The sequence below is a fragment of the Halichoerus grypus genome, chromosome 11 (assembly GCF_964656455.1).
Source record: "Halichoerus grypus chromosome 11, mHalGry1.hap1.1, whole genome shotgun sequence".
NCBI classification, from domain to species: Eukaryota; Metazoa; Chordata; class Mammalia; order Carnivora; family Phocidae; genus Halichoerus; species Halichoerus grypus.
Window position 1 is genome coordinate 12,368,211 of NC_135722.1, and position 138,904 is coordinate 12,507,114.

The 138,904-nt window shown below is 48.1% G+C and overlaps 9 protein-coding genes across 17 annotated transcripts in view; 4 read left to right on the forward strand and 5 right to left on the reverse strand.

Annotated features, from left to right (window-relative positions):
* Positions 1-6,147: 6,147 nt before the first annotated feature.
* BTBD18 (BTB domain containing 18) lies at positions 6,148-12,944 on the forward strand. Its single transcript, XM_036076535.2, has 2 exons — positions 6,148-6,312; positions 10,885-12,944. The coding sequence occupies exons 1-2, from the start codon at positions 6,189-6,191 to the stop codon at positions 12,942-12,944; spliced, it is 2,184 nt and encodes a 727-aa protein (XP_035932428.1). The 5' UTR covers positions 6,148-6,188.
* Positions 12,945-13,690: 746 nt separating this feature from the next.
* SELENOH (selenoprotein H) lies at positions 13,691-15,428 on the reverse strand. The gene is made up of 4 exons (XM_036076547.2): positions 15,148-15,428; positions 14,916-15,061; positions 14,668-14,798; positions 13,691-13,885 (listed from the first exon to the last, which is right to left on the reverse strand). Exons 1-3 carry the CDS (start codon positions 15,267-15,269, stop codon positions 14,698-14,700), a joined length of 369 nt encoding a protein of 122 aa, XP_035932440.1. The 5' UTR covers positions 15,270-15,428; the 3' UTR covers positions 13,691-13,885; positions 14,668-14,697.
* Positions 15,429-15,868: 440 nt separating this feature from the next.
* On the reverse strand, positions 15,869-24,866 carry TMX2 (thioredoxin related transmembrane protein 2). 3 transcript variants are annotated; one of them, XM_036076543.2, is made up of 8 exons: positions 24,587-24,860; positions 18,783-18,843; positions 18,425-18,538; positions 18,083-18,159; positions 17,739-17,845; positions 17,485-17,550; positions 17,263-17,392; positions 15,869-16,732 (listed from the first exon to the last, which is right to left on the reverse strand). In XM_036076543.2, the coding sequence occupies exons 1-8, from the start codon at positions 24,773-24,775 to the stop codon at positions 16,586-16,588; spliced, it is 891 nt and encodes a 296-aa protein (XP_035932436.1). In that variant the 5' UTR covers positions 24,776-24,860; the 3' UTR covers positions 15,869-16,585. The 3 variants fall into 3 exon arrangements, with proteins under 3 accessions (XP_035932436.1, XP_035932437.1, XP_035932438.1); XM_036076544.2 differs by lacking the exon at positions 24,587-24,860 and having other exon boundaries at positions 18,425-18,613; XM_036076545.2 differs by lacking the exon at positions 15,869-16,732 and having other exon boundaries at positions 17,267-17,392; positions 17,496-17,550; positions 24,587-24,866.
* Positions 24,867-25,158: 292 nt separating this feature from the next.
* Positions 25,159-32,660, forward strand: MED19 (mediator complex subunit 19). The gene is made up of 5 exons (XM_036076546.2): positions 25,159-25,429; positions 30,005-30,261; positions 30,428-30,524; positions 30,844-30,938; positions 31,143-32,660. The coding sequence occupies exons 1-5, from the start codon at positions 25,162-25,164 to the stop codon at positions 31,209-31,211; spliced, it is 786 nt and encodes a 261-aa protein (XP_035932439.2). The 5' UTR covers positions 25,159-25,161; the 3' UTR covers positions 31,212-32,660.
* Positions 32,661-32,805: 145 nt separating this feature from the next.
* On the reverse strand, positions 32,806-58,540 carry ZDHHC5 (zDHHC palmitoyltransferase 5). Of its 3 annotated transcripts, none has more exons than XM_036076537.2 (12): positions 58,272-58,540; positions 53,760-54,955; positions 44,618-44,739; positions 40,654-40,811; positions 38,917-39,089; positions 38,668-38,770; positions 37,698-37,789; positions 37,132-37,264; positions 36,428-36,551; positions 35,887-35,999; positions 34,566-35,434; positions 32,806-34,153 (listed from the first exon to the last, which is right to left on the reverse strand). In XM_036076537.2, the coding sequence occupies exons 2-12, from the start codon at positions 53,861-53,863 to the stop codon at positions 33,988-33,990; spliced, it is 2,157 nt and encodes a 718-aa protein (XP_035932430.1). In that variant the 5' UTR covers positions 53,864-54,955; positions 58,272-58,540; the 3' UTR covers positions 32,806-33,987. The 3 variants fall into 3 exon arrangements, with proteins under 3 accessions (XP_035932430.1, XP_035932431.1, XP_077914112.1); XM_036076538.2 differs by having other exon boundaries at positions 44,618-44,704; positions 58,272-58,539; XM_078057986.1 differs by lacking the exons at positions 53,760-54,955; positions 58,272-58,540 and adding an exon at positions 44,827-45,347.
* Positions 58,541-62,629: 4,089 nt separating this feature from the next.
* On the reverse strand, positions 62,630-65,631 carry CLP1 (cleavage factor polyribonucleotide kinase subunit 1). 2 transcript variants are annotated; one of them, XM_036076540.2, is made up of 3 exons: positions 65,525-65,631; positions 64,144-64,771; positions 62,630-63,746 (listed from the first exon to the last, which is right to left on the reverse strand). In XM_036076540.2, exons 2-3 carry the CDS (start codon positions 64,747-64,749, stop codon positions 63,075-63,077), a joined length of 1,278 nt encoding a protein of 425 aa, XP_035932433.2. In that variant the 5' UTR covers positions 64,750-64,771; positions 65,525-65,631; the 3' UTR covers positions 62,630-63,074. The 2 variants fall into 2 exon arrangements, with proteins under 2 accessions (XP_035932433.2, XP_035932435.1); XM_036076542.2 differs by lacking the exon at positions 65,525-65,631 and adding an exon at positions 65,319-65,518.
* A 4,273-nt stretch (positions 65,632-69,904) lies between these two features.
* Positions 69,905-75,376, forward strand: YPEL4 (yippee like 4). Its single transcript, XM_036076548.2, has 5 exons — positions 69,905-70,155; positions 72,544-72,868; positions 73,033-73,076; positions 73,436-73,544; positions 73,780-75,376. Exons 2-5 carry the CDS (start codon positions 72,728-72,730, stop codon positions 73,867-73,869), a joined length of 384 nt encoding a protein of 127 aa, XP_035932441.1. The 5' UTR covers positions 69,905-70,155; positions 72,544-72,727; the 3' UTR covers positions 73,870-75,376.
* A 27,013-nt stretch (positions 75,377-102,389) lies between these two features.
* Positions 102,390-115,628, reverse strand: SERPING1 (serpin family G member 1). Of its 2 annotated transcripts, XM_036076555.2 has the most exons (8): positions 115,520-115,628; positions 114,895-114,972; positions 112,921-113,344; positions 111,254-111,388; positions 108,992-109,195; positions 108,659-108,798; positions 103,943-104,162; positions 102,390-102,897 (listed from the first exon to the last, which is right to left on the reverse strand). In XM_036076555.2, exons 2-8 carry the CDS (start codon positions 114,946-114,948, stop codon positions 102,644-102,646), a joined length of 1,431 nt encoding a protein of 476 aa, XP_035932448.1. In that variant the 5' UTR covers positions 114,949-114,972; positions 115,520-115,628; the 3' UTR covers positions 102,390-102,643. The 2 variants fall into 2 exon arrangements, with proteins under 2 accessions (XP_035932448.1, XP_077914114.1); XM_078057988.1 differs by lacking the exon at positions 115,520-115,628 and having other exon boundaries at positions 114,895-115,043.
* A 16,614-nt stretch (positions 115,629-132,242) lies between these two features.
* The window catches only part of UBE2L6 (ubiquitin conjugating enzyme E2 L6), a 12,602-nt gene continuing 5,940 nt past the window's right edge, over positions 132,243-138,904 (forward strand). Inside the window, exons 1-2 of one of the 3 annotated variants that reach the window (XM_036076556.2) lie at positions 132,243-132,367; positions 136,643-136,738. In XM_036076556.2, coding sequence (XP_035932449.2) covers positions 132,272-132,367; positions 136,643-136,738 — 192 coding nt within the window. In that variant the 5' untranslated portion in view covers positions 132,243-132,271. Of the gene's footprint in view, positions 132,368-132,765; positions 132,886-136,642; positions 136,739-138,904 lie in introns of those variants that run through there. The other 2 variants (XM_036076557.2, XM_036076558.2) reach the window with 2 other exon arrangements.

Below are 138,904 nucleotides of genomic sequence, written 5' to 3' on the forward strand. Positions count from 1 at the left end.
ACACCATGGAGATAGTACTACCCCCATTTCACAAATGAGGAAATCAAGGTTCAACAAGGTGAGGAAACTTGCCTGAGATCATCTGGCTACGAAGTGAACCCCTCATCCATCTGACTCCAAAGCCTGTGTTCTTTCCATCACTTTACACTGTGGTCAGGGTAAAGGCCAAGTTCCTCGTCTGCTTTCAAGTGTATTCATTCAATACACTAAAGTCACATTTATTAACCATAATCTGACCTTTCCTTATCTATCTAAACTGGAATTCCACTTCTCCTCAGTATGTGCCCTTCTAATTAAGCTGATCCAGTCATTATCCACCCCCTCATATTCTGTCTACAGTCTCACAGACCCTTATATTTGATCTCAAGTGGCCAAGAAAAGGACTTCTCTCAAACAGGCATCCCAGCACTTGTTTGGTGGGCTTTAAACAAACCAGACTGGGAAATGAATACATTTAACAGAGAAATGAACAACCTTTAACTCTCATTATCTAGGAATCTTCTACTATCTTATCACATCTTTCTTTTTAAGATTTTATTTATTTGAGAGAGAGAGAGAGAGAGAGCGCACATGCATGCACATGCATGTGTGGGGTAAGGAGCAGAGGGAGAGAGGGTAAATCAGACTCCCTGCTGGGCAGGGAGCCCGACTCGGGCTCAATCCCAGGACCCTGAGATCATGACCCGAGCTGAAGGCAGACACTTTACCGACTGAGCCACCCAGGCATCCCTCTTATCACATCTTCTACCTCTACTTAACATCTAGTATTCCTGATCCTCCATAGCAAGTTCAAAAGCCAAAGATGATTGCCAAAGGAAAACAACCAGCACAAGAAATGTTTTTTGGGGGGGAAGAAACATTTGTTGATTCATTGATTCCTAGATCAGAGCCATATTCTAGAATATTCTATGATCTTCTAGAGACAGATTGATCTTGTTTCCTTCACATCACCACTAAAAACTTGCAAGTATTTTGCCTTCCTTTTGTGTTTGCTTTCCCGTCTCCCTCACCAGAAGATAAGCTATATGAAGACATGAATGGTGTCTTTCTAGTTCATGGTGTATCCCCAGAGCTCAGCCTAATGTCTCACATTTAGCAACAGATGGATGAGTAAATGAAGTCTCTTGGCTTACCAGTTATGTAATCCCGAGTAAGTCATTTTATATTAATGAATTTGTAGATAACATTTGAAATAAAGTTATATACAAATCAAGAAAGATAACTCAGGGGGCGCCTGGCTGGCTCAGTTGGTAATGCATGTGACTCTTAATCTCGGGGTTGTGAGTTCAAGCCCCACACTGGGTGTAGAGCCTATTTAAACTTGGTGGTGGAAAACTTGTTAAATCTATCTGAAACAGCTGTCTTCAAATAAAGCATCACAAGGATTAATACTCAGTGGGAAAAACTGTTTTTTACACCTGAGTGGACTCAGGTGACCCAAAGTAAAAAGACGAGTTTTGAAAAGATCTGCCTGCTTATGTGACAAATGAAGTAAAGAGGGGCAAGGGTGAAAGCAAGGAAATTAGTTTGAAGGTCAAGCTGCAGTAATACGGAGTTGACCACAATGGTAGCAGTAAAAATGGAGAGAAGTCAATGGGTTGAGGATATGTTTAGAGATACGTGGTTGTTTTTTATTTCGGGGTTTTTTTTTCTTTGTTATCTTTCTTTCATTTTGCTTTGTTTTTAACACATGGAATATTACATTCAGTGTTCGGTTTTACAACTCTCAAAGTGTAATCTACCCCCCCACAGCCATCACCACTTAACACACAAAGAAAAACAAGATTCCATAAAATGGTAAAAGATTAGGGAAGAGCTGGGAAATAATTTTGTATTCAAAATAGAAATATTAAAAATAAATAAAATAATTTTTTTAATATTAAAATTATTATGTAGGGCTGAGTGCTGTGCTATCTCTACTTCTAAAATAGCTAACACCATAAATGCCAAGGAGAAGAAACGAAAAAAAAAACCCAACTCCAAAAAGCACTGGCTATCCATACAAAGGAAGACAAAATATTTTCACTCATTTCTACCCTCTGGTGGCTACACATTACCATCGAATGTTTGTCACTTTTAAAGCCCTGGGTAGGATGGCCGTTTATCATTCCTTTTAGAAACTCCACCATTACAAGATTTATCTAAATGGTGTTGGATTAAAAAAAAAGAAAAAAAGAAAGAAACCAAGATGTGAGTCCTATTTCCTGAAAATTAATCTAATCATAGTAACAGTGAATTCATGAGGGGATATAGTATTTCTATTTTTCTTACAAGTCCACAGAATCACTTCTACTGGTATTTCACCTGCCCACTCGAGTCTTGATTCCACAGTAAGGTGCCATAAACAAACACTGTTCTGTCTTGTCTTTTTTTTTCTTTCTTTCTTACTTGCTTGTGTGTGTCCTCTTTCTGCTAAGTTTTATGTCCCTTCGCGAGTTGCTTCCTCTTCAAAACATAACTGCAGCCGAAAATGTGTTCTGTTCCTTGATCTTTTTTCCAACTTGAGAGCAGGCCCCAACCTAGGAAAATATTACCTGACTTGGAAATGCACCCCACCCCCCTATATTTCACTCAACCTTCCCAAATCCTTTAAAAATATTTAATTGTAGTATAATTGACATACTCCTCAAATCCTTTTTGGAAAGGTGTTAGATATCAACAAAGACGTATTTGAGCGCAAAGTACTACTCACCTCTCGACACTCTCGTCTGTTCCTTTGCAGGTTCCCCTTCTCTCAGGCATCTTCGAGTTCGGCCTCCAGCTGGCCTCAGGGGAAGTTGCTCCATTTTAATTCACCACACTCCGTCACCAATGGCTTCGGATTCAGCCATCTTCATCTAGAGCTGGACGTCACGGGGCATCTGACCGAAACCAGGCCCCAGATCCACATACACACACACACACACACACACACACACACACGCGCGTAAGAACCGCTGCCATCTTCGTCTAGAGCTGGATGTCGCGGGGGCATCTGACCGAAACCACGCCCCAGATCCTAACACACACACACACACACACACACGCACACACGTAAGAACCGCTGCCATCTTCGTCTAGAGCTGGATGTCGCGGGGGCATCTGACCGAAACCAGGCCCCAGATCCTCACACACACACACACACACACACACGTAAGAACCGCGGCCATCTTCGTCTAGAGCTGGACGTCGCGGGGCATCTGACCGAAACCACGCCCCAGGTCCACACACACACACACACACACACACACGTAAGAACCGCGGCCATCTTCGTCTAGAGCTGGACGTCGCGGGGCATCTGACCGAAACCACGCCCCAGGTCCACACACACACACACACACACACGCGCGCGCGCGCGTAAGAACCGCTGCCATCTTCGTCTAGAGCTGGACGTCGCGGGGCATCTGACCGAAACCAGGCCCCAGATCCTCACACACACACACACACACACACACACACACACACACACACACGAACCGCTGCCATCTTCGTCTAGAGTTGGACGTCACGGTGGCATCTGACCGAAACCACGCCCCAGATCCTCACACACACACACACACACACACACACACACACACACACACACACACGTAAGAACCGCGGCCATCTTCGTCTAGAGCTGGACGTCGCGGGGGCATCTGACAGAAACCAGGCCCCTGATCCTCACACACACACACACACACACACACACACGCACACACACGAACCGCGGCCATCTTTGTCTAGAGCTGGACGTCGCGGGGCATCTGACCGAAACCAGGCCCCTGATCCTCACACACACACGCGCGCGCGCGCGTAAGAACCGCTGTCCATATTTATAACGTGGGTTGGCATTCTCTCTAAACGTTTAATCGTGAAATCATTTAACTTTTTTATATCACCCCTGAAAACAGCTGTTTCCAGTCAGGTGCGCTAAATAAATCACCTCTGGAAGGACACCGGAGGCCACTCCACGCGGGAAGTTCTGCAACCCCCTTGGTCGCACCAGTTCTCCGAGATTTAGGGTGGAGTGGAATCTGTGAAAAGCCTGAATTCAGACACTAGCCTAAAGACCTCGTTCCCAAACATCCCTGGACTAAGGATCTATCGAGAGTAGACAGACCTGGTCAAGGTGCGAGGAGAGCCATCCACGGGCTTTTTCCTCCGGGAAGCCTGGGGCGCTCTCACAGGGCCAGGGCCATTTATCAACAGCCTCTTCAACGGGAAGACACAGGTGTCCTGCAACCGCCTTGGAGCCTGCCCTACTGGGGTATCCTGACTCTCTTGTCACTGTGATTTCATCCAGTGCTGAGGAAAAAGACGGCCTCCATCAGGCTCCCTCCTGAGCAGGCTCTCCTGCCTACCTCTCGCAGCCCGACCATCTTGGCTTAGCCCTCAAGTCCCTCGAGACTTAGCCTCCCGCCCAAAGTGCTCCTGTCCCTGTGATTGGCCGTCCGAGGAGCCTTCGGCCAATGGGGATGACGTATTCAGGCAGACGTCAGGACGAGGGCTGGGGGAGGAGGAAGGACGTCGGGCCCCGCGACGCGCCGTGCGCGAGGACGGTGGCGCGAGGTGGGTGGCGTGAGCCGCGTGGCCTCAGGCGCTCGCTGTCACCACCTCCCGATGCAGGAGCGTGGCGGGGCCCGCGGAGGTAAGAGGGCAACGGGGTGGCTGCAAAGCCCGTGCGGCCGGGCGCGGTGCTGACGGTGAGCCCTGAATTCGGGCCTCCGGGAACCCCACGCTCCATTCCCAGAAACCTTCGCGCCGAGAGGTTTCTCTTCAAAGGAGTTGGGCCGGGGCGCCCAGAGCGTGCGGGACGCCCAGCATTGCAGGGCCTTCCCTGACGCCCGGCTTTCTCCGCCAACCCCGATTCCTCGGTTCTGGACGGGGAGAGGAACCCTCAGGCCATTGGCCCACCTGAGCTGCTTTGCTAAACCTTCCCGCACGAGGCTGGACTTTGGGAGGAAGCAGGGCAGGCTGGACAGAGGACCCAAGCACAAAGAGGTCGGCAAGTGCAACTCCGACTGCAGAGCTATTCCAGGTTGGATCTGGGGGCAAGGCCGGGTGCTGGTGGGTTGGGAAGCTTCCCTAGAGCCTCTGTTTGGGACCTTGCAAGAGCAGCCATCCTCCGCCCCCATCTCTCTGGCTGAGAGTGGAATTGAGCCTACCCCTTCTTAGTTAACCTTTCCACTTTATTCTTTCCTGATAGTTTGACGGGAACTGTTCAGATCCTCAGTGCCGCCTGACAGAAAACTGCATGCCAGGAAAGGAACACCAGCTGTGCAGTGAGTGTGGGGGTTTCAGTGCAAAAAGCTGGAAATGGAGTAAGCCTGAATTCAGAATATCCAGCTTGTATCGGGAAGGGTAGAATGCTTAATTATCCCTGCTCCGTTGTTAGCCAGGCGATTAACCAGACTGACAAACCTAAAGGCCGGATTCTTTGCCAATTTCCAGGCCGCATTAGGCTCGCTTTGGTCAAGAACATCTGAAGCAAGAGTGGCAGCGTCCTTATTTCTGTGAGAGATTTTCCCACCGAGTCCAGCACCTGCTTTTCTTTACTGTGCACCCTCTGCTGGTTAGTGTGATAGAGTGAGCTCAGAGAAAAGGTGTGTACAACTTCCTAGAGAATTTTCCATTCAGTGTTGTTTCTTTGAAAGTGTTAAATTGAGGATTATACCTATGGAACTCAGAAGTGTGTTGCTCAGGAAGAATATGAGTTGTCAGCACTGTAGGCACTGAGTCTGGCAATGTGAATGAAGAAGGTTTGAGGATAACAACAATAGCTACCATTTTAAAGTGATAGTTATGTGTCAGGCACTCACAGTGCTAAGCAATTTTACCTGCATTGACTCATTTAATCTTTAAAACAGCCCTACCAGGTAAGTACTGTTATCATTACCATTTCATGGATGAGAAAAGTGAGACTCAGAAAAGTTAGGTCATTTGCCTGAGATTATACAGCTAAGCTAATAAATAATAGAACTGAGATTCAAATCTACACTTGCTTCTAAGCTCCCACATGTAACCACTGTGATATTTCTTGAGAGACTCTTGGCACAATTTCTAGACTTATGATAACTCAGCTCGTGGCTATTATCTCCCACTTTCAAGATTTTCCTACCATTTCAAAGACAAAAAACAAATTAGGTACAGCCATTCTTCTGAAATATACTTTCTCATCCACAGGAATCTGATCTGTGAAAACCTAGGAGGTTTGTTAAGAGACCAACATGTGCTCTCCCGCCAGTTCCAAAATCCTATACAGGAATCCCCGGTTTCTCCGGTTAGCTTTTCTGCAGCTTCATCACCAGCAACAGACTGGTGTGTTCTGTGATGTCCTTCTGCAGGCAGAAGGTAAGACACTAGTGCGGACTCAATTGAAAAGTCACTATAGGGGCGCCTGGGTGGCTCAGTCGTTAAGCGTCTGCCTTCGGCTCAGGTCGTGATCCCAGAACCCTGGGATCGAGCCCCACATTGGGCTCCCTGCTCCGCGGGGAAGCCTGCTTCTCCCTCTCCTACTCCCCCTGCTTGTGTTCCCTCTCTTGCTATGTCTCTCTCTGTCAAATAAATAAATAAAATTAAAAAAAAAAAAAAAAAAAGAAAAGTCACTGTAGAATACTCACTGTAGAATAAGATAAAATGAGTTCAGGGCTGGGGAGTAGAGCACAAAACCAAGAAAATGTATTATTGCCCTTGAGCACTATAAGTTATTTGGTAAAGAGCTGTTTGTTTCTAGGACAGTTACTGTTTCCAAGAGTGAAAATGAGACTGTGCTCTTTTTCTCTTAAAAAATGTAAGTGGGGGGCCACCTGGGTGGCTCAGTCATTAAGCTTCTGCCTTCAGCTCAGGTCATGATCTCAGGGTCCTAGGATCGAGCCTCACATCTGGCTCCCTGCTCCACAGGCAGCCTGCTTCTCCCTCACCCACTCCCCCTGCTTGTGTTCCCTCTCTTGCTGTGTCTCTGTCAAATAAATAAATAAAATCTTTAAAAAAAAATGTAAGTAGGGGGGTGCCTGGGTGGCTCAGTTGGCTAGGCATCTGCCTTCGGCTCAGGTCATGATCTCAGAGTCCTGAGTCTGGCTCCCTCCTCAGTGGGGAGTCTCTCCCTTTCCCTCTGCCCCTCCCCCTGCTCCTACTCTCAAATAAATAAATTTTTTTTTTATTTAAGATTTTATCTATTTATTTGACAGAGAGATAGCAAAAGCAGGAACACAAACAGGGGGGAGTGGGAGAAGGAGAAGCAGGCTTCCTGCTGAGCAGGGAGCCCGATGCAGGGATTGATCCCAGGACCTTGGGATCATGACCTGAGTTGAAGGCAGACGCTTAACGACTGAGCCACCCAGGCGCCCCTCAAATAAATAAAATCTTTAAAAAAAAAAAAATGAAAGTAGGGGCACCTTGGTAGTTCATACGTTAAGCATCTGCCTTTGGCTCAGGTCATGATCTCCGGGTCCTGGGAAGGATCCCTGTGTCTGGCTCCCTGCTCAGTGGGGAGTCTGTTTCTCACTCCACCCCCCCCACCCCCCCACCCCCGCTGGTTGGTTCTTTCTCTCAAGTGAATAAATAAAATCTTTTTAAAAAATGAAAGTAATGTAAAGTTTAGTAAGCATAGAAATTCTGTAAAAGGTGGATAATAATAATGTAATGAGATGATTGTGAAGATGGAGATAACATACACACGGCACTTAGAACAACACTTTTAATATACTAAGCACAATATAAGTGTTAGACAATACCATTACATATTTTCCCATTTTCTTACCAAGCTTCTGATTAATTTTTCTCATCTTCAAATTGATGGTTTTTGTTGTTTGTTGTTAGACCTAAAAATATATATAGTTTATTTCCACCCCTTTTCTTTACACTTGAAATGTTCAGTCGGTATGAAGTAGAGCCTGGTATCATGTATTTCTCTTGGTTTTTTTAAGTAGGCTCCATGCCCAGCGTGGAGCCCAGTGAACGACTTGAACTCATGACCCTGAGATCAAGACCTGAGCTGAGATCAAGAGTCGAACCCCTAACCACCTGAGTCTGGTATTCTAAAAAAAGCCCAAAACTAGGAGTCAAAGTCTTAGCTTTGTTACTTAGAAGTTGAGTGACAAATGGGCAAGTCCCACTTCATCTCTCTGGAGCTCAGTTTCTTCATTTATAAAAAAGGATTATGACAACCATCATCGTGTAGCACTCTATACTTTGAAGAGTACATACAGTATCATCTAGTGACTCATTTGATTCTTACAACAGCCTTGTGAGGTAATGTTATATGATTCCAGTTCTATAGATGAGTTAATTGAGGCTTTGGGAGTTAAGTGACTTGCCTGTTGGTGCTCTTAGTAAGTAGAGTTGGGATTCATTCCTTAATTCAAAATAAAAAAACAATCAATTGCCTGTTGTTTGTTAGAACAGTGTACTAGCATGGGCATACAGTATATATGAAGATAAAATCCCTCCTTGTACAGAAATCATGAAAAGGGGAGAGAAACCCTGAGATAACCAGTGGATCCAAGTAACTGTGCAATATAACAACATTGGAGTAAGTAAAGGCTGATACAGGAGCACAAGAGAGGGGCACCTTCCCAGACGTGAGGAGGTTGGGGGACAGGGGTTAGGGTGATTTTCTTGGAGAAAATAACCTCTTAGTGGAGATCTGGAGGACAAACAGGAGTAGGAGGAAGTGGGAAAAGATTTTCCCAGGCAGAGAGAACAGCATGTACAGAGATTTAGATATGGCCAAGGATTTGTGAGTGGTTCACTATGGCTAGAGGGCAGACTCCAAGAAGTGTATTGATGAGAGATACGGCTAGAGAAATTAGCGGCAATGTGTAAGTTCTGAAGTGTTATGCAAAGGAAGTAGGTCTTATCCTCAGAACATTGGGAAATGTATTTTTTTTAAAGATTTATTTATTTATTTTAGAGAGTGTGCATGCAAGCAGGGAGGGGCTGAGGGAGAGGGAGAGAGAGAATCTCAAGCAGACTCCCTGCTGAGTGTGGAGCCTGATGCAGGGCTCAATCCCATTACCCTGAGATCATGACCCAAAATGAAACCAAGAGTCAGACACTCAACTGACTGAGCCACCCAGGCACCCTGGGAAACGTATTTAAAGGTATTAAGAAGAAGGTCATGATCAGATGTCTACTTGGGCTGCATGAGAAGAATTATTGGATTGTTGTTGAGTCCAGATAGGAGGCCATTTTGGAATCCAGAGAGGGAATGGTGGCCTAAAACTAAGGCATTGAGAATAGAGAAAAATGTGTGCTTTATAAACAAAAAGCATTTACAAAACTTGGGGCAGTTAAGGGCATAGGCTCTGTAACCAAACTCCCTGGGTTCACATCTCCTCCGTGTGACTTGCTAACTGTGTAATTGTGATGGGTATGTTACTTAGATATGCCACGGTTTACTCATCCGTAATAACAGCTACTTCACAGAATTGCAGTGAAGAGTAAATGAATGAATACTGGTAAAACCTTTACTTAGTACATTACATGGCATGCACTAAGGACTCGAGAAATAGTTTGTTGTTGTTTTTTTTAAAGATTAATGTTTGAGGGCGCCTGGGTGGCTCAGTCGTTAAGCGTCTGCCTTCGGCTCAGGTCATGATCCCAGGGTCCTGGGATCGAGCCCCACATCGGGCTCCCTGCTCAGTGGGAAGCCTGCTTCTCCCTCTCCCACTCCCCCTGCTTGTGTTCCTGCTCTCGCTGTCTCTCTGTCAAATAAATAAATAAAATCTTTAAAAAAAAAAAAAATTAATGTTTGAGGGGCGCCTGGCTGGCTCATTCAGTGGAGCTTGTGACTAATGATCTCAGGGTTTTGAGTTCGATCCCTATGTTGGGTGTAGAGATTACTTTAAAGTAAGAATCTTTAAAAATAAATAAAAATTAATGTTTGATTAGACACAGTGGGTAAAGGAGAACGATCAAAGATGACTTGTAGTTTCCAGGCTTGGGCAGCTGGATAAAGTGGATACTTATTTTGAAGTAAGAAATGGGAGGTTTGGGGTTAGGGAATGGAGTTCACTTTCTAGAAAGGTTGATGCAGGCCATGGCATGTTTAGTGTCTCAGGAAAAAGGTATCTGGGCAGAAGCAGGACCTGGGAGTCAGCAGCAAGCCTTTGGAAATTGCAGCCAGATGGAGATTGCCAAGGAAGTGCTCATAAAGAAGGTGGCTGAGGACAGACGACTGCCTGGTAGGCAGTGCCTAAGAGGGTCAGGAGAGAATTGAACCCTGATTGTCTATATCCAAAGCTCACATTCTATTACAAACAGCTTCTATAAAATTTTTGAACTCTCATGTGAGTCTAAAAAAAACTTGATCCCCTCCTTTGTGTCAAGCAGTGGGTTTACCTCAGAGAGCAAGACAGATACAGTCTCTGTCCTCACAAAGCTTCACTTCAGTGAAGGAGGTGACACTTACAATATGGATAGCTAAGTGCTCTGATAGCTAGAGTACCTCTCTGTGCCCAGGAGCACCTAACCTAGACTTGAGGTGGGATGGGGATAAGCTTTCTGAGAGAAGTAACGTCCAAACTAGATTTTCAGGGTTTGTTTTTAAGATTTTATTTATTTATTTGAGAGAGAGAAAGAGCAGGAGCGGGGGGGGGGGGGGGGGCAAACAGAGAGGGAGCAGACTCCCCTCTGAGTAGGGAACCTGACGCGTTTCTTGATCCCAGAACTCTGAGATCATGACCTGAGCCGGAGGCAGACAGTCAACCAACTGAGCCATCCAGGGCCCCTAAACTGGATTTTGAAGGATAAAATGGAGTTAGCTGGGTAATGACAGAAGGTTCCAGGCAGACAGGACCAAATTTCTATTTGAACTCCCATGGAGGAAAACTGAGAGAAAGGGCAGCACATTTGGGTAGTAAAGACTGCTTAGCCCATGAACATGCCAGTTTGCACGAGGTAACAAAGCGGATTTCCTTCCAGGTGAGGCAGTCCCAGCTCATTGCTGCATCCTGTCAGCCTGCAGCCCCTTCTTCACAGAGCGCCTGGAGCGGGAGAGGCCAGCTCAGGGTCGGAAGGTGGTGCTGGAGTTGGGGGGCTTAAAGATCAGGACACTCAGGAAGCTGGTGGACTTCCTGTATACCTCAGAGATGGAAGTATCTCGAGAAGAAGCCCAGGATGTGCTTTCTGCTGCCCGTCAGCTCCGTGTATCTGAGCTAGAATCCCTTCAGCTAGAGGGTGGGAAGTTGGTGAAGGCCCCCCAGGGCCGAAGACTGAACCGGGAGTGCTTACAGCCTCCAAGTGCAGCACCAATCTCTGCCAGGGTGGTGGCATCCAGCCGCCGCCCTCGGACTCCACTGCCTGCAACCCAGACTCCTTGTCCTCTTGGGCCAGTGAGATTGAAGCCCTCAGGGAAGGAGGAGGGGCCCCTGGAGAAAAGCAACCGACAGAATGAAGAGAATTTGTCTGGCAATCTGCTCAAGAAGAAGGCCAGAGCTTGCCCAACTCCACAAGAAAAAAGCTCTTCACCATCAAGCCACAGTCAGGGACCAAGAGAGAATAAGAGTGACCCTGCCCTTGCTCCTACAGCACTTTCCCCACCCAGTATGTATCCCTCTGTGGATGAGCGGCTATTGCCCAGAAAGATCAGACTGAGTCGCTCAAAGCCGTCTCCTGATATCTGTACATCCAAGCCTTCCAGCATGGTAAGCAGACCTAGCTCAGTACCCACAGCCCCTGGCCGGCGCCTTTGGCGGCAGAAGAGTATAAATAAAGTACCAGAGGACAAGGAGAAACCAGGGGGAGCTAGTCCTCTACAGAGCATCCCAAGCCCATCTGGCCTTGGAAAGACAGGTGGGAGCAAGAAGCGGAGCCCTGAGGTCAGGGCACCAAACTCCGACTCTGCAGAAGAGGGGCAGGTTGGAAGAGTGAAACTTCGGAAGATTGTCAATGGGACATGCTGGGAGGTGGTACAAGAGCCTCCCCTCAAAAACTCTCAAGATAGCCCTCAGATCCCAGAACCTCAATACTCAGAAGAGCCTGTGAGTACTCAGCCATCCTCACTTAACCAGCAGGACCAGTCATGTGCTCGGGTAGACTTGTGTCAGGACTCCCCAGTGTGCTCTCGGCTCCAAGACATGCTGCTCTCTGCTGGCCACTCCCCAGACCACCCAGGGGTGAAGTCCGAGTTCGGGTCCAGTCCAGAACTGGTAGGGAAGGAGCCCGGGTTGGATACTGACTGCAGAGAGCCCTACGCATTTGACACAGACCTGCTGGGGCCGCCCTGCGAAGCCGAGGAGTACCGCATCACAAGTGCCGCCGCCACCAGTGAGCTGGAGGAGATCCTGGACTTCATGCTGTGTGGCTCAGACATTGAGCCCCCCATAGGGTCTCTGGAAAGTCCTGGAGCCGAGGGCTGCAGGACCCCTAGCTATCACCTGACAGAAACAGGAAAGAACTGGATGGAAGGGGAGGAATGGTGTTTGCCGGACATGGAACTCTGGCCCAGGGAGCTCACGGGACTGGAAAAGGAACCTGTTGGTGAGAACAATGAGCCAGTTGAGCCCTTTAACCCCCTTGTTATGTCCTCTGAGAACAAAGAGCCAATTGAGTCCCTTAGCCCCCTTGTCATACTCTCTGAGGTGAGTGAAGGGGAGGTACTTTCAGTAGGAGGCTCTTGGACTCCAGATCTAGAAATTACCAGTTCCCAACCACTGGATGGTCAGAGAGATAAGCTTCATATTGACTCTCTTGACCTTCCCCAAAGGTCCTATGAAGACCTCTCACCTCCCTGTTCAAACTGGATGGATACTAGGCCAGAAGTGTCCCTAAGTATGGATGAGGTATTGTATCCTGCTCCAGAGGCAGGCAAGGAGGTACCTGGCAACTCTGAGTTGTTGGACCCACTTCCTGCCAGCTCCGAAGAGGAAGAGATTGATGTGGTGGACTGGACATCAGAGGGGAGGCTGGTGCCCACTGGTATTCCCTCTGTGTGGCCCGACCCTTCCTCAGAGTCAGATACAGAGGTGGACATACTCACGTAGAACAGGAAGTGCAGGTTAGGGGCAGTGGGAGGGTGGGAAATGTTGGCTAGCAAAAGGTTTATTGGCAGAGGCTAGCACGTGCCCTGTCCTCTTAGCACAAGAGGCAGGTGTACTCCTAGTTCTCTTTAGGTCCCTTCCTCTCCTCCCCAGGCTTTGGGAGCCAGGCAAAAGCAGTACCGTGGGTACGAAATTATGAACTTGAACCATCTTATTTCTTTGTAGTCTATTTTCCAGTTAGTGATAAACAAGTGAAACTACAAACTGTGTGGTCCCCAACTCTACTGGGTCATAAGTAACAACCAACACCAGGTCTCCTAAGTTATGAGGCATTTAGTCACTGCTAATTCAGTAATAAATGAGAAAGAATACCTTCTGTGAAACAGAAAATGTTCCAGAAGGTGTGAAACAGTGCTGGGGTGGAACAAGTGGGTATGAGTAACAGGACATTTTCCCAAACCTAATGTATGTGGCTTATTCAATCCAGTATGGGAGGTCTAGCCAAACCTCTGCAGAGGCCAAAAAGACATAACTTCCATCATCACTTCCAAGAAGTGAGTTGAAAAAGATAGATGCTTTTTTAAAAATAATTTACTTTTTTTCCCCCCACAGTTTTTGCAAGTATTTCACATGATCTACCAGAGAACCTAGGAGCTCCAGGTTAATTTGTGACCTCAGAATATGAAAAATACAAGGGGAGCCAATCCCACAAAAGGCTGGTTTTGTCCATTTCTTACCATAAGATTAAGTTTTACTTTATTATTCAAATACTTTATTTCAACTTTTATTAAACCAAATCCAAGAACTTTTCAATGCCTTACTAGAGGGTTGCCTCACAACTGAACCATCCTTTCTGGAGGGGAAGAAACCATGGCTTCAGGTACATGACTGAAGTTTTGGCCATGTTCCATCATAAATGCTCCAACACCACCAGGGACAGGAGGCTGTAAACATGACAGGCGAAAAAAAAGGTTAGAGCAGGGGTCCAGGCAATCCTAAAGCCTGAGGAAGCTGTGCCCCCCACCCTAGAACCCACAAACCCAGGGGGAGTTCAAGGATTGCATCCTCCCCCACATTTTACTCAGCATATCAAGTGCCTGACAACAATGTCCAAGTACTAGGGATAAAGACCAGTCAAATTCTTGGGGCCACGAGTGACACTACTGTAGTTTTCACATGGGATTAACAGAAAACATACTAGGAACAAAAAACACAAAAAGGTAGGGTAGGGGTAAGCACACCTGAGATTACACAAAAATTGTGCCAGTAATGGGGGGGGAAATAACATAAAAACAAGTGTCAACGACCTTAACTCACAAAAGAGGAAACCGGTGGGGTTTCCACCACCAACTTTAGGAAACAAATGCCATCAGGTGTGCAAAATAAATTTCTAACAAATACAAAAACGGTCCGTACCCACCCCCCACCCCCACCCCCCGCCAGGGCAATAACCGCCATCTTCAAAGGGCACAACTTGCATTTCTATAAAGAGCCATTCACATTACCATCAGCAGCCTACAACTTAGCTCAGACAGTGAAACATGCAGTTAGCAAAGGGCACACTAAGAGGAAACAATTTTACTGCCGATTTCTATTTTTCCTACCAGCAGAAAGGGGAAATCCTGAGCAAGAAAAGAGTTACAAGTTGTAGATCATGTGTGAAATGAGAGGACTGTGAGGGCTGCTTCGCAAATACCCCAAATCCACCCCTACCCCCCCTTCATACCTCAGCGCGAGGACTTCTGCCCAACACACCCTACGAAAGGTGCTTCTTCAGCTCCTTCACCACCTCTTGAGGCTCAGGGAACTTGAGTTTGCGTGGGGGCCCCTTCTTAATCCCAGTCCAGAGCTCCACACCTGGAAAAAGACCGAGGAAGCGAAGTCACTTTGGAATGCACCAGCATGTCCCCCAAATGCCGAGGTGCCCGCGGGCTGAGCCCAGCGCCTCCCGCCTGCTCCCGGGCCGCCACTCACTGCTGCCGTCTGGGCGCAGCAGCGTCACCTCGAAGCTGCCCCTCCGGGCCTTGGCAGGATTCACCTCCACCGGAAGCTCCGGGGTCTCCAGGCGCAGCGCCTGGCTCAGGGCCGCGGCGTTGCGCCCGTAGACGCGTCAGCTCGTGCTAGAGAGAGATGGGGAAGGTCAGAGGCTGGGGCCTTGGCCTGCGACGCCCTGACCCGCCTCCCCGGGTTTCTCCAGACCCCTCACCAATGCTCGATCACGATGGTCGCGGCCTCCACTGCCTTCCGGCCGCCCGCCGGCTTCTCCTGTTTCGCCGCCGCCGCGACCACCGCCACCTCGGCCTTCCGCTTTCTGCCCCGAGAAGCCATGGGCCTGGAGCCTGGCAGGGAGCCGAGCCGAGCCGGGCGCGAATAGGGGCCCGACCAACCCCGCTCCGACCTCCAAACCACAGGCCAGGAAAGCCGCCGCCGGGACAAAGCGTCTCCCTAGCTGCGCAAAGCGTTGCCGAGAGCACACGTGGTCTGGAGGCGGGCTCCCTGGGCACAACCATTCTGCCCGCGGCGGGGGGGAGCTACAGGGCGCCCCAGACCGAACCACCCGCGCTTGCGGAGGGGCGCGGACTAGGCAGCTCCGAAACAATCCTGGCTTCACACAGGCGTTTCTGTAAGCCTCCGTCGGGCTAAATAGCGTGGACCACAACACACAGACCCCACCCCCGCCGACACACCTGCTCCCTGGAAACCGCGGGCCAATTCCAAAGCAAACCCACAACCTAACTCGGCGAGGTCAGTACTCCGGGATTACTATAACTAGCATTCCCTGACTTTCCCTGATCCTGGGGACCAATGCCGGGCAGTTGGAGAAACTCATCAGGATGGCCTTTGAAGTTGAGGAGGAGATATGCACTTCCTCTGCAATGGCCAGGCTTTTCTAATGGGCGAGGAACACACAGAGGCGCAAACAAAAGGAAATCCCAGTTTCTTTATTATGGAAAACCATCAACTGCGTGTTGGGAGTAGGCAGGAGAGTAAGTGAAACCCCATTCCTGCCCCAGGGCTTTCTCCGGGAGGCCCCACCACACAAAGGAATGTCTCAAACCTATTCCCCTTCCTCCCAAACTCCAAAAAATAGGGGGATTATTCAATATTATCTTCAATCAGTACACTCAGTGGTTAAAGGTGTCTCCTTGGGACCAGTGGCAAAATTAGCCTTATACTTTTTAAAGAAGGCCACAGGCCAAGCCAGAAGTGCCTAAATAAGCAAGGGTCCTTGAGGGAAAAATCCTAGCACAGACTCCATACACAGGCATCTTCTGTTAGGTTGAATATAATCTAAGCAGACTGTGTAGGTCCACTAAGAGGAGGGATGAAAACACAGCATGGTGGAGACAGGTGAGTGGTGGACAGTAACTGATAACTGACCCAAGCTTGGAGGGAAAGCATTTCCTCATCCATGGTGGATTTCTCCCTTCTTCCAGTGAAAGTTGGCCACAGCAGTGGTGGCCGTCCTGGAGGATGCCTGTCAATTCCCTGGAAGCCTCTTGAAAATCAGAAGCAGCCCCCTGCCCCACTCAGGGGTAGCCAAAGGAGAAAACATAAATTAAAGGCCCAGGCCTCACGCGAGGCTTGTGGTTACAGGAGGGGCAGCGCCTCAAAGGTGAGGAAGTACTGACAAGGCAGGGATTCTATTTGTCCTTCTTGCTTTCCCCATCTGGCACTTCTGTGGGGGTTGAGGCCGCGGGCTGCTCCTCAGGGGTATTATCTCCAGCCTTTGATAGCTTCTTGGCCCGTTGATATAGTTCATTCAAATTGAATTCTCGGATCACATTCTCCTGCACAAAAGAGGTACATACGCACATCAGGGTTCTGGTTGGAGAGTCCTTACTGGGAAGTAAGAAGTATTTAGACACAGTCTAGGAAAGAAGGAAGGAAAGGACAGAAATCTACTCTAACCTAACTCTCCTTTTTTGGGTACCTGGAAGTGTCAACCCTGCACAGTGAAGTACCCACTGTGCCAAGAATCACAGCTACATTATTTAATGTCCTCTACAAACCAACCCTGCGATCCGAGTGTCACTCTCTTCACTTTACTGCTAAGGAACCTCAGGCCTACAGACTATACTGACAAGGCCTTTGAGACTGAATCTTAATTAGTAACTGTTCCCCTGTACGAGGCAGTTCTGGCACACGGTAGAAGCACAACAAATTTGCTAAGTGATTCGTGAATGAATCTGGTAACTAGTCCACACTCTCAAAACTAGTGGGCCAAGTGGCAGAGCCAGGAATCAAACCCAGGCTGGGTTCCAAAGCCCATTACTGTTCTACACCCTTCTCCAAACCACTCGCTCACTCTTTCAGATACCTCAGAGAAGGTCCAAGAGACAGCTCGTCCTTTCTTGTCAATCTGTGGCCGCCGCATGACCTCCTTGCCACCTTGGAATAGGATCAGGGTAGGGAGCTGCTTGGTGAGGGGCGACGTGCTCACTTTGTACCTACAGGACCCAGAAAGTACTCTATAAATGCATCTGTCTACATCACTCCAAGTGATTTACTGCTCAGACCCTCTGTCCAGGCCCTTACATACCGTGTACTAACATCAGTGTAGCGTCCAACATCCACCTTCCCAAAATTTAGCCCTGTACAGTTGTACCTAAGAAAAATATATTATTTAACATAATGAAAGAAGAAAATGGGTCAAGGGAAGTGGAAATACAGATATTTGCGGAGGGTGGGGGGAGAAACGCCTTTGGTTACAATGTGCAGAAATCAAAGCCAAAAACACTGAGAGGGAAAGTACAGCACCTCTGCTCCCATCATCCCTCCCTATACAGTACTCACTTGAGGGAGAGGTCAGCATAGATAGGAGCAAACGACTGGCAGTCATTAGACCAATTGGCAAAGAACTCCACAATCCAAGTGACCCTCTTGTCCCGCTCTAGCTCTTCCTGCCACACACAGGGAAGAAACAGTGAGTTGGATCACACAGGCTCCCAGAAAGGTTCAGACTTGAGCATCTAATTCCTCACCCTGGCTTTCCCTCCCCCGTCTCCCTAGCTCCAGTAAGGATCCACAGTGCTCTTGACTTCCATGCTGAAGCAGTTACTCCTCCTAGTGAGTAAAAAGCACAACTACAAAATCACCCACAACGGACCCAAGAAACAGGAGAGAGGAAGAGAACTCACATCAATGGTTTTATCATTGAAGTACTTGATGTACTCAGGGCCCATATACAGGGGAGGTTTGCACGTCATCAGGAACACTAAACACGGAAAAAAGAGGTCAGAGGAAACATATAAGGCCTGCAGCAGGGGATTGACTTTCAAACTGAGTCAAAGATTTTAGGCACCAAAGAATACACTTTGTGGACATATGCAGACCACTGACATATTCTCTTCTTCTTAAAGTTTCTGTAGATTCGTATCACCTGAGCCACATACATAATTAATGAAGTACAAGATATGGAAGAAGGGTATGGAGAGACTTGTCTAGGGTTGGAATTTGGTTCCCACAACCAGTCTCCTTACCTATGCAGAGTGTGATGTAAAGCAGGCCCATGCGAATATCCAGACGGAAGAAAAGAATTGCATTGGCCACTTTACTAAACATGAAGATGTTGCCTATATGTTGCTCCACAGTGACTGAAACACAAAGATGTCACAGGTCAGGCTGGGCGGCATACTCCTATATCCTGTTTTGTCACTCTTCCTGTGGTACTTTGAAATGGGAGAGGGGGAAGAGGATAAAAGTCCAAGATCAAATTCAGCCCTGGCATGGAATAAGGGACTCATTCACCAAATAATGCCCCTCTCATAACAAGAATGAAAGCAGCTCTGGAGGGCATGTGGCCTAAGCTCAAGAAACTGAGGAGCAGGCTAAACTTACTGGATCTGCGGTTCTTCATCATCACAATGGCACTGAGGAACATCAGGATCTCCACTTCTCTCTGGAACAGAATCAAAGTGACAGGAATGCCATAAACACCGATGCTTCGGGTGGGTGAGGGAGCCCAATATGGAATAAAAACCAACAGAGATCCAAATTGGGAATGGTACCAGTAAAGAAATAACTGGAGTTGGCGAAGATGTGGTGGGAAAAACACCAGTCAGGTTCTAGCCTGCTACAAACCGGCTGGTGCCCTTTGGCAGATCACTTCACCTCTGAGCTTTGCTTTCCTCAGTGGAACAGTATCTGTCTCAAAATGTTACTGTGAGGACTAAATGAGATAATGGGTATGAAAGAACTGCATAAAGCCTAGTACCATATAATACTGTAAGACAATATTACCAACTCAAAATAAAACAAAATAAATAAAAGTTTTCCAGGGAAACTTCTTCTGTAATATTCCATTAATACAATATCTGGCTATTCCATTTTTTGGGCTTTGTTTACATTAAATAATTCCTCGCCATCCAATATTCATAGTGATAATCCATGGACTTTTAATAGGATTTGAGAGCTGAAGGGGGCCTCTCAGAGCTTTAGAAGGCCGTTTTCAGTACCTTGGGCTTCCAGTTCTTTCTCACTTTCTAGGCTCTAAGGTCTGTGAGACAAACAATAATCATGAAAAAGAAACAAACAAGGTAATTTCAAAGAGTAAAGACTGTAATGCATAACAAGGACCCTGTGAAAGAAAGCATGGTAAGGGGGGGGCAACTAGAGTCTAGATGGTCTGAGGCCTTCCAGACCTTTTTGTTTACAATATAGGAACCCAAATCACTATTTCACACAGAACCAATCAACTACAATTTACAACTAGAAGTCAGGGACCTTAGGTCCTGGGTTTTTAGCATCAGTCTCCAACAAAAAGTAACCGACTGGCTTTAGCAATAGACACGTAAAGTGGGGGTTAGGGAACATGACAGACCTTACTAAATATACCTGAGCAGAAAGCAGCACATTTTCACAAATGAAATTGGGTTACAATTGGCATTTAACAAACGTGGAAAGATGAACTTAAAAGGAAAAAAAAAAAAAAAAAAGGACCTGTGGTCAAGCAGGAGACCAAATGTAGGAATGAAAGGAAGAGCGTCTAAAGACAGTGGGTCAATGGCAGAGACTGGCTACGTATGCTCCAAACCCAGTTTCTGTTTCCTCCTGCACGTACTGCAGCTGGACTCTCAGTCTACTTGCATCCAAGTAGCACTGTGTGACTAGCATTCCTGCGTGGGATGTGAGTGGAAGCGATGTGCCACGTCTGTGCGGGGCAGGAAGCAAGCGCGTGTCCTCATGTTCCAGCTTCCTGTGCTCATCTGCTGGCTGGCTGATGACCCTAATGCCATAGGGGGAGGCAGAATGAGCCTGGGTTCCAGACAAACGGCATGAAGCAGAGCCCCTTTGGTTGTTCTGTTTGTTCCTTGTTTTTAAACTGTTGATTATGGAAAATTTCAAACATACATAAAAATAGGATACTAAAAGGTAGCAGAATGTGCCCCTCAAAATATGCTACTTTGGATTATTCTGCATTATAATTTTGAGCCTAAAAGCAATTAAGAAGTAGATACAAGAAAAGTTCCTTGCTCTCCCTCTATTTGTCTAAAAGCAAGACATACTTCATTTTTAGATTTTATTTATTTATTAGAGAGAGAGAGAGCATGCGCACAAGTGTGGGGAGGGGCAGATGGGGAGGGAGGGGAAGAGAATCTCAAGCAGACTGTGCACTGGGCTCGGAGCCCCACACCCGGCTCGATCTCACAACCCTGAGATCACAACCTGAGCCAAAACCAAGAGTCACAAGATTAACTCACTGAGCTACCCAGTTGCCCCAAAGCAGGACATAAATTTTTGAAAGTATTCCTCCAACCCTCTCTACCAGGACAAAAGTTAATCAAGGGAGACGATTTTAGACCCTATCAGCCTGGAAACAGCACCAGAGGAAACTAACAAAACAAATGAGAGCCTTTAGCTACCATTAGTTTACCTTCCCACAGTTTGCTGTCCTTGGAAGCCTTTGTTCAGTCATTTCTCCAAAAATGTATTGCTTTTTGTTGAGGATGTGATATAAGCCAGAGTTCTAATCCACCTCTGAGTTAATTCATTTTCCCTGGATATCTCCCATATATACATGAGGTATACATGTTAATAAACTTGTTTATCTTTTGTTTTTAATCTTTTATTACAGAGGTCTCAGCCAAGACCTCAGAAAGGTAGAGGAAAGAGGGCGCCTGGGTGGCTCAGTTGTTAAGTGTCTGCCTTCGGCTCAGGTCATGATCCCAGAGTCCTGGGATCGAGCCCCGCATCGGGCTCCCTGCTCTGCAGGAAGCCTGCTTCTCCCTCTCCCACATCTCCTGCTTGTGTTCCTTCTCTCACTGTGTCTCTCTCTGTCAAATAAATAAATAAAATCTTTAAAAAAAAATTAAAAAAAAAAGGTAGAGGAAAAATTAATTTTCCTCCCCTACAATACTTTAATCCCTACTACTCAGATTTAACAGTAACATTTTGCCAAAACAGTTCCATTTCATCTATGCTACCTACTTTTTTTGGAAAAATTTAAAGCAAATTCTAACTATATCATTTCACCTGCAAATACTTCAGTGTGTATCTCTTACAGATAAGGACTTTCTTTTTAAGGGGGGGAGGGGCAGAGGGAGAAGGAGAGAGAGAATCTTTTTTTTTTTTTTTTAAAGATTTTATTTATTTATTTGAGAGAGAGAGAATGAGAGAGAGCACATGAGAGGGGGGAGGGTCAGAGGGAGAAGCAGACTCCCTGCCAAGCAGGGAGCCCGATGCGGGACTCGATCCAGGGAGTCCAGGATCATGACCTGAGCCGAAGGTAGTCGCTAAACCAACTGAGCCACCCAGGCGCCCCAGGAGAGAGAGAATCTTAAGCAAGCTCCATACCCAGGCTGACCCGAGCAAAATCAAGAGTTGGATGCTTAACCAACTAAGCCACCCAGGCACCCCAAGGACTTTTTTTTTAAAGAAGCACCCCCTTTTTAAAGTTTATTTATTTGTTTTAGTAATCTCTACTTCCAATGAGGGGCTCAAACAACCCCAAGATAAAGAACTACATGCTCTTCCAACTGAGCCAGCCAGGCACCCTGGGACCTTTTTTTTTTTTTTAAACAAACCAAAATAGCATTATCACACTTAACACAATTAATAATTCCTTACTGTCATTTAATATTTGGTCCTTCTTCAAATGATCCCAATAATTTCAACTTGTCTTTGTGCAGTTGTTTGTTCAAATCAGGAACAAGCAAGCCAGATCCACACAATGCATTTGGCTTATGCGTTTCTTTGGGTTTTCTTTTATCTCTAAAGAATATCTATTCTTCCTTTTTACCCCAGGCTACTCATCTTTTAAAGACATTGAGTCATCTGTACTCTCAACTTTCCCACTTTCTGGATTTGGCTGCTTGCGAACTTATGGTATGATGATTTTCTATCTCCCATATTTCTTGTAAAGTGGCAATGAAATCTAGAGGCTTGAATACAATGAAATCCAAATCTTTTGCCAGAAATACATCATAGGTGGTGCTAGAGACTCCCTATTGCATCCCTTCAGAGGATACATCAACCTTTCATCTGATGGATTTAGCATCCACAGATGATCATTGCCTAGGTTTATTATTTCATTAGGGGTTGATAAATGCTTTTGTTGTTTGGTTGGTTGGATTTTTCGTTTTTTTGTTTTGTTTTTTTAGTAAGCTCTATGCCCAACGTGGGGCTTGAACACATGACCCTGAGATCAAGGGTTGTATGCTCCACTGACTGAGCTAGCCAGGTACCTCTCTTAAATGATTTTTAAATTTTATCAATCCTTGGGACGCCTGGGTGGTTCAGTCAGTTAAGTGTCTGCCTTTGGCTCAGGTCATGATCCCAGGGTCCTGGGATCGAGCCCCACATCGCTTCTCCCTCTGCCTGCTGCTCCCCCTGCTTGTGCTCTCTGTCTCTGACAAATAAATAAAATCTTTAAAAATAAGTAAATAAATAAACTTGTGTCACATCCCTGAAAATTTGAGGCTTGTTATTTTATTTTTATTTATTTACCTGTTGTTGCTAACATTATTTACCTTAATATCCTAACTTTCCAGTCACCAAGGTAAATCAGTAAAACATGGATTTTCCAGGAAAACAAACACTGGTTACGAACTCTATGTAATTAATTTTAAAAAATTCCATCAGAGAAATAGTAAAATACAAAAAATTCCAGTATTTTGCATATTATTAAATGAGAGTATTCAGAGAAATTAGTTATATAAAACGTCCCTATACTTATTAAAATCTTTACTACTACCCACTTACATCTTTGAGTCCCATTTTGGTTAAATCAGTATGGAATCCAGTAGTCCTCCCTTATCTGTGGTTTTAGTTACCTTCAGTCAACCACAGTCTGGACACAGATCCTCCTCCTCCTGACTTATCAACAGAAGGTCAACAGTAGCCTAATGCTATGTTACAATGCCTATGTCATTCACCTCACTTCATGTCACCTCACTTTATCATCTGATATCATCATCATCAGAAGGATGAGTACAGTACGATAGGATATTTTAAGGGAGGGAGACAAAGAGATCACATTGACATAATTTTCATTACATTACTTTGTTATAATCGTTCTATTTTATTATTAGTTATTGTTGTTAATCTCTTACTGTACCTAAATTGCAAATTAATTTATCACAGGTATGTATGTATAGGACAAAATATCATATATATAAGGTTTGGTACTATCCAGGGTTTCAGGCAACCACAGGGGGTCTTGCAATGAATATCCACCGCCCCCCCCCAGCTGCCCCAGATAAGGGGGGACCACTATAAAAATAGGATCATCTGAAGTAGCATGGGTACACTACACTTGAGCTTATCAGTAATACTGTCTGGGAAAGGACACAGGAAGTATGAAAGCGTTAGCAAGGGATGGAGAATAAAAATAAGGGAGTGGGTTCTGGTAAAGGTCAAGACTCACTTTGGGGGCTGGGAAAAAAGACAAAACCTCAGGCTGACCCTCCTCCCTCAGAACACTGCTGCCGCTGTACAGCTGAGAGCACCGAGCTTCAACTCACTTTTCTCCGCTCTCACTCAAGTACAGCAAGACTCTCGAGAGAGATTTCTTTACAGTTTTTTTTTTTACAATTTCTTTTCAACGGGTCTAACACTTGTGTTCATTTTTGCATCCTCAGGATGCGGCAGAGTGCCTAGCAGATAGTGCATGCCCTGGAAATGTTAACTGAATTAAGAGACGGCTGATGGAGTGTGCAGGTACTATGGCCAAAAGAGTGGTTTCAGGTCGCATTCACTCACTAGTTGACTCACTAGTGACTAGTTTGGCAACTCGCCTAACCACGCCGAGATCAATTTCTCCATGAATAAAACGGGAGTACTACTACCCTCCTTGTTTACCTCACTGGCTCCTCAAGAGGCTTTATATAATGGGTAGCCTTGTAAAATACTGAACATGTGTAGAGTTTGGGCACAACTGCTGACCGGCATGAATGGTGAGATGGAAAGAACCCTGGACTCAAGGATCCGAAGAGCCAGGCTGCTAAGCAAGTTCACCGGCTGTTTTCCCATCTTAATTAAGCATGAAGAGGTTTAGGCTCGATGATGGTCCAGGCCCTACATTCTAACAGTCTGTAAGTCCGCTACAGGCTCGGAACCTCAGGTATCCTCAAAAAGGGGAACCTCGGGGCTCCCGCATGCAACCTTGGGGAGCAGGGACAGTGAAGGTCGCGGGGTCCGCTCACCCAGTCAAAGTCACACGGGTTGCCGTCTTCGCGTTGCGTGGGGAGACTGTTGCAGAGAGGGGGTAGCTTCCTCACGAGTAGGAATGCAACAGACAGCAGGGCTGACAAAAGATAGTAAGGTCGGGCCAGCCATCGTGAAAGCCGTGGCACCGAATACACCAGAGCAATTAAAGGTGCCAGGACCGCCATCTTTCCGGCCTTTGCGGCGCCCGCCCAGCTTCGGCGTCTGTAGGTCTGGTCCCGCCTCTCCCACCATTGAGACTTCCTTTGGGTCTAGTCTCGGATGCACCGCCTCTGCGCCCGGAAGTATATCTCTGATTGGACGCTGCGGCAGGTAGAGGGGATTTGACACTTTATTGGTCGATCTAGCTGTCGCTTTCTCTAGTTAAGTCATTTTATTGGATATGCAACCGTGGCGATGGGAGACTACAGAAAAGAATTTAATAAGTTTAGATAGCACTTCCTGAACGTTCTCCTAAAGCGACGGAAGTAGTTACCCGAAAAAGGTAGGCGGGGCACCCAATGATAAGCGGCTCCTAGAGGAAGAGGGCGGGACATCGTGAAGGGATTGTCCAATGAAAACGACCGACGCCAGACACCGGGACCGCGCCGGGGCGGAGAAGACGATGGAGAATTTCTCGGCACTGTTCGGAGCTCAGGCTGACCCACCACCACCCCCAACCGCACTCGGCTTCGGACCAGGAAAGCCTCCACCTCCGCCTCCTCCTCCTCCGGGCGGGGGCCCCGGCACGGCCCCGCCGCCCACTGCGGCCACGGCCCCTCCCGGCGCCGACAAGTCGGCGGCTGGTTGTGGTCCCTTCTATCTTATGCGGGAACTTCCAGGTGAGTACTAGGCCTGGCCGAAGGTAGCCAATCAGATCATAGCGAGGAGGTGATGGGCGTGGCTCTCAGCCCGCCGGGGTAGGTGTGAGGTAGCCTAGGCAACGCGTGTCGGGACCTTGGAGCTCAAAGTCGGAAGGGGTCTGAGGATTCACGACCAAAGGGATGACATGAACTTTTGGCCTGGATTGGGAAGGGGGAAAGAATGCATTTCCGTGACCATGTTTCACACCATATTTGGCTCTGTCCCTGATACTGGTTTATGGTTCCCTAGAAATTATCCAGAGCTTGAGTTTGGAACTCGAGAGGCCTGATTTAACATCCCTGCAGACCTAAGGTTTTCCAAATCTGTCACAAACATGCTGTTGGTTAGAGGCATGTTGCCCTCCTTCTAAGGGCCTCTGCGTGTCTTCAACAGTCGGAAGGAGGGATTAGAATCGAACCAAAAATTTGTTTTGTTGAGCACCTACTATGTACCAAGCACTGTTCTAAATGCTTAAGATACAGCTGTGAGTAGGACTGACAAGATCTTTGCCTGGTTTGGAGATTACATTTCAGGAGAGGCGGCACAGAGTAGTACACGAGATAACATCAGATAGCGGTTAGTGCTACAAGGAGAAAATGTGATAAAGAATTGAGGCAGAACTGCTTTAGCTAGAGTGATCAAAGAAGCCATCTCTGAGTAGATAATATTTGAGCGTAAATGTAAAGAGCCAGTCATGTGTGAATGGGAGAGATAAGATGCAAGAAATGAGGTCAGAAGCCGTGGTGTGAGGGAAAAGCTTGGAATATCTGAGGGTCAGAAGACCAGTTGGACTCCAGTGACGTTTCAAGGGAAAGAGTGATAGGAGATGAAGGGGGGAGGAGTAGGTAGAGGCCTTTGTAAAGTATTTAGATTTTAAGTTCAGGGGGAACCATTTTATTTATTTGTTTTTAGTAATCTCTGTACCGAAAGTGAGGCTCAAACGCACCACCCGAGATCAAGAGTCGCATTCTCTACTGACTGAGCCAGCCAGGCACCCCTCAGGGGGAGCCGTTTTAACACGGGAAAGTGACATGATCTGATTTACTTATTTTTAATTATCCAAACAGCTACATTAAGAATGGAAAGTGAGGAAATCAGTCAGAAGTTACTGCTTAGTGGTCCAGGAAAGAGATGGTGGTTTAGACTAGGCAGTAGCAGTGGAGGAGAGAAGTGAACTGATGCAGGATAAACGTTAGGGATAGAGCTCATGGGAACGAAGGATTGAATCTAGAAGTAGAGAGGAACTGAAAATACTTGTAAATTCTTGGATTGAATAGCTGGGTGGATGGTAGTGCTGAGACCAAGAAGGAACAAGTTTGAGGAGGTGGAAGTCAAGAGTCATTTTGGACATGTTAATTCTCCAGATGGCCTTTCAGTTCCTCCCAAGTGCTACTGCTACATCAGGAATTGAGGGAGATGATAATGCATATTGGTACAGTGCTTTGAAGTTCACAGTGCAGTTATATATGTAATAGAATTTGGTACTGAGAATAGCCCCTTGAGGTAGGCCTGTTATAGTTGAATAAAACTGAAGCATAGAAAGGTTGACTTTCCTTTGGTCAGTTAGTGGTTGATGTCTCCCAGCAGTTTCTCCAACCTTACCTATTCTGATTGTGCCTATTTTTATCAAGCAGTTGACAGATACTGAGTATCTGTTTTGGGCAAATGCTGGTTTATGTAGGAAGGGCAGCATGTGGTGAGAAGGGGAGAGAATATGTCTAGTCCTTGCTTTTTTTTTTTTTTTTTAAGATTTTATTTGTTTATTTGACAGAGATACAGCGAGAGAGGGAACAGAAGCAGGGGGAGTGGGAGGGAGAAGCAGAAGCAGGCTTCCCGCGGAGCAGGGAGCCCGATGCGGGGCTCAACCCCAGGACCCTGGGATCATGACCTGAGCCGAAGGCAGACTCTTAACAACTGAGCCATCCAGGTGCCCCTAGTCCTTGCTTTTAAGGAGTTTATTTTACTTAGGGATATAAAGTATGTGGTTTAAGGATAGTGACTGTATTTCTTGTAAAGGCTAATCTCATTACTTCGTGGTCATGCCTCATATACAGCTATTAAGAACTACATGATGGGGGCCCCTGGCTGGCTCAGTAGGTAGAGCATGCGACTCTTGATCTTGGGGTTGTGAGTTCCAGCCCTGCATTGGGGATAGATGTTTACTCTTAAAAAAAAAACAACAAAAAACTACATGCTGGTTTTCAAAATGTGTTCCTTGTTATCCAAAATGACAGAAAGGGGGCACCTGGGTGGCTCAGTCATTAAGCGTCTGCCTTCAGCTCAGGTCATGATCCCAGGGTCCTGGGATCGAGCCCCGCATCGGGCTCCCTGCTCGGCGGGAAGCCTGCTTCTCTCTCTCCCACTTACCCTGCTTGTGTTCTCTCTCTGGCTGTCTCTCTCTGTCAAATAAATAAATAAAATATTTAAAAAAAACAAAAAACAAAATGACAGAGTTGTCACTTGAGTCAGACATTGAAAATTTCATATTGGTGAAGAAAATTTGGAAGAATTATCTTATAATTACATCAGTTTTCCTAAAACAAACTTCCTAAAAGGAAATGAGATGAGAAGTGTGTTTCTTTTTTTTCTATTTTTTTTTTTTTTTAAAGATTTTATTTATTTATTTGAGAGAGAGAGAAAGCATGAGAGGGGAGAGGGTCAGAGGGAGAAGCAGACTCCCTGCCAAGCAGGGAGCCCAATGCGGGACTCGATCCCGGGACTCCAGGATCACGACCCAAGCCGAAGGCAGTTGCTTAACCACTGAGCCACCCAGGCGCCCGAGAAGTGTGTTTCTTAGGAGATGACGGAGACTCATTTGGATGGATTAGAAATGTGGCATAGGCGAGTAGTAGTTGATCAGGCCCCAAAACTAAGTTACAGAAGATGTGTTTTACCGTGAGTGCCAAAGGAATTTGAGCTTTTTCCTGAGGATAATAGGAAACCATTGAGATTCACGGACCGAGGAGTATTGCTTCTAAAAATATCCAGAGAATATGGGTGCCATGTATTGAAATAGAGAAGCCCTGAGTGAGGTGGGGAAGATTTGGGAGTTTAAAAAAAAATGAATCTTCATGGAATTGACTAAGAGGAAGTTGGAAGTGTAAGACTAGTTTTTAGGAGGGGAGTTTTTAGGAGGCTGGGGAGAGAGGTTTAGAAATCATCTTCATGGAACTGATAGTCAAAACAGGAAGTTGGATGGACTCATAAAGTGTTTAGGAAAAGCAGGAGTGCCTTCTCACGCTTGAGATGAGGCCCCTGGAAGAGGAGAGCTGACAGGTGGGAAACAGCAGGATGCTAGCCTGGCCGGAGGCAGCGCCTCGTTCTGAGGAGCAGTACTCTGGCGCTGAGTGTTCCGCCGTTAACAGTAGACCATGTTTCTGAAACGTTTGGCACGAGAAGGGGAAACGGGAAGGATAGGGTCAGGCCTTGGGGTAGGGAGGGAAAATACCTTGCTCACTTAACTTAAAGTTACTGAGCACCGAAGGTGTGTACTGCGTTTGGCACCCGTGATACATGTACGAACAAGTAGGACACTGTCTCGGCCCCCAGGGGCCTCAGATCAGAACCTGGGTTTTTCCAAGTGAATGGTTATGAACAAGCCACTTTCGTCATCATTTGCATGCTTCGTGTTCCTCGTAACTGTGGATGAAATTGTAGGCTGGCCAGCTCCACCCTTTGCCACTAGGTCCTTATGAGATTACTAACAAGCTTCCATTTTTTGAAGAAAGTCAGCCATGCGATATTTATACTGATAGTGCCTTGCATCTAGAGAATATACTTCTCAATGTTTTCATTTGCACCTTGAAAAAAAATTAAGTGTGCTTAAGATAGCTGTTACCCCACTGCAGAGATAAGAGGAAACTGAGGCATAGAGCACGGCTAGGATTAGACTTCTAGTTGTCCAGATGCTAAGGGAACATTTCTTTCTTTGAGGCAGAGTATTATACTTGGCATTATGAGTAATGGAGATGGCGGTAACAAGTTATGTCAGCAGTAGCTAAAAAATCCTGTTTTCTATGTAAAGGTAATTAATGTTTCTTGCTAGTAAAAAAAAAAAAAAAAAAAGGAAAAAAACGTCCTTGACCAGACACTCAAGCCATTGGGTCATATTTGGCTCTCACCTTGCTGGTGGCCGAGCTCTGAGGTAATATCCTGCTGTGTCAGAGAGTGTAATTTCTCACCAGTATATTATATGAGAAGCACTCGAACAGTGTTTAGCACAGAGTAAGCATCATGTAAGTGTGGTGAGTCCAAGTTGGGGAGAGTGTCTCTTGCTTTGGGGTAGAGTAGTTTCCATCTGTGCCCTCATTGGATGTTTGTGGATTTTTCTCCTCGTTCCAACTTAACCATTCTATGGTATATATTTTTAGTGTTTATTATATGTTGTTATTTAGTTTTGCTGTTCTTACTTAAGAAAATAAATTCAGATCTTTCTAATTGTCACTTAAAAGATTCCTTTTTTAGGCTAAAATACAGTCCTTCACTTTCCCTCTGGGTGACTAAAAAAAAATACTCTTGGGACTAATATTTTTTTGTTCTTCTGTGTCCTCTAGGTAGCACCGAGCTGACAGGCAGCACCAATCTGATCACACACTACAACCTAGAACATTCCTATAATAAATTCTGTGGGAAGAAGGTGAAGGAGAAGCTAAGTAATTTCCTGCCTGACCTGCCAGGGATGATTGATCTGCCTGGTTCCCATGATAACAGCAGCCTCCGCTCTCTCATTGAGAAACCCCCTATTCTTGGTGGCTCTTTTAATCCTATCACAGGGACCATGCTGGCTGGCTTCCGCCTCCACACTGGCCCGGTGAGTCCCCTCTTGGGGAGGAAGAAGGCAAACGGGGAGGCCTGAAAGGCGTGGAGGTGGTTTTTCTGTCCAAGCCTGTTCCTTCATAACTTACTGAGCAGAACAGATGATGGGAGCAGGGCATTTCCTCCCTCCACTCACCTGGACCTTCCTTTGGTTCCTTCAGTTACCGGAGCAGTGTCGTCTGATGCATATTCAGCCTCCCAAGAAGAAGAATAAGCACAAGCACAAACAGAGCCGTACCCAGGATCCTGTCCCCCCAGGTAAGAAACAGTTCGGTTCAAAGCCAGAAAACCTGGATCTGGTTGGACTGTCCCCAGTTAAAAACTCAGGTTCCTTACAGAGCCCTAGACTCCCAAATTCTCTTGAAACTGGTATAAAGGTAATTAGTGTTTCCTGCAAGTAGGTCTCCTAGGCAAGTAGAAAGCTGGAATGGTGCTTTAGCAGTGCCTCCCTATCCTTTCTGGCCTTTAGAAGAGCAATTGCCCTTGACTAGGTTTTCCTGTGGTCTTCAGATCCTAGCAGTAGGGACTTTTGAGCTCTACAGTAGGGAATTTTGATAGCGCATACTGTTTCCTACAGAAACACCATCTGATTCTGATCACAAGAAGAAGAAAAAGAAAAAAGAGGAGGATCCTGAACGGAAAAGGAAGAAGAAAGAGAAGAAGAAAAAGAAGGTAGGGTAGGGACCTGCTGCTGCAGCCCACCGAGTCTCCCTGTCTCCCCGTCCTTGATGGTCCTTTGCCTCAGGTGGGACCCACGACTGAAAATCCAGGGCATGTTGCAGTTTTTCCCTGTACAGCCCTGACCAAGGCCACAGCCACGGCCGCCACGGCCACGGCTACATCGTTCTCTTACCCCTCCTTCCTTGTCTTCCCCAGAACCGACACAGTCCAGACCACCCAGGCGTGGGCAGCTCTCAGGCCAGCAGCAGCAGCAGCCTCCGCTAGCCGGGCTCTGCCGGGATGGCTTTCCCTGCTGCACGGAGCCTGCTGACAAAAGCCGCCTTCCAGCTTGGACACTGCCGTGGGAGCATCCCCTGCAACCGGGTCAGGAGCCAGCTCTGACTGCGCTGGGCTAAGATCAGTGCATTAGAGGAGAGAAGGGCCATGCTTTTGTAAGGCTCAGCCCAGTTGGCTTTCTCACGGACATCTCTTCCTCTCCCAGGAAGGTTTCTTTTCATCTCTTTTGTGCAGTTGGTCTGATTTAGGACATTGTCTGATCTGTTAGGGATTTTCTTTAAAAAAAAAAAAAAAAAAAAATTTGCATTTATCAAACTGGCTGAACTGTGGCTGCCTGTTAAAGAGGTAAGTGCCTTTCCATGTGAGAGTCAGGGTTTAAGCCAGGGCGTTCAAAGATCTGAGGGGACTTTGGGTCTTACCATTACATTATTAGTAGGCAGGGAGATGACCAAGTGAGACTGGGAACAGGGTGCGCAAGTGAGGCAGAGCTCGCTAATACATGTCCACAGCAGACACTTAACACTCTGCCCATCACGCTGAGAACCAAGCACCTGGATGAGGCTCCACAGGAGGAGCTGATCCAGTTAAGGCTCATCTGTCTTCTAGGTCAGTTTTGTGTTAAAACAGAACAGCCAACTGAAAAAGCACCCACAATCACCAGTGTATTTCAACAAGGTTGATTCCTGGTGAAGCCTGTGATTTTTTTTTTTTTAAATCTCTGGCAAGCAAAGGTAAATGCTTCTCTTGTCTTTATAGGAATCTTTGCCCTGCCTCATTCCTTAAAGACAATGAAACTATTTGGGCTGATGCGAAAACATTTCTAAGCTAAGATAGCCACAGAAAGGCACCCTGAACTAGCAGAACGTGAAAGAAATTCCTTCAGTCTTTATAGCAGGCCAGGTAACTGGAAATGTCCATGAGAAAACCCAAGCTATTGTAATCTGACTTTAAATAAATTTGACACAGAACAGTTAAAATCTGTTGCTATGAGCCAAGATTGTTACTAGATCAGTAGGTGGAAAACCATTCATTGAGCCACAGTTTTAATCTAGGATTTCAGAGCAAGAGTGTATACACCTAAGCCATGGACAGCGAAAATAATGGGTTCTGGCCAGTTTCCAGAGATTTAGTGTCTGAGGCGGCCTATTTAAAATTAGGGCATAGCCTTTTTGCTTTGGACAAACAGAAGAGACACCGTGAGCGATCATACTGAAGTGCCAGCCATATCCAGGCAAACAGCCTCTAACAGGCTTTCATCCCTCAATCATCCACTGTCTCACCTCTGGCTACATCCAAAGATTTTTAGTTTCCAGAGACAAAATTCTGTATTAAAGAACTGTGGCAGTTCTCTAAGCCTTAAAACAACAAGGAGCTTAGGTGGTCACAGAGGGTTCCTCCTAGGAATTTTTGAATTAAATCACCAAAATAAAAACAGGACCTGTTGTTTTAAGTGGTTATTCCCACTACAGTGCTGCCTAAGGGTGGGCCAGGACCAGAGAAGCTTATGAGGTTTTCTTTGTGACTTCCCACCAGAGATCATTCACCCTGCCTTAACCAGACAAAATAACACAAGTCAGGGGGAGCTGGTTAGATCAGGATTTCTTTTTATTCCTTGTTGGTTTAAAATGGCTAATCAGAATAAAAAATAAGAGGGCCTCTGTCTAGAGGCTGGGGTCTCCCCTTTTTAGAGGTTAGAACCCAGGTACCCCCACTACCCAGCACCATACTGAGGTGGGCTGAGGGGTAACCCCCAAGGGACAATCGGAGGGGCCTAGGCCTGCCACTCCTTCTCTCTATCCCGTTTTTGGCATGTGATGAAAAATATTGCTTTTTGGATTCGTCTCTCCCGGCCTTGGATTTAAAAATAATGTTAACCGTGTGAGTTGGGGGAAGGCTCTGAGGGGACTAAAGAAGCCCACACTAATCCCTCTCCCCCAAGAAGGGGGGGCATTATCCAATATTGTTTCTGGAGCTCAGTTAAGCTCTTTTCCTGATCTCCCCACCACCACCAAAGTCATGGGGCTGTGACCCCTTTCCTGGGGAAACTAAGTGCCAATGAACCTAGAAAACTAACTCTCCTCTCCAAATCCTTCCTTCCTCTGACCAAGACCCCAGACTCGCCTCTCCCAAGGTTTCTTTCCTGATCACTATGCACCAACAGCAGGGGGGTGCGGTTTCCTTAGTTGGTAACTGGGACAAAAGAGAGGGAACCACTGGGAAAAGGAAGACTTCGATGGATGTCCCCACGTCTTTCCTGCTGGTCTGAGGAACGGAAGAGTAAGATACCCCTCCTCCTACATATCCCTCCCTCATTTTCCCATCCCAGGATAGATATATAATTTCTTTGATATTTATAATATATATATATATATATAGATATATATATATGTACACACACACCTGGTAACGCAGAGAGGAAAAAAATAGAATCCGTAACAATAATAAAAAAAATTATTTCTGGTTTAAAAATGATCTGGTTCCCTCCAGGGCGAGCAATTGCACAAATGTCCACTGAGTCTGGTCCAGGGGTTAAAGAAGGGAAGGTCTTAAAAGGTGAAGGGGGTTGCTACCCCAGTCTCAGGGCCCCAACTCTCCGACTCCCCATCCCCACTGCATTTTATAAAACGCTCCTCATCCTCTTGGAATCGGTGGTTTAAAAAAATGTCCATGCAGGGGAGGGGAACCCCTTGAGGAAAGGAAGGTGGCCACCTGGGGCCCTTTGGTGTAGGCGCAGAGGCGTGGGGGGAAGGGAGGTGCCGAAGGCTCACACGGAAATCTCATAGGTGGTACCACCCACCCCGGACACCTTCTTGACTCCGCCCCTTGTGGGGCTGCTGAGAGGCGGCTGGCCTGGGCCAGGGGAGGCAGAGCCTATACTCTTGGGCTGCCCATTGGATTTGCTGTAGGCGGTCTTGAGCTGTACTTCATCTCTAGGAAGAGAAAAAGAGGTAGGTGTCAGGAAGTGGGACACAAAACACAGAAAAGGGAGACCGTTTTATAAGTCACGAGAACAAACTGACATACTTTTCTATATACATACTTTCTTACCCAAACATTCCCACCTGTTTTATTGCCCTGCTTAAAACAAACCTGGTGCCCTATCTCCTCTCTTTATTCCTTCTCTCCAACAGCAGCTATCTTACTTACTCTCAGGCAAATAAATACATTTTGGGAAGACAGGATTAAGAAAAAAGTATTAATCAGCAGCTAGAGAGTGAGTGAAACGAGCGATCTACAAGCAGGCCCCTGAGTCCACCCGCACACAAGTGAAGTCATGATACCTTCTGTAGGAGCCTATGCTAATTTTAAGTCCACAGACGGTCAGGATGGACTTATACTTACTTGGGTGTCAATAACGGCTGCAAGGCTACTTCCTCTGCCTCAGAGACACCAGCTGGGGTGACACCGGCTTTTTGGCTGCTGTAAGACACAGATCGGCCCAGGTATGGGGCGGCTGGGCCTGGTTCAGGGGACCCTAGTCCCCGGCCCCTTAGCCCATCTGGCTTGCCGAAACGGGGGGCAGCTGGGCGTCCCAGTGGAGTCTTGACCAAGGGTGATCTCTTTGAATCATCTGAGGAGGAACTAGTACGAGGGGCATGGCCTGAGCCCGGCGTTGACTGAATGCCTGAGTCCCCCAAGCCTGGTTCTTCCTCGCGGCCTGGGAGTGGGGGTGACTGGCGTAGCAGCTTCTCTCGTTCCTGGAGGGAGGCCACAATATGGCGCGACAGATTGTCGTACCGGACCGGGGAGGGCTCTCGGTGCGTTGGGCCGGTTGGCACCAAACGTGGGTGCCTCTCGGCTTCCCGCTGCTGGGCCAGCCGGGCTGACAGGAAGGGAGAAGTGTAGCCTAAAGGTGGGTCTGGCTCAGGCCCTGCCTGCACGGACTCGAAATCAGGGCTGTCCGAAGGAGTGAGCAAGCTGTCGTAAGACAGGCTTCCGTTGCGTGTCTGGTTGGCCAGGCTCTTATAGGAGGTGGAGGTTGTGCCCTCTGAACGAATGGACTGCAACTGGCCCAGCTCGAAGCCAGTGCCCTGGGCTGACTTGAGGCTGGAAGAGCGTGAGCCGCTGGACAGTGGCTCGAAGTGAAAGCTTTTGCCAAAGGTGGGAGAACGGAAGCTCTCTGGCTCCAAGCTGGGCTCCGAGCGGTAGCTGGGATGGCGGCTGCTCTCTGCAACTGAGGTCGGCTCCTTCAAGCTGTCCCCACGACTCAACTGAGGGAGAAACGACAGCATGCTCTTAGTGCTCCTCCTCCTGGGACAGGTGCTAGGCCCCAGAGCCTAAGCAGTCATGTCCCGCCAATATGCTTAGAACTTTCTACACGCATTCTCGTTCCACACCTAAAGCAAACCAGCGAGTTGGAACAAATAATATCTCATTTGAAGATGCAAAAGATGAGGCTTAAAGAGGTTCAGTAACTTGCCCATGATGGGTTTTGAACTCAGCTACGATGCTACAATCAGTGCTTTTACCTGGTATGCTACATTGCCCCCTCTCTGATGAAGGACACACTGTCAAGGAGATTCAATCCCATTAATGCCAACAATCAGTAAAATGTCTCGTTTTTTCCCTTCCCTTTGCCTCTCTTCCTTCCCTCCCCCACTATTCTTTTTCCCAGAACAGCTGACATACATCACAACCCTCCTCCTCCCAGAGTACTCAGTACCTTGGCGCTGGAGGAATGAGGCATGGCGGCTGACGTACTGCTGCTACTGTAGCCCGGCCGGTACTTGTACATGGTAGGTGTGGGAGGGCTGTCCTTGCCCAGGAGGCTGCTATCTGCAGGATAAAAGGCCCAAGGAGACACCACTTTACAAGCCGTTCTCTTGGCCAGAGTTCCTTAAATTACAGAGGGAGAACAAGGTAGGAATGGATATACCAGCAACAGAAAAGTCCCAGGAACATGATTTAGCTGCAGTCAAGACGACAGACGCATACTGGCCCAGAACGCAGAGTGAGAGAATGCACAAACATGTCTAGGATGTTCTCTGGTCTATCCGGATGCTGACCCTTCCCGCCCCACAAAAGTCCGATTCACTGCCACTAGCTACATGGAATCCCCTTTCTCCTCTCCTAGCTGTCCAAAGTGGCTCAAGGCCCACCTGTTGGGTTTTCTCAGCCATAATGCGAGTATCACCTCCCAGGCCTTGCCTGCCTGTCTTCTCCACAGCACACAGTAACCTTCTCGCTCCTGCCACTGCTCTTACCCTCATTAGTAGCCAGGCTGAGGTGTGTCCGTAGCCCCGTGTAACGGCTCAGGTCCGGCTTAGGAGGAGGTGGGGGTTCAGCATCTGCAGACTGGCTCTCTGTGATCTCCAAGCTTCCCTTAGACTGGATAAATGAGGGAAAATCAGATTTGGAGAACTGGGTATAAGGACAACTCAAAATATTAAACTGGTATTAGAGGGGTGCTGGGGCGCCAATTCTATATTTCTAAACTGGGACTAGAAGACAAGGGATGAGAGCCATTTTGGGCATGACAATGGATAAAGAAAAACAAGGGTTTCAACAAGGGTTTAATTCTGTCACTTATGTGTTCATGTCCACCAACTATTTGTTGAGCTCCTACCATCTGAAGCTGCTACATTAAGTCCTATGAAAACATGGAAATGTCAGTGGACTTACAATCTAATAGAAGAAAGAAGATATGTAACTTAAGTAATTAAAAAACATTTTTTTTCTTTTTAAGTAACTCTACACTCAACATGGGGCTCCAGCTCATGACCCTAAGGTCAAGAGTCGCATGCTCTACCAACTCAGCCAGCCAGGCACCCCCATACTTAAGTAATTTTTAACGCAAGTTAATCGAAATTGAGAAATCCTGTAAGGGCAATGTCAACTGAGAGCAAGTTTCCATCTCTTTGCCATGAAAGTCCCCAGGTTACCTACTTTACTTCCCTAAATTCCTCACCTTGCTTCTCCTCAGCTCTCCCTGGATGCCATTGTCCATGATCTTCACAGTTATCTGCCCATCTGACACTTCTGGTCGAAGGAAGGGAGGTCTGATGACAATCGTCTTCTCTTTCTTTGGTCTCCCCAAATACCTGAGTGTCAAAAAATGAGAGGACTTTCATTCATTCATTCTAAAATATCTAGTGGTTGCCTATCTTGTATAAAACATTTTTACAAATACAAGAACAGTCTGACCAAGACAGCGAAAAGCTCAGCATTGAACTGATTTCTTAGATTCCATGAAGAACTGCACCAAGACTAGGCTTCTGGGCAGATACCTAGTTCAAGCCACTCTGGAGGGAATCTCACCCTCAACTCTCAAAGGAGAGTAGCCATAATACCTGAAGAATAACAACTGAATTCAGGGGGTCCACTAAAGGATGCCATGGCTCCCCCTTGCAGGCACTTCCCAGTCTAAGAGAACCCTCCCTGAACGGCAGTCTCCCACCCAACCCTCCCCGAGAACAAGCCCAAAGGCAAGCGTTTTGACCAAGAGTGAACAGTAGACCAAAGGGGTAGGTGTACCTGGGTGCTGGGGAACTGCAGAGCACACGGCTGACATTGTTACAGCAGCCATTGGTGAAGGGGTTCACACCTCCTCGGAATTTACCCGTAACCTAGAAGAAGGAAAAACGGGCCATATCAGTCAGACGATGGACCTTGACCTCCAAAGGCCAAAACACAAATCGTTAAACCAATTACTGTGCACCCACTATTTGGGAGATAGAAAAATGAGTAAAACACAACCCTACCATCAAGACACTTATAGTCATAATGGTTAAGAATGGGAGCTCCAGAGTCAGGGCCTTCAGTTTGAATCCTAAGGCTACCTCATAGTAGCTATCTGACCCCACACATCAGTGTTCTTATGTGAAATGGGGATACACAGAGCTCACTCAATATTGAAAACTAAGATAATATACATAAAAGGAAGCAGGTAAGGTCAGCTTTATTATAAGCATGAGAATAAGCATTTCCCTTTAAGCGGCACTATGAGCTTCCTGAGGGCTGGCCTAAGTCTACTATTGTTTCTATAAGCTCGGAGCTCAAATTGTCCAGTATACAGTGAGCATTCTGCAAATGTCTGTTAACTAATAAATGGTTCTGGGGTGCCTGGGTGGCTCTGTCAGTTAAGTGTCTGCCTTTGGCTCAGGTCATAGTCCTGGGGTCCTGGGACTGAGCCCTGTGTCGGGCTCCCTGCTCAGTGAGGAGCCTGCTTATCACTCTCCCTCTGCCTGCCTCCTCCCTCTCTCTCTCCCTCTCTCTCTCCCTCTCTCTCTCTCTCTCTCTCTCTCGCTGTCAAATAAGTCAAATCTTAAAAAGAAAAAAAAAGAAAGAAATGGTTCTGTTCTCGTGCTTTCATGAGGAGCATGGACACTTCATCATAACAAATATTCATTGGGCATCCATCTGTGGAAGCACTCCACAACTCATTAGAGGGCGAAGATTCTCACGCCTAGCTCTACAGGGGGTCTCCCATCACTTCTCCCCATACCTGTTCATTGGTTGTGCGTCCCCTAGCCACCAGCACCACATGAAATCCCGTGAGGCCAGCTACGGGGATGAAGAATAAGCCAGCCACACACATCACTGCCATTCTAAAGCCAAAGAATCAAGGAGAACAGAGCAGCATGATCTCACCATCCCCAGCCCCTACAAGAACCACCTTCCCTTTGACCCTCGCTACCACAGTGCTCGACTTTCCTCCTCCCCGCTCCCGAGCCCGCAACCCACAGAAGGATACGTGACAGCCGTGCGGACCCCTGAGAGTTCCTCCATGTGGTAGAGGACATAGAGGAGGCCAAAGCCAAACACACCCATGATGTGTGCTGTCAGGGAGAGGAGGAAAAGGAAGAAATAGCGGTAGTTCCGGCGACCGATACAGTTGTTCACCCAGGGGCAGTGATGGTCAAACTCCTAGGGGTAAAAAGAGAAACACTGAGAAGCATCCTTGGACCACAGCCCTAGATCCCTTCTGTCAAGAAAGGGACCAAATGTCAGAACTGAAGCGCTGCTTTCAGTAACAGGCCATCGTGTTCACCATTTAGTTGCCAAATTAACAATAAGCTCAGCCACTTTATCTTGCTCTATCAATCAGTAAGGAAGACCTTCCAGAGGCTAATCGAAGGCCAAGGCCCTCTCTCAGAGTTTATCCAATGTGACCAAGGAACTCTGAAAGGGATGAATATCAGAGGCTTTGCAAAAATATCAAGATTCATGAGAAAGAGAGGCCTGGAAGGAAAATCTGGCAGACAACTGCTTAGAGTGAAGTAAAAATTGATTGGGGGAGGGGTGACTGGGTGGCTCAGTCATTAAGCGTCTGCTTTCAGCTCAGGTCATGATCCCAGGGTCCTGGGATCGAGCCCTACATCGGGCTCCCTGCTCCGCGGGAAGCCTGCTTCTCCCTCTCCCACTCCCCCTGCTTGTGTTCCCTCTCTCACTGCGTCTCTGTCTGTCAAATAAATAAAATCTTTAAAAAAAAAAAAAATTGGGCAAAAAAGGTTAAAAATAAAAGACAGGTGATGCAGAAGGATAAGCAGGAAGAGAAATATAGCTGTAAGATCTGAATGCAACAGATAGCATGATGTAGTGGATGCAAGAGATAACACAAAGCCAGGACAAATAACCATAAAGAAGAGTCAGGAAGGCTATAGAGTTGGGAAAGCCTATTCCCACTTGGGGTCCCTCCTATAACAGAAGAATATTTATGCTCTACCTCTCATTCGTACATCAGTGATAATACTTTTTTTTTTATTTCCAATTTCATCTAAATTATAGACATTAAAATGTATATATACATATATACACATAAGAATAAGTGTTTGCTATTTATAGCTGTTATATAATCTAAAACCAAGATAAAATTTTTAAATTAAGTTTTAAATTTTAATTCCAGGATATTTAACATACAGTGTTACATTAGTTTCAGGTATACAATACAGTGATTCAACAATTCTATATACTTCGCAGTGCTCATCAGGATAAGTGTACCCTTTAATCCCCATCACCTAGTTCACCCACCCCCCTACCCTCCCTACCCTCCTCCCCTCTGGTCACTATCAGTTTGTTCTCTAGAGTTAAGAAGCTATTTCTTGGTTTGTGTCTCTCTTTTCTTCCCTTTGCTCATTTGTTTTGTTTCTTAAATTCCACATATGAGTGAAATCATACGGTATCTGTGTTTCTCTTGACTGACTTATTTCACTTAGCATTATACTCTCTAGCTCCATCCAGGTCGTTGCAAATGGCAAGATTTCCTTCCTTTTTATGGCTGAATAACATTCCATTGTGTATATATACCACTTCTTTACCCATTCATCTAATTGATAACACTTTTTGACAGAGCTAGAATACAGCCCAGATAGTGAGCCAGGGCTATATTGCACCCAAGACCCAGAATGCAGAGGATTCAATTCTTATTCAATAGGTAGGAAGAAGAGAACTTAGATTAGGCATGTAGGCCTACCCCCGTCAGGGTTCTTACCTCCACACAATTGTCACAGACACTGCAGTGGGAACATCGAGGAGGACGGTAGAAACGGCAGGTGGCACACCACTTCATGCGCACCTGGATGCCCTTAATCTCCACTGTTTTGTAAAGGGGAGCTCGGAAGTCATCTTCCTTGTCTTCATCCTCCTCAGCTGCAGAGGAAAAAATCAATTAAAAACCAACTATGCCAGAACTGTACTAGGCATAAGGGATGCCGTGGTATTTAAAATATGGCCTCTGCCTTCGAGGAATTCAGTCTACTGGGGAAGAGAGAACAGGAACTAATAACTAATACTGTGAGATCAGCCCTGTATACGACACTACCGGAACACACCGAAAATGAGGTTCCAGAGAATATGACTCAGGGGTAGCTCTGATATGGGTATACTGACACTTGGTTTACATACTATGAATATATTTGTAAAGAAATAATTTACAGATCAAACCACATATGTAATGAGTTTGCATAACAATACAATGTTACAATACAAGTACATGAAAACTATAGCAATCCAAGAGAGGAACTAACAGCAACCCTTTTTTTCCATGCACAAACCCCTTCCCCAAAAGATCTTCCCCAACTCTATTAATTCCCTATACATTTCAGTATTGTTTGCTGGCTCAAGCCATTCTCCTTACCTGAATGCCCTTTCAATTTCAATTATCAGAAACTCATGATCCTACTTCAAAACTTAAAGGGCACTATTTGCCTTCTCATCTACAGTGTACAATTTTTATTTTTTATTATTAATCTAGAAAAAATACACATGGGAAGGAAAATTTAAATAAAGGAAGTAGTAGGGATTAAAAATTAAGTTTCCAACTTTCACTGACTGGGGAAATGCTTTAAAATATAAATAGGTGAAAAAAATGCAAGGTAAAGAATTGTACAAACAAAAGGCTCGCATTTTGAAAATAGAAAACAAAAATACACACACGTGGGGGCGCCTGGGTGGCTCAGTCAGTTAAGCATCAACTCTTTTGATTTCGGCTCAGGTCATGATCTCAAGTCGTGAGATCATGAGATCAAGCCTTGTGTAGGGCTCCTTGCTCAGCAGGGGTCTGCTTGAGATTCTCTCTCCCCCTGCCCCTCCTCCCCTGCATGTGTGCACTCTAAAATAAATCTTAAAAAAAAAACAAACGCACGTACATTTGCTACAGGTAAGTGGTATATGTAAATGTTATATATCTAAATCTTCAAACCACTGAAAGGAAATAGGAATAGTGGTTATCTTTAATTTTATTTATTTATTTGAGAGCGAGCAAGCACAAGCGGGGGGGGCAGGGGGAGAGGGAGATGGGGGGCTCAATCCCAGGACCCTGAGATCATGACCTGAGCCAAACCAAGAATCAGTTGGCTCAACCAATTGAGCCACCCAGGCGCCCCCATAGTAGTTACCTTTGGCTGTGAAATTACAGGTGGTATTTGTCTTTTTTATGCTTTCTACATAAAGAATATTTACTACTTATTAAAATCTTTACTTAAAAAAAAAAGTTTTCTTTTAAAGGAAAAAAACTAAAATGCTACTTATTTTGAAATTTCTCATCTTTCCACACCAGAAGTGAGCACTTTCTCTTCTTAAAGTATTATGTGGTTCTTAGGTTACTCTTATAACTTAGCACAGTACAGGATATTTATTCACAGAAACATCTTCCCTATCTTTCTTTACAGACTGATCTATTTGAAAGCAAGGACCCCAAATGACCAGGATAATGCCTTTCATACAGATCAATAAATATTTAATATATGAACAATAAAGGCTCATTCTAAAATAGCCCTCCTTGGGGCATCTGGGTGGCTCAGTCGGTTAAGCATCTGCCTTTGGCTCAGGTCACGATCTCAGGGTCCTGGGATCGAGCCCCGCATCGGGCTCCTTCCTCAGTGAGGAGTCTGCTTTTCCCTCTTCCTCTGCCTGCTGCCCACCCTTGCTTGTGCTCTCTTTCCCTCTCTGTCAAATAAATAAATAAAATCTTAAAAAAAAAAAAAAAAAAACAGCCCTCCTTAGTGCTAGGGACTCCAAGTTCCTTAGGTTCAACTAATCTTTGAGACCGAAGTCACAAATAAAGCACAGTGATACAGGCTTTGTGAGCACAATGATCTCAGGAAAACCTCATTCTCTCCAAAGTTGTCTTCCCGATTTATACCTCACCCTTACAAGTTAACTTCACAGGTGAGAGAAATACTGGTTATCAGCAACAACTCTTATCAACTTCTCTCTACCTCTAATGACAGTTCCTGACTCTCACCTCCTCTGCCAGAACAGTCTGCTTCTTCTGTAGGCTTAACCTTTCCAAAATGCACGGGAAAGCACGTCCTCCCTCTAGAAGGTAATTCTATTATCCCCCTTTCCCAGTTCTAGCTTCTCTCTCCTCTCCACTTCTATCTCCTCAGGCTACCAGAGTGCTTTAATCTTCTCTATCACAAAAAAAGAAAAAACAAAACCCTCTCTCTCTAAGACATTGCATCTTCTGCCTTCTCTGCTTAACTTCTTGAAAGAGTAATCTGAATACTCACGGGCTCTGCTTCCTCATTGCCCATTCACTGCCTTCCAAACCATCACAGTTTTGCTAATTTAACTGTATTTTTCCCAAATACATACCTAAACACACTATTAGAACTATTCCCGTTAAGATCATAAATTCCTTAGTTACCAAAACCATGGGCAATTTTGAGTTTTCATACTATTGGATCTAATTTCTGATACTGCCAACCATCATGAACTTCATGAACCTTCCTTAGTTCCCACTTTGTCTAGTTTCTTCGCCTACTAACTTTTCTTGCCCAATCCCTCTCCAATGGCTCCTCCTCCTCCTCTGCTCATTATTAAAATGCCAATGCTGGTCAGATCTGAACTTGATTCTTTCCTAATCTCATTCTACTCTCTCTAGACAATCTTACTCCTGTTGCTTCAAACACCACATGGCTGAAGCCTCTGAGACCAACGTCTCTGAGTCTGACTACTCAATTGGCCACTGGGCAACTATATCTGAATTACCATACTATCTCGAGTTCAACATGTCTAAGAGGCTATCTTCCCTCCAAACATGTTCAACATTCCTGTAACGCCGATCTTGCTTTATAAAAATCAGCATCCAACTTATCTCCCAAGTTAGGAGCCTTGGGAATACCCTAGACAATTCCTTCGCTCTCTCACTCTCCCCCAATAAGCAAATGGTCATGAAGAAATCTGCTGAGTCTACTGGGAAAAATCCCTGAATCCAGCCTTGAATTCAAGTTCTCATCTGGTTTACATTATGGCAATAGCCTCCCAAAAGGTAACTGTACATTCTTTCAAGAATTTTTTGTAAAAGGAAATCTGATCCCGTGATTCCTCCAATTAAAGACCTCCTACTGTCCAAAGGAAGAAATATAATCTATTTAATTTAGCACATAGTCTTTGACAATTTGGCTCTCATTTACCTCCTACCACCCCTTCTGGCCCCACCATGTGCTTTATCTTCTGCCCCACGGAGTCTGGCATTCGTGGCACATGCTGCTTCCTGGACCCAGAATGTGCTTCCCTGCCATCCTCCACCGAAAGTTTTTCCTGCCTCCTCCTCGCAGCATTTCCCCAATTTACTGGGGTAGGTCTAAGTGCACCCTTTTCTATGGCCTCAAAGAATCTTGTTCATGCCTTCACTACAGTTCACGCCACCCTGTTATAACTGTCTAATTCATCCTAGATTATTATTGTGCCTAGGGATAACGCCTGACCCATATGCTCAAAATGAATCTCTGCTGAATGAGTAACTGAAAATCAAAAAGTTGACCCAATGTGAATGAACAGAAGTTATGACACCTATTCTGGAAGACTCTGACCCACTTTTCATCATTAGACTATTGAAGTATCCCAAAACCCTCAGAGTCCTAAGGCCCAGGACCAAATGCGTATGTCCATAACCCATTATTTTTCAAAGGTAGTTGAGGAGTTTCCGAGAGAGGAGGAGGAGATCTTACCTCGAGGGAAAATCCCTGGGTCCATGAAGGTGGCCATGCTGAAGTTGGCCAGCACAAAGAGAAAAACCACCGCATTGTAGATGGGCACTGCAGGTGACACATAGAGGCTTAGTCCTGGACAGCTGCACAGATAATAAAGAAAATGAGGGGCGGCCCCTAGCGCTTGGGACACCAACCATATAAAAATCGGAAAGGTTCAGCCCCCATACCTATAAATCGTGTGTGCTTCACCTCTGCTGTCTCAAATTATCTTCATCCTTCACAACAAGTGGGTCTAGTTTCCCCACAGAAATGCTCCTTTTAGATCAAGGTACAAGACTCAGAATCTCTCCTACCATAACCCCTTGTACTAAAGGTCTGTGTTCTTCAGATTCCTTCTTCCCCTGTGGATCTTTTCACATTTTAGAATCTATCCTTATCTCCTTTTAACCAGGCACAAGAGCTAGGTAGGGACTGAGTATGTAACTGACGCCAGCTACATTCCCTTCTCTTGCGCAGGCTGAGGCTGCTGGATCTCAGCCATGCCCCACTGACCTGCACAGTGGTGCAAAGCATGGGATACCACCTGCCTCTCTGGCTCCCCTTGCCTCTTCCCAGCTGGCTTCCAACCGCTCTTAACTGCCTGAAATTTCTTCACTGCATCAGATAGTCCTGAGAGATCTATTCAACTAAAAGCTAGTTCTCAAGGGAGACAGGACCACACAGATAAGTATGGCTATCAAGATCTAGAACTAGACCCCTTGAGGTCTATAAATCAAGTAGAAGAGTAGGGGAGAGAAAAAAAGGAGGGAGCAGACCAAATCAGCCCTAAATCCTATAGGAAAAAGAAACTGGCCAAACATATCCAATATTCCACAGGGTCCAAATCAAGAGATATGCTTTAGGTAACTTTTCTTTGCCTCCCCCCCCACAAAAAAACAGAGGGGGGTGCCCTAGTCCAGGATTAAACTCAGTTTCTCTCAGGATATGAGTCTAAGTAGGAATGCTGTAATAAGAACTCTTCCTTCCTGATTTCCTGGGAGCTGGAAGTTTCCGAAGAACATCTGAGTGCTGGTTACTTTGTCAGTACTATCAAATGCCCTCTCTCTCCTATCTCAGTTCCCAAAGAACTTCCCCTTACAAGAGAGTGGCTAAATACCCTAATCTGCTTTGTGGCTGAGAACTTAATCTCCAGAATGAGGACAGCATCTGACCTTGTCCCCTTTATCTAGACCAGCCAGAAGTAAAGGAAGAGTTCATTGAAAGGAAGAAGGGGCCAAGAGAACAAGACAGCAAATGAGTCTGGAGAATGAATCCGCTGTAGTCCTGGATTCTGTTGAGAGAGATCTGTCTCCATCAAAACAAAAGCACAGCCCTGAACAGTGATTCAAGACAATTCACAGCAATTGAGCTCCTTAATCAGATATAAACTAATAATAAGAGACAAAATTGTCGCAAAGCATCTCACAAGCCTTTACCACCTCCATCTATTTATTCAAATTCACCATTCATTAAAAAAAAAAAAATCAAGTAAATATTTATTGTGTGGTAGGCTTTCTAGATAGTAAATATCAATTAACTCTTTGCTTCTCTGGGTAGGTGAGTACGTAATTGGGAACCAAAATAATGAAGCGAGGTGCAGGCACTGATTTCAAGGGAAAACAGACCCTCAGTTACAGCTCTCGTTTTCCTCTAGCCACGTCTCCCACAGAAGCCTCTTCCTCTGGGGGGGTTCTCTGGTTTAGAAAGGAGGTCCCCAAACTCCGGCAGGGTTTGGGGTAGAATACAAGCAAGAAGAGTCCTTACACAGCCCCACCCAAAGGCTGACCTCCTAGGCTCCTTAGGAGGGAGGGACAGAAACTGAAAACCAGTCATCCAGGTCAGAGCCCCTCCCTAGCACTTAGCTGTTTCTTCGATTTCCGCCAGGGGAAGAGGAGAAAGGGTGACTCACTTGACTCCTACAGCCTGGGAAGATAATTAGAAGGGAAAAAGAAATTAAATCCTTAGAACACCGAGGTGCCCATGATTTAAAAGTCTCATTCCTAGAACTGACGACTATAGTTACAGTGGCCTCTTGAGCTTCTGACAGACTAAAGGTTCCTCGATCCCTGAGGGGAGCTAAGGTGAGAGAATGAGATGTCAGCCCCTTGCAGGCCCAAATGGCAGTCTTTCTGACCCCATTTTTTTCTTCAGTTTCTGCATTTCCAAATGAAGAAAATCGCCCAACTTCTTGGGTATGCTGCCACCCACCCATCCCTGGATAATGAATGTTACCCCTGCACTCTTTCCCCCCCTCCAAAGATTTTAAAGTAATCTCTACACCCAACGTGGGGCTCAAATGCACGACCCTGAGATCAACAGTTGCACGTTCCACGACTGAGCCAGCCAGGCGCCCCACTCCTGTAACATTCCTGATACCGACTCATCCCAGCTGAATCGTGTAATCCTACAATCCAGTTTCAGTATCTGTTGCCAAAATAAAGCCTACCCCCACAGTAGCAGCATCTAGAAATGATGCAAATAACTCCACTTCCCAGGCAGCATCTGCCCCTTGATTGAAATCAAGGACCCACTGCTTCCAACCTTCACACTCCAGCTGATGGAACACCCCACCAAGGAGAGGCGTGAAGCAGAGCCCGTTCCTGCCACATCCCATATTCTACTTGGCTCGAGGAGGGGCTTGCTGTTGCTACAGTACTTTGCCAAATTCCTAGGCGACCACTCCAAGCGGCCTGTCAGGATCTGCGGCCTCTGAAGAAAGAAGACGAGGCCTGGCCTGAGGAGGAGCCGTCAGGGCTGGTCCTCAGCCTCCGGCAATAATCCCAAGGTTCCAAAGCAGAGGGAGTGGCTGGAGCCCAGAAGGCTGGCTGACTCACTGATGAGACTCCCAGACCTATACCAACCCAGGAAGAACAGGTTCTTCTGCCCACCCATCCCGCACTTCTGTTTTCAGAGAGAGTGGGTTTCAATACCCACACTCCTGGGGCACCTGGTTGGTTCAGTCGGAAAAGCACACGACTCTTGATCTCAGGGCTGTGAGTTCAAGCCCCATGTTGGGCATGGAGATGACTTAAAAAAAAATAAAACTGGGGTGCCTGGGTGGCTCAGTCATTAAGCGTCTGCCTTCGGATCAGGTCATGATCCCAGGGTCCTGGGATCAAGCCCCACATTGGGCTCCCTGCTCGGCGGGAAGCCTGCTTCTCCCTTTCCCACTCCCCCTGCTTGTGTTCCTGCTCTCGCTAACTCTCTGTCAAATAAATACAATCTTTTTATTTATTTATTTTTTAAAAAAGATTTTATTTATTTATTTATTTGAGAGAGAGAATGAGAGAGAGAGCATGAGATGGGGGAGGGTCAGAGGGAGAAGCAGACCCCCCGCTGAGCAGGGAGCCCGATGCGGGAGTCCCAAGACTCCAGGATCATGACCTGAGCCGAAGGCAGTCGCCCAACCAACTGAGCCACCGAGGCGCCCCAATACAATCTTTTTAAAATAAATAAATAAATAAACCAGGGCGCATGGGTGGCTCAGTCATTAAGCATCTGCCTTCGGCTCAAGTCATGGTCCCACGGTCCTGGGATCGAGCCCCGCACAGGGCTCCCTGCTCAGCGGGAAGCCTGCTTCTCCCTCTCCCACTCCTCCTGCTTGTGTTCCTGCTCTTGCTGTGTCTCTGTCAAATAATTAAAATCTTTTAAAAAAAATAAACTTAAAAAATACCCACACTCCCGAAAAATCTGTTTCCTAGCCCTAACACTTCCTATCATAAAAAAATGGTTAAGTTGCTGGTATGAAAAAGTAGGAGTCAAGAAGCTTTGGATCTTAATCCCGTCTCAATCGATGCTTTGCTATGTAGCCTTAGGTAATCTACAGAAAACTCCCCAATCTCATTACTTCAGCTACGTAATACAGATGTTAGAATGAAGGAGACAATATCTGAAAAGATCCTGGAATTCTTTTTAAACCAGCTAGCTTACTACTGAGCATTCCCTGGATAGAGGACACGCCCCCCATTATTAAGTATCACCATCATCATCAATTATCATTCCAGCTCCACCTTCATCCCTAATTCCATTTCCCCTATGTGAGGTACTAGAAATTCAAGAACACTTAAAACAGAGGCGCTAAGCTCCTAAAGAATAGGTCTAAGCACTCCGCCCATGCCTAGCACCTAGTTTGACTCTACGGCTAGTGTTCCTTGCTGATGAGGCAAGGCTGGAATGAAGAGCCCGCTTCCTGCCCCTGGGGATCCTCAAGAGTCCATGGGAAAACCACCGTTCCCCTCTTAGGTGGGGACGTTTCTCCTACGATACCTGGTGTGCCGTGTCTTACGCACACTTTCAAGCAGCTGAGTGCAAGATGTAGGACTTGGGCACTTATTCCTGGATGAAAAAACAACGTGGGAAGTAAAAGGAACATCCACTGCTCAATTAATGCCCTAAATCACGAGGCTGCTCCCACTCAAATCAGGTGCTAGCACCTCTGCAGTCAAGAAAAAAAGGACCAGAGGGAGAGGCACTAAGGTTACCCAACTCTGGGTAAAAGGGTTGGGAGGGGCCAGAGGCAGAAACTGAAAAGAAGAAAGCACTCTCACGGATGGGACACTGGAAAAGACCATCCTGGATTTCTGGACAACCCTGACAGGTATCCTTCCCACAAAGGACAGCTTGCAGCAGAGATTTTACCACTACGCCCTCCCTACCAACTTTAGAACTCGACAGTGAGACACTGGCTGACTTAACTCAGAGCTCAAGGAGATTTTAGGGAGGCAGTTCAGTGATTTATTTCAAATGGCATTGCCAGGAGCTCTAAGAAAGACTTGGGGGTCCCCAGGGAGGCAAAGAGGAGACACCAAGTGGCTGGGCCTCCACACACCAGCCTCACTTGACCCAGAGCAGCCCTCCTCTTGTGTTTGACACACTGGGGTTCCACATAAGATCTCACTGGAAAAAGGGGCACTGTGCTTAAATAAACTACTCTCGGTCAACCTCCTCATTTTACAAAGAACAGATTCACAAAGGTTAACAGACTTTACCAAAATTAGCTTCCTGACCCCCCAAGAGTGCTGATTCCTCTTACTTAGCACTGCCCCCTACCCTTGCCAATCACAAAAGGGGATTAAACTAAGACAGATGAGGATCCAGGCCCATTATCTTAAACACAGGGTCTAGGATCTAATTGGGAGGAGGAGGGTTACTTTAGCAGACACTCTCCTTCCCCAACAGAGGAAAATAATTAAAACAGAATCCCCAATAACTCTCCCACTTACTTTTGGTACGGGACAAATTCAGTGAATGGGAGGGATCAGGGTTCTGGAGGGAAGGCCTCAACTGTTCTATTCAAGCTTCTCCAGGACAGATCACCTTTTGGCGACCAAACCCAGCTGATAATTTCTGCTCACAGCTTTCTCTACCTGCCAGAGAAACACCAAGGGAAAATTGTTCCTAATGAGTTGAAACCTACATGCCTCCACTAATCATGTCTGCCAACTGAAAGGGACTCTCCCTCCTACTCCCAGTCCTCTAGGTCCTGAAGTCATTCCCACTTGGGACTTAGACTGATATAAGAACAGACAGTTACAGCCTGGTGAAGAGAACAGGAGGATGACAGAATAGTTACCAGATTCAGGGCCCCAAACAGGAGTTGGTTCAAAGACAGCCTTCCTCTGGGGCACTTGGCTGGCTCAGTCGGTAGAGCAAGCAACTCAAGAGATCTCGGGGTTTTAAGTTCGAGCCCCACGTTGGGAGTAGAGATTACTTAAAAATAAAATCTTAAGGGACACCTGGGTGGCTCAGTTGGTTAAGCGTCTGCCTTTGGCTCAGGTCACGATCCCAGCATCCTGGGATGGAGTTCCGCGGCAGGCTCCTTGCTCAGCAGGGAGCCTGCTTTCCCCCTCTGCCTGCTGCTCCCCCTGCTTTTCCTCTCTCCCTCTCTCTGACAAATAAATTAAATAAATAAAAATCTAAAAAAATAAAAAAAAAATTTAAAAAACCAAACCAAACAAACAAAACAAAGAAAGCCTTCCTCTTGTCTATTTAATACCAGAAATTGTTTTCTAGGTTGCATATAGTTTTAAACCAGGGGAGGGGGATTCCTCCAAAGAACTGAACTTCAAAAAGGATATAATCTGTGGGGGGAACAGTTTTTGACAACGCAGGCAGCTCAGCCCAGATATATGCTTAGAGAGGAACTGCTACGGTCAGATGTAAAGGAAGAGATGAGAACTTCACAAGTACCAAGAGATAGGTGATAAAAAATAAATAGGGTGTTTGTCTCCATGAAGTGGGTAGGGGAGACTCGAGGAAGAAAAGAGCCCAGAGGAAACTGCCAGGGGAAACTCTAGCTATGACTTAAGTCTCTTCTAACTTTGGATTAGAGGCAGTAATTCCAAAGTCCATTACTGTCCTCCAAAATTCTTTCTCCTGGGGCTGAGAGACCATGGAATAAGGAGGGCCCCTATTTCTCTGGCACTAGGGAATGAGAAAGTAGGTTAAATAGCTTCAACTATCAGTCGAGAAAATGCCTATGTCAGGACAACTCTTTGTGGCGAAACTGGTATAACCAGCCAAGCACTTCAATGGCTTCAGATTAACAAAGTAAGAATGAGGATTCTGCTTGCTCTATCTCAAGAACAGACGGGTTGAAAGAGAGACCACTCAGTCAGGCCCCTGAATTTCCTAGCTTCCCAAAGGCCTTGCCTTTTTTTTTTTTTTTAAGATTTTATTTATTTATTTGACAGAGAGAGAGAGACAGTGAGAGAGGGAACACAAGCAGGGGGTAGTGGGAGAGGGAGAAGCAGGCTTCCCGCTGAGCAGGGAGCCCGATGCGGGGCTCGATCCCAGGACCCTGGGATCATGACCTGAGCCGAAGGCAGACGCTTATTGACTGAGCCACCCAGGAGCCCCAAGGCCTTGCCTTTTGAAGGAAAACAGATCCTCCTCAATCAAGCAGGCCTAAGGGTGTCAACCTGGTCTTATAACATACCCTCCTGACACAGCACCACAACGGCTACAAGGATACAAAGATCTCATATAACCATCCCTTGGTTAAAATACTGATTCTAGGGTGCCTGGGTGGCTCAGTTGGTTACGCAACTGCCTTCGGCTCAGGTCATGATCCTGGAATCCCTGGATCGAGTCCCACATCAGGATCCCTGCTCAGCAGGGCGTCTGCTTCTCCCTCTGACCCTCCTCCCTCTCATGTGCTCTCTCTCTCTCTCATTCTCTAATAAAATCTTTAAAAAAAATAAAATACAATAAAAATACTGATTCTAGGGGTGCCTGGCTGGCTCAGTCGTTAAGCGTCTGCCTTCGGTTCAGGTCATGATCCCAGGGTCCTGGGATCATGCCCCGTATTGGGCTCCCTGCTCAGCGGGAAGCCTGCTTCTCCTTCTGCCACTCCCCTGGCTTGCGTTCCCTCTCTTGCTGTGTCTCTGTTAAATAAATAAATAAAATCTTTTTAAAAAATAAAATAAAATAAAATATTGATTCTAGGGGTGCCTGGCTGGCTCAGTCGGTAGATCATGTGACTCTTGATCTAAGGGTCGTGAGTTCGAGCCCCACGCTGGGTACAGAGGTTACTTAAACATTAAAAAATCTTTTAAAAAAATGCTGATTCTATTTGCTGGCCATAATAGCTGAAACAAAAACAAGTCTAAAACTGAAGACTCACATCTCCTTATTGACAGTCAATACATGAACGACAGAACACTAAACACGCTGAATTTAAGCAAGAGAAAAAAATTATGAGAAAAAGTCAGATAAAGAAGAGTACAGAGAAGAGTAGGACTGCTTTAGATCCTTGAGGGAATCAACAGGCATGCTCAGGCTGGAGAGCTGGGGGCCAAAGAATCCATGACCTCTACCCTCCAGAAGAACGGGTAAAAAGCAGGATGATGCTCATACCTTAGATAAGAGATTCATTTTTTTTCCTTGTTTAAAAACTCAACAGAAAAACATCATTACTTTGCTGACTCTATAGGCCAAACAATCCAAATCTTTTAGAATTCCTTTTGATGTATGAAGCTCAATTTAGGGGGGAAGGGAGGGTTTCCTCCCCTCCTCAGATAATATCAGTTCTTAGGTTTCTCCCCATAATAGTAACTGCCCCCTCCCCAGCAATTCCCGCTTCATTCATCCTTCAATGAGTCCAAACTGCTTTTATTCCCTACCACTTCAGTCCATTTCCTTCCTCTTCCCAGCAACCTCCCATTGCTCTAAACAGCATCTCACAATTAGGTTTGAGCCTGAAATCACGGCGAAGTGAACTCCCCAGAAAAATCTAGCATGCTCTGATTGTTCCAAGAGCTACAACTAGAACACTAACTCAGTGACTCAACAGTTTAAGGCTCAGAAGCCTGCTACACGTTAATTCATAAACAGGTAACAGCGAAGAGGCCGGCCAGGTGGTCAACAGCTAAAATACTGTGGGAAGAGGAAAGGTAAATCAGTCTCCTCCAGTGACTGGCAGATGAACAAAGTCTGAATATCCTAAGCAGGAAACCTTCGGTGGCAACCACTTTTCCTAACAGGACCAGGGAATGCAGGAATGACTGCCATCCCTCCAGCAGAAAGGGATGTGAAGGCAGCCTGCCAGGATTCTTCCTAAGTAAAACCTGCCCCTTCCCAGTGGCCTTCACTGGTCCAGGCTTTGGCTCTTAATGTGCAGAGAAAACCATCTGAGCAAGAGGAAAAGCCCAGCTGTCTCCTTGGTCTATTTCCTAAATCAAGTCTGCAATTCTCCAGTATACGCAGCTCGACATCCTGGGGAAAAGCCATTACTGTCTGAAAAACCTCTAGTCTAGTGCTTTCTCTCACAGAACCAATTGCTTAAGCTGCTTCAAGCCTCTCTGGTAGTTTCCTCCTACTTCCTTCCTAGTTCACGATCATCTCATGATGGAGAGCTGGGTAAGAAAACACAAAGACATCTGTGATGCCCAAGGAAGGGAGGCAGGGGAAGGGAGATGATTCAACAGAGTAAAATTTCTAACAAGGCTGACAGGATAGGCTTTTTCTCCCTGTGCTTACCATGCCTCTGAGATGTGTTGTTGCCTCTATCAGACATTAAGACACCCAGGCACATGGCAAGTAACTAGCAAAACTCACGTGACAAACAACCCCCTCACCTCCCATGGAGCCCCCCAAAAACCACCACTGGGAGAAAACTCACGTAAAGGCAAAGAAGAGGGTCGTAGCTCCCACTAAGAAGATGGCGGCTGCTGAGACCGGAACATACTTGCTGGGCTTGAATCTCTTTCCAGACTCTGCGGGCATGTTGGAGCTCTGATGGGAGGTCTGCCCTGCCGCATAGCCCAGGCCCACACAGCGGCAGAACAGACAAGAAAATGGGATGAGGGGAACAACGGAGAAAAAGAGTACAGAAGGAAACCGGGGAAACAGAAATTTAAAATTATCACCCTTCCCCCTCCCAAAGAAAACCAAAGGTCAAAAGATCTCAAATGAAGGAAAACACATGGGAGGGGGAAAGGTGATTCCAAATGATGAATAACCACTCCCCAGAACAAGGCAAGAGGGAGAGATTAAGAAACACAACTTGTACAGTTTAAAAACTGGAGACAAACAGTAGGCTGTACACATGCAAATGGCTGCAGGTGAACATGGGCCGTCAGACAGGTCAGGGAATAGCTCATGGATGGAGGCAAGTCTTCAAAGGGCAAGCAGGGGAGAATATCAGGGTAAGGGAGACCACTTCGGGCAAGGAAAAATGCTTCTGAGGAGACACTCTAGCACCTCCACGACTACCACACTCCACCAGATGTGAGCTGCACCTAAAAGAGGTGTGCCCTGTGTTTCTATTTTAATCCAAAAGGGAATCTGAGGCCCCTTCCAGTTTTAAAGAGAAGCTTTTTTTACTGCAGTCCTTGTCCCTTTTAGGCAGTTTTCTCAATGCCACCACTCCCACACCTTGACTTCAGGGCTTGTAGTCTGGCAATGGTGGTTTAATTTTATTTATTTTCTCTTGATGGCTAAAGCTGGGCTGCAGCTGTTAGAAGGTTGAGTTGTAAATCCTTTTCTTCCAAGGGGGAGGGAAAACAGAGAGAGAGAGCACGAGCAAGCTTGTCTGTCTTCAATCTCTTCTTGTTATTCCCAAGCCCTTTAAGGGCTCCGTTTCCTATCGAGTTCATGCAAAACTAAAGGGAAACGTAAAATCCCTGAATCCATGTTCTTCCCAATTAACAAAATAAGATGAAGAAATCAATTCCACTCAATGATAGTTCTAAAACGGTACTGTGGATGAAAGCAAAGTTCCAAAGAGGTCCCTGTTTCCAGGTTAGTCAATGTCTTTGATCTTCTTCAGTCTTGGGCTTTCTAGATGCAGAATTCAACCGGGTTACAGTGCCTCACCTGGGAAACAAAAAAAAAATACAAATATCTTCACCAGATAAATTCTTTCAGAGAATTTCTTAAGAACATCAAGGCTGACACCCCACAGGCTACTCTGTTTAAAAAGTGCCTTTTTATGGCATACACTTCACTTATGTGCATGTGGGAAAGGATTCTGAATTGGGAGAACAATGGATTCAGAATCCTTCACTCTTCTAAGTGCTATTCATACTGGAAAGAGAACATGGTTTCACCTGGCCTGAGGTCATCAAAGAATTAGCTCTTATGAGGGGTGCATCTCACCTGACACTAATGGGCAGTTACAAATGTCAAGAATATCAAAATCTAAAAACAAACAAGGGCACAGCAGTGAAGGGCAGTCCTAGAAAAGAGATTCTCTTTGGACAAAGAGAGTATTTACTGCAACAATGAAAAAAGAAAAAAGTAACCTCAAAATAGGACAGTATGTCTCATTTCCCTTCCGTGTATGTCTCTGTCTCTTATCTCTCTACGCTTTTTAGTTATAACCCTGAAGAGGCAAAAGCTGAGTTTTTGGTCTTCTGGAATAACCCATGAAAGGACCTGGGTGAGACTGTCCTTGAACTAAAAGGTGAGCTGCCCTGAGAAACTGAGTCAACCACAGAAGCTGGTCCTTTTCTTCCCAATTCAACAATTTATTCCTACATTGGCCTATCAGAAGTCAACTGAGCCCCACATTCCCCATATGATTAAGAGTAACAATTATTTCTGTTGACGGTAGTAGCCAAGTAACACTTTGGATTTTATAGGATGCTTTTCATCTGTGATCTCAAAGCACTTAACTCACATTATCTGGTGACACAGTCCCTTACCCCACTCCATAAAATTGAAGGCTAGAGAATGCCTGAGGCCATTCTACTTAATCACTTGAGCAGTCAGGTTAAGAACCAGAGTTCACATGCCCCTTTGCCAACACAAAGCCTTTCTACCACTTTCTCATCCACTACACTACTTGCCCAGTGATTGCACCTTGGAATCTGCAGACCAAAAATTTTACTTGTTAGAATTTAAAAATAAAAGTTTATTTGACCCAAGCAGTTCAGTATTTCCCTTAATACCAGTGGCAGAAATTCATACGTCAGAAGATTCGGACAGTGAAATACAAATGTGCCCTGGAATTCACCACTTCCTCTCTTACCTGTGGCATGGAAGGCAAAGACACCTTCCTTCAAGATGCGCTGTCTCTCTCCTTAAAATAACAGAGTATTAGAGGGCCAAACAGCAATATTAGAATAGAGTGAACATTCAGAGAGTACAAGAAATTGTTAAAGGCCTAAAAAAGATAAACCCCCTCTAGCCCCTGATTTTATGATTATTTAACACTCAGTTTCTATAGGAATCAAAGCCCAATCTTCTCAGTTTAGGCCTAAGTAACTTTGTGAACGAGAAGCAAATTCTTGGTTTGTGGGCAGTACTATTTTTTTTTTTTTTAAAGATTTTATTTATTTATTTGACAGAGAGAGAGAGCGAGCGAGAAATACAAGTAGGGGGAGTGTGAGAGGGAGAAGCAGGCTTCCCGCAAAGCGGGGAGCCCGATGCGGGGCTCGATCCCAGGACCCTGGGATCATGACCCGAGATGAAGACAGACGCTTAACGACTGAGCCACCCAGGCGCCCCTGTGGGCAGTACTATTAAAGCAAACTTTCCCCTCAAAACCTCAAAGAGTAGAGAAGATGGAAAGCTACATTGCTACAATTTTATCTAGAGCAAGTAATATCATTTAGACACCATATATTATTTCAGATTATATTTTCTGACAGGAGAAAAGTCACATGGGCTAATACTGCCATAGTAATGCAGGGTCATAAAAGGCAATGCAATTTGGGGAGTACGATACAGGGAAACAAAAGTGATCAACCTTTGAAACGTTTACGGAATATACATTAGAAGGGAGATGACAAAAACGGAACAATTTATTGGGTATAATAAAGACGCACCAAGTCTTTGCAGAAGAATGTGCTGTGAGCAGTAGGGATGAGACTGCAGGGTGAGTGTGGTTCATCACAACCAGCAGTCTGGATCTGTACCAGCATGAGAAAGGTGTACAAGAATGTGTATGACATACTCAGGCACAAAGTAATCTATGGAATGGAAATATGTACATAGAAAACAAACTACAGATCTTACTGTATATTTAATACAAGTAGGTACCTCAAAGGGGTGAATGGAGATCAGCAGTACCACCAATAACACAAGTTATTTGTTGAAATAAAGTAGTGTAACACTGCAATATAGTAACTCTGAATACACAGTAATCAAGGTATCATGAATAATCCACATGTCAAGATGTTGGCTGGAATCAAGCATAAGTTTAATAAGGGTGTTATTACATACAGAAGTAACCAAGTACATGGCAATACAATTCTTATAACCATTAGGTGGGTTATTAAAAATGAGTGATATTGAGCATTCTGAAGAGATGTGATAGAGTACAAGAGATACTGGGATAAAAGGATAGCGATGTGATATAAGATCAACCTAGACAAGATGGCATTAACCAGGAAGTGGAAAAATCCAACGCAAAAAATGGTCTAGAGTATAACACAAACGATCCTACACCTCTTTCCATAACTTTTAAGTCACTTTCTTACTTCTCATGAGCGTGTTTTCATTTGGCCAAGTGGGTAAAACACTTTCTACCTCCCTGTCCCACAAAGAGATCCCTATAGGTAAAATATTGGCAAACGCATTCCAGCTCCAGTGGCAAAAAGTACAAAGTACTAAAAGCACGGAGCTCCCAGATGGTGGGGGTAGGGAGGAAGCGGATGGATGGGAGAGAACAGGTAACAGGATGAGGCTTGAGCCAAAATAAGTATCAGAAGGGGGCAAGGGACCTGAAATGCGGGGAGGTAAAAGGGGAACAGCACCCCGTCCCCACCCCGGAGCTGGGGTAGGGAGAATCACCATTTGGGGCAGAGCTGGCTGAGACCGAGAAGACGGAATCCGCGGCGGTAGGGCCCACTGAGGCTGCGGGACACGGCAGAGCCCGGGGGCGCAGGGCCGGGGGCGGAAGGGGCGGCGGCCGGGCGCCAGGCGCGGAGGTCCCGAGCCAGGACCGGGCGGCCGGACACTAACCCGTTCAGTGCCCCGGCGGCCGCGGATCCCCGGCCTCTACTCGTCGTCCGTTTCCGGGGCCCACGGGTCCCGCCGCAGTTGGATGACCCGGCCGGGGGTAGGAATGGGGCCTCAAACCACCTCCCCCCCTCCTCGGTCCCCCTTCCCTAGAGGTCACTCTCCCCTCCCACCTCACTGGCCCGGCACTTCCGGTTCCGCAGGGGCCGGTGTCCCCGGTACTCACCCCCGGCGCGGTTCCCGTCACCGCCGCCGTCGTTGTCGCCGCCGCCTCCCGGCAGTGCCGTCCGGCCTCTGAGAGGCCGCGCGCGGCCCCCGCACGCTCCACGCCCGCCCTGCTATGCGCGCCCCCGCCCGGCGACGCTCGTCTTCGAGCCGGCGCGCGGCCGTTGCCCTCAGCGCCGGGTCTCGAGCCCTCCCAGCGTTCCCATTGGCTCCCTGTCCCGGGCGCGCGCGACGTCTCGCGCGGGGCACGTTTCTCTCATTCATGCGGCTCTCGACGCCGCGCCCGCCCCCGCTCACTCTCCCATTCACCCATAGCCCCCACCCCCACTCCGCTCTAGGGCGTGCGCGCGAACCCGGCGACCGCGGCGACCTCGCGGCCTGATTGGCGGCGGGAGCACAGCGCCGTACGCACGCTAGAGAACGAGCGCGCGCGCGCACGGCCGTCGGGTTCCGCAGAGGACTGGGATAGGAGGACTGGCGTACTGCGCAGGAGTCAGAAATGGGGGAGTGGCTCGGCGAGTCTTTCGTTTTCCTGCGTCCTATTTTCAATTCCAACAGTATTCAAGAAGAAATCCTCGGAGGTAAAAATAGTTATATGTGGGTGCTGGAAATACTCAAAAGCGAGGAGCCACCCTCACTCATTCTCCAGACCCCCTCCGAGTAAGTGTGGTACGGCCCAGACAGGCTTCTAGTATAACCAATCATCAGTCGGCCCCTCCGTCCTCCCGGTTCAGCCCCTTCGTGCATTGGCCAACCGCTTGGCGACTAAATAGCTCCCACCCTCCCACCGCCTTTTTTTATTTTTCTGATGGCGATAACTTTATTTAAAGCGATCTTAATGGAGGCGTCATCGGTGGAGCGAGCTCCGTGTTAGCAGCGGAATCGCGGGATAATGGAACGGTCTGGCTGTGGCTCTCGCATGGAGGGGGCGCCAGGACTAGGGGGGTCGTGTGGGGCGAAGGTCCTGCCAAAGGCCCGGGAGGAAGAGGAAGGGCAGCGGCGAGAGACTTGCAGCCCACACAAGTAGTGCCATCCGTGGAAGGAGGCGCAGGGAGTGAGCGCCCCCTGAGGTGGTGGCAGCCCCCCAGAGCGCGAGCGGGCTCTTGGCTTCATTCCCTTAGTTTCCCACTGCAGCACAAGGGATGGGCGCCCGCTTCCCTAACCTCGCCCCCGGCCGGGAACACAGGCTGGAATCTGGCTGTCCCTAGCGAGCTGCTGGCTGTCTCTACATAGATTCGAGAGCCACACTTTTGCCCTAATTAGCCCTACCCAGCTGTGAACCCAAGAGCAAGGTCAGGTGTTGTTCTCTCCTCATTTAGCTCAAGGCCATTTCTCTTTTGAAAGGAGCTCTGGCTATTACATAACAGTCTTTCAAAAAAGTGTTCCAGCAGCCACTTCTCTGAAGCCAAAGTTGCTCACCTGTAAAGTGTGATTCTAATTCCTGCGGTCTGTCCTCGGGTTTGGTGTCAGATGTTGCTGGTTTAACTGTGGTCTGGTAACTTTAGTACTGGGCAGCAAGGTAAAGGGGAAAAGGTCTACCTTCAGTTTTCTGGGGTCTAGTCTACCTCCTCTGACATGGCATATTTATCAGGGTCTCGTTCATTCTTGTTAAGGACTTCAAGCCACCATTTATTGCAACACACTAGAGAGTTCTCTTTTAATGACCAGTGTGTATTAAAAAATGAAATCTTTAAAACACTTTAGCTCATATGAAAGGTGAAGTTATTATTGGAGATACAGTATTTACTTATAGAGGCTTTTCTGTCCGGTTAATTTGTTTCCTTAGGAAGAAATCAAATTTCATTTTTCTAGTGTATATTTTTCTTGGATTTTAAGACTTCCATTTCCCCAACTTTACAAGTTAGGCATCTTTCTTTTCCTACTTTCAGCCGTCTAAGAATCTGTAAATTGTCTTGTCTTTTGGCGAGACACTGCCAAATGAAAAAAATTCGATCTTTCACCAACCAACAACACATACTAAAGCTCTCCTAGGACACTGGACTACTGGATGCCAACCTTTTAGCTGGATGAGCACTAAGGGTGGCATAATCACTATCCCAAGGTTTCTTTTTTCTTCTGTATTTTTCAAATACAGCGTCCACACGTTGGGTGTAGAGATTACTTAAAAATAAAATCTTAAGGGATGCCTGGGTGGCTCAGTCAGTTAAGCATCTGCCTTCAGCTCAGGTAATGATCCAGGGTCCTGGGATCGAGCCCCTGCATCAGGATCTCTGCTCAGCGGGTAGCCTGCTTCTCCCTCTGCCTGCCACTCCCTCTGCTTGTGCTCTCTGACAAATAAATAAAATCTTTAAAAAAATAAATAGAATGATGTCAAGAAGATTCTCCTCCCCATCATTAAATTCTCTCTCTAGTCTTGATATGCTGAGGCATCCTATCTAAAAAAAATAACAACAAACCCTCCCTTGACCCTACATCCAGCCCCTCCCTTTCTTAGCAAAGCTTTTTATCTGTAGAGGTTATCTCTACTTTTTCAATAATATGTGTTTCAATAGAACTTTTATCCCTACCATTCCAAAACTACACCCCTAAGGTCAATACTGACATCCATGCTTCCAGATCCATAGTCCAGTCTCCTTTGCTAGCTCCCATTACACTTCACTTCACCTCTTATGTTTGGAGTGCCCTGAAAGTCCATCTCTGTCTCCTGATTTCCATTTACAGAGTCCCTAACTGACTTCATCCAATACTACTGCCTTAAAAAGCCCTCTGTAAGCCAATAGCTCCCATGAACCTTCAGCCCTAACTTCCCCAAACCTTCCAGCTTCTTGTTTCCATGTGTCCACACAGCATCTCCATATGACCAGTAGACGACTGAAACTTAATATTGCTAAAGTAGAACTCTTGATATTCCCACATCCCCTGAGTTTGCCCAATCTATCCATCCCAAGGCAATCTACTCTCCTACTCCACCTCGGCTGGTCTAATTCCACCTCCCCCCATCAATTCTCACATTGAAACTACCACAAGTCTCCTCACATATCCTTGCTCCTACTCCTCCCTCTATAATCCATTTTCCACACAGCATCTTTTCAAAATCAGAGCCATTCCTCTGTTTAACCACCTGCTTTGGTCTGGAATATGTCCCCCAAAATTCATTATGTTGAAATCCTAAGCCCCAAAGATGATGGTATTAGGAGGTGGGGCCTTTGAGAGGTACTTAGATCATGAATGTAAAACCTTCATGAATGAGATTAGTGCCTTTATAAAAGAAGCTCCACAGTGCATACTCGGCCCTTCTGTGTGAGGACATAGCTAGAAGTGGGCAGTCTGCAACCCCAAAGACAGCCATCATCAGAACACGACCGTGCTGGTGCCCTGATGTTGGAATTTCCTGCCTCCAGAACTGTGAGAAATCTCTGATGTTTATAAGCTACCCAGTCTGTGGCATTTTGTTATACAGCAGCCTCAAGGAACTAAGACACCACCCCCTCCCATCCTCTGCCACTGCTCTTATAGATTACAAGAGCCCTACATTATCTGGTCTCTGCTGCCCCCTCCAGCCTCAGTTTTTACCAATCACCCCTTGATGCACCACACCAGGCTTTCCATTCATCAAATACATTGTTTTTGGGTTTTGTTTCCCCCTTCTTAGGGTTTTGCGCTGTTTCCTCCAGCAGGAAGATGTCTCAATTTCACACAGCCATTCAGGTCTTAATGTGAAATGTGCTCAGGGGAGGCCTTTCCTGACCACCCAATCTAAAGCATTTTCCTAGTCACTCTGTCTCAGACCACCCAATTTTAACTCTGCATAGCACTTGCCTTTTTTGTTTGTTTATTCTATGAAAGCTCTCTAAGACTTTGTCTAACTTGTTCCCCATCTAGAATGGTTCCTGGCAAATAGACGCTCAATAAATATTTGTGAAAAGAATGAATGGATGAAGGGCTTTAGATAGTATTCAATAATCCAGTCTAAACTAGGAACACAAATCATTTGCAAGAAATCAGAGAATGGGGCTTTCCCAGCTTCTTACCACCTGAAAGCTCAATTTACACTGACCTAGGGCCCAGTTCCAATCAGATGGACAATAGGAAAAATAGCTGCAACTGAGAGCAAATGGGCTATGTCTAGAAAATGATTAGACCAGAAATCTCAATCCAAGCTTATCACCAGCCCCTGTAGCTCCTCAGAGTAAACCTGGCATTGACAACAGATTTAGCATCTATTTACCTATGAGGAAAGGAAAGGAGAGCCATTATAAAAATTCACCTGCTTGGCTCACAGGTGGGCTCTTGGCTTTCCTCTCATCTAAGCATTTAGCAATAACTCATTCCAATAATGTTTCCATCTTGCTTAGGGAGAAAAAAACAAAATTTAAAAAAATTATACCAACTCTGTGATATGACAAAAATATTTATTAAAATTTTCCAAGTTTGAATTTTATTAGAAAGAGGCCTTCTGATTCAATCTTTCATCCTGGATAAATGAGATAGTAAGTGCTACATATAGAATATAAAGCAGTGATAATAAAAAAAAATTCCTCCTAAAAATCAGTCCACCAAGTAGCACAGTGGAAGAAATGGGATTCTCCGGGACCTCAGAGAATTCAAAGTGGTACCTTCGGTGATCCAAAAAAATCAATTATATTCTCATGGTTGTCCTTTTGGTTCAAGATTAGAAGAGTTGGGTTTCCACCACCTGTTTTAAGAGGTAGAAATACGCTATCTACTAGTTCACTATTTACTCGTCTGTATGGCCTCAACAGTCTCATACCTCAGCCTATCTGCCTTTGGTGATGGCCAGAAGATCTCTAATGCCCCAGGCAGCAAAGCTTCTTGCCAATCCCTACTTAAGATCCATGAACCGGATATCCATGATAAGAAGGAAGTTCTTAGGCAGTGGGCGGGGGGCTGGAGAGAGAACAGTAAACACCTGATGTTCCAGGTCCACACTGGTCACCACAATGAAGCCAGCCACACTGGTCTCAGAAAGGTTTTCCTCTGTGCCCTCAGCAGTGCTAACACTCAGGAGGTGATGCACCATATCTCGGCCAGGTGTGACAGGTACTAGCTTGAGCTGATTGTCCTCCTGAGACATGCCCAAAGGCAAACAGGAGTCTGGAATGGTGGGTGCCCCAACTTTGTAGATTTTCACATCTGAAAATTTGACATTGAAGGCATGGGGATAGAAACAGCCCCGGAATCCATAGAAATACTCACGGATACGCTCATCCCTACATTCCCGCCGGAAGTCTTTGGAGCGTTCAACCACACCCCCCGATTTAGGAAGCAGCACAGTTCGGACAAAGTGAGGCAGGTCCCGTTTTAGTTCATTGTACAGTCGTTCTTGATCCAGAACCACAACCACATCTACCTCAAAGGCTGAGGCTGCGTGCACCAGGGCCTGGTACCCAGAGCCCTTGACCCAGCCACAGGTATTAATGACACAGCCACTCACAGAGGCCCTTCGGTTCACTTCACACCTTTGATTGAACACGTCCGCTAAACGAGATGTAATCTGCAGAAGAGAGCATCAAGGTGAGAAAAAGAAACACAAAACGAACAAACTCATAGCTACATAGAGTAAGTGGCTATTAGGTACAAGAAAAAAATGACATTCTTAATGGCTGTGGTTTTAACTCGTAACATGGATTTCCATTTTTATGTTGCTTCTTCTACGGTTTCGTGTCCTAAGTAGAAATTTAGTAAGTTACTCCAGAACAGGGCCACACAAACGTTTAACAATCTGAGGTTGACTTATATTTGAAACGGTCTTTTCCGAAATCACGTGGCAGTAATACCAGCTGAAGGGAGCAAAGAAATGGTCATAGACGGTTTTAATTAGCACACTTTTGCACAGCTTCCTACCCTGATAGCAGCCCTTCCCTCCATCCCACCTTGGCTCTGGCTCTGACCTTATTATAAAGCTTGATGTTGGTGCCAGGAGTGGTGGAGCCAAAATGATACACCAGAGGGGCTTGGATAGAGAATCCCTCTTCAACATCTGCTGGCCGCTCAATGTAGAGGGCCCCCATCGTACCAGGGATGGAAACAGAGCCCTGGCCCACATCCAGCTCCACGTAAGTGGGACGGCGGCCCAAACGCACTGCATAGTTGAGCAGTAGACGGCACACTGTGGACTTGCCCACATCAGTGGGGCCCACTACCATCACCCGGGGGCCTCGCTCTTCTTCCTTCTCCGCCTGCCTCCTCATCTGTTCCAAGGCTGTATGAGTGTTGAGATAAAGCAACATAGGTGTGTCCTTGGAGACATAAGCCACCTCGGTGCGGCCACTCAGCTGTAAAGAACAGCCATGCCAAGTGAAAACAGCCACCTTGGCACCAGCATCAAAGGTGAATTTCTTGTTTCGGGTCAGCTCTGTGCCAAAGATTTCTGCCATGCCAGCCAGCAGCTCCAACTGAACTGACTGAGATGCCTCCACCTCAAAGCGAAGTTCTGTTTCTCGCTCTAGTTCAAATTTAGTTGTTGGCTTCTTGTCATCATTGGCCTCCTCTCCCATCTTTTCTGTGTAGCTGCTGTGCCTAGAACACAAATTAATTAACAGATCTAAACGGAAGTTAGGACGCTGTTCAAAATCCTCCCATGGATATTTCCCCTTACCTTGCTTTATTTTTCTCCTTAACTGTGATCACCACCTGTCTCACTATATTGTCTGTCTACCCCCACTGGAATGTAAGGGTTGGGCAGTTTGGTTTGCTGCCGTATCTCTAGGATCTAGAATAGGGCTTGACAACCCGAAAGCACCTCATAAATACACCGAGTGAATAAATGATTCAGACATAAGAAAATTATATCTACACATTGACCTAAGACTTGATTATATCACCTCCATAGCTCCTTTCGTCACTCTACTGGGATACTCCACTTGAGAAGGCAACAAATGCCCACTCCCCAACTCTCTTAGTCAACAAGAAAGGGCGTCTGCAACCTGGATGCAAAGCAGAGAATACTGGGTTGGGACTTAGAAAAGAGCATTAACGCCCCGCTCAGCAACTGCTAGTACTGTCATTAGACAAATCACCTTATCTCCCTGGACCTTTTCCTCCGCTCTCAACTGGAGGCACTTACGCTTCCTCTCACAAAGTGTTGTTCTGGGGACTGTTGAAGAGAAGAAATTACTTCGTAGACTAGAAAACGCCGAGAAAGAGTGAAGAATGATTTCCGACCGCGAACCGCAGCTGTTAAGTCCGGTTTCTGTCCGGGCACCCCCAGACGCCGAAATCTGTCCTGGCTCTAAGGGGGCGACGGTTGCATTCCTGAGCTTATTATCTCACCTGCGCAGCCACAAAGCCAAACCGGTAAACCGAGGAGCCCCGGCACCACCTAAACCCAACTGCACGCCACGCTCGCCCAGATCCACGCCGGAAACAAAGGCGGTTCCGCACTTGCGCACTGGAGAAGCTGCTGTCGCGCGATGCCCCTCGGGATCTGTAGTTTTGCCAGAACGGCCTCCGGCTGCTGGGCTCGCGCAGCCGCTCGGCCTTCTGGGAGTTGTAGTTAAGAGGATTGTTTTGATCGTGACGCCAAAGGTGGGCGGGGCGGCGGCGGTCATTGTTCGCGAAGCTGGAGAGCAAGGGGTAGGAGGAGTGGCGGTTACGCCCCGCGCGAGGCGGGGATCCGCCGAGGAGCCTATGGTTGCCGAGGCGCGGCTGTTGCGGACTCTCGCCCCAGTGTTCCCGCTCACCTGTAGCGGGGGAAAGAGAAGGGCGGCGGGAAGGGGTGGAGGGGGGCGGCTAGGCTCGCCATCTGGGTCCCGCGACCGTCTGCTTGCCTGGACCACAAGCCAGGAGGTGGGGAAATTAGCAAAACCCCATGTGGAACACGAGGAAATCTGGGAGTAAGGAAAGTGGAGGAAAACAGCCTGTCAGAAGCCAACCTGGGCTGTCATCCCCTCCCTGACACAGCGCTTGGCACCTAGAGGGCATTAAATTTTTTTTGTTTTGTTTTAATAAAAGAATAAATATCCAAGAATTTCTTCCAGTCATTACGCAACAACGTCTCTCCTACTGAGAGGGGATTTCTGTTGGTGACTCGGTTTCCTTCCCTGAATTCCTGACAGTTCTACAAGGCCAGTCATTTATCCTGCAGGCAACAGTTTGGGCCACATCTATAATCCTCAGGAGCTTGAGCTTTGGAATCTTGTGCTCTGCTTTGCCACTTTCGCGCTGTGTGACTTTGGGCAAATCAGGCTTAAACTCTCTGAGACCCAGTTTCTTGTCTGTAAACAGGGATAATAATAGTACCCAACCTCTTAAAGTTGTTTTAAAGATTGAATGGGATGATACTGTAAAGTACTAAGCACAATGTCTGTAACAGCATCTAATGTTAGCTTTTAAGTTTTTATTATAGGTTGAGGAGGGGGAGCTTTAATAATGCCATCCATTTGTACAACAGTTTAAATTTTTCAAAGCCCTTTCCAGTATCTTCTTTCACAGCCAACCTGTAAAGTCAGTTTTATTATCTCCAATTTCAGATGAGGAAGGAGACTAAGGTAGGTGAAGGGACTTGCCCAAGTTAGGACTCAAACCCAGGATTTGGGAGTCTGAGTCCAGTTATTATAGTAGCAAACACATAGTGTTAGATGCCAGGTACTGTTCTGTGAGCTTTACAGGTGTAAATTCATTTAATCCTCACAGGAATCCTGTGAAGCACATACCAGAATTGTCACCCCCACTTTTCAGATGAGTAACTTCCTTCAGTCCAGCTCCCATGGTTACTCTGGATCAAGAAACCTGGGACTGTTATTTTCTGGGTTGCCTCTTTCACACCGGCCCTACCTTAGCACTCATTCTGTCCACAGTGCCATCCTCACTTCCCACGGTTTATTCCTTAATGGTTTGCTTTAATTCATTCATTCACCACGCATGCATTAGTTCTCTAGCGAACTTTCAGGTATCCCATATCCTTTCACCATTCTTCAAAAATTCATTTCCAGGCTTCTATTTGCAAATTCTCTCCCTGAATGAGCTCAGCCTCTCCTCTTTCCCTGCAGTCTATTTCCCAGATCTGTTTCTTCACCTCCACACTCTCTCCCTTGAGGCAATTTCTCCCAATTATCTGAAGGTCATCTTTCTTTGGCTTATTTGTATAGCCGTCTCAAGCTGAATTTAGGGAAAAGAAACCTCTCCCCGCCTTTAGACTATCTCCATTTCATTTCTTCTTCTTCTTCTTCATCTTCTTCTTTTTTTTTTAAAGGAATCTCTACCCCCAGTGTGGGGCTCTGACTCACGACCCTGAGATCAAGAGTCGCATGTTCCTCCTACTGAGCCAGCCAGGCGCCCCCTCCAATTCACTTTTTTTTTTTTTTTAAGATTTTATTTATTTATTTGACAGCGAGAGAGGGAACACAAGCAGGGGGAGTGGGAGAGGGAGAAGCAGGCTTCCCACGGAGCAGGGAGCCCGATGTGGGCTCGATCCCAGGACCCTGGGACCATGACCTGATCCCAAGGCAGACGCTTAATGACTGAGCCACTCAGGCGCCCCTCCAATTCACTTCTTAAACAGAGTGAGGGCACAACATTTACAGCATCCATGCTTGCCTACACTCACTTTTCTCCCTTGTCATCTTTAACCAAGCGTTCCTGCCATCTCCACCCCCACCCCCAAAGAATCCTGTCCTCATGTCTTTTTCATTCTCCTCTCCAGCTAAACCCTTGATCATTTTCTTCCTGAGTTAATTGGTATCCCCTTATTGCTTTTAAAGTTTCAGTCATTGCCCTAAGAACTACTCACCTACCTTTTTCCCACTTCTCATTGTTTTCCTCAAGAATGGTTCCTCAAATTCCCTCCCCCACTTACCTTTCCTCTCTCATCCGCTTCTCAGACAGAAACACTTCTATCTTTACCCAATTCTCCCTCTCAATTCCAAACTTCTGGTGATACCACTCAAAGCACTTGCACTGTTTTCAGAATTTATCTTAAACCCCAGACTCTTCCTGATTAAATATTCAGAATTCCGGGTATTTTTTTTTTTTAAGATTTTATTTATTTATTTGAGAGAGAGAGCACAAGCAGGGGGAGCGGCAGGCAGTGGGAGAGGGAGAAGCAGGCTCCCTGCTTAGCAAAGAGCAGGATTCTGGGCTTGATCTAAGGACCCTGAGACCATGACCTGATCCAAAGGCAGAGGCTTAACCGACTGAGCCACCCCGGCGCCCCTCGTATTTTTTCAGACCCAGCTAGCAACACCTCCCATTACCCTACTCTTCCCTGCCTTATATGTGAAAAGACAAAATGACCCAGAGCGTCCTTTCTGAGTACCAATCTTTGTCACACTTCATTTTCTAGATGGTAGCCTCTGTTAGAAATTGGGGCTTTTATCTTAGAGGACATGTTCCATGTCCACATACTTCAGAGATATGCACAGGACGGCACTCCATGAGAAACAGAATCTGAGTCAAATGAAATATAATTGGAAGCTGATAGAAAAATAGCACCGAAAGATGGAAGTTCTTCATAAGATATAAATTTGGTATGTGTCTCTTGAGATGTCAGAATTTAATAGTAAATCCTCTCTGGGTTTAAGCATATGAAGTTGAGAACACTGTTTTGAAATAACTACCGTTTACTAAGTGCTGATCATGTGCCAGGCACTTTTTCGGTGTTTACATGTTACTTCACTTTACTTCACATCTCCATGAGGTAAATATCATGAGCTTCACTTAGCAGGGGAGGAAAACTGGCGGCGCAAAGAGGATCAGTAACTTCCCCAGGGGTTCCTGGTGAGTATACTGGCAGAGCTGGCATTCAAACAGGTCTCTTTGAGACCAAAGCCAGACGCTTGGACCACGTCTGAAGATGCAACTCAACTGCTGTTTGGGGATCATCTTCTATAGGCAAGGTTCTGCACTAGGCATTGCAGTCCTGGGATGCAGAGAGGAGTTTCCCAGAGGTCCTTTCTCAGAAAGTTTACAGCCCGGTAGAGAACCTTATATAATGTGGGTGTCTCTGTTCTCAAAGCACAAGTAACTTGGAGGTAGCTGAGAAGAGGTTCCTGCTTGTGACATGTCATAGCCCATCTATGACTCCTGCAGGGTCATTAAGCTGATGCTTTGAGGCTTGGAAGTGCCCGGTTCAAGCTTGGGGGGCACAGTGTAGCAATTAATATGTCTTTCTTTTTTTATTTTTTATTTATTAGGGAGAGAGAGAGCATGAGAGGGCGGAGGGACAGAGGGAGAAGCAGACTCCCTGCCGAGCAGGGAGCCCAATGCGGGACTCCATCCCGGGACTCCAGGATCATGACCTGAGCCGAAGGCAGTCGCTTAACCAACTGCGTCAGGGCTGGCATCCGAGCTGAGACGGGAAATGTACCATCTTGAATGTGTGTGCACACGCCTGATTCTCTGCATCCATCTCTCACTGTCACCGCCTGGCCACCTCCTTTCCTCCAGCCTGCCACCCGTACTCCATCCTTGCCCAGCCCTGTCCTTCCCCCAGGTTCCTTCTGTCTCCTTGGCCACACTGCCTTCCTCCTCAGCAACCAGCCTCTCCTCTAGCATCCCTCCTCCCCTCCTGTCCCTCTGCTCCCACCCCCCTGCTCCCTCCCCTAGACCCATCCCTCCTGCCTGCCCCCTCCCTTCCTCCCAGCCCGCCTCCTGTGTCTCCCAGCCCTGCTCTGACGTGGGAGGTGAGGGGGTGGGGGGATGGATGACTCACAGTGTTATGATGCAGTTCCACAACACACAGCTACATTCACCCACAGACCGAGGTCCAGACGAGAGACAACCTCTGGCCCCCCAGCAGCTGGCCAGCTTGGCAGCCCCAGTCTCGAGCCCCCTAACTACCCTCCCCCGCCCCCATCTCCTTCCCAATTGAAGGAGCGGAGAGAGAAGAGAGAAGAGTGAGCAGAGAGATTGAGAGAGAGAGAGAGAGAGAGAGATAGACGGAGATCTCTGGAGCAGACCTCAAGGTGAGGGGGCAGCCCTTCTCCAAATGAATTTTTTTCCCCTTTGCAAATTTCCTCCTCCTGCTGCGTGTTGCTTTCTCCCCATTGCAAAAGCATTATTCATCCACCCTTTGTCCTCCCTTCCCCCTCCCCGCTGCCTCTGCTCCTCTCTCAGCTCCTCCATCCCTCTCCGAGCTCTGACGGTTCCCGCACTTATTTCCCGGCAACTTTGGCGCTGCATCAGGCCTCACTGTTTATTGTTTTGCCGCTGGTGCAGACCCCCGAAGCCCGCCCGGGGAGCTGGCTGCGCTGCTAATTATTTGGACCATACCATGCCGAGAACGCCAGCCCGGGGGGGGGGGGGCACGAAACCTCGGAGCAGATGAGAAAATCCATTGTGAGCAGGTGTCGTGTCCCCCCCCCCCCCCAGGCACAGGATTCGCACCTGGTTCCTCGAGCCTCCGCCTGGGCGCCTCTGCTGTCAGCGCTGGTTGCTCAGCACGCCCCCCACCCCCAGCGCTCCCTCTCCCCCACCTCCCACGGTCCAGCCCCGTCTCACTTGGGGGAACATCCTCTCCCCGGCACTCAGCTTGCCTTTGTTTTTTCCGTCATTTGCCCAACTTGATTCTGCCTGTGATCGGAGCCGGGGAAGCAATGACCCCTGCTCCCCCTCCTGTGAGTGATTCTCTGGCCTTCTGTGCAGCCTCTCCTTGGCCTGCCGGGGAAACAGGGGAGAGGGAGGGAGGGAGGCGTGCCGGAGGCCGGGGAAGGGGCTAGAGAGCAGGGACCCAGCCTGCCCAGCCCCCCCCAACCCCCGGCCCCAGCCCCCCGGCCCGCCAGGGCCCCTGGCAGGTGCACTACGGGGAGCGCAGCAGAAGGGAACTCACAGGCAAAGTTGGAGGCAGAGCTGGGAAGTGGGCGCCGAACGGTGGACGCTGGTGAGGAGGGCCGGTCTCCTGCGGCCAGAGCCCAATGTCACCCTGAACTCAGCTCAAGGTGTCTTTCTGGGGCCCAGCCAGGGGTAGAGGACCTCAAACTGAAGATGGGCTCTGTCCGGGCTTCTGTGGAGAGACTGCCTGGCGGCCCCAGGAAAGACTGCAACAGCTGGGGCGCCAGTGGCCACCACAGAGGACAGGACGAGAGCCTGCTTGCCCTGGCTACTCGCAGCCACACCACCTCTGCTCTGCTTAGTGGCCTTGCCTTGCCAGAGCGCCCAGCTGGCACCTCGAACCGGACTTGAGCTAAATCACCCACAGCAGGCCTGAAGGCCCCATGGAGGAGAAGACAGAACCTCACCCGCTTATCAGAGCCAACAGAGGACCCCTCCCTTCTTATCCGCTACGTCTAGCACCCTCAGCCACTTTGGGGCTGGAGTCTGGGCAGATACTGACATCTCCAACATTCCTAATCAGAACCCCGCAATTTTATCTAATGTCACCCACAGAGTCACTGCTGTTTGTCCCTACCCCAGGGAGAAGGTGGAAACGTTCTCCACCTTGTACCCCGAAGCATAGGTTTTGAAAATAGGAGTCCCCCCACTTCTGCAGCGGACATTGCTCCCACACCACACCACACCACACAGCCGAGGAAGGCGGCCCTCCCTGACTTGATCCCCATTTCCCGTTGCTTCCAGCGGTTAGATTTGCCTGAAGGAAAGATATTTTCTCTCCTAGGGCTGGATGTCCAAGTCTTTAACTGAGCCTCAGGCAACAGTAGAGACCAAGGGGGCTCAGAGGCTGAGAAAAGAGCCAGTCGCTGTTTCTGAGAAGGAATGAGTGGACCAAAGTGCAAGGCTGGCGAGCGGCCACGTCTGAGGTCTTTGGTACCAAAGGAGACATCCATGAGGTTCTAGTTCCCAGAGTGCAGGACCCCGGCCCCAGGACAGGGCTGAGCAGGCTGTGTGTGCCTGCCTGCCGGCCTCCCCCCCCCCCTTCCCCGCCAAGAATGTATGAAGGACCAATTGCATTGCAAATGGAGGCCGCAGAAGAGAAAAGCCACCAGGCTTCCCCAACTTGTAAAAGGCTCTGAACCCAAGCCTAGCAGCACACGTGGGTTGCAGACCCGCACAAAAGGGCTGAACCCCAGGAGAGGACACATGCAGCTGACGTTGCTCCCATGGCAGCATTGGTACCAGCGGGCTGCTCTCGGTGGAAAACGGTGAAGGCTCCTCCCGCCCCAGGAGGGAGAGGCACCACCTCCCCGGCTGTGGCACCGTAGGCCTGGAACGCTGCCAGTGCAGCCGGGAATCCGGGGGACCGGGAGACGGTGCGACTGGTGCACTGAGGGTCCCTGGTGATGGGGGAAATCGAGGCAGGAGAGAACGGAGCCCATCTTCCCCATCCACCCCCCACCCCCGGGGAGGGGCTCTTCACCAGGTCAAGGCTGTCCTGATGCACTCTCTCCTCTTCCCAGGTGACTTCCGTTTCTATCTGGTTCACGTCTGGGGGGGCCCTGGCCGGGCAGCCCCCCCACATTTCTCCCGCCCTGAAACACGGCTCTAGCCAACCTGCTCCGCTGCTTCACCTGCGACCGTCTGTGCGGGGGCTGCACAGCGCCAGCCCCTCCGGCCCGCCAGGGCATCGTCCTGCAGCCCGTCATGCCCAGCTGCGACCCTGGCCCGGGCCCCGCCTGCCTCCCCGCCAAGACCTTCCGCAGCTACCTGCCCCGTTGCCACCGCACTTACAGCTGCGTCCACTGCCGTGCACACCTGGCCAAACATGATGAGCTTATCTCCAAGGTACGCCAGTGGGGGACCGCCACTCCTCTCTTCTCTCCCCCACCAGGCTCGTCCCACAAAGCCCATCCGCCCTCCTCCTCCTCCCCGCCCATGGTGGGGGGGGGCGCTCAGGCAGAGGGGCCGAGGGCAACCCAGCAGTCACCGTCTGTCCTATGTCTCCACAGTCTTTCCAAGGGAGCCATGGCCGAGCCTACCTGTTTAACTCCGTGTGAGTCTACCTCTCTCTTTGTGTGTATGTGTGTGTGTTGGAGTCATGGTCCAGTGTGGAGAAAGGGGGTGAGCCATCAGCAGGTGGCCTTGCACCTTTGGCTTTTGCCTCTCCTTCTGCCAAGGGGTCCAGAAACTCAGTGCGCAGTTCTCTCGTGGAGAGTCTGGGCAGAACTGGAACCACCACCCTGGAGACAGAAGGCGCAGGCCCTAGTCACCCCGGGGGGGAGTGCGGCCGGCAGGGGCTTCCAGTGGGGCGGGCTCAGCGCTCTCCAGGTGGAAGTTCCTTCGGGCTGTTTGGGGGCTGAACTGACAGAACGACTCCACTGGTGCTGGGTTCCTTCGTGTTTCCTGAGACAGGGTCAACGTGGGTTGCGGACCGGCGGAACAGCGCCTCCTGCTCACGGGGCTCCACTCGGTAGCTGACATTTTCTGTGAGAGCTGCAAAACCACCCTGGGCTGGAAATATGTAAGTACCTGGAGAGGGGGCCACCCTCTCAAGTGGACAGTCGCCATGGCCCTCCGAGCCCCAGTGACCACTGCACGTTTTTTGCATGGTCCAAAGAGGCAAGAGGGAGTCCGTTGCTGGGTCGGATTAGGCAGGGGCCCTTGGGGACAGGGGGCAGGGGAACATGATCCCTGCTTAGGAGGAGCTCCTGGAGGGGGTCTGTTTTGTCCTACATTCACTGCTTCCCCTCCCCCAGGAGCAGGCTTTTGAGACGAGCCAGAAGTACAAGGAGGGGAAGTACATCATTGAAATGTCACACATGGTGAAGGACAACGGCTGGGACTGAGGGGCTCAGGCAGGCTGTGCCCTTCCTCCGCATGCCCACCCTCCCCACACCTGTCCCCTGGCCCTGCCAAGCAGTCCATACCAGCATGAGTACTGCCCCACCCCTGGGGGGAACCCGGCTCCCACCACCCCTCCCCTCCACCTCATCACCCCCAGGCACCTTTGGAACGGGGGTCTGGGGTACCCCAGGGGTGTTCAAGGCTCAGGAATGGGCAGCAGTCAGGGAGAGACAGAACTGGGAAAAGAGGATGGTTGCGGGTCCTTCTAGCCCTAAGGTCCTGAAAATGGAGGTGATAGCCGAGTGTAGGTCAGGCAGAGGACCATGGAAGGATCCGTTTCTGCCCTAACCTCTTTTTTGAGTGAATGGAGGACAAGCCTTAGGCATGGGGCTGGTAGGTCCCAGGCCACGGGACAGCAGATGAGAAGGGGCTTGAGTTGGAGTGAAATTTTGGCCTCAGACACCGCGAGATACCAGTCTCTGAGGGTGAAGTTTCCCGCCCCCGTTTGTAGGAGAAAGGATTCGGGGGTGGAAGGAAAAAAAAAATCCCAGATCCCAAGCCCTGGGAAATAAAATCACAGGGGTTTCCATTTCACTCCACTTGTTAGTTCATCTTGGCACTAAAGAGGCACTTTGGAGTATCTAACCTTCGCCAGTGGGTGGGGTGGGGAAAGCTGCTTCTGGAACAGCCCCCACCCCAGCTGGCTGTTTCCAGAGCAAGCAGGCTTTCCGGGCATTCTCTGAGGCCCAGCCACTGCTCCCTGGGACCCAGTCCCTTGGAGGGGAGGTGGGACATCAGCGCCACGGGGTCAGCCTTCCTCGTGGCTGCCACCAGCGAACGAAACTTTTGTATGATACATAAAGTGTTTGGGTCTATTTTTAATAAAAAGGGGAAAAGCAACTGCGAGGCACTCTGTCCTCTTGACTCTCCTTCCCGGGTACCTACCATACACACTACCCTGTCACCCCCGCTACCCCCCCTCAGGGGCCTGTCCCTTCACGCCACTAGAGGGCAGCAACTGCTTTGTCTGCGTCAAGCACCCCACTTGCGCTTTAACCAGGGGTTGGGTCTTCAGGTGAGGTTTGCTTAGTGAAGAGGGGGCTTTTGTGAGCCGTGTTCCAGCGGACTCATCCAAGTCAGCTCCTCTTCCAGAGCCCTTGACAATGAATCCATTTTTTGCCTAGATCCAGGATTGGGCACCTGGAAGGGTCTCATCCCTGAACAAGGGTGTTCGTGGGTCCTATGGCCTTTCAGCCTGGTTTTGAAATGTTTGGGTCAGCTCATGGCCACACTTAAGGCTAAAAGGAAAATCGATCCACCAAGTTGCTGCCCCAGCACAGCGGAGACGAAGTGGAACGAAATGGCTCAAAAATCGCAGCATCAGTGCAACCGTGTGACCCACGTGCAATTTTTGGCAGTGATGTGAAATCCCCATTGTTGTTTGTTGGGTGACTGACAACTGCAGGGAGAACTGTACACATCATAAAAATACCTTTTTTTGGTAAGCTAGCTTGTTATCCAGATTCATTCATTGATACTGCAGATCTTTGTAGAGCACCCGTGACCCGCCAGGCATTGTGCTCAGCACCGGGGATGCAATGGAGAGCAAGGCAGCCGTGGCCTGACTTTGGGGGATGTTCAGTCCTTCCCGCTAGGGAGGACAGACAATAACCAGGCAATTCCAGGAACAGGGGACAAGGGCTCTGGGCAGCAGGCTCGGGAGCTCCTAGGAGAGGCTGAGCCTAGATTTGAGGAGTCAAGGAAGACTTCACAGAGGTGATGACTGATGGCCCATGGTGGAGGAGCCCTGGGGTGGGCACAGGGGGAAGTGGGGAGGGGGACTGTTTCAGACAGAGAGAATTGTGTGTGTCAAGTGGCTTGAGCTTAGTTAATCTGAGGAGGGAATAGAAGTTTCCCAGCGCTGGAGTGGAAATGCCAGTGGGTGAGAGAGAGGACACAGGAAAGACAGACCATTTAGGGATCTAGATTTCATCCCAAGGGCATTGGGAAAACACTGAAAAATTCTTGTTTTTTGAACAAGAGTGGAGTGACTTCATCAAATGGCTGATTTGTGCCCAGAGAAAGAGGCTCAAACAGAAATGTTAATACACCGAAGAAAGGAAGGGACAGAAGCTACCTGGACTGTCAAATGCTACGGTCAACGTCAGAACGGAGAGGCTGTCCAGGCAAAAAGGCAGGAGAGAAGTAGAAGACCCAGAGATGCAAGAAGGCAAATGCAAGCCACGAAGGAATGATGTCCAGCCCCTCCATCTGAGAGGCCTCAGAGGAGTCTGTCCCATTGTTCAGTTTCTGCGCACCCGGTGCTATCTAGACACGCCGCTCTCGGGCTCCAGTAAGGGACCCAGAAACGCTCGCAGTCCCACTTACTGCACCAAAGTCCAGGAAGGCTTCCCTTCTCAAGCCCCAAGCGCTAACCCTGAAAATCAGGCACAAATTAGCTACCTTCTTAAAGCTCCCCAAATCTGCCCCCCCTTCTGTTTATTTTCACAAATGTTCATGAAGCTAACTAGGTACTGTGGGAAACAGAGAAGTAAGTGGTGTAGAGACTGCTCTCAAGTTCTTTGTAATCTCTCTGGAAGGAATCGTTCTGTGGCCTCTATTTAATCTCTAAGGTCAGGCCATGGGCAGTGCTGTCCAAACCTGGGATGCCCAGACAGGTGTACCCTGGAGAAGCATCATTATCAAATACCCTGTATTTCCCAGCGGAGTCGTGCTGGGAACTGCAGGCAGAGATAAGGTCTCCCTTTTATGCCCTAAAAGCTGTAGGTGCAGAATGCCAGGGGCACACAGTCCTTGTCCCTGGTGAGCAGTCCTTCCAGGTCAGCCCCTTTCCTTTGCTGTGCATCCACTTTTCCTCATGGAGGTCTACTCAGGTCCTATCAGTGATACTCCCAACCTTCTCCACCCACCCTCCAATCCCAGGTTGAGCCTGGGAACTCTTCCTTCTGAGACAAGCCACCACTTTTGTCCTTAAAGGTCCTTAAAGGCTTTGGAAGATACCCTCATACAACCAGCAGGTGGCATCAAAACCTTCCAACCCTCCGCTCAGGCAACCTCCCAGGGGACAGAACCTACTCAAACCTCTCCAGATAGGTCTACAAAAAAAATGGGTGAGCTGGCAGACTTAGGACAGGGTTATATCTAGGCTCTGCAATCCAAGAGCTGTATAACCGTGGCCACAGTGCTTAGACCTGTCTGGCTCTCAGTTTTTTCATCTGTAAAATGGGCGTGTTACTTGCCAAGAAGTTACTCAGTTTCGTCATCAAGGATGAAGTGTCTAGCACATGGAGGTGCTTCCGTACATGTGAGCTGTTAGTATGGCTACCAAGAGGCTTCCGAGATGCTTACCAGGAGGATAGCTGATTGGCGCCCAGAGGGGAGAGGAAGTCTTCATGCTGAGGAGGCAGCCGGCGCTGGGTAGCACTACGTGGCCAATGCCCTTTTAACATTGCACTGCTAGTGGTAAGTGCAGACAGTAGCACAATGTGAAAAGAGCTCCGGCCCGCAGCAGAGGCATGCCGGCTCTGCCTCCTCGCCCCTTCTCCCAGGCCCCGGCCCACTCAGCTCTCTTGGCCTCCCTCTGCCCCTTCTCATCTTTGAGACCCCTTTCCTCCTGTCTCAGTGCTAACCCTCTATTTCTTGTTCCCCTCCTCCTTTGGCCTCCTTCCTCACACCCTTCCCAACAGAGACTGCCTTTTTCTTAAGGTTTTGGGTGGTCGGGGAGGGAGACAGGGTCCATGGAGGCAGCTAAAGGGGAGACCTTGAGCTTGGCACTCAACTGGAAGGGACTGATAGCAACCACAAAAGTCTAGGGGACACTCACGTGGAACTGTGTTCCCCTGGACTTGATCTGTCAGCTTCTCTTCTGGAGGAGCGTGCTGACCAGGAGCACAGCACCCTCTGTTCTTCCCTACTTGAAGGCTCTCCCTCCTCTTAGTTCAGATAAACAGGAGTTCTAGGCCTCAAGGGGACAACCTCAGATGTACCTCCAGGGCCAGAGTGTGGAAGAGTATAGTCACAGGTCCCAGCAACACAGTGAAGCTTTCAAGTCTAGGGGTGGAAGCTGCAGGAGAATCCCCACCCCTGCCTCTCCCCTCTGAGATCATCAAACCCACCATATGGATTCAACATCAAACAAAATCCTGAGGGTAATTCCCTCTCTTGCAGTGAGGGTTAGAGATGGGCTTTCATTGGCGGTGAGATCAGAATCTGAGCCGTCCCTGATTTTATCCAGGGACTCCCCTTAGAGTCTTCAAGCTCACTCACAACTTCACCATCTTATCCCATTCAAGGGGACTTAAACATTGGATAAACAATCCCGAGACTGATCAAAACCCAAAGGCGAAGGTTCAGAGCTCCAGCGTGGCCCGTTCCTGGCTAAAGCGCTGGTCTCAGAAGCCTAACTCCAGTTCTGACCTGGTAAACAGTGTGCGCCCCAATCGGGCAGGGGCTGGGGGGCTGATTCCTCAGGCACACCAATCAGTGAAGGCCTGCATGGGATGGAGCTGCCTCTGGGAGATGCCCTCCTCCCCACTCCACAGCCAGCAGGAGGCACGGAGGGCAGGATTCCAGTTAGGAGCTCTTCCTCTGGGCTTCCCCTCCAGCTTCCTCCCACCCCCCCAGGAAGCAGGAGAGTTTGCTCCTGTGATCTGCAGACACAGGGCCCCGTCCCACAGTTTGCACAGTTGCAATGACGGAAACCAAGGCCCCGCTAGGGTCAGTCACCAGGCCGCTGTGTTAGGCAAACTGGATCAGGCCAACAGGGAGCAGAGGAGTAGAGACAGGACTGCCCAGCCTGCTTCAGGGAGGCTGCTGGAAGATTATTCACCAAGGAGTGCCCAGATCTCTCCTTGGGCAGAGCAGGGAGAGGCGGCTAGGGCCAAGATCCCCTCAGCTCTCACACCCAACTCCTTCCAGAGCGGGCCCTGCGATTCACCAGCCAGCGGGGCCCCTCCCCCACCTCGGGCCCAGGAGCCATCCCCCAGCTCCTTCCAGAGGCGGGTGTAGAGACCGAGGAGGAAATGGGGGAGGGGAGGCCCCGGCTCAAGTTCTCTCCACTCCCCCTCCTCATTGGCCACCATCTTCCGGCCCCTGCCCCCCAGAGCAGCAGGGGATGGGGCCCAGCCTGTGGAAGGGAGAGAAAGGGCAGGTGGAGGGTTAGCCGGAGCAGCAGGGGCAGGGGCTGGCCCCAACTGTCTCCTCCCACCCCCTCCCCGCAGCCATGGCGACAGGCGGAGGAGACCAGGAGGGTCCTGAAAGCCATGTTCTGTGAATGGGATGAGAGGGGCAGGGGGAAAGTGGAGGGTGAGGGGCTCTCTCCCTCAACACCCGACTGTGCCCCCCTCCCCCCGCACACACACACCTCCAGGCTGGACCACACACGCGCGCACACAAACTCCCAGCCATACTTGCCCCACAGCTCAGCCCTTACTCCACACTTACCCAAACAGCAAGCTCTGGAGTGTGAGCACCCCGCTTCCCCGCAACCCCGCACCCCTTAATACCGCACACTCTGAGCTCAAGAGCGGGCCTCCCACCCACACACAGCCCCTTGGCTCACCCCACAACTTCTCAGGATGCAGAACTCCCTGCCCGGCTCCAGCCCTTCAGCCTCTGCGTCTCCCTCCCCGCACACCCCCGCCAGAGCCCCCGTGCCCCGCACCCCCACACCCTCCCACACACGCCCGGGCACGGACAGATGGCCCAGCCTCAGCCCTGCCCAGCCGGGCCCCCCGCCCCTTCCCCACCACACCCCCCGCTGGAAAATGACAGTGAAGCCACCCCGGCGAGACATGCCCAGTGCTTCCCAGTTGCAGTGGTTTCGAAAGGAGACCCAGAAGAGATGCCCACGAGTGGGGGAGAATGAAGGGGGGAACGAGAAGACGAGAGAAAGAGCCCAGACCACCCCCTCCCCGCCCGAGAGAGAAGAAAACCGAAAATCGGCGGCGTTACCCTTCTGGGAGCTCCCGATACCTACACATTGCTCTTCGTTACGTTCCTCTGCCTGCCACCTCCTTCTTCCCGGGCTCTTTCTCTGCCCTTCCCTCCCTCCCGGCTTCCCTCCCTGGCCTCGCTCCCCCTCTCGCACGCCCTCCCGCACCCCGCCTGCCCCTCTCCCGGGTCTGGCTCCGGGTCCCCGCGCCCGCCCCGCCGCCCGGACCGAGTCCCGAGGCCGGCCGGCCGCGGCGCCCTCGCCTCTGCCCAGCTCGCTCTTCCCCCCTCGCCCCCTTTCTCCTTCCACACTCCCTGCCGTCCATCTTGAATACTTGGGATTCTTGAATGGAGTGAGCAGGATCCGCTCCCCCAGGCTCCCATTGGCTGTGGGTTAACCCTTTTGAAACGAGATCCTCCCTCCCATTGGCTGCCAGGCTCCCCTCTTCTCCCCCAACCCCCATCCCCTCCGCCTCCCAACAGCCGGCGGGGTCAGGGCGCTCCCGGGCGCCCCCTCCCCTGGCCTCTCGCCCCCTGCCCCCACCCCGGGAAGCCCCTCTGCCGGCTCTTCCCATCACACCCCCCCACAGGGCTGCAGGTGGAGGCAGGTCCGGTTCCCGCCAAATGCGGCCCCAAGGTTGGGCTGGCAGAAACCCTGTTCCCAGATGCCCCTTGTGCTGGACTTGGAGACCTTGTTAGATGTAGGGGTGCGATTTCCTGTCCCCCTGCAGCCCCTCCTGGAGCAGAAGTACCTCTCCAACAGGGAATCCGCTCAGCTTTTCAGCCTCACCCGGGAGAGCAGAGAGCTCCGGAGCGCTCCCGAACCGGGCAGCCCCCTGGGCTGGGCAGGAAGAGAGGGCAGCTCCGGAAAGATCTGAGGCTCTTCAGAGAAGCTAATTCCCTGAGTGCCGCGGGGCAGGTCTGACCCTACCAGGAATGCGCAGCATCTGGAGCTCTGCTCGGTCACAAACATCCCCTGGGACCAGCCCGGCCTGGCCCACGTGCTGGGCCCACTAGGGGCTCTGAGTTGGGGGAGCCCAGAGAGGCATGGGGGAAGGAGGCAGCAGGGAATAGGGTATGAGTCGGACCTGGCAGTGGGGAACCTTTGTTCTAGGCCCACGTCTGCCCATAACATGCTTGGCGATGTCCTGTCTGCTCACTGGGTCTCAGTTTCCTCACTTGCAATAGATGGGTCTAGCAGAGCATGGCCCTACAGAAGTGTCTGTGTGGAGATGGAAATATTCTGTATTTGTATCATCTGATATGGTAGCCACTGGCCACATGTGGCTATCGAGCACTTGAAATGGGGCCAGAGTGACTGAGAAACGGGCTTTTTAACTTCATATAATTGTAATTACTTTTAAGATTTTTTTAAAGTAATCTCCACACCGTATGTGGGGCTCGAACTTTACAACCAACCCCTAGACCAAGAGTGGCATGCTCAGCTGACTGAGCCAGCCAGGCGCCCCTGGAATTACTTTTAAATAGCCACATGTAGCCAGTTGGCTATCATATTGGACAGTGCAGGTCTAGAATCCTTGTGGTCCTGCTGGTGAATAACATTCCATGATTCTTGGGGGTGGGGGGGAACAAATCCTTTCTCTTCATCCTCAGATACAAAATCCTCTAGATCCAAATCACAAATCACCAAGGGCACCAATGTCCAGGAACTGAGGTTCAAATCCTGGCCACCTCTGTCAGGAATCCTTTCCTTTGTTAATCTCTGCCTGACAAGGGAGCTGAAATACACAGACCCAGGATACCATGGAAGATTTGGGCCAGCAAGGAATTTGCAGGTTGGCCCCAGCTTCTTGTTTTTTCAGGGATGGAAACCAAAATGTGGATGGGGTGAGGGTAGTAGATGTCCCTGGCCCAAGGGCAAGCCGCAGGTTATTTTGCTTACAAGCTAACACACACCCATACATTTAGTACATGTCTCTGGGCTTCTGCACTGCCATCCCCCTCCCACCCCCGCCCACATACATCATTAAGTTCATTCATTAAATGTATTTCTCTGACCCAGGACAAATGTATGGCTGATATCAAGGGATAGCCAGCTCCATGGGAGGGCCAGATAGGCTCCTGGGTATGCCGGGGTTACGAGAACATGGGCAGCCACCACACCCCGCTCCCTCAACCAATGTGATTGAGTGACTCCATCATGCCGTCTTCTACCATGAGAGAAAGCTGTGGGGCAGGAGGGTGGCTCTGGGTTCATCCTTGGGCTGACCAGAAAGCAGAATGAACAAAGGGCTGGGGCTTCTGGAAGAGGAGGGGTGCAGGGTGTCCAGAATTCTGGTGGCTACAGGCTCAGATTGGCACATCCAAGGCCCTAAACCAGCAGAGAAAGAACCGCTGCAGGGAGCTGGTAGAGAGCTCTTTATCCACTTCCCACTGCCAGATGGCCTCTGCCTGGGTAACGTGCCACAGGTGAGCGGAAGACAGGAGAATGGCTTCTGTCTTCAATACTCCTTTACTTCCAGGTGAAAATTGCTAAATGACTTCTCTGGGTAACAGACAGATAAGGAGATCAGAGGAAGAGAGACGGCTTCCCGTGGAGAATGGAATCTAAGAAGGATTCCTAGAGGAAGTAGCACCTAAGACTCGAAGAATAGAAAAGATTTAGAGACAAGAAGATGGGAGAAAGGAGGAGTGTTCAGGCTGGGTGGGAAATTCAATGAGAACCTAGGATGGATGAAGGGGAATAGTGAGGATGGAAAGGCAGACTGGGATGGATCATGGAGGGCTCAAACACTTCCCTCTGGCCTCTACTCAGCTCCAAAGATCCTGTTTTTCTTGAAGGTGCTCTTCTCCTTTTCGCCACCAAGAGACGCCTCCCACTTCCTCCAGCTACCCCCCCGTGCCTCCACCCTCAGCTCTCTGCTGCTCCCACCGTCGTCGTCTGCAGGCCCCCTATTTATGTTCCACAAGCATTCTTCCCAGGACAGAGTGGACACCAGTTCCCCATCAGGGGATAGACTCTCCTCTACCCCTCTCAGCTCAGTCTCCAGTCTCTGGATTTCCCCTGCCCAGGAATGGACTGCATGGAGAAAGCTTCCTTTTTAGCTTACCACCTTCCAAATCCCTGCTTGGCCCATTCATCCTCAGGAAGGAGTTGAAAAGGAGGGCAGGAACAGCCAGACATGGTCCAACCTGTTATAAGAGTGTTAAAAAAAAAAGATCCAGGAGCTCTTTGGCTCCTAGCCACCCCACCCCAGCTCCTCTGGGAGTTCCAGAATGTCCCAGGGCTTTGTAGTGGCCTCCCTTTCCCACTGTCCCCACGGCAAGTCCGGGACCATTCTCGAGGTGCCCCCTTTGCTTTCCTCCCTAACCCCCAGAGTCCTACCCAGGGTGCACCACATGGAATTCTGTAATTGTGAGGAGGGGAGACCATCTGCCCCAATCCTCCACCTCTTGGAAGGACTGAATCTGAAATGTGCGGAAGAGCTGCCTCCCTGCTTCAACATCAGTGGGGGTAGCTTGGTTGCTAATCAGCGGCTCCTAATTCCCTGAGATAATACAGGCCTTTCCACAGGAACCTCTTCAGTTTCCCCTCCTTCCAGGATAAGGGACCTCTGTCTTTTTACCATCCTGCTTCTCTCCACTACTTATGTGTCTGAGCGCTTCCCATGTGGAAGGCTCTGGAATCATTGCTAAGAAACATTCCTGGCCCTGAGGTGCTCCCAGTTGAGGAGTACAAGTCGGACACATGAAAAGGAAGTCAGACCATAACAGGTGCCCAAATAAATGTTAAGAACTTTCTGGGGCGCCTGGGTGGCTCAGTCGTTAAGTGTCTGCCTTCGGCTCAGGTCATGATCCCAGGGTCCTGGGTTTGAGCCCTGCATCGGGCTCCCTGCTCCACGGGGAGTCTGCTTCTCCCTCTCCCATTCCTCCTGCTTGTGTTCCCTCTCTCTCGCTGTCTCTCTCTGTCAAATAAATAAATAAAATCTTAAAAACAAAAAAAAACTTTCTTTCTGAGGCAAACCCATTGCCTTGAGGTCTTAATCCTATTCTTGCTTCATCAGTTGTCCCATGTATTGCACCTCCAATCCCTTTCCATGAGCCTAGAGCGAGGGTCAGCAAACTCCAGCCCATGGGCCAAATCCCGCCCTCTGCCTGCTTGTGAAGAAAGTTCAGCGGAATACAGCAGCGCCCGTGTGGTTACGGACGGTCTCTGGCAGCTTTCACACTATAGCGGCAGAGCTGAGGAGTTGTGACAGAGACCACATGGCCAGCAAAGCCTAGAAGAACCGGCTCTGTATAACAAAAGTTTGCCAACACCTAGTTCCCAGGCCGTTTTGGACCCTGGCATCTCAGCGAGCTGAAATGGCACTCAAGAAAGGCAGCCGAGAGGGGTGCGGGGGGCACACAGCCCAGACTTTCGTCCTCAGCCTACACATGTACTCAGGTGTCCCACAACCGACCAGGAAACTCCTCACTGTGCCAGTCGGCTTTTGACCCCCTCGTTACCAATCGCATTCTTTTCTCAATCCACATCACACACAACCTCTCTGAAGCATTTGTCTCTCTGGACTATGTCAGAAACGCCCATGGCTTCTGGAATACTGGTCTCTCTTGGGTCACCTCCTACTTCTCCAACTATCCCATCTCCGGTCCCTTCCCATGGGTCCTCTTCCTTCCCCCACTCCCTACATACACACAGTCTGCAAGGATTTGTCCAGCCCTCTTTCCCTCCATACTCGGTCACTGGACAAAATCATACACATGCCTGATTTCAACAGAGAGAGAGAGAGTGAGCGAGTGGGGGTGGGCGTGGGGGAGCAGAGGCAGAGGGAGAGTGGATCTCAAGCAGACTCCCCACTGAGTGTGGAGCCCGACACAGGGCTTGATCCCACAACCCCAAGATCATGACCTGAGCCAAAATCAAGAGTCCGCTGCTTAACTGACCGAGCCCTCCAGGCGCCCCCAACAGTCACTTCTATATGGATGGCGGCTTCCCAATATACAACCTCTGAGCTAAAGGCCCAGATTTCTAACAGAAGTCAACTTCTGTGCCTCCTCAGATGTGTGTCTCACTGACCAAAGTGAAGTTGTCCAGCATCGAACATGTCTTCCTCTCTGCCTCTCTCCTCACTTAATCACCTTTGCTCTCCTAGCGTCTGCCTCTTCACTGTTGCCATTCCTGAGATCGGCCTTTGACCCTTCTCTCTTTGGGGGCAACTGTATCCGTTCTTACAGTTTCAACAGTCACCGATGCATGAATCACTGTCAAATCTCTAGGTCCATGATTGTTTCCAGCTGCCTCCCTACATTCTCAAACATTTGTGTGAGGTAGACCTCGGATACTTTTGCCTACCCAGATTTCATTCCCCTTCTGGTAACTACACCTTAGCTTTCCTCTGTGGAGACACCTCTTCTCTACTTTCCATCCCCATGATTCACCTGAGGCTGACCTCATCTACCCCTCCAGGAGCAATCACACAACCCAGGTGTTATTAGTTGTTGCTGTGTGACCAATTAGCCCCAAACCTAATAGCTTAGGACAACACTCATTTATTTTTCTCGCATTTTCTGTGGGTCAGGAATCTGGGCAGGGCTTAGTTGGGTCCTCTGATCATGATGTCTCATGAAACTGCAATCAAAGTGTCCCCCAGGGCTGGGTTTCCTCTGAAGGCTCAGTGGGTGAAGGAATTGCTTCCAAGCTCAATTTCATAGTGGTTGGCAGGATTCCATTCCTTGAGGGCCTCATTTCTTCAGTGGCTCTTGGCTGGAGGCTACCCTCAAGTTCCTAGCAATGTGACTGTGTCCAACATGGCAGCTTGCAACATCAAAGCCAGCAAGAGAGAGTCTGTTAGCAAGAGGGAAATCACAATCTTTTGTCACCTAATCACAGAAGTGACAACTCCTAGGGGCACCTGGCTGGCTCAGTCAGAGGAGCATGCAACTCTCGATCTCGGGGCGGTGAGTTCAAGCCCCACATTGGATTGGGCATAGTGATTACTTAAAATAAATAAATAAAATGAACTTTAAAAAAAAGTGGCAACCCCTCAACATTGCCATATACTATTAGTTAGAAGAAAGTTACTCCGGAGGAGGGGATTACACAAAGGTACAAATACTAGGAAGTACCATCACCAAAGGGCCAACTCAGAGACTGTCAACCACAGCAGATTTAGTGAATTAAATGACAGTAATTGATTCAAGGATGGGTATCCAGTCAGAGTCCATCAGAATCAGGCCCGAGATGTTGGCTGGAACCTTTGGGACAGTGGCTGGGGTTGTTATGCTGTTAGCAGGTAAGCTGGAAACTGCTGGTGGGCCTAACTGCTGCAACGTGGAGGAGAATCCGTCTAAAATGAAAACATAATAGAGAAAAAGGAGGCAAGAGATGGGGAGAGACAGATGCCTGATAACATCATTTGAGAACCTGATACAGCCGTACCTGCAGTAGGACCTCTTGAGTTTTTAGTTATATAAGCCAACACAATGCCTCTTCTATTCACACAGGTTTCAGGATGCTGTCACCCACAACCAAAATGTTCCCAGCTGATAAAATGTCTCAGAGATACCTTGGGGGCGCCTGGGTGGCTCAGTCGGTTGGGCGTCTGACTCTTGATTTTGGCTCAGGTCATGATCTTGGAGTTATGGGATCAAGCCCAGAGTCAGGCTCCACACTCAGTGGGGAGTCTGCTTGAGATTCTTTCTCTCCCTCTGCCCCTCTGCAGGCTCCCCCCTAAATAAATAAATAAATAAATAAATAAATAAATAAATAAATAAATAAATAAATAAATAAATAAATCTTTAAAAAAAAGTCTCAGAGATACCTTGGATTCAGTTTGCCCAAACCCAGTTTGATTATCATACCCTCACCTTTCCCACAGACCTGCTTCTCTCCTTACATTCTATTTCACCATTAAAATCATAACACAAGGGGCACCTGGGTGGCTCAGTTGTTAAGCGTCTGCCTTTGGCTCAGGTCATGATCCCAGGGTCCTGGAATCGAGCCCCGCATCGGGCTTCCTGCTTGGCGGGAAGCCTGCTTCTCCCTCTCGCACTTCCCTTGCTTGTGTTCCCTCTCTCGCTGTGTCTCTCTCTGTCAAATAAATAAATAAAATCTCTTAAAAAAAATAAAATCATAACACAATTACTCCAGCTGAAAGCCTTGGAGTCCTCTTCACCCTTCCTTATCTGTTGTGGAGATTGGAATAACCTGTCCCACATGGCTTGATTCTATAGAACCGTAGGAGAAACCTTTTGTATTTACAAAGGTGGGGGAGGCTCTGAGGTGACCCACTGAAACACCATCTTCCTATATGTAAACAGGTAATTCTAGGGTTTTTGCCAAGCCATTAGGACCTTACAGAATTTCTGGATGAGAATCACATGATGTAGAGGATGAGAATAGCGTATCTGACTCTCCTATCAAAACACACCATAGGCTAAAACGAAATTCTGGCAAACTGCCTAGTAGCTTGTGGTTTGAAAGGCACCCTGGGCTGGATTTGTGAAAATATTCCTTCTGTCTCGAAGGCAGATTGAAAGAAATTATGCAGATAGTATGTCAACTATACCTCAAAAACAAAAATAAAAATAAATAAAAAAGCAATTGTGTCATTTAAAAGTCAGTCACCATTTCTTTTATATCTTCTTCCTTAGAATTCTAGCCATAATTCTAACCTTTACCTCTCTTTTCCTATGCCACTTTCATCCAATTGCTCTAAATCCTGTGCATGCTACCTCTCAGATGGTCCTGTTTTCTCCATTCCCCTGCCAGCTGAATATTCCTCTTGGGGGTTTGTATCAGCCTCTGAAAACTCTTCCCTAACCACCCCACTCCCCAGCCGGCTCCATCAGAGGGTGAATCCATAACACAAACTGCAGATCCTTCATCTGCCCCAAATTGTGATGGCTCCCTAGTACTTTCTAACCTTTACTGGATCATGGACCCTTTTTTTAAGAAGGTGATGGAAGTTATGGGTAACTCTTTCCGGAAAAATCTGTGTCTTGTGTTGTTTTGTGTTTTGGTGTACATCTCAAGGGGATAATGATCCCTTTGGACTCCATTTACATATTTTTTAATTAATTTATTTTTAAAAAGATTTTGTTTATTTATTTGACAGAGACAGAGATAGTGAGAGCAGGAATACAAGCAGGGGGAGTGGGAGAGGGAGAAGTAGACTTCCCGCCAAGCAGGGAGCCCGATGTGGGGCTCTATCCCAGGACCCTGGGATCATGACCTGAGCTGAAGGCAGACACTTAATGACTGAGCCACCCAGGTGCCCCATATTTTTAAAATTTTTTAAAGATTTTATTTATTTATTTGAGAGAAAGAGTGTGTGTGCAAGCAGGGGGAGGGGCAGAGGGAGAGGGAGAGAGCATCTCAAGCAGACTCCACGCTGAGCATGGAGCCCCACCCAGGGCTCTATCCCAGGACCCTGAGATCATGACCTGAGCCAAATCACGAGTTGGACGCTTAACCTATTGAGCCACCCAGGCACCTCTAGGTTAGACCTTCTTAAAAAGTATGTAGTCCTGGGGCACGTGGGTGGTCCAGTCAGTTAAGCTTCCAACTCTTGGTTTGGGCTCAAGTCTTAATCTCAGGGTCATGAGATCCAGCCCCTGAGTCCGGCTCAGCACGGAGTCTGTTTTAGACTCTCTCTCCCTCGGGGCGCCTGGGTGGCTCAGTTGGTTAACCTTCTGCCTTCAGCTCAGGTCATGATCCCAGGGTCCCGGGATGGAGTCCCGCATCAGGCTCCCTGCTCAGCGGGGAGCCTGCTTCTCCCTCTGCCTGCCACTCCCCCTGCTCGTGTGCTCTCTCTCTCTCTCTCTCTGACAAATAAATAAATAAAATCTTTAAAAAAAAAAAAAAGGGTTGTAGTCCAAAGTTTTTAGCACAGCATTCATGGCCTTCCAAACTTATCTCTACCTGCCTTTTTAGCTGAACCTTCTGCCTTGTGCAGTTATGGTGTTTTGTTTTGTTTTTTAAGATTTTATTTATTTAGAGATGCCTGGGTGGCTCAGTGAGTTGGGCGTCTGTCTTCGGCTGGGGTCGTGATCCTGGGGTCCTGGGATTGAGTCTCTAGTTGGGGTCCTTGCTGAGCGAGGAGTCTGCCGCTCCCCCTGCTCGTGCCCTCTCTCTCTGACAAATAAAATAGATGAAATCTTTAAAAAAATTACTTATTTATTTGAGAGAGAGAGAGAGCACGAGCAGGGGGTGAGGGGCAGAGGGAGAGGGAGACGCAGACTCCCCACTGAGTGAGGAGCCAGATGCCGGGCTGATCCCAGGACCCTGGGATCGTGACCGGAGCCCAAGTCAGATGCTCAACCGACTGAGCCACCCAGGAGCCCCGGTTGTGGTTATTTTATGTCTGATTCCCCACCAGACCGAAAGCCTCCCCAACAGCAAACATGCCCTTCATTTTCCCTTGTTATATCTCCCCAGATGGAATGAAAGTTTCTCTGAAGCACTAATCAGAACACCTAGCTTCGTCTAGATAAATTGTTGGCTCACTGCTAGATTTTTATTTTATTTTATTTCACTGTGCTAAGAACTCTTAACATGAGATCTATCCTCTTCAGAAATTTACAAGTGGCCAATACAGTATTTTGACTATAGACATAATGTCTTAAGCAGATCTCCAGAACTTACTCATCTCGTTTAACTGACACTGTAGGCCAGTTGATTAGTAACTCCTCATTTGCCCTCGCTCCAGCTCCTGGCAGCCACCATTCCACTCCTGGATTCTAAGAGCTTGACTATTTTAGATACCTCGGAGAAGTGGAATCATGCAGTACTTGTCTCTCTGTGTCTGGTTTGTTTCACTCAGCATAATGTCCTCGAGGCCCATCCATGTTGTTGCCTTTGCAAAATTCCCTTCTTTTTTAAGGTTGACTAGTATTCCATCGTATTTATAGCTACACCACATTTTCTTTACCTATTCTTTTTTTTTTTTTAAGATTTTATTTATTTATTTGACAGAGAGAGAGCACAAGTAGGCAGAGTGGCAGGCAGAAGGAGCGGGAAAAGCAGGCTCCCCGCTGAGCAGGGAGCCCAATGCAGGACTCAATCCCAGGATCCTGGGATCATGACCTGAGCCGAAGGCAGACAGATGCCTAACGACTGAGCCACCCAGACGCCTAACGACTGAGCCACCCAGGCGCCCCTTCTTTACCTATTCATCTGTCGAATATGTAGGTTGTTCCTTCATCTTGGCTATCATGAATAGTGCTAGAATGGACTGCTGGGTTTCTAGTAATTTTTAGCAGCAACAGGATTTTAGAGTGATGGGGCTGGATAATATGATACATGTCATAGATTCCCAATCTATATACTAGTAGGGTTCTGAGTTCAAAACCTTTCTGTTTTCATGGACCGCATAGGTATGGGATCTTCTTAGACCTTGTGACGTGATTTTAGTTTGGAGAATATAGGTCCCCACTAGTGAACTTACCACATTTGCCATTACTGCTACCAGGAATCCTTGTTTGGTAGCTGGGGCCCTCTGGGGCCCCAGAGAAACGTAAAGAACTGGCCCAGTTGGTGGAATCTTAGGGGAGTTTATTGATTTCATATTGTTGGCCCTCACCCAATCCTAAGCCCCAATATGGGCCAAGGCAGGAACTTCCCCCTATGTCCCTGCAAAATAGATATTCTGGAGAAATCTGGGGCAAAAGAAAATTGCACCTCCTTGGTCACATTTCAAAATCCCTCCCACATTTTAGTCCTTCCCCAGCACCCTTTACATATACTGGGACATTTCATATCACATGGTAGAAAATGGAAGGAAGACAGTATCAGTCCATAAGAGCGCATGTGCTGAGGGGTCAGGGACTCTGTCTTGTTTGACACTCTATTTCCAGTGCCAAAACAGGGCCTGGCAGCTAGTGGGCTCACAGTTAATACTTACTGAAGGAATGAATGGGACATTGGGAGAAGTCAGTGGACCTCTGCTTCCAATCGGTAAATGCCTTGTGATTTCATCCATCCATAAGCCCTGAAGGATCAGGGTCATACTACACATGTCGGCACCAGCGGGATGCCCTCAGATGTCTCCCACAAACAGCACATGCAGCACTGATAATTCAGATACGCTCACGTGTGCCAGGGTTTCACATGACAGCATGTTCAGATTTGATTCTACCTCGGGACCCACAGTGGCCACTCAAGCTCCAGCCATCAAGTTTTAAAAATTCCAGCCTGCAGAAGGAGGAAGGACTAAAGAAGGGTGTGCCCCTATGTTAAGGACCCCTCTCAAAAGTTATCCTTGATACCTCTGCTTACATCCCACTGGCCGGAATCTAGTCACATGTCCACAGCTACCTTCAGGGAGAAGTCTTTAGTTCTGTTGGTCAAGTCACCAGCTGAAAACCAGGGGTTCTATTACAAAGGAAGAAGTGGGGGAACATATATTGGGTCACCGTTGATATGGTTGGGGAGGTGGTTTGCATGGAAAGTCTGGCCTTGCAAAACCAGAGAAACCTGTTTGAACTCATGCCCCCAACTCACTGCTCTTACCTGGAGAGTGACGGTCAGCAGGCCCATCCCGCCTGGGGGTGGAAGAGTAGGCTGCATGGGTAGAAAGCGTGGCTGCTGAAGTCAGGTGGCCACGGGCTTAAATACGTCTCTGGACCTCTCCTTTCCTCCATGTATGAAGCAAGGAAAACAATACCCATTGAATGGGTTGTGGTGAGTATTTTACCAAGGAAATCCCTGGGACAAAGTTGTGACCCAGGAATGGTGCTTTTTTATTATTATTGTGATAAAACACATATAACATAAAATTTACCCTTTTAATCCATGTTTAGTGTACAGAACAGGACTGTTAATATATGCACACTCCCATGCAACAATCTCTAAAACCTTTTATCTTGCAAAACTAAAACTCTATGTCCACTGAACAAGAACCTCCCCCCACCCTGCCTCCTCCTACCACCCCTGGCAACCAGCATTCTACTTTCTGTGCCTAAGAGCATGACGGCTTTACATAACTCATATGTAGAACCACGCAGTATTTGTCTTTTTGTCACCTGCTTCTTTTCAGTTAGCATAATGTCCCGAAGTACAAGTTCATGTAGTAGCATTCGGCAGGATTTCCTTCCTTTTGAAGGCTGAATAATATTCTATTGGATGTATACCCCACATGTTCTTTATCCACATATTCTTTTTTTTTTTTTTTTTTTTTTTAAGATTTTACTTATTTAGGGACGCCTGGGTGGCTCAGTCGTTAAGTGTCTGCTTTCGGCTCAGGTCATGATCCCAGGGTCCTGGGATCGAGCCCCACGTCAGGTTCCCTGTTCGGCGGGAAGCCTGCTTCTCCCTCTCCCACTCCCCCTGCTTGTGTTCCCTCTCTCACTGTGTCTCTCTCTGTCAAATAAATAAATAAAATCTAAAAAAAAAAAAAGATTTTACTTATTTGTCAGAGAGAGAGAGAGAGAGCGCACAAGCAGGGGGAGCGGCAGAGGCAGAGGGAGAAGGAGACGCAGGCTCCCCGCCGAACAAAGAGCCCGATGTAGGACTCGATCCCAGGACCCTGAGATCATGACCTGAGCGGACGCTTAATTGACTGAGACACCCAGGCGTCCCTATCCACACATTCTTCATCCAATGGACATTTAGGTTAATTCCACCTCTTGACTATTGTAAATGATGCTGGAAGAATGGTGTTTCCGAAAATAAAAAATAAAAAAGAATTAAAAAAAAAAGAATGGCGTTTCCTATCCAAAACTAGTTAGTATCAGAAACTAGTTCTCTCCTTTGTTTTAATAACCTTGGGGCAGCTTCATGGTTTATTTGCTTTTTCTGCATGTAAATAATTGCTAGGTTACACATCTCAGGTGTTTGGACATGAGAATTCTATAGATACTGCATATCAATTAGGGGGAAAGGGAAAAGCCCCCCCCATCCCCAGAACAATAACAGAGTACAGATTCTCTTTAGGTGGCCCATTTGACTAGATAAGGAAAGACAATCTATCTGCCGGGCTGTCACAGTGTTTAATCCTACAGCTAAAATTCCAGACTCCAGATGTTTACTTCCATGATGGGTACAGAACCATCCCCCCCAGTTCTGACTGAAGCAGCCCATCCATGGAGCCCTAAATCCTGACCCCAGGGATCAAGGGTGGGGGCGGGAGGTGGGCAGCAGTGAGGAAGAAAGACCACCCAAACACAAATGTGTAATTCCCTGGCTGAGAGATAACTTGGAAGGCAAAACCCTGGCTGATAATAACCACAAGGAACTGTGCTTTGGTATTCCTTTTCCTCTAGTGGTTTCCTGAGGAGACACATTTACTAAGAATAACATCAATGTCATCATTATAAAGTAAAATCTTTACCCAAATATGGACATTGTACACTTTGTGGGTTTAAAAAAAAAAAACAAAACACTTTTTTTTAATCAAGTAAGCTCTACACCCACCTGATGCGGGGTTTGAACTCAGGACCCCGCGGTCAAGAATCTCACGCTCTACGGACTGAGCCAGCCAGGCATCCCTGGACATTGTACACTGGGAATCAAAAGCGTTTGCTGCACATTTATAAGCACAGAAGGTGCCAGGGTACAGCAATGTGAGTCAGGTTCCCGAGGAGCTTCCTAGTAGCTGGAGCGAAAAGGCAAACACTCACGACCATGTGACAGATTATACAAAGCAATGGATGCTCAGCACCGTGTTTGGAGGAGGGGGAGTGCCATTGGCTGGGAAGAGCAGAGCACCCTGCTGGGGGAGGGGGGTTTGCCCTGGACTCAGAAGAATGGCAGCATTTCAGTAAGTGGACAAGGTTCTGAAAGGCATTTATTGTCGTTGTGCTTGGCTTTGTTGTAGCTGATAAGTACTGAGTACCCGCTCCGGAGGTGCTGGGCTCCACGCCGAGGATAATGACAAAAAGACATGGTCTCTGCCTTCAAGGAGGCTTTCACAATTATTTCAGCAGGGGAGCAGATTTTTCCAGGGAGGCCCACACTGCTCTGGCCCCAGAGACAGCTCCAACATACTCAGTCCCCAAGAAGCAGAGCTAGACGGCCGGGGGTTGGGGATCCAGGGCTGACAGGCTCGCTCTGACACCATGTCCAGAAGCCAGCCGCGTCCCGCCATGCGACCACACCGGCCTGGCCTGCGGTGCAGTCGCTGCTAGAACCTTGCCCATCTCAAGCTGGCTGGCTCAGTTGCCGGGCATCTTCCGCTCAGCCCCTCACCTTGGCCCTTGAGGCTGGTATTTGGTCTCCCAACTTATGGGACTCCGTCAGACTTTGGCTCTTTAGCTGATTTAGGAGAGAAGATGAGGAAGAAGTGCCTGGTGGGTCTTCCAAGAGGAAATGTCAGCAATAAGCAGGTGCAGGGAGGTGGGGGGGGGCAGTGGAGGGGGCACTGAGATCCTGGGATATGCAAGTAGCCAACTCTGGTTTGAATACCTTTTCTAGCCCTCCTAGCTAGGTGACCCCAAGCAAATGATTTCTTCACAGGCTCCTTTTCTGCATTTGCAAACCTGGCGAAACAATATCAAGTCGCAGGATTATTGCAAAGTTTCAGCGAAATACTGAAAATGAAGCCCAGTGCGGAGCACATGGTATGACGCATTTGGAAGGGGGTAATGCATGGAAGGGGTCTGGGGGAGTGTCCAAGGAGCTCCCCCAGAGTGCAGAGAGAAGAGGTGTGAGCTAGCAGCCGAGCCAGGGCATGTCCCTAGTTATGATTTTGGACAGGACCGAGGCTACCACGCATGGTCCTCGGGGGAGCCATTCTGCAGTCCCTCAAGGAGAAATGGAGTGCAGTGGGGGAGGGGCCCGGGAGGCGGCTGCGTGGTGGCCAGCCTGTCGCTCAGGGATGATGGATGAGCCTACTCCATGCTTTGTAATTAGTGCTGACAGGCTCTGAAATTCTCACCGTGGGGGAATGTTCCCTGCTCCTCCATGTCCGGGAGGCCCTCCTCCGGGATTGGGGCTGGGCTGGACTGCATGTAAAGTTTGCCCTGACACTCTGGCACACCCTCCCAGAGGCTGGTGTGCACGTGCTTTTGTACATATGAGTGAATGTGAGTGTATGTGCGTATCTGTGACTCTTGTATCAGCGTACGTGTACATACAGGTATGAACAAAAGTATGTGTGTACTTACATGTCTCTGAGTGTGCACGTGTGCTAAGTTACTCGTCAAGAGCAGGATTAAATATGCAAGGAACTTTCGGCTTTCGGCTGGGAGGAGGCAAAGGTGCACCAGCCACCTCCACCGTGCCGCCTAAGTTGGACCCCAACAAGATCAAAGGTGTATACCTGAGGTGCATGGATGAAGAAGTTAGTTCCATGTCTGCCCTAGCCTGGGAGATCAGCCCCCTGGGTCTCTCTCCAAAAGAGATTGGTGATGACATCACCAAGGGTGATTGGAGATTGGAAGGGTTTGTGGATGACAGTGACCCTGACCGGTCAGAACAGACAGGCTCAGATTGAAGTGGTACCTTCTGCCTCTGCCCTGATTACCAGAGCCCTCAAGGAACCGCCAAGAGACAGAAAGAAGCAGACAAACATGAAGAACAGTGGAAATATCACTTTTGATGAGATTGTCAACATTGCCTGACAAATGCGGCACCAATCTTTAGCCTGAGAACTCTCTGGAACCATTAAAGAGATCTTGGGGACTGCGCAGTCTGTGGGTTGCAATGCTGATGGCCACCACCGTTGTGACATCTTAGATGACATCAATAGTGATGCAGTGGAATGCCCCGCTAGTTAAGAACTGAAAAGGAAAATATTTCAATAAAGGATCACTTGAAAACAAAACAAAACAAAAAATGCAACGAGAGGAATTTGTAAAATGCTAGTCTTTTGTCCGGGTCACTTGAAGCTGACTTTCTATTTCAAGAAGTCACTTGACTGGCCCCTCTTAGTTATCCAGATGGTAGGCAGCCCCTGTCCTGAAGGAGGAAATACCAGAAGCATCCATGCCTCTCTCTACAGGCTGCCCCTCCCTGGGTAGCCTCAGTAGGCAGGAGCGAGGAAGTGTTCCGACTTGTATAAGGGTTTTTCTGGAATAAGGGGATTCATATTTCCCTAACATTTCTTCCTAAGATTCAAAACTGCAGAAAGCTTTTGGGATGTATGAGTGGAATTTCAACCAAGGCTTAGGGCAAGGAATATCAGTAAGTTCTCAAAGATGAAACCACCTTGGGGGGATGGGGGCACCTGGCTGGTTCAGTCCATGGAGCACGCGACTCTTGATCTCAGGGTCGTTAGTTCAATCCCCACATTGGGTGTGGAGTCTACTTAAAAAAAATAAAATAAAATCTTTAATAAAACTAAATAAATACATTAAATAAATAAAATGAAATTACCTCGAGAGAAAGGGCATCTAGGTTACTAAGCACTGGGGTCTACTCCCCACTCTGTCATTCATCAACAATGAGGCCTTAAAGGAGTAGATTAATGGCTTTCTTTTTTTTAAGTTTATTACTATTTTTTTAGTAATCTCTACACCCAGTGTGGGGCTCAAACGCACCACCCCGAGATCAAGAGCCACATGCTCTTCCAACTAAGCCAGCCAGGCACCTCTTTGTAGATTAATTGCTTTCTAAGACCTCATTTTTCATCTACAAAAAGAAGATATAATGGGAATGGTGCTTTATATATTATGTAAATCTGAGTTGAGCAAATTTGAAAAACTGCAAATCCCCCTAATTTTTTTTTTAATTTTTAAAGGTTTCATTTTTAAGTAATCTCTACACCCAACATGGGGCTTGAACTCACCACCCCAAGATCAAGAGCCACTTGTTCTTCCAACTAAGCCAGCCAGGTGCCCCTTTGTAGATTAACGGCTTTTTTAAAAAAATTTCAATTCAATTAATTAACACATAGTGTATTATTAGTTCCAGAGGTAGAGGTCAGTGATTCATCAGTCTTATATAACACCCAGTGCTCATTACATCACATGCCCTCCTTAATGCCCATCACTTAGTTACCCCATCCCTTCACCCCCCCTCCCCTCCCATCCAACAACCCTCAGTTTGTTTCCTAGAGTTAAAAATCTCTTATGGTTTGTCTCTCTCTCTGACTTCATCTTGTTTTATTTTTCCCTCCCTTCCTGTATGATCCTCTGTTTTGTTTCTTAAATTCCACATATGAGATTAGCTGCTTTCTATCTAAGACTTCATTCTTCATCTACAAAAAGGGGATATAATGGATGTGGTGCTATTATATATTATGTGAATTTGAGTTAAGCAAATTTGAAAAATTGCAAATCCCCCTAAATTCTTTTTTTTTTTAAGATTTTATTTTTAAGTAATCTCTACACCCAACATGAGGCTCAAACTCACAACCCTGAGATCAAGAGCCACATGCTGCACCAGCTGAGCCAGCCAGGCGCCCCCAAATCTCCCTAAATTTAAAAAAATCACCAAGCTTACATGATTTCAAAATTGGTGAGTCAAGAGGGCCTGTGCACTGCGTTCACAATCATTGCCATGTGGCAGTGTCCCTTGAGCTGGCAAAAGTAAGTAACGGCTATGAATGTTCGCATCGTGTGAACTGAGCCATTGTTCATGTACACACGCCATAACTTCTGAGTGGGTGCTAATGACTAATGTGCTGTTGTTTCATATTCAGCGTTATCATTTAAAATATTTTCTGCATCCTAGAATGATGTTTTCTCAGAGCTCATTAAGTGCTGGCGTGAGTGCCAAAAAAACACAGTCCAAAATCAATAACTTTGTAATGGAAGTTAGATAAAACACTATGAAAAAGCCCCAAGAACTGTCGTGAAATGCCAAGCAGTTAATTTAGGAGTGCCTATGCCGTGAAACATTAGAGATTTTAGTGTTTAGTAAATAAAAAATAGCACGAAGGCACAAATGTTCTGCAGTGGTTGAAGATTCCTCTCCCCACCGTTTTAAAATGATTCTTCTGGAAAAGACAGTGTCAAATTACTTAAGTCTTGAACTATCTGATGTCTTCGGTAGCATGCCCTTTCCATACGGTGTGAGCTCTCCTTAAACGAAATTATGTAATCCATGAAGAATTCTTTTTTTTTTTTTTTTTGAAGATTTTTATTTATTTGACAGAGACACAGCGAGAGAGGGAACACAAGCAGGGGGAGTGGGAGAGGGAGAAGCAGGCTTCCCGCGGAGCAGGGAGCCTGATGCGGGGCTTGATCCCAGGACCCCGGGACCATGACCTGAGCCGAAGGCAGACGCTTAACGACTGAGCCACCCCTGCGCCCCAATCCATGAAGAATTCTTAATGTGGTGCCCGTGTTTGCTGCTGCTGGGGTTATCAAGCGGGTCCCGAGGGTTTGCAGGGACTGGGCTGGTTCGGACTCAGCGTGTGGCTCAGGTCGGAGGTGTTCTGGAATCCAGGAAAAACCTGAAGGTATTGATCTTTGGGAAATAACGGCTGAAGGAGTATAAACCGTGGACTTTACAATGGAAGTTTAAACCTCCACGTTGGCTGTGAAATCATCTGGAACCTCGCCGGAAATCGATGTCCAAAAGGCTATGCAGGACAAGTTTCAACAGCGCCACCATGTGGTGACAAGGGCTAACTGCAATGGAACCCTAATCACACTTCAGGGTCCTTTATTAGACTGTCTTCAATCAAACCCATGTGTGGAGGAGGATTATGTAACTGGGAAAAGAAGCAGGTCTTTGAACGTAGGTGGGCTGACAAGGAGAACTTTGTCTATCCCAGAATAGGCCAGCAGGGCAGGGTGAGGGTGGGGGTCCCAAATGTGTGTATGTCTATATGTTTATGACCTTCTGTCTTTCTCAAGTGACATGTGTAAGTGCAGGGGCCAGAACTTATTGACTATGCCATACTGAGGGCAGCAAGAGGAAAACTATATGTAAGCACCTTGAAACTTCACGTAATAAATCATTTCTGAAATTATAATGATATAGACAAAAAGTCCTTGATTCTTTAAGGAAAATCTCAGAGCAGCAAGTTGCTTGGGAAAGTTGCTAATGGTTTCTCTCCAAATGTGTAAGACCACTACTGTAGATTGGGAAAACAGCCACAGTGATTCATGCTTTCTTATATCCATGCTCTTCGCAGAGTGACTTTGCAGGTCTTCCAGGAAGTGGACACTTTCCCTACACTTTGATTCTGAGCTGGTCTCCAACAAGGCAGGTGTGATGCTGAATTACTTCCTAGCTTCCGACTCAAGAGACCTTGCATGCCTCTGCTCACACGCTTAGACCCCTACAGCCTCCATGAGTAAATGCAGACTAGCCTCCTGACAGATGAGAGGCCACATGGAGCAGAGCTGGTCATCGGATCCATCTCAGCCAAGATTCAAGACACGTGAAAGAGCCTCTATGAGTTCGGCAAAGCTAAGCGTCATCGGACTTTCCAGCTAAGCCCCCAGCTGACTGCAGTAGGCACATAACCAAGGCCACCTTAAAACTGTGGGGCCCACACTGACTCAATGACTTATAAATGTGTAACATTTTAAACAAACAAAACTTTGGGGCACCTGGGTGGCTCAGGTGGTTAAGCGTCTGCCTTCGGCTTGGGTCATGATCCCAGGGTCCTGGGATCAAACCCCGCATGGGGCTCCCTGCTGGGTGGGGAGTCTGCTTCACCCTCTCCCTCTGCTGCTACCCCTGCTTGTGCTCGCTCTCTCTGTGTCAGTTAAATAAATAACATCTTTGAAAAAAAAATAAACAAACCTTCAAAAAGTGACACATGCTCTTTTATAAGAAAAGCCTCAGAACAGAAATATTTCAATTCTCTCCACTTCCAGATTTAGATTTTCTACTCTTTTCTTGCTACCAGGATGTGGGGATTCATTCATTCAATCATTCAATTGTTTCTTTTGTTTATTTGTGTGTGTGTGTGTGTGTGTGTGTGTGTGTGTGTATGTTTTAGGGTAAGGCGCTTTAATAGGTTTGATGGGGACACATGGTGCAGAGCATGAGAAAATGCAGATCAGGGGGTGCCTGGGTGGCTCAGGCGGTAGAGAGTTGGACTCTTGGTTTTGGCTCAGGTCATGATCTCATGGGTCGTGGGATTGAGCCCCGCATGGGGCTCTGCGCTCAACGGGGAGTCTGCTTGAGGTTCTTTCCCTCTGCCCCTCCCCCACCTGCATGTGTGTGTGCACACATGCTTTTTATCTCTAAAATAAATAAATGAATCTTTTTTAAAAAGGAAAAGAAAATACAGATCAGGGGGCACCTGGCTGGCTCGGTTGATAGAGCTTGTGACTCTTGACCTCGAGGGCTGTGGGTTCGAGCCCCACGTTGGATATAGAGATTACTTAAAAATTTTAAAAATCTTAAAAAAAAAAAAGAAATCTGATTTAAAGTCCAGTTTGGGAAGAAAGGAAGGAAGCCTGGTCAAATAAACTACCTACTGAATTTTAATTCAGACAACGTGGGATCAATTAACAGCTGTCTGACCTTTGGATAGTTACTTAATCTTTCTGAGTTTTAGCTTCCTTATCTCACAAACAGGAGTAATACCTGGCTCTCAGCATGGTGGGGAAGGTCCAAAAAATTGGCAAAGGACCGTGCCCGTGGGTCAGAATCACTTTCCACCTCCTGATTCTGCTTGTCCATATCTCAGGTGGGCACTGAGCCCCATCTTCTTCTTTTTTTTTTTTTTAAGATTTTATTCATTTATTTGACAGAGAGAGACACAGCGAGAGAGGGAACACAAGCAGGGGGAGTGGGAGAGGGAGAAGCAGGCTTCCTGCGGAGCAGGGAGCCCGATGCGGGGCTCGATCCCAGGACACTGGGATCATGACCTGAGCCAAAGGCAGATGCTTAACGACTGAGCCACCCAGGCGCTCCTAAGCACCATCTTCAAGTCAAGATCGCCCCAAGGAGGGAGGACTCTTCCTGAATTTAGGAGGTGCCTTTACTTTCAACAACCTGTCACATCAAATCACTTCACGCTACATTCCGCCCTGGGCCATAGCGAGGGGAACCAGCCTGAAGGGGAGAGCGGGTGAGCCTGGCTGCAGTCCCCAGCTAGCTGAGTTTTTGCACTACCACCCTGCCCGTGCCTCAGTTTCTCCTTGTCACCAGGGTATTCCTTGAGAGGGGGATGGGGAAGCCAGATTCTACAGGCAGCTTGAGTCCCTAGCAGGAGGCAGCGGCGATGTGAGCACACATTCTGGTGGTTCTGATGGCCTTAGGAAATCACACACCCTCCAGAAACAGCTCAGGCAGGGCTAGCTTGACCGAAGTTAAGACCCTGTGGGGACATCAAATCTTCCTGAAGGGCACATGCCTGGTGAAGCTCTGTGGAGCAGGGCGACATCCAGAAATCGGGCCTCATGCTTGGCTTGACAACACTGTAACAGCAGGAGGGGAAGGGGGCTGGTGCAGACACAGTGGGCGGGGGAATAGGGACAGGGGACCAAGACCAAAATGGGATGAGAAGGGGGAGAAAAGGAGAGAGGGAGGTAGAAGGAGGGAACATAAAAGTTGGAGGGAACATTGGTGAGTCGAAGGGCAGAAGCTAGAAACGAGAAGAACACATTGAGACATCTTCAGAGCTGAAAAGAACACTTGGGGGCGCCTGGCTGGCTCCATCAGAAGAGCGCGCGACTGTTGGTCTCAAGATTGTGCGTTCGAGCCCCATGTTGGGTGTAGAGATTACTAAAAACAAATAAAACTTCAAAAAAATACCAAAAAAATAAAATCTATCTTCCTATTTGTGCCATCAAGCTGGAGGTTTTGAAGGCAGGCAGGAGGGTTAAGTCATCTTCACACTTCTGCTGCTTAGCATCGTGCCCGACGCAATCCTAGGCACTCAGTGAACAAATCAGTTAGATATTTAAGAAAAGTCAGGTTTTCCAGACAGAAGGGCAGAGAGATAGAAGAGAGTGGCTCTGAACTTCAGAGTCAAAGCCACGCTTTCACATCCCAGTTCTGCCATTTCCCAACTACAAGACTTTGAGCAAGACTTCCCCTTGCCGAGTTTTCCATACGACGTTGTAGTGAGGAGCAAAGGTCTGCAAGGCTCATGGCAGGCTGCCCAAGTAAGTTCCCAACAACGTTAATCACTGCTTACTGTCATAGTTGTTGCAGACAAGGGACACGGGGGACTGCGATAAATGCAGGGCCCCGGGGCGCCTGGGTGGCTCATTCAGTTAAGCGTCTGACTCTTGGTTTTGGCTCAGGTCATGATCCCGGGGTCCTGGGATTGAGCCTGGCATAGGGCTCCCAGCTCCGTGGGAAGCCTGCTTCTCCCTCTCCCTCTGCCTGCCTCTCCCCCTGCTTGTGCTCTCTCTGTGTCAAATAAATAAATAAATAAATAAATAAATAAATAAATAAATAAATAAAATCTTTAAAAAAAAAAAAGACAGCTCCCTTCTGAGGCCTTTCTTGGAACTCTGCCATTGCAGGGTAGCCTGATGGAAGGATGCAGGAGATATACAATTGAGGCCATTATAGATCAGTCATCCCCCAACTATTACAGATGCATGAGCAAGCCCAGGGAAGGTCAGCCAGGTCGAACCAGATCAGAAAGACCACTCAGCCAATCCCAAGACTTACATGAAATAACAAATAGTTGCTATTTTAAGCCACTAAGTTTAGAGTGACTTGTTACACGGCGATACTAGCTGATACAGGGGTCATGGGTGCCCTTGTCCTCTAAAATGGGAAGGTAAGTAAGAGAGGAAGTCATGGTCTGCTGGGTTTTATTTGTAGAGTCTGGTGAACATGAACCAGAGGAAGCTGTAAAAAGTGCTTTGGGGAGCCACAGGGAAGGGGTGATAGAAGTAGGTCTCTTCACGAGACCCCGAGGGAGCCCTTCACGTGGAGAGCAGGGCGCCCCTGGGGCAGGAGGTGGCTGGGGGGCAAGTCCAGGCAGGGCTGCCACTGGAAGAGCGAGGCTTGAGGGGGACGGCTTGCCTTAGCCTGGTGCCCTGTGGGTCTCAGACCCGGGGGTCATACACCCGCCCCATGAAGACAGGGAGCCTGTGCTGCTGGTCCCAGAGCAAGAAGAGGAAGGGCTGATGCACTTCGAAGAGCAGCAAATTGCGGGCCACGGAGATGGCCGAGGCCGCCGCCGCCTCCACCCCGGACTCCGTCAGCTCCAGTGTGGTCTGGTGCTGCATCGCAGAAACCTGAAGATCCATGTCCTCGGTCAGCCCGCACAGGTTGAGGTCATAGAAAAAGTCAAAGAATTCTAGAGCATAACCAGACAAAAACAAAGAGTCAAAGAGGAGCAGAAGGGGGGCCTGCCTGGCTCAGTCAGTGGAGAGTGAGACTCTTGATCTCAGGGTCGTGAGTTCGAGCCCCACACTGGGTGTAGAGATTACTTAAAAAAAAAAAAAGAAAAGAAAAGAAAAAGAAACACCAGCATGAAAGCCTCAGGTACTGGAGACATTTGTCCTAAATTTTCTGGGTTGGTCCCCAAGTCCCAATATTCTCTCTGTCCTCCTCCCTTGCTTGTTACATTATACATTGTGCCTTCTGGTACAGTTCATGGAATCCTCTATCAGTGAGCCCATCTTCGCTCCAACCACCACCTTCTCTGAAGAGGTGAGAGGCCTTGCCCCACCCCCCAAGGAACCCTGAAAAATGATGTCCTTGTTTCCAAGGACCTTAGAAGTGAGGTAATACATCAGAAAGAGGTCATGTGTTATCAAATGAGGTCATATACAAGGGTGTAATGTCATATACTAGGAAACAAGTTCACCTATTAGAGGGTCAAGTTCTATAACAGAAAATGAAGTGGTATATCTGGACATGAGGTCAAAGATCAGGAAGTGAGGCCAAAGGTTAGGTAATAGAGTGTTGCCTCCTCCAAACTCAAAAGTGTCCAGACTGTATTATCCAGATAGCTTCTTGCATAGTCCATGGGGTGGTTGAGTGTTATGAAAGGTCCGGAGGGAAGGAGCGTCTATGACCCATCCTGGCCACCTGTCCCAGTGTCTTTGTCACAATGAACCACAGTGGAAATAGTCAAGCTGGAGACCTGGGTTGGTGTTCTTGCTCACTTCTAACTAGCTCAAGGGACCTTGGGTAAGTCTGGTAAACTTCGAGTCTCACTTTCCTCAATGATCCAATGGGATAATAGCATCTGCCCCTCTAACTCACAGGACTGAGGAACGACCTGTTATTATGGGTGTATAAAATACTCTAGAGAGTGCTAAACCACACTTTAAGGACACCCCCACCCCCACCCCATCCAGTGGCCTAGGAGCAATCCTGAGCTGCCAGGGGCTCACTCAGTTTCTCCATGATCATCAGCATGTCCTGGTTGCTCTTCACTTTGATGCGGGGCAGCGTCAGGAGGGTGGGCTGGAACTTGCTCATCTCCAGCTTCTTCATGATGGCCTTGAAGACAGTGGGGTTGAGAGCCTTCTCCAGGTCTTCGAGATGGTGTTTCGTGCTCTGGGGCACCAGGATCACCAAGCTCAGATTGTGGGAGAGCTGCAGCTGCCCCACCTGGAGAACAAGAGATGCACCTTATCCGTCTTCCTACCCCAGCTCTCCTGGATCCCACCCCCTACGTCCCAAGGCTTATTCTCAGTCTGCTGTCACCATCCATGCTATCGCAACAGCCGCAGCTGGACCTGGGCTCCCAAGCTTGGGGGCAAAATGGGGATGCCGGCTGGGTGAACAGTGCTGGTCTAACTCCATGCACGTGAGATACAGAGGAACGAGTATGGCTTTCTGATCATACAGGCTGAGGACCACACCCTGACTCCATGGCTGACCAGCTGTGGAATATAGGCAAGTGATTTGATCTGAGCCCTGTTCCTTCCCCTTCCAGTATGCTGTGCATAAAATATGTAACATGCAGGGGCACCTGGGTGGCTCAGTCGGTTGAGCGTCTGCCTTTGGCTCAGGTCATGATCCCAGGTTGGTCCCAAGTCCCAATATTCTCTCTGTCCTCCTCCCTTGCTTGTTACATTATACATTGTGCCTTCTGGTACAGTTCATGGAATCCAATTCATGGAATCCAATTACAATTCATCGGGCTCCCTGCTCAGCGGGAGTAATCTCTACACCCAATGTGAAGTTCGAATCCACAATGCCAAGATCAAGGGTCACATGGTCTACCAACCAAGCCAGCCAGGCACCCTGGTCCTTTTAAAGACTTTTGCTGGCTCTTTACAGCCTACAAGATGAAGTATAAATCTCTCAGTGTGGCATTTGAGACTGTGGACAAGACAGTCCTAGCCTACCTTTCAAGCTTGCCATTAAAAGGACTTCCAACTGGTGGTCAGACGGAAGTACAACACAGGTATGGGACCCATAGGTCTAATATATAGGGGTTCTCAACCCCGGGTGAATTTGCCCCCAGTGGGCACTTGACAATGTCTAGAGACATTTTGGTTGTCAAACTGGAGGAGAGGGGACTCACAGGACTGCTGGTATCTAGTGGATAGAGGACAGGGATGATGCTAAATCCTACCCAATGCCCAGGATCATCCTCCTAACAAAGAATTATCTAACCCAAAATGTCAATAGTGCCAATAGGTCCTGTCTACAGACCTTGAATCTCTGACCAAAAGATTACCATGTTGTGGTCTTGACTTTTCCAGCCAGTAAACCCTAGCATACTGGAGTTGGTAAATCTAACCTCCTTAGTTGGGTAAATGCTCTTAAATCCCAGAAAGATTTAGAATTAAGTGTGGGTATGACAAAGTAAACCAACTCCGTAGTATTTTTTTATTCCCTTTTTGAGAGAGAGGGAGAGAGAGAGAGCATGAGAGCGTGAGCAGAGGGAGGGGCAGAGGGAGAGGCAGACTCCCTGCTGAGCTGGGAACCCACTGTGGGGCTCGATCCCAGGACCCTGGGATCACAACCTGAGCTGAAGGCAGATGAGTAACTGACTGAGCCGCCCAGGCGCCCCAATTCCATAGTATTAACATCAGGGTAAGTTGAGGATAATCTGTGTGTCTGTTATTCAAAATAGTGCTTATAATTTTTAAGAGAATCAGACATACTAATTTTGTGCTTTGAAGCAAAAAGGTGTAGGATAATTAAATGTGAGAAGGATATTAAGATGTTGGTGGAAAGCTGATTTACCCTTCAAATTTAATTTTTATTTCATAGTGGCCTTTCGGTGCTTGGAAGATATGGCCAAGCAGGGCTGTAATTCAGCTCTGATGGGTAGCTGACATGCTTAAAAAGAAAATCAAATATATTAAACTTACCCATGCCATTCTGGTTTTGTTAGTTATGAGTGCCCAACTATATCGGATAGGCATAGATGGGTGGATGGAAAGGTGCATGAGTGGTTAAGAATGGTCAGGGGTAACCTCTTCTCTGAAGCCTTCCTGGACACCTCTAAGTGGGTTATACCCTTTACCACCCTCCAGTGATTTCATTCATTTATTCAGCAAACCTATAATGAGCACTTATTATATGTGGCATTGTTCTAGGCCCTGGGGATAGGAAACAAGGCTGGTAAGGTTTCTGTTCCCGAGGGGAGAGACCATATTTCAGGGAGACAAAAAATATTGTAATAAAATAAGCAAATAAACAACTTAATTTCTGATAATGAAAAGAACCATGAATATAATCAACCAGGGCAATGTTTCAGGGTGAGGAGGGAGCTACTTTAAGAAGGGGGAAGTTCTCGCCATCAAGGTGACCTTTGACCTGACACCCAGGTGCACAGAAAGAACAAGTTATGTGAAAATCTGAGTGAGAAAGGGTCCAGGCAGAGGGAAAAGTTAGGGAAATCTCCCTCCCAAGGTTGAACAAGCCTGGCACTAAATCACTGGGTATTCTCCCATTGTTTTCTATCTCCTAAATCTGTGTCTTGCTGTCCTAACAAGGCAGAAGTATCTAGATATATCTAGAAATAATTAGAATCTTCTGGGCTCCACAGTCAATCTTCCCTCCCTCCCCATCCGCTGCAATTCTACTGTTCAATTTCTGCGAAGGAACGTGGGTAAGCCATTTACCACATGCACACCTGTCTACACCTACCACATGCATGCACACACGTGTACCTACCACATGCACGCACACACATCTACACCTACCACATCCATGCACATACATCCACACCTACCACATCCATGCACACACGTGCACCTACCACATGCACGCACACACGTCTACACCTACCACATCCATGCACACACATCTACACCTACCACATCCATGCACACACGTCTACACCTACCACATCCATGCACACACGTGCACCTACCACATGCACGCACACACATCTACACCTACCACATGCACGCACACACATCCACACCTACCACATCCATGCACACACGTGCACCTACCACATCCATGCACACACGTCCACACCTACCACATCCATGCACACACCTACACCTACCACATCCATGCACACACATCTACACCTACCACATCCATGCACACACGTCCACACCTACCACATGGACGCACACACATCTACACCTACCACATGCACACACATCTACACCTACCACATCCATGCACACACGTCCACACCTACCACATCCATACACACACGTGCACCTACCACATGCACGCACACACATCTACACCTACCACATGCATGCACACACGTGCACCTACCACATGCACGCACACACATCTACACCTACCACATCCATGCACACACGTCCACACCTACCACATGCATGCACACACGTGCACCTACCACATCCATGCACACACATCTACACCTATCACATCCATGCACACACGTCTATACCTACCACATCCATGCACACACGTGCACCTACCACATGCACGCACACACGTCCACACCTACCACATCCATGCACACATCCACACCTACCACATCCATGCACACACGTGCACCTACCACATGCACGCACACACATCTACACCTACCACATCCATGCACACACGTGCACCTACCACATCCATGCACACATGTCCAAACCTACCACCTCCATGCACACACGTGCACCTGCCACATGCATGCACACACGTCTACACCTACCACATCCATGCACACACGTGCACCTACCACATGCACGCACACACGTCCACACCTACCACATGCATGCACACACGTGCACCTACCACATCCATGCACACACGTCCACACCTATCACATGCATGCACACGTGTGCACCTACCACATGCATGCACACACATCTACACCTACCACATGCATGCACACACGTGCACCTACCACATGCACGCACACACATCTACACCTACCACATCCATGCACACACGTCTACACCTACCACATGCATGCACACACGTCCGCACCTACCACATGCATGCACACACGTGCACCTACCACATGCACGCACACACATCTACACCTACCACATCCATGCACACACGTGCACCTACCACATGCACGCACACACGTCCACACCTACCACATGCACGCACATGTGCACCTACCACATGCATACACGTGCACACCTACCACATCCATGCACACACGTGCACCTACCACATACACACACACACATCTACACCTACATCCATGCACACACACCTACACCTCCCACATGCATGCACACACATGCACCTACCACATGCACGCACACACATCTACACCTACCACATCCATGCACACACGTCTACACCTACCTCATACACGCACACACGTCTACACCTACCCAGACACGTGTACACTTATGTACGCATGCTGTACGTGGGCACACACATACACACAGGACTTACTAAGCCACCAGGAGCTCCTGGTGGGTTAGACGGGAAAGAGACACCAATGAATAGACTCACTTTTGACCATTTGATGCAGTTGAGATGAAGAAACTTTAGAATCCGGCTTTCCAGCCTAAAATAAACAATGCCTGCCTCGGCCAAGCTAGAGAGGGGAGAAGCAGAAGAGATAGGGTAGAAATACAGATGAAAGGAGTGGAAATGATGAATTCATAAAGGTATACCCCAAATTGATGGGGCCAACGCAGGAAAGACATCAGGACCCGCCAGAGGCTCTGAAACAAGAGTGGGAAGGGCCGAGAACATACCTTGGCCTTCAAGGTCGGGTCAGTGAAATGGGCCACAGGGTACTTCTTGCTGTTCATCATCAATGCTTTTATCACAGAGGACTTGAGGTGAAAGGGCTCCATCGAGGTTCTTTTCGGATCAAATGTTGTCTTCCACTTGGCTAGCGGGGAGGGGAAGGAGGGTTACTCTCATGCAGGTCAAAAAGGATGAAGAGGAGCAAAAAGCCCCACTGGCAAGGGGTGGGGCGGGCTCAATGGGACCCAGTTGTGGAACTCGGGGTTGTGTGGGCTTTGAAGCCCGGAGGAGAGAAAGGACCCGGGATGGAAAGACCACTGGGTCCAGGGCTCCCTTACCACTCAGGTAGACGGCATTGAGGAGGACAAGGCGGGTGTCAGAGGGCAGACTTTCCAGCAGCTGTGTGATCTTGTGGTTGGTCTTCTCTGCCACCCAGGCGTTGATGAGCTCCGTATTGACATCACTGTCATTTCCCAGGACTCTGGGGCTGCTGCCATACAGGCTCTGAGAGGCAGTCACAAAGCTGTCCCTTATGACCAGGTCTGGGGGAAGGGGGCAGGTGGAGAGAGGGAGGCATGAGTCCCCAGAACATCCTCTCCCTTTTTTTTTTTTAAAGATTTTATTTATTTATTTATTTGACAGAGAGAGGGAACACAAGCAGGGGGAGTGGGAGAGGGAGAAGCAGGCTTCCCGCGGAGCAGGGAGCCTGATGCGGGGCTCGATCCCAGGACCCTGGGATCATGACCTGAGCTGAAGGCAGACGCTTAACGACTGAGCCACCCAGGCGCCCCCATCCTCTCCCTTCTAAGAGTAGGCTTTGGGAGGGAGCGTGTTTCCTATTGCTTTCAGCTTGCTGCAGCGAGCACAGCAGGTTGGAGCTGGGGTCCAGCCCACTCCTCTGACAGATATGGCAACTGAGGCCCCCCAGAGAGCAAGCCCTGGACTTAAGTCAGGACTCCTCCCAGGCCCTGGCGGCCTTTCCTGGCCATGCACCTGTGGCTTGGCGAAATAACTCTCTGAGATACTAACTTCCATCTGCCAGTGTTTTCCCTTGTTTCTTCCCTTAATTCAGCAGGGAACCCACTCTGCTTCTCAACCTCAGTGGAAGTGCGTGGCAAGACGTCCTGGCTTTTCTCCAAAGGTCAAGTCCACTAAAGAAAACAGTGTTTGAAAGAGAAATTTTTCCTGGACTACATAGATAATATTGAATGCAGTTGTATTTTCTACCAATCTAGCAAGACAGAGGATTAGGTGTGATTTAGAGCAAATAAGTAAATGCAGTGTTTCTTGAATGCCTCCGATACGGATTTTTCTCATCTCTAAAAGAGGGTGTTTTTTTTTTTTAAGAGAATGGGCTGGTGAGTTTCCTTTGTTTCTCCTTCTCCTTCTTCTTCTTCTTCCCTATGTTTTCTGTTTTCTTTTTTTTTTAAGATTTTATTTATTTATTTGTCAGAGACAGAGAGAGCACAAGCAGGAGGACCAGCGGGCAGGGGGAGAAGTAAGCTCCCCACGGAGCAAGGAACCCGATATGGGACTTCATCCCAGGACCCTGGGATCATGACCTGAGCTGAAGGCAGCCGCTTAACCGACTGAGCCACCCAGGCATCCGTTTTCTGTTTTCTACAATGAATGAATATTGCTTTTATAGTTCAAAAAAAAAGAAACAAAAACAGGAAAAAATTTTTCCCTTTAAAGGAGGAGGGCAGGGACGCCTGGGTGGCTCAGTTGGTTAAGTGTCTGCCTTCGGCTCAGGTCATAATCCCAGGGTCCTGGGATCAAGTCCCACATCGGGCTCCTTGCTCAGCAGGGAGCCTTCTTCTCCCTCGGCCTGCTGGTCCTCCTGCTTGTGCGCGCTCTTTCTCTCTGACAAATAAATAAAATCTTTAAAAAATGAATAAAATAAAGAAGGGGGGCAGACTAGATCTGTAGCTTTCAAACCCTTTTAAGGAGCAGAACTGTCCTGAAATAGTCATGTCTGAAGCCCATGGCTAGAAGGGCTCTGGTTGAGGCTGGGTGAGTGCTCAGAGCCCACCTCGTTCCATCTGCTTCCCACAGGAAGTGGGACCCCCACAACCCACTCAGCCTCCCTGATCCCCCTCAACTCCCACCATGACTCCTGAAGCAGTTCAACAGAGAAACCTCAGGGCTCTGGGGAAGAAAATTTGAAAATAACTATATCAGGTCATTTCGGAAGCTTATTAATCTTATTACATACTTAATAATGCAATATGTGTAAATGACCACAAATTCATAGAACACAAAAGTACAAAAAACTAGAAGTCTCAAGATTCCCCTGACCCACGTTAACAAACATTGTTTATCTTGAGCTCTCTGGTTCTATCTATGAATGAATGCAGAAGGACATTCTTATTCTAACCAGAGCTGAGAAATGGAAATGACTTGCCCAAGGTCTCACCAGGCGAACCATCCAGCTCCTGGAGCCAAAGGACATTCCTGCTGAGGTCCTTACGTGCTCTGCTGTCCATCCCTGATGCTCTAGCTCTAACATCCCCTCTGTCCTCTTTCCCCAGGGTCGGGTCCCCCTCAGAATCCTCCCAAAATCCTGCTGGGCAGCTGCTGCCCTTTCCCAGGGTGCTCACCTGGGCTGTGGAAGATCTGAGAGACTGTGGTGAAGCCTTTGGATGTGAAAGTCTTTAGGGCCTGGTGGACACAGGCAAAGTCCTCGGGGTACGAGAGGAGGCTCTCCAGGTTTCTCTTGGTGCTGTTCCCAGCCCCTGCAACACAGGGCAGAAATGAGGAAAAACTGCAGGGGCGGGGTGGGGGTGGGGCGGGGGGGTGGACAGGATGCGACACCCGCCATGCAGGACTAGGATTGAGGGAGCAGGCTGGAATGGGTCGGGGGAGTGGGGGCTATGGAGGGGATCACAAATCATCGGAGCTGGGATGATGGGTTTCTGAAGACAATCCATACATCAGAACTAAAGGGGTGGGGGAATTATGAATCATCAGTTAGGCTTTTCCAGGGCTTTGAATCCTCTCTGTTTCCTACCTAATTTTAACCCCACACGTCACGGAAAGCCCAGTCCCATCACTGCCTGTTCCACATGAACGATGATTTAGTTGGTTAGGGTTTACAGAGGTTTACCGTCTAGGCAGGGACTCTAGCTCACTATTAAGAGGAGAAATCAGAGGATCACAAAAGAGGGTAGATGCTCAATACCCTTTCAGTTATTCATTATTAAATATTTATTGTGCCCATCTTCCATGCAGCAGTAGACAAAATTTACGGGAGCACTTACTTGGTTCCAGGCATCACAAGTGATCCTCCCATATTTGCTCACTGAATCTCCACAATAACTCCTTTGACCGAAGGGTAATTACTCTCCCTACTTACAGACAAGCAAACTGAAGCTTAAGAGATTAAGTGATCTACTCTACTGAAGATCATCACAGAGTTAAGTGGAGAAGGGAGACAAGATTCAAGCCATACATTCTGAGCAATAAAGAAATTTGCCAAAGCCAATCAACTGAAATGTGCCTCCCAGAGGACATCTGGCAGTTTTGGTTGTCCTTTTTTTTTTTTTTTTTTAAAGATTTTATTTATTTATTTGAGACAGAGAGAATGAGACAGAGAGAGCACGTGAGAGGGGGGAGGGTCAGAGGGAGAAGCAGGCTCCCTGCTCGGCAGGGAGCCTGATGCGGGACTCGATCCAGGGACTCCAGGATCATGACCTGAGCCGAAGGCAGTCGCTTAACCAACTGAGCCACCCAGGCGCCCAGTTTTGGTTGTCCTAACTGGAGAGTGTAGGTAGAGGTTTATCCCATGGGATTTAACGACATCTCTCAGGAAGGCAGGGGATTAACATTTTTTTGACCTCCCTCTAAGCCAGGCACTAAATTCTCCACTTTCTTTTTTGAAGTAAGTACAACCATCTCCATTTCACACCTGAGGACTCAGGCTCAGAGAAGTTAAGTAACCTGCCAAGGTCACACAGCCAGTAAGCAGCATTACAGGATTCTACCCTCTGTCTATCGCTATGGTTTCATCTTCCTTGTTGCCTTACCCTGACACACGGCTGGGGACCGGGACCCTGTTTTCTATGTTCCTGTGTAGTCCATGGGGGTTTGTGAGCAATGGTGCCCGTTAAATCACTGTTAAATGAAGGAATAAATGAATGCTCACCCTCCCCCCAAATGTAGTCCAGTTTTATAGCCTTCTCCCCAAGGCATGGCTTTGTAGGCATCTGGGTTGGGGACCCTCATGGGAGGGTCCAACACACAACTTGGAGAGAACTTAGGTTCTTACCAAGCAGGACCTGGGTTAGGAGGCTGGCAATGCTGAATGGAGAAAAGGCTATGTTGGTCTCTGCCTTCTTCGTCGCTGAGAAGGCATGGTAGAGCTTCACAGAGAAGTCTATCAAAGCCTCCCTCAACCTGGACTCTGCCCAAGGAGTCTCCAAGTCAGAGCAGGAAGTGACAGGCTCTGGGCAGAAGGGCCCAGTAGTGGGCACGATGGGCTGAACGGTGGACAAGATGAAGGGCTCAGTGGTGGCTCCAAGAGTGGTATTTGCTGTTACGATGGTTGAGTTGATTGTCGACAAGGTGGAAGAGCCCACGGTGTGTTCAACGTTGGTGATCTCTCCCTCCAAGATCTGTCCTTTGCTTTCCTCTTGCCGGCTCTCTGCCGTGGAGTTGGGGCTAGTAACATTCAGATTTGAGGAGGCTCTAACCTGTGGTTCAAGATAATGAGTTTCATTTTTCCTACCATGAAGCACAGTCCCCTCAAACCCTCAAAGCAGGAAGGGAAGGTGGGGATGTGGAAAATGTCCTGTACCAGAGAATGATTCCTGGGAAAGCCTGGTGGGTGAGGGACCTGCCCTGAAGCTGCCGCCCACTAGTTCCTCTGGAGAAGGGGCAAGGCAGGAGCCAGCGGGGGTGGAGGCAGAGGTAAGGAGCCGGCAGGGACTCTGTTATCGCTGAGGAATTGCTGCCATAAGGGCAGCTGTTTCCCAAACTTTGGGGCTGAGGGTCCATTGCCATTTACCTATGTTCTTGCAATTTCTTTCAGTACCTGCCTGTCTTGGCTCACCTGCCAGGCCAGTAGAGATATTTGAGTTTGTGACCTCTGCACGAGAACAGTGGTTTTTCCAATTGTGGGTTGCAAAGCCATTAGTGGGTATAAAAAACCATTAGCATTCTGGAAGGAAGGAAGGAAGGAAGGAAGGAAGGAAGGAAGGAAGGAAGGGAGGGAGGGAGGGAGGAAAGAAGGAAGGGAGGGAGGGAGGGAGGAAGGGAGGGAGGGAGGAAGGAAGGGAGGGAGGGAGGAAGGACAGAAGGAAGGAAGGGAGGGAGGGAGGAAGGAAAGGAGAGTGAGTCAGAAGGGGATGGGAGGCAGGAAGGAAGGAGGAAGAAATAGTATAGACCAGGGGCTCTCAATCAGAGACAATTTTAATCCCTGAGGACTTTTGGCAATGTCTGGAGGCATTTTTGGTTATCCTAGGGGAGGGAAGGGGGTTGGGGGATAGGGCAGAGATGTTACTGGCATCTAATGGGTAGAAACTGGGATAGGGCAAAACATCCTACGATACACAGGGTAGCTCCTCATAATGAATTATCCAGCTCCAAATGTCATGGTTTCTGGGTTGAGAAAACATATTATCCCATTTCACTGATAAAAGAAACCGATGCTGAGATAGTAACTAGCCCAGGGTCTCACCGAAGCTGATGATCTGACTCTGATTCTAGATCCCTTGCTCATCATGGGAGCACCCACAGATTCTCTAAGGGCACTCCCCCTGCCGACTTCCGCACACGATCCTGAAGAGACAGGCCAAAGCAGGCGTCCACCTTCCTCCTGACTCCCATGCCCCTGGGACCTCTCCCTGCGATCGGCCCCCACCCACACCCAGGGGTGTCTGCTGCCTCTCCTGGCGTTTTGACAGGCGCTGCCCGGGAAGGACCTGTGTCTCAGCAGCCAGGCGCCCCCCCCCCCCCCAAGCTCGCCGCAACCCCTTGCTCTTAGATCACAAAATACTGTCCATCTCCTGGCTCTCTCCTATTCTGCACTTTATAAACCAGCACAGGTAGGCTCGGAGAAGGGACTTGCTCAAGGCCACCCAACTGCCCGGCAGCGGGCCGGGATTAGAACCTGGCTCTTGCCTCGCTCTCTCCGAACCCGGTGCAAGGACCACACCTGCCGATCCCAAGAGGCGCTCTCCTCATTCTCCGGGTCCAGAACGGTTAATCCTCAGCCCCCCGCCCCCTCGAAGGGGCCACTCACCCCAGCCAGCGGCAACAGCAGCAGGAGGGTCAGCGGGGTCAGCCTGGAGGCCATCTGGGCGGCGGCGTCAGCCCGGACCTGCGGAGCCAGCCAGCAACGCTGTCAGCGCCGAGCCCTGGGGCCCTGGGGGCCTCCACTCCCCTCCCCCCCTCCAGCCACCACCCTGGGCCCTCCCCCATTCCATTCCAGGGCTTAGCCCCGCTGCGCGAATTCCCTCCTCCTTCTCTCCTCCCCCGGGCCACCTTCTCCCAAGCTCCTCCCCCTGTTTTGTTTTCCCAGAACCGCTTCCCTTTCCCGGCACCCGCTGGCCCTTCCTTCCCCCTCCCAAGCCCGGGTCTCCATCCATCTGTTCCATCCAGAGAGTCCTGCTTCAGCCTAACAATGACGCCAAGAGGCAGGGGGAGCAGGGGAGGTCCAGAGGGGGCTGGGCACCACAGCTCAGGCGGAAGCGGGGGGCACCCAGGGAAGAGGGGCGCGAGGGGTGGGCCTATAGGACAGAAGTCTTCAGTGGAAGCAAGCCTAAAGAAAGTTCAGAGATAAAAAGGGGGCAGGAAACCGGGGGAGGAAAAGAAGGAGATGAGGAAGCCCCACTCCCCAAATCCCCACCCCCACCCCATCACCAAACCTGCTCCAAACTCCTGGTCGCTGGACAGCTTCAGTGCAGACTGGGTGGATAGTCCTACAGGGTCAGGGAGGTGGGGTGTGTGGTGGGGTCAGTCTTGGCTATTGGCTGGCCCAGGACACTGCCCAGTTACAAATTAAGGATGATTGATCGCTGATGTGAGTTCCCGTAAACGAGGATGGGACTGACCACTCACGGTCGGGCCTTGTGGGCTGGGACAGAATTCAGCCCCAAGACCCTTGGGAGCCAGGGGTGAGGAAGCTTGGGTGTAGCTTCTCAGCTCTAGGCAACCGAAGTTCTTTCTCCATCTTCATGGGTCCTGATAAAAACTGCAGAGACCCAAAACGTGCTCCCTAGTTGACTGGCTTTTCAGGAATTGCTCAGCTCAGCTAATCCTCAAAGTAACCCTTTGGAAACAGGTGCCATTGTACCCATTTAATAGTTAAAAAAATCTGTGCCTTCGAGCAGTTAAATGTGGGGTGGGTGATCACCCTCACTTGGAAGACAGCCTGGACTCTGACCTAAATCCCCTGGAGTCCTAACCTCTGCCCCACTCTCCCCTGTGCTGTGTGCGTGTTCTGTTTCTCCTGTTGGAGACCTGCAACCAGTGGTTCTTCCCTTGTAAAGCAGACAAGGAGTCTGAGGCGCCCAGCCCAGCAAGCATTCCCCTTATGTAAAAGGCTGACAGGTGGGGCCAATACGTTTGGGGGAGATGAGGGTGGCGGGCAGTAGCTGGGAACCAGCAGAGCTAGCTTTGAGGCCTGGCTAAATGTGTGATCCTAAGTTGTTTACCTCTTAGCACCTAACTCTCTTCTCAGGGTTGCCAGATAAAATACAGGAAGCCCAGTTAAATTTGAATTTCAGATAAACAACAACAACAAAATTATTTGGAAGGATGTCCCATGCAATACTGGGACATACCTTAAAATTTTCTTCTCACTTACCTGAAATTCCAAATTAACTGGGCATTCTGTATCTTATCTACTAAATCTGGCAACCCTACCTCCTTTGCAAAGCAAGGAGGTCTCTGATGACCTAATAAAGCTCTGAAGTTCTATGATCATCTCACTGCTGCGCCTGTCCTGTTTGGAACAGTCAGGAAAGTTGGCTGCTAGCTTCAGAACTGCTATTTGATGGGACTGACCAAGGACAGAAGGAGAGAAACAGTGTGTGTCTCCTTGGGGATCGTCGGAAAAGATCCATAAAGACTCTGCACCAGCTTTGCAAGTGCTCCATTCCCTACGCCAACTTAGGAACCTTCTGAGCCATCTTCAGCGCGGGGACATACGCAATGCCACTTCCCCATCCCCAGGCCTAAGCTGGGCGCCTGGAAGGCTCACTGAGCTTGTGGATTCTGGGAAATGGGTCAGCCAAACCAAAAGAAGGCAGTGGAAAGCAACCTCCTTCATCCTTATTCTCATGACAACTCTGAAGTGGGTGCTAATATTACTCTCTTAAATTTAAAAAGGAGAGAGACTCATAGACATTAACTGGTCCACCCAACAACATCTGGCAAGTAAATGACGAGCCAAGATGTGGACCAAGTGGGTCTGAGCCACCAATCTTGTAGGAACCCCCATAAATGACTAACCTGAAGCAGGCGCCGGAGTGAAGATCCTGCTGTTCTGTTTATTAACTATCCAAGGGAAACTTCTGGGAGGAGTCAGAGCTCCAAATCCAACATGGGGTTTGTACTGTCTCTCCCACGTGGTCATTTTGAAGATGAAGTAAGACAGGTTTGAAAAGCATCTAAAAGGTATTTGAAAATGACAGCAGTTGTGGTTAGATTCTTACTAACAGCTTTTGAAGGGTGATGACGGATTTCTCATAATGTTCCAGAAAAAGCACCGTTTTTCTTTCCCATTAGAATGATCATAAACTGGTTGTTCATGGATGGAATTTTACATAAAGGGAGGGTTTGTTTCTTGAACAGAGCAGGCCTGGAAGCCCCAGACTTTTGTTTTCATCTTCCGATGAGATGCATAAGGATCTGCCATGGCTGCCTCTAGTCTTTGTGTTTGTAAGGTTAAAAAAAAAACAACACTATAGTGACATATAATTCGTAATGAAAATTACATAAAACAAATATACAATTTAACAAAAGATTATAAAGTTTGCATCCACTGCCCACCACCCAGTTCAAGAAATAGAATGTGGCTGGTGGGCCAGAAGCATCCTGTTCCCCTCTTAATCACAACTCTATTCCCTACACAAAGCTGTGACCCAAATGAGAAGGTAACCAGTTTCTTACTTCTCTTTATTTTATTATTTTTTTTTTAAGATTTTTTTAAAAGTAGGCTCCATGACCAGCGTGGAGCCCAACATGGGGCTTGAACTCATGACCCTGAGATCAAGAGTTGGATGCTTAACCGACTGAGCCACCCAGGTGACCCTAAAGTTTTTTTTTAAGATTTATTTATTTATTTGAGAGAGAGAGTGTGCATGCATGAGCAGGGGAAGGGGCACAGAGAGAGAATATCCAAGCAGACTCCCCCTAAGCGTGGACCCTGACACAGGGCTCGATCTCATGACCCATGAGATCAGGACCTGAGCCAAAACCAAGAGTCAGATGCTTGACCAACTGAACCACCCAAGTGCCCCAGAGATTTTTTTAAGTAGGCTCCACACCCAACACAGGGCCTCAGGATCCCGAGATCAAGAGAGTCTATGCTCCACCTGAGCTGGCCACCCACCCCAAAGATTTCTTTTTTTTTTTTTTTAAGATTTTATTTATTTGACAGAGAGAGACAGCGAGAGCAGGAACACAAGCAGGGGGAGTGGGAGAGGGAGAAGCAGGCCTCCCGCCGAGCAGGGAGCCCGATGTGGGACTCAATCCCGGGACCCCAGGATCATGACCTGAGCCGAAGGCAGACACTTAATGACTGAGCCACCCAGGTGCCCCACCCCAAAGATTTCATTTCATTTTATTTTTAAAAGATCTTACTTGTAAGTAATCTCTACACCCAATGTGGGGCTTGAACTCACAACACAAAGATCAAGAGTTGAATGCTACACCAACTAAGCCAGCCAGGTGCCCCTCATATTTATTTTCTTGATTACTAATGAGATTGAGGGCTTTCTCAGGTTCATTGTCCACATTTGGACTTTTTCTTTGGTGAAATACCTTGGGGCATAAACTGATAAGCTGTCCATCAAAGTTGTTTCTTTTTTTTTTTTTTAAGATTTTATTTATTTATTTGAGAGAGAGAGTGCAGAATGAGAGAGAGAGCATGAGCAGGAGGTGAGGGGCAGAGGAAGAAGCAGACTCCCCGCTGAGCAGGGAGCCCGATGCGGGACTCTATCCCAGGACCTTGGGATCATGACCTGAGCCCAAGGCAGACACTTAACCAACTGAGCCACCCAGGCGCCCCCACCAAAGTTGCTTCTTTCTTCTCCTGGCCATACAGGTAGACCACCTTTCCCTGCTTCCCTTGCAGACACATGAGCTCATGGAATGCAGGTGGAAGTGACACGAGCCACTTCTAGGCCTGGCCTTGACAAATCCCCCACCATGAAACTCTCTTTTCTCCCTCCTCTGCTGGCTGGATGCTCATGTCCAGGATGACTTTGGAGGCAACATATTGATGACAGTTGACTGTCTATCAGCCGGGGGGCGTGGGTGACTTTGTAGAGCAGAACCTCCTCTGAAGAGGAACATTAATTTTGGACTTTACTCGAGCAAGAAATAAAGTTCTACAACTGCGATCCTATAAGGCACTGAGATTTGGGGCTTGACTGTCCTCACTGTTAGTTCATCCTAACTAATATTTGCCTATTTTTCTATTAGGCCTTTTCTTTTGATTTAGGAGTTCTTTGGGGATGCAAGTCTTTTGTCAGTTATACATGTTGCAAATACGTTCTAGGCCACGGTTCACCTTTTCATTCTATCAATCCTGTGTTTTAAAGAACGAGAATTCTTCATTACAATATGGTAAAATATGTCACTATTTTCCTTTATGATTAGTGTGATTTTGCATTTGTTCATAAAACTTTTCCATCTGGGGTTAAGAACGTATTCTCTGGTTTTGTTTTCTAAACTTTTTTTAAAGATTTTATTTTTTTAAGTAATCTCTACACCCAACGTGAGGCTTGAACTCACAACCCTGAGATCAAGAGTCGGTCACACGCTCCACTGACTGAGCCAGCCAGGCATCTCCCCCCCCCCTTTTTTTTTGGTATGGTGTGAAGTAGGAACACAACTTTGTTTTCTCTTTGTGGATGTGTGAATATCAGACTGTGACAGCAACATTTTTTTTTTTTTAAGATTTTTTATTTATTTGACAGGGATAGACACAGCAAGAGAGGGAACACAAGCAGGGGGAGTGGGAGAGGGAGAAGCAGGCTTCAGCAGGGAGCCTGATGCAGGGCTCGATTCCAGGACCCTGGGATCATGACCTGAGCTGAAGGCAGACGTTAAATGACTGAGCCACCCAGGCGCCCCGACAGCATCATTTTTAAGTTGTGATATCTGGTAGACCACGTCCCTCCACTTTTTTCTTCTTCAAAAATGTCTTTGCTCTCAGATCTGTACCTCTGAAACAAATAATGCAATATATGTTAAGAAAGAAAAAAAAAAAGAAGAAGAATGTAGCAGGAGGGGAAGAATGAAGGGGGGGAAATCGGAGGGGGAGACGAACCATGAGAGACGATGGACTCTGAAAAACAAACTGAGGGTTCTAGAGGGGAGGGGGTGGGAGGATGGGTTAGCCTGGTGATGGGTATTGAGGAGGGCACGTTCTGCATGGAGCACTGGGTGTTATGCACAAACAATGAATCATGGAACACTATATCTAAAACTAATGATGTAATGTATGGGGATTAACATAACAATAAAAATTTTTTTAAATGTCTTTGTTCTTCTCGATCCCCGCATTTTTTTTTTTTTTTTTTTAATATTTTATTTATTTGACAGAGAGAGACACAGCGAGAGAGGGAACACAAGCAGGGGGAGTGGGAGAGGGAGAAGCAGGCTTCCCGCTGAGCAGGGAGCCCGATGTGGGGCTCGATCCCAGGACCCTGGGACCATGACCTGAGCCGAAGGCAGACGCTTAGCGACTGAGCCACCCAGGCGCCCCTATCCCCACATTTCTATACATATTTTAGAATCAGCTTGTCGGGTTCCACAAAATAAAGCAAACAGAAAATCCACTGGGATTTTGACTGGTATTACTTGACTTCTGTAGCTTGTTTGGGGGGAGAATTGATAACTCTTCCAATTAATCAGTATATTACAGCTGTCTAGTCATTTGTGCCGTCTTTAACATCTCTCAAGACAGTTTATAGTTTTCTCCGCTGATGTATTCCACTTGTCTTTGCTCGTTTTATTTGATAACTTTTAACTATTTGATAAATTTTATGCTATTAATTTTATGCTGTTAAAACACAGGTTATGGGGCGCCTGGGTGGCTCAGTCGTTAAACAACTGCCTTCAGCTCAGGTCATGATCCTGGAGTCCCGGGATCGAGCCCCGCATCGGGCTCCCTGCTAAGCAGGGAGTCTGCTTCTCCCTCTGACCCTCCTCCCTCTCATGTGCTCTCTGTCACTCTCATTCTCTCTCTCAAATAAATAAATAAAATCTTAAAAAAAAAAAATAAATAAAACACAGGTTATATTTTAGTTCAATCTGCTTCATTAAAAATAATTTTTGGGGCGCCTGGGCGGCTCAGTCGGTTGGGTGTCTCACTCTTTTTTTTTTTTTTTTAAAGATTTTATTTATTTATATGACAGAGAGAGACACAGCGAGAGCAGGAACACAAGCAGGGGGCGTGGGAGAGGGAGAAGCAGGCTTCCCGTCGAGCAGGGAGCCCGATGCAGGACTCGATCCCAGGACCCTGAGATCATGACCTGAGCCGAAGGCAGACGCTTAACGACTGAGCCACCCAGGCGCCCTGGGTGTCTGACTCTTGATTTCAGCTCAGGTCATGCATGATCTCAGGGTCCTGGGATCAAGCCCCACGTCGGGCTCCACCCTCAGTGCAGACTCTGCTTGAGATTCTCTCTCTCTCTGCTCCTACCCCCGCTCATGCACACACTCTCTCTAAAATAAATAAATCTTTTTTTTTAAGATTTTATTTATTTATTTGACAGAGAGAGACACAGCGAGAGAGGGAACACAAGCAGGGGGAGTGGGAGAGGGAGAAGCAGGCTTCCCGCAGAGCAGGGAGCCCAATGCAGGGCTCGATCCCAGGACCCAGACTAAATTGTCGTATCATGCCTTCTAGCAGCTCTTTTCTCCTACACACCCATCCCGACAGTTTCTCCCGGAGGCTGGTGGTGCCTGTTACCTCCTCTAAAGAGCTGATAGGACTAAGAGAGGAGAGACACAAAGATACTATGTGGGGAGGAGGAGAGCAAGCCCTTCCCCAAATTCCAGAGAGACAGCTGCACCAGGAGCCCATTAACAATTCAAGGTCAAGGCATTTTCTTTATTTCTCCCACCCCCTCCCACCCCAATATTCTCCAGTCCTGCTTTCCTCCTGACCGCTAGACCTGGGTTATTCTCATTTTCCTACTAAAAACACGACTTCATTAAATAGATAAGATGTTTAAACATTAACATCTGAAGCCTACATTTGCCTGTAGAGGACACAAAAATTATCTTTTGGTAAAAAATTTAAAAATATTACAAATAGAGGGGGCGCCTGGCTGGCTCAGTCGGTGGAGTGCTTGACTCCTGATCTCGGGGTTGTGAGTTCGAGCCCCACGTTGGGGGTAGAGATTACTTAAAAAGAAAATCTTAAAAAAAAAAAAAAATCTCTTTTAAAAAAAGAAAACATTACAAATAGGGCTGCATTGGTGCTTCCTATCCAAACCCACTGTATTCTACCTGCCCATTTTAGGATTCATTTGGGATTCAAACCCAGTCCAGTCTTTTAAAGATTTATTTATTTATTTTGAGAGAGAGAGAGAGGAAGAGAGAGAGAGTACAGTCTTTTCATTCAGTCAGATGCTCTTGAGGACCTTTCTGGCCCACCCTTCAGGCCACGGAGCAGCTCAGACTAGTGGCAAAAGCTCCCAGCTCAAAGAACTCTACCCCTGCCCACATTTTCAGAAGCTACACTTTCATCTCCCACCACCATTCTCATCTGCCACCCGGACAGCTGACCAGGAAAGCAGACCCACTGGTGGCTTGGGCTCTCCTGCGTTCCTGTGTGGCCTCGGGCCTTTTCTCTTCAGCCTCTCCTCCAGGGAGGCTAAAATGGAAGTGAGAGAACAAAACCCTGGGGGGAGGGGCAGCCGGGGCCCCTTCCCTCCACCTCCGGAGGTCGCCTCTGATCAGGACCTGGTTACCTGGGTGACAGGAGTTGGTCCTCAGGCCTTGGCGGAGGCCCGCTAGTCAGAATGCTAATTTACTCTTCTTCAAAGCTCCCTCAATTCTTTATTATTTTTCTTTAACAAGGTGCTGCCGCCTGGATTTAAAGGGACTTGATCCTTTGTTGGCCTTTCAGAATGTTTTTTAAAGCAGTGTTCTGATGGAAACACCCCCCTCCCCCATCTGAAGTAGTTTCCTCACAGAGCTTGGGGCTTGGCTAGAGTGGACTCTGGGGTGCATCCACCTGCAGATGGTCTACGCCCGCCCGTGGGGAAGGGTCATCCCAATCTCAGGAGTGTGCTGGAGGAACCCAGGTGCCTCAACACGAAAGGTCCTGAAGGGCCCAGAAGGTTTAGGAATTCCAGTCCTGGCCCCAGGAGGCTTCGTACTTCTAGACCCCAGTCTCCTCATCTCGAAATGAAGAGCTTTCACTTCTGCCACATCCTTACATGCCCATGTGCTTTCATATTAGCTGTAAGCCGAACTGCGTCCCCCCACCAAATTCCTCTGTCAAAGGCCTTACCCCGAATGTGACCGTATCTACAGATGGGGTCTTCAGGAGGTAGTCAAAGTGAATGAGGTCATAAGGGTGGGGCCTGAATCTAATAGGACGGAAGCCTTGTAAGAAGAGAAGAGACACACATGAACACCTCCTCATGGGAGACACAAGAAGTGTGTCTGCAAGCCAGGGAGAGGCCTCTCACCAGAACTCGACTCCACCAGCGCCCTCCTGATCTCAAGACTTCCAGCCTCTAGAACTGAGAGAAAATACGACCCTATAGTTTAAGCCACCCAGGCTATGGTATTTTGTTATGGCGGCCAGAACTGACTAATGCAATATTGTTTAAGACTCGTTTTGTTTACTTGAATACACTTACATAAAAAGGACACTTGACTTTTCCTTTGTAATTGAAAAATCGGTAGCACTCACCATAAATAGAATGAATCAGGGCTAACCAGGCACAGAACCTTGAGCCCAGGATACGTTTAGGGGCCTAGAAAATGCTTTAATGTAAATTTCTTTTAAAATCAGAAGAAAAAAGAAATACAATAATAAATAAATATTCTTATTTTTTACCAATATAGTCATAAAATATAATTTTTAATTCTTCCTTTTTTTTTTTTAAAGATTTTATTTATTTATTTGAGAGAGAGAGACAGAGATAGTGACAGAGAGCATGAGTGGGGAGGAGAGGGAGAAGCAGGCTCCCTGCTGAACAGGGAGCCTGAATGGGGCTCAATCCCAGGACCCTGAGATTATGACCTGAGCTGAAGTCAGAGGCCCAGCCAACTGAGCCACCCAGGCGCCCCGCTGCCTTTCTTTCCTTTAAGGAAGGAAGGGGCCCACCAAGGCTAAAGTGCCTAGGACCCATGAAAGTCAGAATGCAGCCCTGGAATGAATGTACCTATAAAAGAAACACAATGAAAACAGAATGATGTTACTAACTTCTAGCAGATTCTGCCCCCTGAAAATTCTTTTCGTTTTTTTAGAGAGAGAAAGAGAGAGAGCGAGCAGGGGTGTTGGGGAGGGGCAGAGGGAGAGAGAGAATCTCAAGCAGACTCCCTGCTCAGCAGGGACCTGACATGGGGCTGGATCTAAGGACCCCAAGATCATGACCTGAGCTGAAATCAGGAGTCGATCACCTAACCAACTGAGCCACCCAGGCACCCCGCCTACTGAAATTTCTCTATCTCCTTTCTGTGATTCCTTAGTCCTTGTTAAAAAAGGAGATTAAGATGTGTTAGGTTTTAGCTAGTAAAGACTTACTAGCACCAAATTGATACTTTGTCCTTGAGAGATCAAGAAGGGTCAAAAGAAATTGAAAAAAAGAAAACCTTTCTCAGCCTGTGATTTTTTGTTATCTGTACACCCAAAATTGCTTGACACCCCTTCTGTGAGTTCATCCTGTACTGGGGAGACACTGGGTTTGATGATGATGTTGGTGATGAAGATGATAATGTTGGTTATCATAGTCCTGTGGTCCATGTTTGGTATGAGTGCTTCCTGTATTTCAAGCCCTGGGCTAGAAATTTTCATATTCAAATCTCACATAATCCTCACAAGGACATTGGGAACACAGCACTATTATCTCCATTTTATAGATAAACTAAAGCTTAGGTTAAGTAACTTGCCCAGAATCACTTAGAAAATGTCAGAGCTTTAAATCCAGGGCTGATTGGCTCTGAATCCCATGTTCTTTTTTTTTTTAAGATTAATTAATTAATTAATTTATTTATTTATTTGACAGAGAGACACAGTGAGAGAGGGAACACAAGCAGGGGGAGTGGGAGAGGGAGAAGCAGGCCCCCCGCTGAGCAGGGAGCCCGATGCGGGGCTCAATCCCAGGACCCTGGGACCATGATCCAAGCCCAAGGCAGATGCCCAATGACTGAGCCACCCAGGTGCCCCTGAATCCCATGTTCTTAATCCCTAGGTTACACTTCCTATTTTTGTTTCCCTCTTTTCCATTAATTTTCTTAAAAACAACAACAACACACACGCACATTGTAGGGGTGCCTGGGTGGCTCAGTTGGTTGGGGTTCCGACTCTTGGTTTTGGCTCTTGTCATGGTCTCAGGGTCATGAGATCAAGCCCCGAGTCTGGGGGAGTCTGCTTGAGATTCTCTCTCCCTCTCCTTCTGCCCCTCCCCTCACTTGCGTGTGTGCGGGTTCTCTTTCTCTCTCTCTCAAAAAAAAAAATCTTAAAAAAACACATTGTATTTGTTTATAGTTTTGAATGGTTAGTTATTCACATAGGATAAAATTTTTAAGATACCAAAGAGTGGAAAGTAAGTCTCCTTCCCACCCCATCCCAAGATACAGTTTCCCTCACCAAACCGATGAACGACTCATCAGTGTCTTTCTTTCTTTTTCTTTTTTTTTTAAGATTTTATTTATTATTTGGGAGAAAGAGAGAGAGAGCACGAGTGGGGAGTGAGGGCAGAGGGAGAAGGAGAAGCTGATTCCCCACTGAGCAGGGAGCCTGACACAGGGCTCTATCCCAGGACTCTGAGATCAGGACATTAGCCAAAGTCAATCGCCCAAGGAACTGAGCCACCCAAGCACCCCCACTCATCAGTTTCTTAAGCATCCTTCCAGGTTAGTCTACAACTGTTTAAAGGTAGTTTCTAGAAAAAGGCAAAATCATGACTCATAGAGATATAAAATGGACGCATATTAAAGATTTCATTCTACTCATTAATCAATGAGGGAACCAGCCAGATGTTAGAATCACTGAATCTGAAAACAGACACATTTCTAGATCAAGAGTATTGAAATAAATATGTAAATAAAGGCAAAACTGGTTTTCCAATGGGGTGGTGGAAAGGAAGTCAATTAAACCTCTATTGGACAGAAAGAATTTGCATGTCTATAAAGATATTTTGCAAGCTATCAGCTACTACAATTTACAGAGTTGTATAGTAACTCAAAGACAATAAAAGGCAGATAGTTTGGAAAGGGTGCGCTGAATATAGACACATTTTTTTCCCTCCCAAACTGATAACTATTAGGTTCTTAAGTATCCTTTCTGGTTACTCTCTAACAAGCAAACATAAATATATACTCTGTAGTCTTTAAACACACAGACTTGGTACCATACTGTCCACGGTGTTTGAAAAGTATTTCTTCCCAACTCCTTTTCAGATGATCTCTGAGACACCTTGTCAATGATGGAGCTATCACAAAGGAAGGTTTTGCCTTATCAAAGGGTGGACGGTGACAGTTCTCCACCCTGAAGCCCCTGGAAGGGTCCTGAGCAGAGAACAGGCACAGTGTATGTACACATCTGGGTTTGCAAAGGCCACAGGCATCACAAAGCAAGGAAAACCCTGATGCTGGGGAAGAAAGAAGAGTTTGCAGATAGGAATATAGTATCAGGGAGGACAAATTTTATTCCACCCTGGTCTAAGAATCAAAATGACATGAGACAGATTAATAGGAGAAAATCAAACAAAAGTTTAATAACATGTATAATTCCCTTATACGAGGGAGAGACCCAGGAAAACTAAGGAACTCCCCCAAATGGCCAAAGCCACCACCTTAAATACCATCTTCAGCTAAAGAGAAAAAATGGGGATGGAGAGTCCGTTATGGGAGGTTACCAAGAAAAGCACGGTAAATGAGGTTAAAATTGTTACACAGATTTACTTCCATGCCTGATTCATTGATAAATCTCTAGAAATTGTCATCCGCCTCTTCCTGGTGTAAAGAGGAAAACACCTTACAAATGGAAATTTCTCTTCTTCTTTTTTTTTTTTTTTTAAGATTTTATTTATTTATTTGACAGAGAGCAGGAACACAAGCAGGAGGAGTGGGAGAGAGAGAAGCAGGCTTCCCGCCGAGCAGGGAGCCCACTGTGAGGTTCAATCCCAGGACTCTGGGACCATGACCTGAGCCAAAGGCAGACGCTTAACCAACTGAGCCACCCAGGCACCCCCCCTTTTTTAAAAGATTTCTTTATTTGAGAAAGAAAGCCCATGTGCATGGAAGTGGGGAGAGGGGCAGAGGGAGATAGAGAGAGAATCCCAAGCAGACTCCCTTGCTGAGAGTGGAGCTGGACCTGGGGCTCAATCTCAGGACCCCAAGATCATGACCCCAGCAGAAATTGAGAGCTGGGCGCTCAACCAACTGAGCCACCCAAGTGCCCCTGAGGATTTCTCTTCTAAATGTAAATGTCTTTTACAAAAGGGTAACTTCTACTTGGTTTCCAGAGCTTCTCTTGTGTCTGCAGTTTCTTAAAAATAACTAGCTTAAAGCAATCAATATGCCAAAAAGCCATATCTTGGGGCGGCAAAATTTGCTCCCTACAGTAGCAAATACAAAGAGACTCCAGAGTAGGGGTTCCTTACAGGGCCAAGCAGCTGAAAAAAGCAGATGAAGCTTGGTAGGCCAGGAGAAACGGGGTGGTGAGGACAATGAGCAAGGGCATGAATTCTGCTCTAAGGGGGAAGCCCCTACATGACTACAGCCAACCATCGCCAAGACCGAACATGGGCCTCTATTGCCAAGTGCCTCATTTCCCAAGATAAGCCAGAAATAAAAATTTTAATGTAAAAACCTTTCAGTTTTAAAGGAAGAATATTTTAAAAATTTTATTTTTAAGTAATCTCTATGCCCAATATGGGGCTTGAACTCACAACCCCACATGCTCCACCAACTGAGCTGACCAGGCGCCCCTAAAGAAAGAACATTTTAAATTTTATTTATTTATTTATTTATTTGAGAGAGAGAGAGAGCACAAGCAGGGGGGGCAGCAGGCAGAGGGAGAAGCAGGCTTCACGCTAAGCAGGGAGCCCGATGTGGGACTCGATCCCAGGACCCCGGGATCATGACCTGAGCCGAAGGCAGACACTTAACCAACTGAGCCACCCAGGTGCCCCGAATATTTTAAATTTTAAATGTTATTCATTTTTTTTTTTTGTAAAGATTTTATTTATTTATTTATTTGATGGAGAGAGAGACAGCGAGAGAGGGAACACAAGCAGGGGGAGTGGTAGAGGGAGAAGCAGGCTCTCTGCCGAGCAGGGAGCCCGATGGGGGGCTCGATCCCAGGACCCTGGAATCATGACCTGAGCCGAAGGCAGACGCTTAATGACTGAGCCACCCAGGCGCCCCTAAATGTTATTCATTTTTTAAGAGGTTGATGAGAGAAAAACCCTCTAAAGGCCTGATATACAAGGAAAACCATTTTAGATTTCTTTCTAAGTGAACATGACTATATATATACTTTGTTCAAATCAAAAGCCTAATTTATGGCCAGCCACACAGGCATTATACATCTGTTTTGTGAATGAGTCACCTAAAGGAAAACCATTTTGTCCTGGAGATATCACTCAATGCTCCCATTTCCTGCATTCCTTTACAATAGAACTCGTGATTCCTGCCTATATGCTAATCTATAACCTTTTGAGCTTTTATAAGATGTAAAAAGTATATAACCTGTAAAATCCATTCATTCTCCAGAACCCTTTCTTCCCTGTGAAGAGCAGGTTTCTCCAGGCATCTGTTTTAACTTTGGCTCGAATAAAACTCTCTTTTCTACTTTTGGAGATTCTAAAAGGTTTGTTCATTTGCGTCAATAGGCAGTTCATTCACATTGTTCAAAACTTTAAAAGGAAATGAGGTTTATAGTGAAAAGATTTCCTCTCCCCTCCATACCCAGTTACCTAGTTACCCTCACTAGAGACAAGCACAGTCTCTTGCATCCTTCCAGAGATGTGGGCATACACAGGCAAATACTATTTTTCCTTTACCTACACAGATTATAACATACTTTTCACACTTTACCATATATATTTTTAAAGATTTTATTTATTTATTTGACAGAGAGAGAGAGAGAGAGAGAGCACAAGCAGAAGGAGTGGCAGAGGGAGATGGAGAAGCAGACTCCCCGCTGAGCAGGGAGCCGGATGCGGGGCTCGATCCCAGGACCCTGGGATCATGACCTGAGCTGAAGGCAGATGCCTAACCGACTGAGCCACCCAGGTGCCCCCACATTGTACCATATTTTGCTTTTTTCCCATAAAGTTTATTTTTACGAGCCTTCTCTATCAATACATAAACAGCTTCCTCATTCTTGCTTATGGCTGCATTGTATTTACTTGTATGGATATTCCATACTTTAACCAGATCCCTCTTGATAGGGATTGTTTCCAAAGTTTTGCTGTAATAAGTAAACCTGTACTTACATTATTTCATATATTGATAAAATAAAATTTCATATATCTATAAAATAAAATGCCTAGAAACAGAACTGATGAATCAAAGGGATGCGTATTTATCATTTTGCCAGTTACTGACAACTTGCTCATCGTAGAGACTGTAAAAATTTACATTTCTACCAGCAATCTGCGAGTGCCTATTTTCCTACACTATCCCAAAGATGTATACTGATTATTCAACTTTTAAAATTTTGCTAGTCTGGGGGCACCTGGGTTGCTTAGCGGTTAAGCGTCTGCCTTCAGCTCGGGGTCATGATCCCAGGGTCCTGGGATTGAGCCCCGCATTGGGTTCCCTGCTCGGTGGGAAGCCTGCTTCTCCCTCTCACACTCTCCCTGCTTGTGTTCCCTCTCTCGCTATCTCTCTCGTCAAATAAATAAATAAAACATTTTTTAAAAAATAAATAAAATAAAATAAAATTTTGTGAATCTGATAGGTGAAAAAAGTACTTTGGTGTGCTTTTCATATATACATTTATCCTATTGTAAGCATAGCCGCTGATCTTTCACATTTTTTATTTAGAATTTATTTTATTTATTTATTTAAGATTTTATTTATTTATTTGAGAGAGAGTGAGAGACAGAAAGCACAAGAGGGGGGAGGGTCAGAGGGAGAAGCAGACTCCCTGCTGAGCAGGGAGCCCGACGCAGGACTAGATCCTGGGACTCTAGGATCATGACCTGAGCCGAAGGCAGTTGCTTAACCAACTGAGCCACCCAGACACCCTTCGATTTTATTTTTTAAAGTAATGTCTGCATCCAATGTGGGGCTCGAACCCAGAACCCTGAGATCAAGAGTCACATGTTCCACTGACTGAGCCAGCCAGGTACCCCTCACGTGTTTAAGAACAATTTCTTCGTGCTTTTCATTGAATTTTTTCATATCTTTTGTCCATTTTCTACTAGAATTGTTGAATTTTTATTCAAAGGTACTCTTTATGTATTAGGGGTACTAACTCTTTGTTTGCAATAAGTTGCAAATAAGTTTTCTACTTTGGCACTTAAGTCATTCATTTTTAAAATGTTTCACCATATTTAAAAAAATGTACAAGCTACATAAAACATATCTGCAAAATTGATTGCATTTCTGAGCCACCAGTTTGCCCTATTTTTTTTTAAAAGATTTTATTCATTTATTTTAGAGGGACAGAGAGTGAGGGGGAGAAGCAGAGAGAGAGGGACAAGCAGACTCCATGCTAAGCGTGGAATCCAACATGGGGCTCGATCCCATGACACCAACATCATGACCCAAACCGAAATCAAGAGTCAGACACTCAACTAACTGAGCCACCCAAGCACCCCCAGTTTGCCATATTTGTTAGTCATAAGAAAATAGATGGGAAAACAAAGGTAGGGAGGCTATAAATTGCATTGACAAGAGTCATGCAGATAGGAGCATAGAACTCACCATACCCCGGTTCTGGACCAGGGAATAAGTCCTAATAACCAGCTCTCCCTGATGGCAATGCAACAGTCCAGGGGTGTGGAGATTACTTAAAATAAATACGCAAAAATTTTTTTAAAACCATGTTAATAGTAGTAAAAATAACACTAATAAATATTAAAATGATGTTTGGTCCCTGCCCAGGAGCGAATATGCTGGGTTGGAGGAACAGAGATGTCTGAGTTTGTTCTCTGAAAGCAATGGGAATACTATCTTCCCAAATAGGAGAACCCTTTATCCTTCTCTCCCATTCCTCCTTTCTACAACGGATACTGAGCGTGTATTGAGCACTTACCACTGGAGGCCCTGGGTGGAGCACAGTGGCAGCATTCTTTCCCTCTGTCTAAATAGCCTGAGAGCTCCTCAAGGACAGGGGACCCCACTTTATTTATTTAAGATTTATTTTTAAGTACTCTCTATACCCAACCTGGCGCTTGAACTCACAGGCCCAAGATCAAGAGTCACATGCTTCATGGACTGAGCCAGCCAGGCGCCCCAGGGACCTCACTTTCTCATCGGGGTGTTCCCCAAAGGCAGGGCCTGGCACTCCGTAGTAAATGCTCCTTAACGAAGATGAATGATCAGAGGTAGGTTCAAATGCCTTTCTTCCCTCACCTTTCGGACAGTTTCCTAGTCACTTCTGGCATATAGAAGATGCTCAGTTAGTTTATTGAATTGAATTAAACAGAATTAATCGTTCTGCAAATGCATCCCGCATCTGAGCAAAGAAGTTACTTGGTTCTAACACAATTAGATAAAAACTATCTAATTGTGGGGTACAGAGCTCAGAACTCAAAATATGCCGATTTCCTTCCTCATTTGGACTTTTGACAGGGGTTGGTCGGAGAGCGGACTATGACTTCAGTCCTCCCAAGGAGTCCAGTGTTACTAGGAGATTCTTCCCCAGATACTGCTCCGTGCTCGGGGGCTGCTGTTCCATGGTGGTCTCAGGGTCCGGCCAGGCGAAAGGTCTCTGCCCTTGCACAGAGGGGTGGAGACCCCAAGCTGTGTGTTGGGGGCGCACATTGTAGGCCCATAAGGGAGGCCGAGCAGCCTCCCCCGAAGAGAGGCTCCTGAAGTCCATCTTGGGGATCCCGCCACCCAACTGTTTCCCAAATTAGCACATAGTGGCCCTCACTAAACATTAAACCCAGTCAAGCACCGAATGAATTGTGGACGGAACCCGTAAAGCGAGAGGAATGGGTCCAACAGCGCCCCCTTGCGGTGCTCTGCACCCAAGCCGCCACCTGGGAGAAGCGTCCCTGCGGTCCCACCAGCGAATGCTGCTGGACACCACAAAGGAGCCGAGCTGCCAGGGGATGTCGTCCAGCCATCCCCCATCCAGTTTTAGAGACGGGGCACTGGGCCCAGGGCGGGTAAGTGGCTCTTCCAGCGGCTCAGGGCGGCGGTCTGACGGCGGAGGCCGCGGGCGGCCTGCGGATGGGCTGCGCTGGCACCGCGAGCAGCCTGTGCTGACTCACGGAGAGTGTGTCCTGCAGGTGGCACGGAGGCGCCCGTGGGGATGTGGGGTCCCGCGCGGCCGCCGGCGCCGAAGCTGCAGCTAAAACCCGGAGGGGCGGACTGGCGCCGCGTCCGGAGCGCTCTCCGCCCGGTGCACGGCGCCCCCAGCAGGCGCGGGGGGCCAGGCAATGCCGCGCGCGCACGGGTCCCCGGATCCCAGCCCCTCGCGCGGGACCAAGGGAACCCGAGTCCTCGGCGCCGCGGGGGCGGGGCTCCATGGGGCGGGGCTCCATGGGGCGGGGCGCGCTGCGGGGGCGGGGCTCCAGGGGGCGGGGCGCACCGAGGGGGCGCGCCGGAGCTCAGTAGTGCTGGAGAGCACGGAACTCCCCCCACGCTCGGTCCCGAGATGACTGCCAACAAGCGGGTGGCGAAGGTAACGGCGGTCGGAGACCCCTTTCTCACGGCTCCCCTTGCCTCCCTTGCCCTGCCCCCTGCATCCCTCTCCTGGCTCTCGGAGCGCGGTTATTTGTCGCTGTCACCGCCGCCCCGTCCGGAGGAGGAGTGGGTCTGCGAGAGGGGCGGGAGCTGGAGCTGGAGGAAGCCTGGGGGGTTTCGAGCGGGGCTGTCGCTGCCTCCCTGGGCTGTGCTGGGGAGGGGATTGAGCCGGCTCTCCTTGAGCCGAACTGGTTTCGGTTTCTTTTCTCCTGCCAGAAACTTGTGATAACAATTGCATGCGTCTCAGGGAGGTGCTGGAAAGGTTCCAGGAGCCAGGCGCTCTGCTGGGGCGGGGGGCGGTGTGTGTGTGTGTGTGTGTGTGTGTGTGTGTGTGTTAGGACCAGAGGTAATGAGAACAAGGTCTTTGCCTTGGAGTAGCTCCTGCCCCGCCCCGAAATTGGGTACCTATATTTCTAGAGTCCCGAGAAGTATGGCGTGTTGAGTAGGAGCCAGGAACAAAGTTCCCTGGGTATTCTCAGGAGGAAAAGATGCCAAGGAGGAGCTGGAAGGCGTCCTGGAGTAGGTGGCGCGCGCTCATTCCTTCTACAAATGTTGTCGAAAGCCTGTTATGTGCTGGCTCCTGTTCTAGGAAGCAGGGAGGCAGAGATGAGCACAAATCTTGCCCCCCCCTCCATCCCCCTTGAGCTTTCTTTCCAATCAGTGACACAATTTGAAGATTTATTTATTTTTATTTGAGAGAGAGAATCCCAAGCCGACTCCACGCTGAGCACGGAGCCTGAGCTGGGGCTCGATCCTACGACCCTGAGATCGTGACCCCAGCAAGTGGAAATCAAGAGTCCACGCTTAACCGACTGAGCCACCCAGATGCCCCTCCAGTCAGGAACACAATTTGAAATGAGGTCTGGGAGGATGGGAAGGGGGCAAATTCCCCAGGAGGTGGGAAAACCCAGGGTGTTTGAAGGACTGGGGTGTAGCCCAGAGGTGGGCATAGGTGGGGAAGGAAGAGCACTCATGGTGAAATGGGTCTGACATGCGCCAGACTTTGACTCTCTCGGAAGCGCCCCTCCAGTGTGTAGAGTGGGGGTGAGCTTAAGGGGGTGAGGAGGGCTGCCGGCTCCCCTCCACCTTTGCGAGATAGAGGGTCTCAGATTGGGGCATAGAGCTGGCTCAGCCCAGAAGAACTGAAATCTGGAGCTTAGCAACAAAATGGGGCAGAAGGTCCTTCTAGCCAAGCGGGAAAGAGCTAGGAGCCAGTATTTATCACACTGGCACCACGAAATGCCAGGCCACTTACTTCTAGTTTGTAAAATTCCCACAGCAACTCTGTGAGATAAGTCTTACACCCCCATTTTACAGATGAGGACGTTGAGGCTCAGAGAGAATAACTCGGTTGTCCAGGGTCACCCAGTAGGGAGTGATGGGACTGGAATTGGAGCCCTGGTGGGTGGGGCTGCAACTCGCAGGCTTGTCCGGTAGCCTCTTTACTTTCATTTTCTTTTCCTCTGAGTCAGGTGACTTCCTCACCGGCCTCAGGAAAGAGCCGTGTGTCCTAGCTTGTGTTTCGATATCGTCAGGCTTGCAGAATCTTTTGGGAGAGCTCTTCTACAACAGAAAAGTCCAAGCGATCCCAGTTATAGTAAAGTCGGGAAAATGTCCTCTCTAGAGTTCTGTTTGACTTAGGGCTTCATTCTTGCCAAAGAGTGATAGATGATACTGCAGCTAGGACTCTTGGGAGCAGATGCTTCTCCTTTTGGAATGAAAAATAATTGAGGGTTTGTAGACTCTGGGCAGAAGGCACGAGAAGCAGTTTGTGGGTATGAACAGAGACAGAGTACGAGCTGAGATAGAGGCGATGGGGCCAGGGTTGTGTTTATATATTGGGGGTGCAGAGAAAGTTCATGTGGTCCACAGTCTGAAAAGCCCCTCCCATACTGTGGACTGGGTTTGAGCTTTCTGTCTGCCTTTGTTTATACCACGGTTTTTCAACCTTGTCACTGTTGACACCTGAGGCTGGATAATTCTTTGTAGGATGTCTATCAGCATCCCTGGCCTCTGCCCACTAGATTCTGATAGCACTCCCCCAATTTGTGACAACCCGAAATGGTGCTAGGCATTGCCCAAGGTCCACTGGGAGGTGGGGTCAAATTGCCTCTGGTTGAAAACCAATGGTTTATACCCATTTGGTGTTCCAGAGGAATATGACTTGCCCTCGAATGTCTTTTTATTTGTTATTGTTGTTGTTTGGTTTTCCAAAGAAAAGATCTGTTGTCCTACAGGATGGACCCCAAAAGGGAAGAGGGGTTCCTTGGTCAGATATGTTTGAGAAGTACTGCATGCTGTGGGCTCACATCTTGGAGATTCACAATACACTTTAGCTTTATGTTTTCCAATGTGCTTGATCACGGAACCCTTTTCCATCAATAACTAGTAAGCCTCCGTGGGGCACACTGTACATATTTGGTCTCACTGGACCCTCTGCCTTGGTGCCTCTCCCCTTCTCTGCATGGCGGACTCCTGTTTACTCTGCATGGCCTGGCTCAGTGCTCCCCTGTCCTTTTCCCCAGTGTGTATCCGCACACCTTCACATAGTCATATTCACCTTTCTGCCATTACTCCAGGGAAGGTCTTGAGGGCTGGGCCCTTCTCACTCAAGCCGTCAATAGAAGATGCTCTGTAATGGGCTGGAGGGAGAATGAAGTGATGTCCCGGTCACTGGGCTACATCTGGGGGCAGGGGTGGGCGTGTGAGTCACTCCTTGTCCCCTTGTTTCTCTGCTTGGTGTGTAGCGTTCTCCTCTGCTGCAGTCTGCCTGAACCATCTCCCTCCCCCAGCCCTGGCCTGGAGGAGTCTGTCTTTGCTGCCCTCTCTGCCATGAGCACTGGACGGGTCTGTCTTCATGCTGGACATGCAGTGGTGCCATGGGAAGAAGGGAGGGAGGACGAGAATGAGGACCTTAGGTCTCTCCAGGAAGAGAGCAAAAGGACAGAGGTGTCGTGTAGTATCGTGGCTTTAGGAGGAAAGGCTCCAAGGAGAGTAATAATGTCTGGAAACAAGGATCTTCATCTTCCCTCCCCAACTAGTACCTACAGAGCTTGGTACTTGGTACTTGGTGCATAAGTCACTTAAAACACTCAGCACTGTGCCTGACACATTCTTTTTTTTTTTTTTTTTTAAGATTTATCTATTGGGGCGCGTGGGTGGCTCAGTCGGTTAAGCGTCTGCCTTCAGCTTAGGTCGTGATCCAAGGGTCCTGGGATGGAGCCCCGCATCGGGCTCCCTGCTCAGTGGAGAGCTTGCTTCTCCCTCTCCCTCTGCCACTCCCCCTACTTGAGCTCTCTCATACTCTCTCTCTGTCAAATAAATAAACCTTTTTTTTAAAAAGATTTTATTTATTTATTTGAGAGAGAGTGTGTGTGCAAGCAGGGGGAGGGCCAGAGGGAGAGAAGCAGACTCCCTGCTGAGTGGGAAGCTGGTTGCAGGGCTCAGTCTCACGACCCTGACTGAGATCGTGACCTGAGCCGAAATCGAGAGTCAGATGCTTAACCGACTGAGCCGCCCAGGCGCCCCTGTGCCTGGCACATTCTGAGTGCTCAGTAAATGACGGCTCTGCCTTGGCCAGCATCTGTCCCTAGGGGTTCCTTTTTGGGACCTGGGACAGCTTGCTGCTGGGACAGGCGGATGGGCGGCTGAAGTAGGGGAGGCTAGCCCCCTGCCCACCGCTATGCCTCCTGCAGGAGCTGGCGGATCTCCAGGAGAAGCTTCCCCCGTACCTGCGGAACCTGTCCAGCGATGATGCGGACGTCCTGGTGTGGCATGTGCTCCTTCTGCCCGTGAGTGTCCCTGGGGACCATGGCCTTCCATTGGGGTGGCAGGCCAGGGCCATGAGCAGGGAGGCTGAGGACTGGGCCAGAGCTTCCCCTGCCTTAGAGTCCTTTCCTGCCTGGAGGTCAGTCACTGGTAGAGGTCTCAGCATTGACTGCTTCTGAGGTCGAGGCAGGCTGATGAAGGGGCTAAAAAAGACTCCTGGATTTCGTAGGAGATTCTCTCCTCAAGCCAGTGGTCACCAAGCCCACCACAGAAGTGTCAGCAGACAAACAGCCCCGAAAGAAGAAAACAGATCTCCTGGACCTTTGTCACGGGGTAGGGGTAAACTTCCTGTTTTTCGCAGTTGGCGGAATTTGCCCTCCCCAACCTAAAATGTATTTTGTTTTCTTTTAAAGATCATATTTCAGACAACTATTTTTTTTTTTTTACTTCAGTATAGTTCACACAGAGTGACATATGAGTTTCGGGTGTACAGTATAGTGATCAGACAACTACTGGTACGTAGGACAATCTGAATAACTCATCTCTACTATTCCGATTTTTCTCCATTTATTAAATCTCTCTCAGTAAACTCGCCCCCTGAAAACAGTATTCTAGAGGACCTGTCTGAGTGCAAGATTTCTATTTTATCATTAATAGACTGACGATATTTTCTATGGGAAGTCATCTACACACCTTTAGTTACATGGACATAAAAATTAAAACAGTGAAACTTTATGGTAGTTCTTTGGAATATCAAGAGAACGATTCATAGGATTTGGACTTTTTTTATTTTTAAGATTTTATTTATTTATTTGTCACAGAGAGAGAGAGAGAGCACAAGCAGGGGGAGCGGCAGGCAGAGGGAGAAGCAAGCTCCCCGCTGAGCAAGGAGCCCAATGCGGGACTCGATCCCAGGACCCTGAGATCATGACCTGAGCTGAAGGCGGACGTCTGTCAAGTCCTGTGGGCTGTTGGGTTGAAGCAATCCATTTACCTGGCTTGGAGTGAGGACACCTGCTCTGGGCCTCAGGTACCAGAGGACGAAGGTGCTAGAAGGTGCTCCAGGGACGACGGATTAGATCCCCAAGGAGGCTAGCTCTGAGGTGGATGAGAGTGAAGGTGGAGGAGCAGGTCAGAGGAAGAAGGTGGATGACAGGGAAACCTAGGGAAGGTCACATTTCAGAGGATACTGTGAAATGAGAGGACCCTAATGGTTGGCAAGACCGAGGTGGCTGGTCTTCTGGTCTGAGCACAATTCCAGCGTGTGGAGGGGCATCCCCTGCCCCACCACCAAGCAATTCTCAGGACACCAGCTGGGTGTCCTACTCTTTAACTCACTTCTGACACGATCTACCTGGAGATAGCATCAGATCCCACAGATTAAGGGCTCTGTCCCACAAGACTGTCCCCCTTGCACACACGCCCCCGCCTCCCCTCAGATGTCAGTCTCGAGTCCAGGCTGCTTCTGACCCGAATGGTTATAAATCAGAGGTTCCATGACCCCTTCCTCGGGTTCAATTACTTTGCTAGAGTGGCTCACAGAATGCAGAAACATTGTCCTTACTAGATGACCAGTTTATGATGAGAGGTTATAACGCAGAACAGCGAGATGGAAGAGATGCACAGGGAAGGCATGGGGGAAAGGCACGGGGCTTCCCACCCTCTCTTGGCATACTACTCTCCCCAAATCTCCACGTGTTCACCAGCCCAGAAGCTCTCTGAACCGTGCCCTTTTGGGTTTCTATGGAGGCTTTATTCCGTAAACACGATCGATTAAATCATCGACCATTGGTGATTGAACTGGAGCCCTTCTCCCCTCCAACCCTTTAACCCCAGGGTTGGCTCCCCTGCCTACAGCCCCCATCCTTACGTGCTTCCAAAAGCTACTTCATTAACATAACAAAAGACATGTGGGTCACTCTCAACACTTGGGAAATTCCAAGGGTTTTTGAGAGCTGTGAGCCAGGCACTGTGGACAAAGACCAGATATATATGATAAATATATCTGAATGACCAAATAGCTATTTCTTATAAATCACAATAGCACAGTAGGTGTGCCCCCAGGAACTAGCCAGAGACTTTCCAGCCATACATGGGTGCTGAACAAGCATGCTAGGTGGGAAGGGTCTGGGATTGGGGGGTCAAGGGTTGTTGTAGGACAGCCGGCTAAGGGGTCCCAGTGGTGCCTG

Excerpts from the sequence above, each read along its gene's own strand:
- BTBD18 (XM_036076535.2), top strand. The coding sequence starts at position 6,189 with ATGTGCTCTCCCGCCAGTTCCAAAATCCTATACAGGAATCCCCGGTTT. Across the intron at positions 6,313-10,884 it reads TGTCCTTCTGCAGGCAGAAG|GTGAGGCAGTCCCAGCTCAT; the intron begins GTAAGACACTAG and ends ATTTCCTTCCAG.
- CLP1 (XM_036076540.2), bottom strand. The coding sequence starts at position 64,749 with ATGGGAGAGGAGGCCAATGATGACAAGAAGCCAACAACTAAATTTGAA. Across the intron at positions 63,747-64,143 it reads ACATCAAGCTTTATAATAAG|ATTACATCTCGTTTAGCGGA; the intron begins GTCAGAGCCAGA and ends TCTCTTCTGCAG.
- YPEL4 (XM_036076548.2), top strand. The coding sequence starts at position 72,728 with ATGCCCAGCTGCGACCCTGGCCCGGGCCCCGCCTGCCTCCCCGCCAAG. Across the intron at positions 72,869-73,032 it reads ATGATGAGCTTATCTCCAAG|TCTTTCCAAGGGAGCCATGG; the intron begins GTACGCCAGTGG and ends ATGTCTCCACAG. Across the intron at positions 73,077-73,435 it reads GCCTACCTGTTTAACTCCGT|GGTCAACGTGGGTTGCGGAC; the intron begins GTGAGTCTACCT and ends TTCCTGAGACAG.
- TMX2 (XM_036076543.2), bottom strand. The coding sequence starts at position 24,775 with ATGGCGGTCCTGGCACCTTTAATTGCTCTGGTGTATTCGGTGCCACGG. Across the intron at positions 17,551-17,738 it reads TATGCTGACCTCTCCCTCAA|GTACAACTGTACAGGGCTAA; the intron begins GTGAGTACTGTA and ends TATTTTTCTTAG. Across the intron at positions 17,393-17,484 it reads TACACTGATGTTAGTACACG|GTACAAAGTGAGCACGTCGC; the intron begins GTATGTAAGGGC and ends TGGGTCCTGTAG.
- MED19 (XM_036076546.2), top strand. The coding sequence starts at position 25,162 with ATGAAAACGACCGACGCCAGACACCGGGACCGCGCCGGGGCGGAGAAG. Across the intron at positions 30,525-30,843 it reads CCAGGATCCTGTCCCCCCAG|AAACACCATCTGATTCTGAT; the intron begins GTAAGAAACAGT and ends TGTTTCCTACAG. Across the intron at positions 30,939-31,142 it reads AAGAGAAGAAGAAAAAGAAG|AACCGACACAGTCCAGACCA; the intron begins GTAGGGTAGGGA and ends TGTCTTCCCCAG.
- SERPING1 (XM_036076555.2), bottom strand. The coding sequence starts at position 114,948 with ATGGCCTCCAGGCTGACCCCGCTGACCCTCCTGCTGCTGTTGCCGCTG. Across the intron at positions 113,345-114,894 it reads TGCTGTTGCCGCTGGCTGGG|GTTAGAGCCTCCTCAAATCT; the intron begins GTGAGTGGCCCC and ends CTTGAACCACAG. Across the intron at positions 111,389-112,920 it reads CCTAACCCAGGTCCTGCTTG|GGGCTGGGAACAGCACCAAG; the intron begins GTAAGAACCTAA and ends CCTGTGTTGCAG.
- ZDHHC5 (XM_036076537.2), bottom strand. The coding sequence starts at position 53,863 with ATGCCCGCAGAGTCTGGAAAGAGATTCAAGCCCAGCAAGTATGTTCCG. Across the intron at positions 38,771-38,916 it reads GGGGTCCGCACGGCTGTCAC|AATGGCAGTGATGTGTGTGG; the intron begins GTATCCTTCTGT and ends CTTTGGCTTTAG. Across the intron at positions 35,435-35,886 it reads CTCATTCCTCCAGCGCCAAG|TTGAGTCGTGGGGACAGCTT; the intron begins GTACTGAGTACT and ends TTTCTCCCTCAG.